The sequence below is a fragment of the Anguilla rostrata genome, chromosome 2 (genome assembly GCF_018555375.3).
Source record: "Anguilla rostrata isolate EN2019 chromosome 2, ASM1855537v3, whole genome shotgun sequence".
Classification (NCBI taxonomy): domain Eukaryota; kingdom Metazoa; phylum Chordata; class Actinopteri; order Anguilliformes; family Anguillidae; genus Anguilla; species Anguilla rostrata.
In genome coordinates, this window is record NC_057934.1 from 50658798 (window position 1) to 50781682 (window position 122885).

Consider the following 122885-nt stretch of genomic DNA (forward strand, 5'->3'; position numbering starts at 1 on the left):
ATCTCAGGAAGTAACCCTTGAGGCTAGGTAAACTCCACCATCAAGTAAAGCCAAACCTCTGTGTACTACAGATGTGAGAACCTTCAGGTATCTCTCCATTAGAGGCCTACGAGTTAACCTGACTGGACCAGATTGTATGTCAGTCCCACACTGCTTCAGACTGGGCCACAAAGACGTGCCATAAATCTGTAAGTGAGGATGCCTAGTATGTGAAGGCATGGCCTTGGAATCCATGTGATTTCTGCTGACAGTGCCACTCTTGTAGGGCAAAATCCCTATTGTCACCCATGCAGAATAACATGCAGTTTCTGACCTTATGCTGAATACCCACTTACCAAAGCCCTGGGGAATGAGACACTGGCTCTTAAATGAGTAGCTTGTGGCTAGGGGAATAATCCAGCAGAACCACTCATGGTATCTGGGTTTTCCAGCATGTCAGTTGGTGGGCCTTTTTATGCATCAATGCAGCAATAGACAGCCTCTCAAAGCACTGGATCCCGTCACATTGTCAGTAAAAATAACACACGTGTCTTTCAGAGTGCCATCTTGTAAAGGGCTGAATTCATGTGACCTGTGACAGATAGACTAGTCCACTGGTGCCCATGGTGCTCATCTAGACTCTCTTTGTTGTTTCTATGGAAGGATGTCACTCTAAAGGTCCAAGAGGGCCTTCAGCAAGAACTGTTAATGGCTCCCACATATAATACAACAGCTAAGGGGGAGGGGGAGGAGGATGGGGAGGAGGTAGGGGGTGACACAGTTATTACTGCTGAGCGCCAGTTTCTTCTTTCTGCTGCAGGACACTCATTTCACCTGCATCCCACACATAACTGAACACGGAGATTAGTCATTGTAGCCTGACTTCTGGTCAAATCAATGAGTCTGTATTTTATGACATAGTTAGTAATGATGGGTTCAACAACTGGCACAACAAAAAGACTATTTACAGTCCTTGACATTTGTTGAGACGAGCAAAATTTAAAAACTTTACAGAAAGATAAAATGTCTCAAATGAAGAAGTGCACTTTTTTGTTCCCCAAAATGTACCAAAAGTGATATGTGCTGCATCAGGAAATTCCCCCGTCTGGTGTACTGGCAGCTGTGGACAGGATTCTGTATGCCTCACACACCTTCAGGCCACAATAAGTGTGAAGAAACAGGCCCACCCAGCTAACAAAAACCATGTTGCTGCCATGTAGTGGCAGTGTTAAAACATTGACAAAGCATTCCAGTAATATTGTGAGAAGTGTTAGCTAGGCCCCCCTGCCCCTACCCTCGCCACATGAAGCACTGTAGTTCCCCTTAATCAATCATGCCTGGTTTTGTGTCTTACACACATCTTTTGAATTCATATCTTTCTGGAGCTATTAACTGCAGGTATCTACAGGTATGTTAAATCCCTCAAAAAGTAATAACCTCGATAACTTATACAAAAGAGCTCATATGCTTTTTTCGCACCATTATTAGCTTTTGAACAGTGGTTAAAAATACTTCCAAATGGCATACTTTATTCCTTATGTCAAAACTGCTGTAGCCAATGTGTAATTTCAAAGAACTACTACAAAAGTAAAAGAAGAAAATGTTTAAACGCCATTGACAACAATCAACACTGCCTTTTTTCCACAGAAGTAAGCAATCAGCCCCTTTCTGATAGGCTATCCGAGGGGCAATTTGCTCTAATAAGACCACCCATCAAATCCAGCTGAGGGCCGCATGTGCTGCCACAGAACTGAATGTTTTTCAGAAGGACATCTTCTGCTGGGCCCCCTGCTTCTGCAACCAATCATCCTGTTTCCCTCAAAGATCTGGATTTCATATAGAACACATGCAGCTCTTGGGCATTACTCAAGACATGATGCAGATCAGTGGGGTTTTTTTTCTATCTACAATGTCAAGGTTGTAAGTTCATCAACTTGAACATAAAGACTTCACATGTAATGATACTGGTCATGTTTCAAAAAAGACTCACTATTTCACATAAATTCAACCTCTGGTTGCCATTTATATCAGATTTGAAAATGTATATAATTTTGGTTGATTATGTGCCATATTAATGCATATCACGATTAGCCATTTCAACAGTCCTTCTGCTTCATGGATCTTTCAACAACAGATCAATCATTCAAACTCTCCATGTATTTACCTGTGCTTGCTTTTGCTATTCAGTCTAAATGTATATAAAATCATGAACACAAGCGGAAATAATTCTAGACAAAAAACAAAAAATTTATACAGCTGCATAACAAATGAAAGACTCTCTTCCTCTGAAGGTTCTCACTGCCATATGACCAGCTGTGATTATAACATCCAGAAGCACTGTGTGCTTCTTCCACTAACTTCCACTAACTCAAATAGTCCATCCGACTGGACCTGTGCCACCCAGCAAGGTTAAAGGAATCAAAAGGGAGGAAAGAAAGCATTCTTTTTTCCCTGTTTGGATCTTTTAGGTTATCATACTTGCAGGTCTGCAGCAGAAGTCTAGTGAAAAGATTCTGATTGAATAGTTACAGTGCCTGCATCTCAGCTCCCTGGAATATGTCTGCTTTGAAGCCTCCAACAGCCAGTGTTCTACAGCTATCTCTGCCAGGGAAGATAAGAACATGAGACAGAGGTCAGGTCTGATGTTTACAAACATTTCTCTTCAAAATCTTCAAAAATCTGTCTTCACAAATGATTGCCATTCATCCAGATGCCTGTATACAGCTCGCCAAGCGGTACTGTATGTAGTAATTCAGAATTACAGGACGCCAATTTCTTACAGAAACAGATCAAAAAATGAAATGCAGGTGTTTTGATATTTGTTTTGCTATACAGAAAGGATGTAGACAGTAGATCTTCACATTTTTTACTTTTACATCAGAATCCCTTGGTAAAAGAGTGAGCAGGTAAAAATACAGGGCCGATTTTGTGATTTGTTTATTACTTGGAGCTAAACCTAAGTAGCAATGCTGATGCACTGTGTACAAAAGCATGTTGTGATCCTGCATGCTACTGAGAATAATGCAGGCATTGTCAATAGTGTGCCTATCCATGACATCTTCACCCAGAAACAGAACAGTCCACACATGAAGTCTTCCAGCAGGGAAACAAAAGCACCTCACAGGCTATGTGCAAAAATCATGAGGCAAGTTATTCTGATCCAAGGCGGAAGCAAAGTTTCATCCATCTTTAAGGATACTGTATACAGCTTCAAATTGACCATACAGTGTGACAGATGTTTGGCTGCACACATAAAAGCACACATGCATTCTCACTAAAAACATATGGATACCATTCCTGTTTCAAAAGGAATTCTGTATGTGTTTGTCCATGTGAATAAGAATCACGCCATACGTGCACTGAAACTGAAATTATGAATGTTTATCTCAAGACCATGCATGCCAGGACATACAATGACAAAATGACAAAGTAATACGCGTTGAGGGACTGCATCGATTTACTAAACATAGAAGAGATTGCTTAACCATTTACTGACATTTTATAAGACCACTGGTTTCCTAACTATAAGCTCAAGAAATCCTAGGAACTTGGGAAGCATAATTGCAGAGTCCATTTTAGAGACAAGGAAAGGAGGTGAAATTAATTTATTTTAAAAAGAAGACAATGTGAAAAACAGTTGCATGCGTAATTGGTAACATGGCCTGCCTTTTTATCTACGAGGCGAAAATATGAGCTTTGCATGTTATTTGCATTTCAGATGCGATACTTGTCTCCTTCAGGACTCTTGAGTGTCAGCTCGTATGCTGATACATCACTGGATCCTGGGAGTTGATGTATCATGTGCCACGGCACTGAGGGGATGAGGCTGATGAGGGTAACATGTGACATGGGGGATGGGGTGGAGCTAATGGGGGGGGGGGGGGGGAGGAAGCACTGCATGTCCGCAGATGAAGATGGATGCAGTGATTACCTGCCAGCAAAGGGGAAATGGTGTCTAATTCACTCCAGATGTTGTGTGAGTCGGTACCATTGACAGGTGTGGTCTCATAGGGGCTGTAATGATGCAGCGATGTGAGTGCTGCCTTAATCTAATTTAGCCACTGTTCTGTTTATCAGTCAAATTAGCCTGAGAGGTCAGCTGAGGAAAACAACAACACAATTTTAACCACTCTCACTCAATTCATAATATATATTTTTGTTGCCATAGTCTTACAGCACTTCACTAAATTAAGTTTGTAATGGTACTGAAATGTAAAGATATAGACAGATATCAATTTTTATATTGTAAGTAGAACTATTGATTTCAATGTCACAGCAGTCGTTTAATTAATCACAAGAAATCATTTGAAATTGGCCATTAAAAATTAAAGTGTGCAAAAAAATACATAGCACAGATCACCATAGGCTTTGCATTTATTTTTATAGAATAAAGTATTGGGAACTAATTAAAGAGAGAGCTGAGACTTTCCATAAACTTATTCTCTCATAGCTTTTTATCCGTTCAAATGAGCCACCTGAGGAAGAATGACAAATTGAGAAACACACCTTGTGTGATATATGGCCCATCTGTTTTGAGGTCAAGTATGATGCGTAGTCTCTACGCACACTCATAATGAGTTGTTACGCGTAGCTTGGTATCCACCTGTTTTTCTAAGCCCTATGGCTTATTCAATGTCGGCAACAGGCAAAGAGAGACTGTGAAACAGCCCCCTTGTGGTGGCCTGGGCCCATTTCACATACCCACACAGCTTAATCAACCAAACACTGCAAATGCCCCTGTGTTTTGGCCTGTAATGCTCCCACTGGCATCCACCGCACAAAGCAGCTGCCATCTTCATGCACCATTAACCCTTGAATTTCTGTTTCCAATGTTGTGTAACTAAGACTGATTAGACTCTTTCACACGTTCCTGTAAATGTTTTCATTGCCTTAAACTGATAAACCAATCAGTTACTGCAGCAATACTTACAGGCAGACAAAAACACAGTTCTTCCAGACATGGAGAGGGTTACATTTTTACCTTCTGACCTGCTATCATATTGCTGACCTCCAATATAAATTTATAGTTCTGGCAATCAGAAGGTGCCCTTTCATTGTGTAAAACAGAATGTGCCCTCGTAGAATTATCACGTAACTAATGCAGGTTAATTTAGTTCAATATTAACTAAGGAGGAAAGACAATTCCACCTCACCTCACTGGACCTGTTCTCAGCTCTTATACACAATACCAGAATAGAGTCCAGACTGGTTCATATTCCCCAACCCTCTTCATCCATAGTTGACTCAAGAATACCAGTGGAAAACAACAGCCTACAGATTTCACTGAATGGGAAACAGAACTAAGATCTATTCCTACCTATACACATAGGAGGAAAAACACATATAAGAAGCAATACATTTAATTTAAATACAAAACCAGCTTATACCATTCCTGAACAACATTTTATATGGTATAAAACCTTTATTTTGGAATGCTTTTAAAAAAAAATAAACTCCAATACTGTATTTTATTTATAATTTTAGTCTTCCAATCTTCCAAGTTGGAAATGAATAACTGGAAACCTTTTTACAAAAAATGATTATGGTTTGGTGGTACTTTGTTAAATCTGGCCTCGTTAAATCTTTTTGTTTGTGAACAGAATAATGCTGAAGCTTTCAGGTCTAATTGTATACACAAATACAAGCAGTAGCTTATTGGCAGTAACAGGCAGTTACCTTTTCTAGGATTCTGCCCATACAGCTAACCCTCTGAAGTGTAAGAACTATGAAGGCCTGATCTTTGAACTCCACTTGTTCTCCCATGCCCTGTGTATTTTAGATCCACACCTGTACTTCAGAGCACTTAAACGCTTGGGAATGCTTTCCAAATTCCTTTCTTGTTTGGGACTCCACTTCAGCCCTGTTTGAAAGTGGCATTTAAGAAACATCTGTTCGGCGCCTGATGTTTTTCTTTTTTTTATCTCTTATTGTGCCATTCTTTCTGATGTAAAAAACAAACCAACAACAACAACAACAAAAAAGAAACAGAGGGTGATTTGCACATTTACTGTCATATCTGGATGGTGGAGTGCAGGGTTGCCAGTTCATGCATAGCTATGTCTTAGCTGAAGGGTGTATGATCAATCATAAAATTGAAATATATAGAATCTCTTGTCCTGGCATCTTCAAAGACTCCTCCTTCAAACAGTCAACATGAAACCAGTCTCTAAACTGCAAGCCCTTTAATCAGGCTCTTAAAGTGTCTTCGTTTAAGAATAAGGGTAATAAGTGGGCATGTACTGCTTAGGAATCCTTCAGTGCATTTAGGAGAGAGAAACCTACACTCTGCTCTGCGCCCTGCTGCTCAGAGACCTTGTGTGACGGTGGTCAGCAATCTTTCCACTCTAGTCTGAGTATTTGGAAGAATACACAACTAAACTGTGAAACTCTGGATTTAAGGGTCAGTTTGATACACTTGACTACCAGAAATACAATGCAGTAAGATACTGACATAGACAGGCACATAAACAAAATTATATCCTCTACAACAGAGGCTGTAATTATCCAAGTAAGATGAGGTCATTACTTTCCATAGTTGGATTATAGCATAATAGCCTTTTTGTGACATACAGCACCATCCGCTGGAAACTTTATGGCACTGCAGGCCCCAGAAGAATACATTGAAACCTCACAGCAAGATTGACTCAGGTAAAGGATTGCATGACACGTAGTTGATGGACTGTGTTCTGTACAGAGCAGTACAGTGTTACCTAACAATTCTGTGATTCTGTGAAGCACATTTAGCAAATCCAGTCTTAATAATGTTTTGAACAGTGTTGTGCTGGAAGAAAACAGAATTAAAGTGGCTTCAGACTCAAACAGCTGCAGGAAATTCAGGGGTTTATGTATAAAGTAGGGGTTTCCAATTTTATCCAGTGTGTGTGCGGTTTTTTTGTTTTGATTAAGGCACCATAAAGACCTGGCTTCTAACATAGTGGGGCCAAAAGATGATGGTGCCTCACAGAACATATCAGCTCCTTCGCCCTGCGAGATTGCTCCATAGCAGCCTCTGCAGGTGATGCAAACAGTGAATCACAGGGGTTGCAAGGGCCATCCTCGTCTGCCAGACTGGACTGGGACAGCCTCATCTGGCAACAAGTCTGAATGAGTGTGGCTATGGAAAGCTTCAGAGTTTGACCATGACCACTAGCCCCACGCATCACAACATCAACCACCTGCAACATCTCCACTGCTAAGTCAGTGGGAGCAGTAAAGAATGTGTCCTGCAGCAACCCCTCCAAATACAACAACAATTGTGCATTGTTGCTGACTAGGAAAGCAACAAAGTCAGAAGCCTGGTAGGCTTTGCACAGCTGACTGTGGGTATCCTGGCAGTCTTTATTGGGATGCCAGGAATCTCATTCAGCCCTGTGAGCATCCCAAAGGAACAGCAGCCACCCCACAGCAAGCAGAAACAGCCAGATTGGCAAGTTGGGTCCTGGGGAGGGCTGAAGTCCACGGAGACTGCCAAGATGATTGTAACGCAATCATGAAGTCAAGCAACGGCAAACCCTTTGGCTTGGGCTCTTGGGGGTGGAGAGGGAGGGCCAGCACGCTCAGCTGCCCTGAATACCACAGCCTGGTCAGAGGGATCCAAGGCAGGGGGCCCGGATGAAGAGGAGCACTCCCCCTGGTTGGACGCTGAGCCCTCCTCAAACTGTCTGATAGGGGTCAGGTGGACAGTCCAGGCTGTCCGATGCTGCTATGGACAGCTCATTGGGGTCACAACAGATGTGTTTAACCACCGGCTCCCAAGAATTGTGGGGCCTAGTTGGTTGCTATTGCAATTCTACTAACCCTTACTAGGTCAAATGCATCGTCTGCATCCACAGCTGATGCAGACACTTTTTAGTATCCCATCATGCTTTATACAGACTTGTTGTACAAACTCCCCCACAGATGAGCCACCACCTCCCAAATCTGCACACCCTCTGACATACTAAAAGTGGGAGTAATAAACCACGGCCCTGAACAGTAATACTTCAGGGGCACAAGGGGTGGAGGAGCCTAAGGTAGCGTACGATCCCACGGATGTAGAGGCTCCTTCCAACGCCAAGAAATTGTGCGAAGCAATAAACCATGGCACCAAAAAGTAATACTGCAGATATGAACTTTTTGGGGCTGTGATCATAGGCCTAAGGCAGCATACAACCTCACAAATAACAAAAAAAAATTGAGTTTGTTTTTTGGTATGTGTGTGTATATATATATATATATATATACACACATACACATATATTCTCAGTTAAATTACAGGAAGAAATATTTTACTTCCTATTAAAACAGACAGTATAGGTGAGTGTGCCAATAGTACTGAATGTCTAAAGTCCCTTTAGACCTTCAACCTCAAGTTGTTTCGCATCAGTCCAACAGCACACTTGTGAGAGAAATCAAATTTAACCTTCATTCATTAACAGACAAGAAAAGCTTAATAAACGGCATGTGAATGATTTAAAACAATCATTAGCAATAAATGAACATTCTGTGCCATGTCTGTCTGTTTATATATATACTCTGGGAAAACAACTGAAGCCTCATACATTTCAGTTCCATGCAAGCATTTCTTATTTAATGCATTAATCTGAGGGCTGTGGCAAAGATTAACGTGGTTTGTATTAGTACTATGCAGGGAAGCCAGCCAAGGAAGGCAGCAGTCAAGGCCTGGAGCTGCAGCGTTCACACATACCATCACTGCCAGGCCTACCGGATCAGCAGCCTTGTCAGCACTGGCGACTGACAGGTTTCCGTTTCATCCTGGGTTGCTGGCACCAGGGGCAGAGACTAGCGTGGGAGGGCAGCAGTGGCAGAGTGCGTCTGAGCCCTGCTGGTACAGTAATGAGCTCCACTCACCCAGGCGGCCCCTCACTGCCCCGCCCGCCTCTTACCCACAGGTCCGTGCCAAGCTAAGGAAATGACTTCCAGCTGAAGCACAGCCTGAATGAATCCACAGTGTCTCAAAATAACTGAAGGGAGGGGGCAGATGGTAACCAGGGGCACAGTAGGAAGTGTCCAATACCTGATTCATTTTAGCCCTCCATTCATGCAGCAATAAAATTATACAATTAGAATGGGTCATATGCCTACTTATGCTATTCAGATAATAAGAGTTTACAAAATCTTAAGACACCCATGGTCCCCACTCCCGTAAGTCTGTCCTGCAGAGCACAGGTTGTCAAAAACTTTCCCAACCCTGGGCCCATACATGACAAATGAATTGTACACATATTTGAGGACTAAAAGTGCATGAACATGTGGCCTGACATACAGAGATGTAATACAACCAAATGTGCACTGACCACTGCGTTTGGAGTGAAAGTCTATAGTCGAGGCATAATGTGCTTCACATAAAATCGAAGAGGACACATGCATCTTGTGATCCATATTTAGGGTTCTACTACAGCAGAGGGAAATAGTGACAAAAGCAATATTACCAGCTTCTGCAAAAATAAAACCACCTATTCAGTCTACTCTCACGAACCAAATGGCTATGAGAAAACCCAGGCCACATCCCTGCACATTGTAAGATGTAGGAATTCTAATGGAAGCAACATAAAAACCTTTTGCAGGCGCAGAAGTGGCAAATGAACCAGGTGAACTCTACAGATGGGAATCTCAATATGGCTCACATATAAAGCCTCTGGAAACCTAATGTTGCAATCTCATGGACATAAAATGCTTAACACTTACTAAATCCCATGCTTCCAGAGAATCACTGAAAGAAATCTTCAGATCAAACGTTTTTGAGCCATGATAAAATAAATAACCACTTCCATTTGCTGTTTGTTTTCTCATTGTGACATCAATCACTATAAGGTGTATCTTTATAAATCAAGGTATGAAAAGGCAAATCAAAGGTGGTGCACTTTAGTAAAATAATAAACATGTAAAAAATATACAGTTCAGATGAATGACTTTTAAAGCATAAGGTAAATGCCCAACAGCTAAATTCCATATTTAATCCAGAATTCAAAACAGTTCCAATCACATCACCATTTGGGAAACAAGTTTACCTGTAGGCTAAAATGCACTCCAAAATCATCATCATGGGTAAGGATTCCGCCAAAAAATCTCATTTTGACTGCAGTGCATTTTCTCCCATTTTTATGTGAACTAAGTGCCGTTTAATTGGATTGAAAAATTAAATATGACAAAATATGTGTTAATAAGACTCCCTGGGCATAACAAGCATAGCTTTTTTATAATTTCAAAATATATGCGGAACATAACACTGCAAATAATTTCCATGGGGTACAATTAAATTCTGGGGAGCAGAGTACAATTGCAAAGCTTACCTTGCCTATTTCCATTTTAGTTAATGGCATAAGGTTTTAGGTAAATTGGGCCCACACAAAATCAAGCCATAAAAAATTCATACATTTAATATAAACTCACGTGAGTGTAAAATTTATTTATTAAAATAAATAAATATTCACAATGTAATTAGAAGTCTTTCATCTTTCTGATAGGGTAGTGTTCATTACACAAAATGATTACACAGAAAGTGCCCCTCTGTGAATATCTAAAGTTGTCCTTGTGTGTGTTTGTGCGTGTTGGGCAACTACACTGAAAACACTGAGGTCATATTCCTACCTCTGTCACAGATGTGGTCATACTGTATACCACACAAACAGAACCAAACTGATTAGAGGCAAAGATGCGATCTCCAAAATTAATTTATTAAAGTTTAAGTACCTGAAACACATGAACATACTAGACGTGCCATTTCACTTTGGTTTTTTGCCTTCATTAAAAGATGTTTAGAAGTAAATGTTTATAAATACATTTATTGCTTAATTTCTTTGTATGCTGCATACACTGTAAGTAAATGGCATTTGTGTAGTGTCCTCTTGTTCACCTACAAATGTGGAAATAATGCTTCTTACTTGAAGAGGCCACAACAGTCAGGATGCAATTCCAGAGATAGTGGATGAAGAAGGGATTGGAGTTGCCATGTCTGTTAAATGTGCATAGATGAAATTGCGCTTACATTTTTTCATTCGGTAACCAAAGAGTCAGCAATGAGGAAAAACAGGAAATACTGCCAAACCCTTCAAGAGTACATTTTCTCTTACCCTTTTTGATTTTGGGACAAGATAAATCTTGAACTGCAAAATGAGACAGAAATTAATTTGCTATTCTGGAGGTTAAAAGTCCACCTGTATATTACTGAACATTCCAGCGACAGGTGGACACTAGGAAACAGCCTGTTATTTGGACAATTAAATCACAGAACTGCATCAACTGGGGATTTCCCTGCTGCAGTGTCACCATCAGGTGACCGGAACAAAAAAGCAGACACATTGCAATCGTGACTAAGGCAATTTGGCCTTAATCTTGTTCTACATCCAGGAATTATAGGAAATATTAAATTATTGTCGCCAACTAATGGTACACTCACTTCAATTAATTGACTAGATTTAGTAAGCATTTAGTGCGGCAGAGCTTACAAACCGGTCGGTCTTTAGGCAGTTCTTACGCTAGTGTGTGCGTTCTGGGGAGTGTCTCTGTTTGTGTGGTCATTTAGACATCTGCACACTGGATGGCCCATTTGGGATTTTACCCAGCGTGCTTCATGAACTGACCACATGACCTACAAAAACAGTGCCGCTCAAACATTCTTGTTGTCTTCATTATTCCAGCTGGTTCTATTGCCCGTCAACTTTGTCTGAAACAGAGATGGAAAAAATGGCCCAGTGAAGATGCAATTTACCGTGCATCGCAAGACAGTGATGAGAAAATCCTACAATTGCAATATCTTAAACATGATAACATGTTAAAAAAACATCTGTTCCAAAAAGCAATATGTTCAAAATTGATTTTTTTAAAAAAAAGAAACTGTAAGGAACACATACAGTAGATCTACCAGAGAAGGCCTGTGTACTAACATTTTATTTCCTCTTCTATCAATCAAATGATTTGTGTATAATCAAAAGGTTTGTCTACAATGTTACAATATTTTCATATATTGTTTCTTTTAAATGTCACAGTTGAGCTCTTCTCTTAGGCTGCTGTCATGAATTGGGTTCTCCTTTCACCTTCCCAACCAAAGCACTTAGAAGCACCGTAGATATCTTGGAAAAATGTAAGTAATGCAATCATTTGTAAGAGATGCTTCCTTTTTGATGGCATACCATGCAGGATTTTTAGGCTTGCTGTGGTCCAGTGTTTACAATCAAGGAATCTCCTCCTCCGTCTTCAACCCCAACAATATGTACAGATATGGAACACACACACGCATGCAGACATGCATACCTTTAGGGACAAACTTCAGCGAGCCGCTGAATATTCAGAAGCGAGACATGCCCTCCTTTGGCCCATCATTGAGGAATTCATGCCCTAGTCCACTTCCACACTTCCCACATAGGACCTGAAAAGACAACACTGTCACACTAGCATCACAGGCAAACTGACCCCCAGCAGCAGAAACTGCCAGCAGTTTCTCGATTTACCCTAATTTGTGGCATCTGTCTACTTTGAACAGTGTTACTTCATGGTTTTAACACCCTCAATTTGATCTTCATGTCCATTGATAGGCTGGTGTAAGAGCCCTTCCCTTAAAAATGAAAGCAAGACAGATTGTTTAATCAGTCACCTTGAATGCTGCTGGTGTCTCCATGTGTTTGGTAACACTGTCCTCACGTACAGTCTCAGTGAAGGCAGGCCACGGGGATGAATGCTCAAACTTGGATCTGCTGGAAAACAGCTTATGTCCACAACTGGAACACACGTAAATACCTGCACAGAATCACAAGCACTGGAGGACTTTAAAAACTGAACTTAAAAACTTGTCTTCACAGAACACAGAGCTAAAGGGGCGACATAGCTCAGGAGGTAAGACCGATTGTCTGGCAGTCGGAGGGTTGCCGGTTCAAACCCCGCCCTGGGCGTGTCGAAGTGTCCTTGAGCAAGACACCTAACCCATAATTGCTCTGGCGAATGAGAGGCATCAATTGTAAAGCGCTTTGGACCCAGGTAGTGTAGCACAGTGGGTAAGGAACTGGGCTTGTAACCGAAAGGTCGCAGGTTCGATTCCCGGGTAAGGACACTGCCGTTGTACCCTTGAGCAAGGTACTTAACCTGCATTGCTTCAGTATATATCCAGCTGTATAAATGGATACAATGTAAAAATGCTATGTAAAAAGTTGTGTAAGTCGCTCTGGATAAGAGCGTCTGCTAAATGCCTGTAATTTAATGTGTAATGTAATGGATAAAAGCGCTATATAAATGCAGTCCATTTACCAAAGTCCAAAGTCTAAAATGCTTCGGACAGAAAGGAAATTATGAATCTAAAAACACCGGAGTCCTTCATGTCAGATGTTTGCCATCCCTGCCAGACAGTCAACGCACCTCCGTTCTGTCAACTTCTCTTCTCAATGAATTATGAAAGTCTATCTGCAAAGTCTAGCAGGAAACAGAACCGTTATCTCGCAATGTTTGTGTCCCGAGTGGAATTATGGGTTAATAGGTCTCATTTCATTACACACGTTAAATTAATATTTTTACCAATACACATTCAACAGCAATACTATAATATAAACAACAGAGCATTTTATTATTATTATTATGAAAACATGATGGGAGTATCGTATATTTATAAAACTTTTAATCTGGCTTCATTACCAGAAATGTATTGGTAAGAAAGCAAGCTTTGATGTTGCCTGCGTTCAGAATCGTGACTCCAGGACGGGCACCATTGTAATTCTGATGCGCTTATCTATTCAGGTAAATTAAGTTTTAATGCGGTATTGTTCGCAGGTTTTTCCCCTCTCGCTCGACTTATGACTAAATATCGTGAATGAATCTGTAATTTTATGTTTTTTTCTCCAACTGCTCGCTTGTGCAATTGTCAGCCCATATTTCTCCACTTCGCTCCCAGTAAACCCGAGAGTGCAGCTCGTTGCTCCAGTTTGCCACAGATAAAATGAAGCTTTGTTTTTCGTCCGTTAACAATGTTCACCTTACCCACAATTCAGAGCCTATACTTCCCATATTGGTCCGTATAACATTTCTGGTTAGAATGACCGTAGAACTGCTGGAAGAGAGTTGACACCACGGTTTCAGCGAACCAAGGTTCGTTTGTGTGGTGCGCACCCGTGTACGGATGGAGGTTTGTACACCCGTCAAAACAAACAAACTTCAAATGTTCGATTGGTCCGCACCAAACGAGGTAGGTGTGAAAGTACCTTTAATGCTGTCGTAAATGTTGACACAAAACTCACTGAATCTTAGCCCACCCAGCTAGCTTGCCTTTCGTGGATTATGTAACTAGCTACGATGTGCAGCAAGCTACTTACCTGGTTTGAAGTGGTCTTTAAAGACCTCGTCACGAAGAAAAGAACAAAAGGACATTCTGAGTATTTATTTAAATCAGTTGGTACCGGTTCGTTAGAAAATCGCTCGCAGTGTACAAGTCAACCTGACCTGACCAGAGACTGTAAAAAACAACTGACCCAACAAACAGCCTATCAAACAAACTGGGCGTGTTCGACAAGAGCCGGGTGGTCACGTGGTTCCATTCAATCCAATTCAAGCGTTCAATTCGATACTTCCGCATGTAGCACCACCGCAAGATGGCTGCCACCATAGACATATATACATAGACGCCGCATTGGCCTTTGGATCGTACGTCAACGTCGCCGCCATATTGGTCCAGGCAAGACTGGCCTGAAAACAAATAGAAGTAAACAGGGGAGCTGCGGTTTTTCTGGATAAAAAGCACTATAACGTTTACATTTCTCAACCGATTTCAATGAGTCGTTTTTATATTCAAGGGTTTATGATCTACGTCGAGTACAAAAAAAGTTTTATCTCCAGTTACTTGGATAGAATCTCGATAGTTAGGCTATAATCGCTGCTAGACGCTCAAGAGAGGAGTGTGTATCAACGTTAGGTTTACATAAACTGAATTACTTACGTGGTGGAAAATAATTCATTGTCATAAGGAATTGCCACTGTTAATTTTAACCTGTCAAACTGGCTAGAAAGTAATAAATGCATTGCTAGCTAACTTGAGTAGGATTGTAAGCATCGAATAACCTTGATTGTAAGGCTTGCTTTGCTTGTTAGCTACCTACCAATGTGTATGTATGTCTATGGCTGCCGCGGCCCAGAAAAAGGTATTTCTGATGAGTGCGATGTATTTCCTATGAATGTTGTAGAAACTCACTCCAGCACGAACTAGGTGCCAAAAGCTCACACCGTCCTAATCACTAGAAGCAGGCAATAACATTTTGTATTTTTCCTATATCAAAATTTTTTTTCTAGACTGAACAGAATAGAGAAAAACAAGACCAAATACTCCGATTGTGTTGACTAGGCGCACTGAAATCTGATTGGTTAAGAACAATGATGAAACTGATTATATTTGTTATGGACTATCTGTTATGGACTTCCTTTTAAGATGAGTCTTGAATAAAGTTGAAATGAAAAATGAAATGAAAATGTAACAGTGTCCAGAGTTTAACAGCTTCATCACGCTAGCTTAGACTATATGTAGCGGCATTTGTGTTGTAATCTTGTACATCACCATAATAATAATATGGTTTCATATCTCGTGTTGTTGGACTATGTAGCATGCGACGATGAGAAGTATTGTATCGATATCAGCCTATTTTCTACTTTAGAGAGTAGACTACAGCATCTATGCTATAGGTTGCTGGCTGAATAGGTTATGCCTTTGTTCACACATCTGCGGCCAAATCTGTTAATTTATATACAGGCCTAGGCTATCTTTCATTTTTAGCAACATTGTTTTGCAAAGAAAACTACTGCTGCATAATGTACTTCATGTTTCATTGTTCATTTTCACATCACATCTGATTGACAAAATGATAGGAATCTATATTTTATGACATTGAAGGGAATGCCTTTCAGGAAAATTGCTGTATTGCTTTGGTGGCATGTAATACTTCATTCATACATTCTTTGGTGTGGAACAATACGAATATGAACAAAATTATGAGAAAGTCATTCAGCCCATATACGGTAGGTTTGCAATGTACCTTCTTCTATTCAGAGTGTTCAGTACAAGCCTCGACTCAAATACCCTAAAGATCTCTGCCTCTAGCTACTACAGGACCTGGCAAGCGGTTCCTTGATGGCTCTCTGTTTAAAACAAAACAAAACAAAAACTACTACCTGATGTGACTGTGGAATGAATATTTAACCAACCTTCCACCTTTAACCAACCTTCCACATGCCTCCTTGTTCTGCTGACAGATCAAAACCCAAAATTGCTTTAATACATCCCTTTCATGAATGTAATCCCCCATCCACCCCCCCAACCCCACCCCACACATATGCAGATTTGCCATGCTTTTGCTTTTTAGCCATCATAAATACACATTTGATTTACATCTGTTTTTGTATTTCTGCTGGTGCACTGTGTAATGCTTCATGCCTTTCTTTGTTTTTGCAATGAATGTGGTGTGGTTGACAATGCCTCTATGCTTTCTAGATATATGGTATTAGAACCTCTAAACTCTCCGAAATTCTCAATGAAAACATGGCAACATACTTGCTAGTTCAACAGCCCCCTTCAGGTTTAAATGTAATAATTGCAGTATTAAATATTAAAACTAATTGACTGAAATGTACTAATTTGTCATATGATATGTAAGAGAAATAATATTTGCCTGATAAATATTTATTTGAAATGTTTGCATTTAAATAAAGATGCAAGTTTAAATAAAGAAGGGAAACATCAAGGCCACTCAAGCATTTTTATTTGCAAAATCTTTGTTTTGTAAATATAAGATTTATTTTATGTGAAATCTGGTACTTTTTGTTTTTTGCATGAATGGGACTAAACAGTGGGGTTCTGTTCATTGTCACTGAACATTAGTTTGCTTAGCAGGAACATTTATCCATTATTTAATATGAATAGTTGTGGTTTCACCACATACCCTTGTCATTCGTACTTGCAGTAATTTTTTAGTATTTCTGGGAGCTCCAGCCAGTCCAGAGCCATTCTGTGAACAATGTGTTTCTGAATAGTCTTCCGGCACAGTGTCTGTAAAGATGAGACTAAGAGAAAGAGGGATAGTGAAACAGAAGAGGAAAAAATAGAGTTGTTGATGTTACAATGTTAAACTGTTGATTGTGAAAGGCACCAGGGGTGCTTTGATGACAAAATATAGTGGGAAAGTGTTTGATTTACAAATCAGTTTAATTACGTTCATTGATATGATTTGTTTTGTGCTCGGTATGTGAATCACCATCTTCCTATACTTACTGTTTATTTTCATGCTAAATCTTAACAGCAGGCAAACAACTGATAACGTTTAAGATAATATCCCTAATGTCATGTAAGTACATTTCTCTTAAATTTTAACTGAGATTTATAATATTTAAATAAACATATAGAGCAGTGGAACTTACAGCCATACTCCACCTGGACAATTTGGACACATTTGGTGGCGGCAAACACGTCAACCACAGCGTAGAGTGGCTGCTGGGTAGGAATTCCTTTGGCAGAGGCGCCCATGTCTTCACCGTTAATGATGATGTGCATGTCCGCTATGCCCTGTCCTCTAGGCACAAACAGAACTCCAACGCGGCTGCGACGGGCAGTAGGTGGCAGTGCATTCGTTTTGTACAGGTCATCCAGGATGTGACTGAAGCGTCCAGGCCGGCTGCGTCCTACCAATTTGTCCCTAGGGATGCGTATGTTTTCAATAAGAAGGTGGGACTTGGTGAAAAATGTGCTAGGGTTGCTGTTAAGCATGCTATCCTCTGCCAAAACTCTGCCTCCTGCTTCTCCTCCAGCTTCCTCTTCCTCGACAACCTTGTTGTGGTTTCGGGTGATTGCAAAGACCCAGCTGTTACCCAGGTCCACTAGGTCGGGCAAGGAGTACTCAGGTACGACATCCAGTCTTCCAGGATCATGGGCTGTCAGTCCAATCCTTAGGTGGCCACACCAGCCCAATTCCTTGTCCTCAATCTCAATGAGGAAGATCTCCCCGGGGAGTAAGGGGTGTTTGCTGAAGCAGACTCCATTTGCAAAGCTTTCCACCCTTGTGGCCTGAGTTTCTGAGTTGTCCAGTCTGACATTTACCCCATGAACAGGGTGGAATTGCATGAAACGGTCCTCCACAACAGCCATCGGTCTGTACAGACAGTCATGACAGTGTACGCGTACTTACAGCCATACAGTATAGCAAGGCAGTAATCTGTTTTTTCCTTTTATCACGAAAGGACAGTGGTGAAGGACAGCAGCACTCTACACGAACCGGAACAAAATAACTTTTCTGTACAAACCTGAGAGATCCAGCAGCAAAATGAAGCAACAATATATAGTGTCTTTATCACTGATGTCACCGTCCACTAACAAGTTGTTTCAGCAAAAAAGCACAATCATGCAGAAAAGCGTATACCAGTAGCCCGGAGTCAACACTGGTCTGACTGTAGCCTTTAGAAATTTCTAGTGCCATGGATGTGACTATTTTAGAACAGCTGCATGTGTCACTGGACACTTTCAGCAGATGACATGTTAAGAAGGGAGGAGTTACAGCTTCCAAATAAGGTGCACAAAGCCCCTGGGACAAAGTGCCCCATATAGCTTTTAAAAAGGTCCCATAAAATATTGTATTTTTTACAGTGCAAATTAAAAAAATTATAATATATTGTATAATATTACTTTATATAGTAATATTGCTCAAGTGCATTCTAAGTATGTTGTAGTTATACATTCTAAGTATAATGTGCCAATTTTCAGGACATCACAGTAAATCTATCATAATATTGTAAGAAGCTTGACCTTTTCTTTCACTCTTCCAGAATTGTCTACCATGTTCACCCTTTGACTCATACAGTGATTACATTGTAATCCTTAAATAAGAAAATCTGGTTTTAAGGTCCAGTAATACTTTTGGTTTTCTTTTGTGCCTGAGAATCAGTTGATTGTTTAATGCCACTGATTGGCCGGAAACTCCACTCAACTGGTGCTCCAGGCCTAAATCAGTCCTGCATTAGAGGGGAAGAATGACTATCTGCAGTACTTCTGACTAGAGATTTCCAAGGAACAGATTGTATTAAAGAAAAACACAGTTAAACATGAACTTGGTTATAATGAAACCATGAGCCAATAGGAATGCACGTACTGGTGGAAAATGCTAATTATATGACTTCAGTCACAGTATGATTTCAATCACAGGTTAAATCTATCTGTAATAATAATAACACTGCATCTCACAGAAAAAATGAACTGCAAAAATTCCACACACATAATTTTACAATCACCTGGAATAAACGCAGAACTAATTTTCTCTCAACTTCTGTGCCATGGAACTTACTTCTCAGACCAATAGATTGTTAAGGATGGGTAAATATAGTTATTTTTTTCAACTGTAGGAAATCATTGATCTAGCTCACAATAATCACAATGTAATTTAATGTGAATGGTGGAAAATATGTTTAGAATCTAGCTAACAAATCAGCAGCCACAGCAAACTCAGATTTTTGATTATCATAAATGTTGTTGTCACAGTTGCTTTTTCTTACCGCCAGAGGCCAGAAGTTCCCCAGCTCTAGTGTTATTCAATTTTTTCCTGTTTGGTCACCAATTGTGGGTTTTGTGTCATTGTATTATTGGTTTAATCATTGTTTGCATTAGTGTTTTATTAGTTAATTCGCCTGTTTTTCAGCATATTTAAGTTCCTTGTTCCCTGTGAATTGTTGCTTGGTCTTATTTTGCAAGCTTTGAGTGTCTTTGTGCCTAGTTGTTTCCCTGTGTTTGCTGTTTTATTTCTTGTTCCTTACTCCTAGTTATCTGAGTAAAGCCTTTAGTCACTATTCCACCGCATGGTATCGGCTCAACTCGACTCGTCTCGACTTTTTTGGTTTTCCATCGGGCCAAAGTTGTAGATAGTACCTGGTACCTGGTACTTTTTTTGGTATCACCTCCGTAGAGGTTCCAAGCGAGCTGAGGCGATACCGAATGGTGATGTGAAAAAACACCGTGGATCACTGATTGGTCAGGGCACGGCAGTTTCATGTGGTGTCGCTATGACGACCAGCTACATTGACGGAGGTACTATCTGCAGTGGAAAACGAAGTACCTGGTACCAAAAGCGAGTGGAGTCGAGTAGAGTCGAGTTGAGTTTAGCTGGTACCATGCGGTGGAAAAAAGTGGCTTTTATTTCACTTACCTCAACCTCACAAGTGTGCCCTTGCATTTGGTTCCTTTCCCTGAGCACCACATGATAGGTATATTTATTTATTTATTTTACCTCACATAAGGGATTTCTTATTAACCAATTACCAAAAAAGATATTGCATCTGCAGGCCATCCTGCACTTACAGGAGCTGCTTGCCCTGCCTACCATATTCTCTGCTGTTTGGATGTCCCACTGCATCCCACAGATGGCCATCCTTTCAGTCACCTAACTGTGTCTGGATGTATCTGGTGATCATGAACAACTGACAGATATATGTTCATGTGTGTCTGTGTGTCTTTACAACAATTTGAGAATCAGTAAATTGCCAGGAACATTTTGTGAATAATAGGTTCAAAATGAATGCACACAAACACACATAGTGCTGTCCAAATATTCTGACCTGCTGCGTCCTTACAGTAGGTGGTGGTAGCGCACACATTGGTGCCATAGCTGCCATTAAATATAAACAAGATCTAACCAAGAAAGTCTACAGTACTTCATAATAGTAGGTTTATTGGCATGTGGAAAAAGAGTATCAAAGCATGACACAATTTAATGTTGTATTTGAACAATAACAGGGGGATTGGAAAATTTGAAAGGCAATATACTGTACAGTAAAAGACTGCAAGGTCGCTAAAATCAGCATCAGCAGGGGGTCCACTGATTGCCCTTTGCTTTCTGTGTATCAGAGGGATGAGAGTAAGTGATTAATAATGCAAAGTGCAGTCCTGCCAAAGCTCCATGATGCTTAGCCTCTCTTTCTTTCTGTGGTGTGATCGATTTGGGGGACGTTCAGTAGAAGTGTGCAATGGATAGTTGACCAAGTTGTTTATCTAATGCTGACTGTCCATTTCAAAACGTATGTTTCAACAGTGTTTTGTCATGCTCAAAGTCATACAAAAACAAGGAAACCCTTTATAGCTGCAGAAGACAATCATTCATCTAACTCAGCTCCTTCTGGTGATCCTGTAAAATTTATGAGTAAGGAATTACTGATTAACACATATTTCAAACCAACCAATATATCTAAAAATAATTTTATAACAGTTGTATCAGTATTCTTAATTAGAATAGTTTCAAGTTTTCAAGGAGGAAATTCTGAGTAAAGTGTACTGTCATGTGCACGAGATAATTGTGTGTGTGTGTGGCGTGGTGGTGGTGGTGGGGGGGGGGGGGGGGGCTATGAGTTAATCTGGATTAAAAAGCGCTGCAGCCGTGCCATTAATAATCAGATTGGTGTGCAACAGTGTCAGCAAAGGCACTTCTGAATAGAGACAACTAACATGAAGGGGCGGGGGAAGATGAACGTATCACTGTTGCAATAGTGCTATACAGTGAAGAGCACTGGACTGAAGACATGTCAAGCAGAATGTGAATGGTACAGTCTTCTGCACACGCTGTGTCGAACGACAGAATCAAGAGATTAAGACCCGCTTAGTAGCAGCAGCCCAGCTGTAAAACATCAGGACGCTATAGGAGCTAGATGGCAACGATAAATCGTAACGGAAGTGTTATTTTACTGTAGATGTTTTGCCGAAAAACATGTAGCCGAGTACGAACGTTTCTACAACAAACAAACCAACACAGTTTTGTGATTTTGCCGGATATGTAGTTTTAAAAAGTGTCTTTAAAAAAAGAAATTCTATATCAAATAGGCTAATCCTCGAGAGTAGGCAGAAGCGCTGCTGACTCCTCCAATGCGATGTTTACAGCAAGCAGCACTCTAAATCAAACACCACTGAACATATGGGCTGGTCAACTGGAATAATAACATAGAACGCAACACTTCAGTTATTAGTGAGTGGGGGGACACGGGAGCGTATACTACAGCGATTGCCATGTTCAGGTGAGTTCATTTCTTCAACAACTCTGTGCACGCGCGTGTGTGCGCGCGTATTTAGATGATACAGTGAACGTTGTTTAACGTGTAAATTATACTCTGCTATGCAGGTTTCCTTGCTTTTTGTCGCTTTTTACGAGGATATACCTTGATTTTAAGTGGTCATGCATAAACACAGTATCTGTGGAGTTTAGAACTGTACTAGAGCTGTATTCGAGGAATAGTGATGACAAAGAGAATGTTGGAGATTCTGTTCTTAAACGGAAAATGTTTCCTTGGACCTTCATAAAACATTTCCTTCACAACCTTGGATTTTAAAGTAATCGGGGCAATAATGTGTGCAAACTCATGATGGTAGTAACGGCTATGGAAATGCCATATAACAATATAATTTATGAAAGTGAAACTATAAGACGTGGCAGTGTGCTAACATGATGCATACAAATAGAATTCACTTTACTTAGTTGCTTAGACATCCACGAACCAGTTGGAAAATAATATACATGCATTTCGTCTATGGAAAAAAAAAACTGGATAATAAGCAAATATTGACTTAATGAAAATAAAATGAGCTTTGAGCACTCATCTGTTGGTGGATATTAAGTAGGCTACAAAACTACACACTTGAATTTCAAGAGAGCCTTGATATTCCTGGAGATAATCTGTCCAGATTATAGCTCAGACTTCAAGGCTAGGCTATTCAGAATCATGTTGTTGATATGATGACATAGGCTAGCATGTCTTGCTGAGTGTATGTTATAGTATGGACAACTTGGAGCAGTGCTCTCAGGTGAATTTGAAGTGTAAATTAGGCATGCCGTCAGCAGTTTCACCTTCTCTAGCTTCTGTGACCACATTACTTCATTATCAAATTTTTGTGTCCTTTCTCAAATGCAGGAAAGATCCAATGTATACATAGGCTACATGCACGTGCATTTCCAGGATGTGTGTGTGTGTGTGTGTTTGTGTTTGTCCTATCCTTGTCCCCTCCACCATCATCAAATTACAGAAGACAATAAGGATTATTTCCCTCATTCCACATTTACATGTTTTACGATTTGACATTCATTCTCAGTACCAACAAGGTCCCAGGAGAGATGATGCAGAATTATGGAAATCAGTCCATCACAAGTGCATTGTGCATAATTATTATTGGAATGTCATAAAATATGAAAAGGCTGAAACTGCTGTTTAACATAAATATATGCACATTTTAATCAGTGATGATCTTACTTATTTTGACTGTTCAGTAATTACTAAAGCATATGTATGTCCCAGCAATTATTTTATACAGTATGCTTATTGTTTATGTATTGAATTTCACTTAGATGTACATTAGTCAATGCCAGATGTTGGATTGTGTCCTTTCCTGTCTTTTTTCCCTTGCTATTTGTGGCATCAGATAGTGCATTTAGCCCCAGGGGTATCCAGTCAGAGGTGAATTATCACAGCTCATCAGCTAAGATTCCACTTATAGATGTGGCATTCGAGCCTCCACAAAGGCCAGTGCTGCTGTAATCTCGGTTAATGCAATTTCATGTCTTGTTTCACTTCAACAACCTTAAATTGATTTGAAATGGCATTCCCTAGTGCCGACCTTTGTAACTGATAATTTACTCAAAACTGTGTCCTTGATAAAATTTGACAGTGATTCTGAAATGGCTGTTTATTTGTAATTGATTTTAATATTATTTCAATTTTAGTGCATGTTTCTGACTGGCCCGGAAATGTTTGTATGTGAGATTAGGGATTTTTTTTTTTTTTTTAATAGATATTTGCATTTTCTGGTGACCTGCCAGCTTCACTGTAGCTGGCACACGAGTGATCACAGCTTAGAGATTTAAAGCAAAAAAAAAAAAAAAAAACAACTGTAGTGTAAAGTTGTCCTTCCAGAGCCTGTATGAGCAAATTAATAGCAGATTGTTGCATTTATTCACAATTGTGATGGTAATTCTTTCCTAATTTGTCCAAGAGCAGCTGAAGCCTTTCCGTCTTCCCAGAGCCACAGAAAGACATGGTTTAGATGTGGTTGGTCCAGCCAAAGGACATAGCCTGTGTTTCTGTATGCCTAATGTTAGCCATGCTACAAACAAACTGACATCGAAAATGCATTTGACTGTGATACAGAAGAGTTTCAGCTACATTGCTGAACCTTACTTGTTCAAGTCTATATTTACAGATAAGGAGCTGTAACAGATGAGAGGTCAAAGAGGAAAGGTAAATTAAAAAGACACCCTGTTTAAGGACAACTAGCTACATCTGAAAAAAATCCTGATTGGCTTTTAATTATTTGTTTATTTTTTTGCTCTTTCTGCCTTTATATTCCAGTTTGGAATGCTCAGTCTTATATCAGCACTTATTATTGGATTCTCCACTTTCAATTCCAGAGAGCACAGACAAGCACATGCTCTCCTCTGAAGCATGCAGTGCCAAGTGTCACTTCTTATTACACTGCTGCTCACAAGTCAGGCTTGCACAGACAGAAAAAACACTTAATCTGCATCTTAATTGAAACAACCTCTCTTATTTCTTCATAGAGTTCTTTTACTTTTTTCTGGGTGATGGAAGATACATGGATTTTACATGTGTGGAGACTCATTTTATACCGCAGTGGAACAGGCCACAGTGTAGGTCTCTAAGCCTGAGATGGACTTTAAAAAATAGCATGTTAGTACAGGTACTGATCAAGAACACTCTCCAGGGTGTCAGCATGGATGTGTCAAAGACTACCATAAAGAGAACTACACCAGCATAACCTCAGGGGATTCATTACAAGATGCAAACCACTAATAAACCTCAAAAACAGAAGGGTCAGTTTAAAGTTTACTAAAAAGTACATTAAAAAATATCTTATAGACAGATGAAATTAACCTGCACCAAAAGAGATGGAAAGAGGAAAATGTGCAGAAAGAGAGGAACTGCTCATGATCCAAAGCATGCTGGAGGCTGTGACAGTTCTGCAATGGTGTGATTCGCTGAAATGTACATTAGATTTGCCTGCACCACATGTTCTGATGTGGGAGAAAAAAATAGGTAGGAATAGGTTAGAGAACATAATGTACTCATTCATCTGTTACTGGATGACTGGACACATCCTTCTACCTTCTCCTTTTCTCCGAATGTATGAATATATTATATGTGATCACAACACAAGTAGTGGGATGGCTATAAAGAGTGAGTGAGATAGAGAAATAGATAGATAGAGAGATAGAGTGAGAGAAAAAGAGAGAAAAATCTGAAAATCTGCTGGATTAGCGATGGATGTAATTCAGTGCAGCTGGCGTGTAAAATTATGGTGCTTCACAGGGCCATCTGGGGCAGGGCTTTAGCAACCTCTCTCACAAAAGCACAGCCCCTGTGGCCATTCATTTTTCTCTTTTTTTCACTGCAATGTCTGGACGTCAGGATAAATGCATACAATGGGCTGAGTATTTCAGTGCCCACATTGTGATGTGTTTAATGTAGTCTGCAGACTGCGACGCACTTTGCTTAAAGCACTCAGTTATTTCATTTTTTCATGTCCTATGAAGAAAGCAAAGAAGAATAGAATAGAAATTGAAAGAATAGACATACTTGAATTTTAATTTGTAGTTCCATGCATGACATTACAAGGATAGAAATGTAGATTAATTTATATAGTTATATAGAATTCCTGTGTATTTATTTGGGTAATTTATCATTATTCTATTTTTTTTTTACTTTTTTTACTGCATTTGCCTGTATGTTATTCATATATTTGTCCAGGTTAATACAGTTCTCATTTTACAGTGTCATTTTGCATTGTTTCATATTTAATGTAAACAATTCAGGTTAAATACTTTTCTAGCTAACACTTTTTGGTTGTCAGATCATTCTGAGAATGTTAGGTAAATAGTCTGGCTCCCTGGATATTTCTTGAATGTTATTTTTAATTCACATGGAGCACTACAGGAATAGCCTTTGAGTGTCATTCTGTTTTGTTATTCCAGATGGATATTCATGGTAATTGTGTCAAGAATTTCCTAAAGTTCAACAAATCTGTCATTTTAAAACTTAATTTTGGAACATTCTTAAAATGTCACTATCACATGTCCTTGATAACTAATCTTTTCATAACTATCTATCAGTGTGAATGCTAAGTATGTATGCATGAACCATTTTTGTGTGACTTTGGAAGACGATACACTGTAGAACATTTCATGTTAAACACAGATAGAGTATATTTTGCTTTGTAGAGTAGGTGCGATCTCTTTTGGAAGCTGCCAACTCTGTTACAGTTAAATTAACACTGAAATATTTTATGGTATTTGTTTTTGGATCTAGCTTAATATTCCCCAATGTTCTTGAATTGTTTATTGTTAGTCATGTTGCTTGGATGCGATGACTGATGCGAACACCTTCACCCTTCCCCCTCATGGGTTCCTGGAAAAAACATTAAACTAAAACCCGCTGGCCAACTTTTCAGATGGCCAGTTTCTCTGTCTTGCAGTGCTCTGACAAAAGAAACTCAAAAACTCCTCTTTCAGTGTGTGCTTTCTCAGTGTGTGCTCCCGGTCTTGGCCCTGTACCGTGGAAAAGAACAAACTTTTAAGCACCTGGGCTGATTAGATAACACAACCCAGGTGCTCTCTCCAGCAGTAGGTGGGGCTAAGACATATCCATTCCACAATACCGAATGCTGCAAATATAAAATATAATAGCATTTTTAATTGATGACAATAGTACATGGTTTTATTTTTTCCTGTTTAATCTAATACTAGGCTGGGTATTCTACCTCCACTTCAATCTGCAGCTTATCCAGACACTGTCCAGATAAATAAAGACTGTCCCAGGCAAAGAGCCGTCTTCCACATTAAAAAAAGAATAATTTTTTACATGTACATTTCTGACAGCAAGCTAGATAGCTAACCATCGGCCTAGCATATTATCAGCCTAGATGATATACTGCAGCTAGCAAGTCTTTGAACATATTTAATAGACATTGAATTCATATACAAACTGCAATATAAAGATATACCATACATCATAGCTGCTATTTTATTATTTTGACAAGTGAGAATCTACCTTTCCAGTTTGCAAGTGCTCCTTGGGTTTTAGGTCAGGTGATGTGTGTCACTGATGCAGTTAAGATTTAGAACAAAAGAAAAATAAGAACAAAAATTGTTTTACTACACATATGATATTGGATGACAAATTATTGACACAAAAATACTTATTACATGGAATTAGAATTGCTGCTCAAGAAAAATGAGCTGTGCACATCTGTGCATGGCATGATCTGAAATGCAAAGGTTTATGTGTCACCTAAAGGCATGGGAGTGGTAAATTGTAAATTATTTCTATTTAGGATATTCTGAATCCTCAATATTGTATATAAAAATTATAATCTCATATCAACACATCTTTTAAATTTTTATGACTGACCTTCTGGTACCCATCATGGCAGTCATATTATTAGGACGGAGTGTGGCACAGTGGGTAAGGAACTGCGCTTGTAACCGAAAGGTCGCAGGTTCGATTCCCGGGTAAGGACACTGCCGTTGTACCCTTGAGCAAGGTACTTAACCTGCATTGCTTCAGTATATATCCAGCTGTATAAAATGGATACAATGTAAAGTGCTATGTAAAAAGTTGTGTAAGTCGCTCTGGATAAGAGCGTCTGCTAAATGCCTATAATGTAATGTAATGTAATTATGAATGGCTTATTATGTGTCATACTATGTGTGGCACATCGAATGTGTGGATCATCATTTGTGACAAGTTTGAAAAACAGTTGTTACTGCACTAACTCCATCAAAAATATTGTTGACCAAGCTGTCATTTAGCCTGCTGTAAATGGAAAATCCCAACAAAAGCATTTCATAATCATATCTGCCACTCAGCTTTGCTGACAGGATTTTGTGGAGAGAGGTTTTTTGGCTGAATGTTTTTTTTTCTTTTTTTTTCCCCTGATATGCCTAGTTGTCTTAATATATAAAAGGCTCCCATAAGCATGTACTCAGAGCTATTAATTATGCATGTGACTGTTTTGTGGCTGTGTATTTGTTGGACATGTGTGTGTCTGTGCTGTAGGACTAATGCTGTTTTGTTGTTTTAGTAGGTCTATACACCATCAGTGTTTTGTGGAGGAGGGGGGATTACAGTAAATCTGCCAGCTGTTCTCAAAGCAGAATTTGTGCCATGACTGTATGAAGCAATTACATAATTGGGTGCCTATTTAACCCACTTAAAATGTAATAATTGACTCTGCTGGGTGAATAAATGAGAGTTCATTTCACTCTCTTCCTTCCCGTTTATCCTAATGATCTCTGGTATTACACTGGTCATTATGTCTCATGGCACCAGGACTCCCTTATTCTTTAGTGAATCTTGAGGTACTGATATCTGAACCAGCACTGTGTTATAAATAAATGAATCTTCATGGGTTGTATGTGGCCAGGATGTTGAGGATGCTGTTAGCTCAGGGGAGATTCTTCTTTTGATCTTTGCTGTGTTCTGCCAAGAGCTTGAGGGGAAAACCCTCCTCAAGTTAATGATTCTGATTACTTGATAGATCAAGTTCATACGTACATTTGAACACACACTGACATTTCTCTCATGCATACCACTGTTTTAATTTTGTTTTCTTGAGTTACTTACAGGATATCTTTTCTTGCATTTCCTTACATATTGTACTCCTTATTTCATAAAATAGAAATATAAACTTTGTAATATATGAACAAGGAAGAAAAAATATACATATACATTTTTATTGATTTTTTTATTGATAGCATCCCATGATGGATCTAATGGACTCATGCCCTCAGATGTAATTCTACAGATGTATGTTGTTGCACCTGCAACCAAACATGTGGATTAACCCAGCATCCCTAAACCTATTTGGTGACTGGTATAATCGACTTTCATTTGGGATTATATGTTTGCACTATAAAGTAATGGATTAAATTCTGCATGCTGCCCTACTTTTTGGTAGATGTCTGTACAAAAATGCTCTGCTATTTTTATGTGCCCATAGCCCACACTTATCCTGCTTGACAGTAAAGGGAAATTTCTCATTTGCTGCACAGGCAAGGGAAACAATTCTGTGCTGAGGCGAAAGCAATTAGCCAGTATTTAAAAGGCAAAATAGCATCCTATTGTTTTTGAAGCCTGAGGCCTCTTACTCAAAGGACATGCAGGAAAAGCCTGCAGGTAAACAAAGCATTTGTATATGAAAATAATGCTCTGTTGTCTATAGCTAAGTGTATGCTTTAATTTGCTTACTCCTGCTTTCTTTTTCCAAGGTGTCTTCTTTCTGCAATGCAAAGATAAGAAATGGCAGGAGCTCCAGAGAATGAGCTAGATCAGAGGCCGCCTTATGGTTACCAGAGACAACCCCTCAGTCCCCCTCCAGCACAGCCCCAGCAGCCTCTCCAGCAAGGCATTGTGATCCAGCTGACTGGCGCAGAGGGGGAATGGGACAATCTGGAAGACAGTGATCTGATTTTCACTTTGGAGGGTGAGGACAATGGACCTTCTGCCTTCTCCCCCAAAGAGAAGCCCAAAGCCCAAACAGACTGGCAGCCAGAAAAGGACAGTGACCACCACCCGTCTGCTTTCCATGTCCCCGTCTCCCCGTCTTCACCTGGATCTCTGGGTGACCTCTCCATCTCAGCTTCCAGCTTCCTCTCCCCTCACTCCTCCTCAGCCACTGCGACCATGGCCCCCGGTCCGCTGGGCAGCCTGGTGAAGTCCTTATCCACAGAGATCGAGTCCAAAGAGGCCTCCCTAAAGCCCAGGCCTCTCCTCAGCCTGGTGAAATCCATCTCCACTGAGATATCGCGTAGTGAACCTGAGGTGTCTCAGTCCAAGTCAGACTCAAGGCTCAACCTCCATCTCTGGAGGCAGTTGACCCAACCCAAGGGTTGCAATGGAGACTCCAGGACTGCTCCCCCCTCCCCCAGTAGCCTCTCCCCCTCTGAGCCAAAAGGTGGCTTCTTCAAGGTGGAGCTGGAGGACACTCGTCGCAAGCTGTCAGAGGCCATGCAGGAGCCCTTCAGTATGTTCAGCAAGATAATGGGTGATGAGAGCATAAGCAGCCCTAAACTGCAGAGGGCAATGTGGTCGTCTGACTCTCCCAGCTACAAGGGTGCCTGTGGAGAGAAATCGGCTGGTGACGTGGTGGTCACAGAGACCCATGGCAGGAGCAGTAAGAGGCTGGAGTGCGACTGCCTATCTGTGTGTGACACACCAGTGAGGCAGCCCCGGAGGGCCCCTCTGAGGCCGTTCCACTCTGCCGAGCTCAGCGGTAAACTTGAGATCTGTACCCACAGTGATCTTCTTCAGGCGGTTGAGGTGGAAGGCAGAGAACGGTCACATGGACTTTCAGTGCGCCCATCTCCACCTGTGCCAGGCATGTGGCTACTCTGTGTAGGTATGTTGGCCTATGGCTATTTCATCCTGCCTCTGCCCTCCTACGTATCTGGGCTGGTACTGGGCCTAGCCTGTGGCTTCATGGCAGGTCTGCTGCTAGTCCTCCTGCTGACTCCCCGGCATCTGACTCACATGCACAGGAGTGTCCTGACCCTGGATGAGCAGAACCTGTCCCACTGCCTCAATGGGGAACACAGGGAACCAGGGGTCCTAAAGGTGAGTTCAGAACCGCAAGGCTAGTGATATCTCAAGGGGCTACATGTACTTCCTTTCAAAGTGTGATGTAATAGCATCTCATTGGTTAAAACTACAGCTGCCTGTATGTCTGGTAATAATTTGTTTCCCATTGCTATGGTACAGTCTAAGGATATGTTTCTATATATCTTTACTGTAAATAGTTTCTATTTCCAATGCAAAACAGAATTTTTTGATTTATAAAACATTTTTTTCTGTTTCTGATTGTTAAATGTACCATAGTTAAAGGGGGATGGGGGGTGCTCCAGTTCATAAAACTTAGTTTAGTTAAAAATAAAAAGAGAGAGAGAGCGATGAAAAGTACAGTATGAGGATTTGGAAATGTATCTCATAATTAATTATATGCCATTGCTGTCATGGTCCTGTGTTCCTGTCTGTGTTTCCCTTGTTGGGCCGCCAGATGGCGGCACTTCTGTTTTGTGTCCTGCTTGTACCCTGTGTAATTGTATGATTGTCTTCAATTGTTCAATTATTGGTTCCTGGTTGTCTCGTTTTCCCTTCCCTTTCTGTGGCCTGATTGTTCATGGTGCCCTCCTGTGTCTCATCAGTGTCTGTCTATTTAAGTTCCCTTCTCCTGGACTCAGGTGCTGGATCCTTGGTTGTTGGTTGTGTTTGGTTGCGTGTCTCTGATCATGTTCCTGCCCTGTGTGTTCCTGCCATGTTCTGTTTTCCACGTGTTTTTGGACTTTTGGTTTTCCTGTGTTCCCTGTGTTTCTGAAGTTTTCCTTTGTTTTGAGGAGTTGCCCTGCGAGGCCTTTTGTTCCCTTTTGTTCCCTTTTTGTTAAGTAAAGTCTTTTGTTCTTACCATTTTGGAGTTTGAGTTTTTCCCCCTCTGCATTTGAGTCCTAACCCCCCACACACCCTGACAATTGCATTGCCAAGGAATATTAGGTTAGAAAATACAGTATTTGCCTGATTTAACGTGACTTCCTGTTTAAACCACGCCCACTCCTGGTCTTCTATCCGGATACAGATACAGATAATTTTTTTGGTTGAACAGATACAGATACAGATACAGATAATGACGTCTCTGCACACCCCTACCTTCTAGTGGGGGTTTCATTACAATCACTACATAATTTAAATTGACTGTCATTGTCACTGCATGTGATTCAACTAAGGGAAACCAATTGATATAGATTGTTCAGACAACTGTCTCACTTGTTAATGAAGCAAAAGGAGTACTGAGACCAAAGATAAGTTTCAGCAACATTTCTGCCCCTTCTATTCATAGGCTGCCAAATACACCGACTAGTACAGCTATACTTTCAATAGCTGGCTGGTACCTTTTCCCTCAAACTATGTAATCAGTTGAAATTGACAGTAGAAATGAACTGTTCATTCATCGTAGGAATGCCTTAAATTTTTCCCGTTCAGCTGGATTCTCCTTCATATCTGGTAGCATATCCTGCTCATTTCTCAGTGTGAAGTATCTCACTGTGTGGAGAATACAGTGAATGTCTTCGTAATGGCCTCTTATCGTAGACTAAGTCTTCTTTTGGTGAAGTAATTCAAAAGCATTTCCAGGTGCAGGTTAAGAGGATTAAGAATGAATCGCAACCTTTAGCCTGTCAAATGAGAGTGTAATTAAGATCAAGACTTCAATAACATTGTTATACTTGAACAAAAGAGGAAGCCCAGTTATATTTGCAATGAATTCCATTGTGACTGCAGCACAGGGAGGGAGGTGGGGGGCATCCCATAATTTGTTATGATTTCTTTCTTTTAAATTAGTGACCTCACTTTCAAAGAACATCGTGGCTGCAACGCTGCCATTGTGCTAATGTGATGTGAAAGGCCTGCCACCGCCTCCATGTCACCCTGACCAGAGACTGTGTAATACTGTGCTGTCTGTCAGGACCTCCTGCTCCAAGGCCCCTGACCAGAGACTGTGAAATACTGTGCTGTCTGTCAGGACCTCCTGCTCCAAGGCCCCTGCTGCAGACACACGCAGTGGAGCCTACATCTGTCAGTCAAGCATCTGTTCGTAATTAGGCTATCGAAGAGCAGCGACCCACTGACTCAACCAGCAGCATTCTTGCCCTGTGCTCCATAGGAAGGAACATTTTTCTTTTTCAGTCTATCCTTTGAGTGCAGAGGGTGATATCATAGGTATAAGCACATATGCTCTGTTCAGGTATCTAATATAACTACTGTTAATGAAATACATTCGAAATAAATTTACTCAGCCTTTTTTAGTAAAACAAATTTGCAGAAATTTGTCTTAGGGACTTTCTAAGAAATTGTAAATACAATCTTTTATTCTAGTCTCAAAAATAAATATGGATGGCTCCGGAGTAGAGTGATGTATAAACTGAAACATTGCTTTCTTATGGCAAAATGTGTCAAAATGCTGTTTCAGAGCAAGTTATAACTGAACGCCAGTGCAGCAGTGCAAAAACGCTGCTTCAAGGTTTGACGTGGTGCGCGTTCAGAAATGCTCTTCTGCATACCTCAGTTATAACGAGTGGTTATTTGAGTTACTGTTGCCTTTCTATCAGCTTGGACCAGTCTGGCCATTCTCCTCTGACCTCTGCCATCAACAAGGCATTTTCGCCCAGCGAACTGCCGCTCACTGGATATTTTCTCTTTTTCGGATCGTTCTCTATAAACCCTAGAGATGGTTGTGCATGAAAATCCCAGTAGATCAGCAGTTTCTGAAATACTCAAACCTGTTGTCTGGCACCAACAACCATGCCACATTCAAAGTTATTGTATTGGAAACATTTAGTGTCACTTATTGGAATAACTAAAAAGGTAGCAAAACATATAGGGTCAATAGGCTTTTGAACTTGTGTGGATCATGTTATAATGACAGTGTATATTCTGTATTTTTGTTGAAAAATGGAATTAGTCACAAGTTATAATTAATTACGCAAACTATTTTATTATAAAAGGCGGTCCACTATAAAAACAGTTAAGATTTTAAAAAGACGTTAAGAATAAGGATACGCTGCATAACATAAACAAAATATATTTCCTGAAGGTATATACAACAGATGGAAATATGACTGTACTGTGTTTCTGTCAGACAGCTGAAATTATTGCTGCCAGGCCCGTAAAAATTGACTCTGTGACTCAAATTACTGTTTGATATTACCACTGAATATATATGCATTTATTTATTTCTTTGTTTGGAAGAAATGTGTTCATTCACTTGGTCTGCAACTAGGTTTTTTGCATTGTCCTGAATTTTGAAAGAGCGGGGAATATTTGTCAGTGTATTAAGGTGGGGAAAAGTGGGCAGCAGAGATTGTGTCAGCATTGGGATATCTGATCTGTTACAGGGCTGGATGAGTGAAATGCATGCCTACGACCCAGAGACCTACCACCCATCTCTCACCCACTCCGTGTATGTCACCCTGGAGGGCTCCTGCCTACGCCTGGATTACCCCAGCAATAGCATCCCTCGCCGGGCCACCTTTGACAAGCCGCCCCATGAGACTGTCTTTGTCAGATCGCGCTGCTTCCAGCTGGCCAATAGCAAGGTGATTTAATTTCCTTGCAGGTCTTTGTAGTTCTCTGTAATGCATTTTAGGTGGTTTTCTGTGCACAAGGCTAAAAGCAAAGTGTACTGTGGTAACATTGTGGACATTTAAGTATTTATTGAGGATTATGGCTCTGAATTTATAATGACAAAGATGAATGTGACGATGATGATGATGGTGGTGGATTTGATTTAAATAGTGCCTTTCATGATCTCATGATCTAATATAAAGCTTTTCATGATATTTTCAGTGAAGGGGGGACGTTTGGCTCAATCACCTCAAATGCATGGCACCCACCTGGGAGATTCATGACTGCTAGTTTGTAACTGCAGCTGAGTTGGAGAGGGAATTATTAAGATTATTAACCTTGCCCATCATTTTGCAACAGGTATTTCTGTTGCCTCCGGCTCTGGCACGAAAAAGGGTCTGGAATAAGAAGTATCCCATCTGCATTATGCTGGCCAAAGGACAGGATGGGACAGAGGAAGACGCTGTAGAGGAAGTTGATGAAGAGCAACAGAGAGCTGACCAAAAGACACCACCTGTTATCCAGTCAGGCTTCCCTGCCATTCTCTACCTCTTTAGCAGGACAGGAAGAGAGAAGGAAGAATGGTTTCAGCACATCCTCTCTGCTTCTCTGACTAAAGGCAAAGAAAGCCACAGCTTATGTAGCTCTAGGCTTGGTAAGGCAGTTTTCTGCATAAGAATAACCATAAACCAAAGCATGGTTTTAACATTGTTTCATATTTATTTCATGATGTTCTTAAAAAATTAGATTTGATACTTTGGGGATCACCAAAGTTATGCTTTGATTCTGCTCACTTGTGCATGAGTAGCTACCGGGTTCTCCACTCTCTCCAGATGTGTCTGGCCCGTGTGGGTGCAGTCCCTCAGGCCGAGCGCAGTGCAGTGGGGGATCCAGCAGGGGGAGTGCTGAGGACATTCCCTCCCTACTGCATCTGCGGGATCTTGCTGGCAGCGTGAGGGAGAAGATCCTACTGGATTACCACACCTACATGTCCCACTTCATCAGCTCAGATAGTGGAAGCCATCTCCCCAGCCCCTGCCACAGTGCTGAAGGCAGTCCCACAGCCCAGAAGGTGAGAAAAGTCCAGTATGGATGTCCATGCTGGAGCACTCGGGCAACAAGCAAATAAACATGGCACATCAACAAAAGAAAATGGCATTGTCCTTGGAAATTAATCAGAATCAATCACATTTAACACCCATGATGTCAGCTCTAAAAGCATAATGCCACATTAGCAGTGCTGTCAGGTGGCATTCCAGTCAAGTAATTGCCCAACTACTGCTGCATACGGGTTTATTTTATTTCCAGCTTTACATCTGGGAGTATAATCATTGTTCCGCCTCAGCTGAGCAGAAAATGAACAAGTGAAGGGAGGGGCTTTACTGTCACATACACCATAATTAAAAAGCTCGAAAGAGTGCTGCCAAGCCTTGCTGTGTTGATGAGATTGCCAGTTGATGAGCTGATCACCTAAAATACTGTGTAATTATTTGAGGATGTGCCCAGCTTCAGTCTGACAGATTACTGGATCTGTCAGGGTAATGCACTCGTTTTTGCCATGAAATTAGAAACCTGAGCAACAGACCCCTGTAATCACTCAACCATGACTAAGACTTGTCTGACTTGCATCAAAAACATATCATCTGACCCAGTTATCCCTCTGTGGACTAGCTGTGAATTGGCTGCACTGTCAGAGTTGAATATATTGGTGGCAGTGGTGGTTTGTAGCCTTTTCAAATAATTGATGCATGATTAAGCTTCCTGTGACATCTGTCCCCACAGTTGTTCTGTGAGTACTCGGGCAACCATGTTGAACCTCAGCCTGCCTGGATCAATGCACTCATAGGAAGAATCTTCTGGGACTTCCTTCGTGAAAAGTATTGGTCAGACCAGGTTGCCCATAAAATTCAGAAGAAGTTGAGCAAGATCAAGGTGAGTGATAGTCTGATGGTTAGAACATCAGGCTATAGCATAGAACACAAACACTGAGTAGCTGGGGGAAACAATGCAAGACATGAACTGCAGGCTGGAAGTATGGAATCATTTAATGTAGGTTTTACACTGCTGGATCAGTGAAGGTGAGTCAGAAGTCGGTCCAGCTCACTTCATATATCTAATTCTTTGTTGCCTCCACATATTATAATGGAATACTAAGCAGGTCCCAGCTCTGAAGTTGTGTGCATGGCTTCCATTGATAAATTGTTAGTTCAGCAGTCAGCAGTAGCTTTGTGTAGGCAGCCTCACACATAAAGCCAAGCATGATCTGAGCAGTGCAGCTGTGCTGCTAGAGCTTGCAGTGTGCCCATCAAGGCAATTGGACAAGCTATTTCAATGCATTATACGGTTACAAGACAGCCAAGCTGTCACTGATGCAGGCATAGTCATTCTGGAGGGCCTACCTGCAGCCTACTCAGCTCCTCTAGTCAGTCTGTCACATAGCAAAGAACTGCATCCAGGTCTAGTTGTAAGGATCACCTTTACACCCTTTCATTTCAGCCTGTCATTGATTTTGATGAAATACCTGTCATATAGGATTATTCCTAATATTACCATTCTTTGCTTATACCTTGTTTCCCACATATGCTCAAACATAACATTAAAGCAATCACTTAAATGCTTCAAACTCAAATTTTATACCATATGTCATAACTGGATTTTATTGATGTAATATCAGGTCAAAGCTTCTGAAAGCCCCTTCATCCTATAAAGCAAACAGAACGCTGTGCATTTCTTGTACATTGTTTTCAGTATACCTTTGATTAAACATATGTATAATGTATCATGATGCGCTAGCTGTGGAATACATCTACTAGCTACATTTGATTCCAGGTTATAACTTTTAAAATATTTCCATATACTTTAATAAGAAAAATAATAAATCAAACTGGCAACACTCTTCCACTGTAGCCCCAGGGGCTGTTCTCACAGGCCGTGGTCATCGCCTCTGTGTTTTTCAATGGGATGCTTGCAACAGGAATTTTGAAACATACTGCATCTCACGGTCACGTTGCCACCTCATGACAGTTGGATTTTGCCATGTGGACGCTTGGCATAACAATACACAGCCACACAGGCTTTAGTTCTCTCCATTATTGTTGTTTTTGCGATCAGCTGCTGGTGACGTCTTGCGGGTAATGTTGCCATGGAAATGATTGGACATGCCTGCTGAGCAACCACCTCTCTGACCAATATCTAATAGGTTGGGAGGGCCGCAGCTTGTAAGAACGGCCCCTTAGGTACAGCAACATGATTAACCTCTGTGCAAAAAAATAAAAAAGAGTAAAAAGAGTAGCAAATGAATTGCTTCAGTTTAGGATGCTGGGACATTTATGTCATTGTCTCTGGCATGCTGTAATGTGTCATTCACACTCACAAATTGTCACCCAGATGAGTCAACTGATAATAGATTCCAATTTTTATGAAAATGTGATTTCGTAGAAGACACTGGATCACACATCTTATCAGCTCAGCCCAAGCAGTGATAAGAAATACAGTGGTATCAGTAGCAGACTGATAGTGAGTAGGCAATAGCATAGCAATCAGAGAACAGCATGGGGAAAATGTGTGTACAACGTAGTATGTACTATGTAGTATGCAGTAGGTAGTATGTACTAAATGGTATGCATTCGGTAGTATGTACTAAATAGTATGCATTAGGTAGTACGTACTAAGTAGTATATGCTAGGTAGTATGTACTGAGAGGAAACTGGATTGAGGATTTTTTTTGGATTGCAAAAACGAATGTACCAAATGTACAGATTTTTTTGCCACACACATTATCATAATTGTACTGCCTATTTGCCCACAGTTTCAGTTTCCCCACAAACTTCTTGATGGACACAACTTCCTGTGATATTACTGGTACATTTGATTAGCTGTACAAAGCTGCTATGTGTTTACTCTTGTGTCTCTATGCAGTTGCCGTACTTTATGAATGAGCTCACTTTGACTGAGTTGGACATGGGCACCAGCATGCCTCAAGTGTTGAGCACCTCCAAACCTTCAGTCAACCACAGAGGTGAGGTCAGGCTTGAAGACGACCTGATGGCCTGATTTATTAAAAAACAGACTTCAAGATATTAAAGGGAAAGATGCAGTTACCACATGATCATTTTCTGTACTGCGTGTGAGCTAAGACATTCCTTTCCTCCCTTTTATGATTGTGTATGCTGGAGTATGTGTTGTGTTTGTGTGTCTGTGTGACTGCGTAAGCACTCAGTGAGGCTCAAGCAGGATTACCCAGTCCCTATATTAAGCTTTAATAAGTAAGCTGGCATTGTCAGGGGTAGACTGTGTGCCCTTTGCTCTTCCCAGCCTGTCTATTTGCCCCTGTTATGCAACTATGCACGTCACACTCCTGGGAACACATCAGACTTCTGCTCTGCTTTCATGCACATCATTTATTCTTTTACATGTAGGGCTCACAGTCTGTTCTGAATCCCTCTTCAGCTTTCATAAAGAGCCTGGCACATATTCAAAAATATTTTCAAGATCAGACCAGCTCCATAATCAGTACTTTACATGAAAGCTAATCATGGACTGTACGATTCACTTTGGTTTCAAATGCCTTGATGTACTGTAGGTGACTGTGAATTAGCTGTATAAATTTAGAAGATGTCACACACTGCCAGTCCCATTATGCAGACATCCTTGTGTTACTGTGTTGCAGGACTGTGGCTGGAGCTGCAGGTGGTTTACACAGGCTGCATGCAGATGACACTTGAGACCAAGATGAATCTGTGCAAGCTGGGCAAGGACAGCGGACTGGAGGCGGACAGCGTGCCGGAGACAGACAGCATGGCGTAGGCTTGCTTCCCTTCAATCCCCTCTGTCCACAGAAAATGACATCAAATAAGAAAGAGTGCTCTTTCTGCCTTGGGCCACAGCCAAAAGGAGTAGCCGCTATTTGTAGATAATAATGGAATGGTCAACACTGTTCATCTCATCTCATTCAATCCTGCAACCAGAAAACACATATCAGCCAACATCACGCTGCTGTACCTCTTAACACAGTCAAAATAGATTCAGTCGTAGCTCACCACACGTCAGCTAACAGCGTGCTGGATTTGGATCTCTTCCATCATCTACTTTTCTGTTATATCTTGAGCCTGAAAAAGTGGTGCTTTCTGTCAAAGTGATGAGTAACCACCTCTTCCCTTTCCAAGACAAACTAGCCTTTTATGCTTTCAGCAAAATGTCTGTAGCTTTGTTTTGTATTTTCAATGCCTTTCATTTTTCAATGTGCAGAAAATAAAGAATTTTGCCTTTGAAATAATTCCCATCCTGTAATCATACCACAAGGTGTTTCAGTGTTGTTTTAGATGGAGCGTAGGCGAGTATCACACTGCATAGCTGTGACTGACAGTGTGTTGTGTTCAGCTCCAGGCCACGGCTGTGTGTTCTGGCTGACAGTGATGAGGAGTCTTCAGGTTCCTCAGATGAAGAGGAATTACCCCCCTCAGAGCCCCAAGGGAATCTGGGAGAAAAGAGTGCTCCACCTGGCACTGAAAGGTTATTGTCATTCTCAATAATGAGTCTCACTTGTTCTGTAAACCGTAGTCTGGGTGATTTATTAACACTGCATGACATTTTGGTTGAAAAACATAGTTATGACGTGCCAGAAAATACACAATATGACAAAAAGTATCTGGACACCCCTTGGTCTGGGGTTGTTTTTCATTTTTCAAAAGGTGAACTCAGTGTTAATGCCCATAATTTTGGATGAGATGTTGGATGTCAGGTGTTCGCATACTTTTGGCCATGTGGTGTATTTTCCTCTTTCTCCTCTTGCAGTCATGGTGGTGGCAGTACAAGCAGGAAGATTCTGAGGTTTGTTGACAAGATTGCCAAGTCCAAATACTTCCAGAAGGCCACAGAGAATGAATACATCAAGAAGAAGATTGAAGAGATGTCCAATACTCCCCTGCTGCTCGCTGTGGAAGTACAGGAGCTGTCTGGAACCTTGGCTGTTAATATTCCACCTCCCCCCACTGACAGAATATGGTACTGCCCATCTCCTCTCAAAATCTCATATTTTATGTTTACCTGTAACATTCTACTCATGAAAAAGATGCCTTTTGTTGTCATTTGTATGAAACTAGGTACTATTAATATTGAAACTATTAATTTTTTCGCTCCATGTAAAAATCTTCAGTGCTGCCAATCACGTTTCTTAATTGTTAACCTCAATAGGTCTGTTGACCTGACGCCCTTATCCATGTCGTTCGTACATTGTAAAGCAACTGTAATAATTTGAAACAAAATCTAAATCACCACCTTTAGTCAGTAGTCAGCCAGTAGTGCCCAGTTTTGTAAAACATCCATGAACCTCTAAATCGTTCAAAAGAAACAATTTAAATGATTCAATCTAATGTAACATGGTTGGTACAGTATGTACTGCTAGCAGGAATAGGAATTTCACCATTTTCAATTACTTGTGGTACAGGTATTTATATTACAGTGTAGTGAACTCGATAAAAATGGTGGATACAAAGCTATGGTATACATGTCAAATAACTGAAGATGCCAAGATTGATAAATGGCCTCATTTAATAGTTCAGTAGTTGCCTCACTAAATACTTCTTTTTTTTTTGCATGTGTGTGTGCGTGCAGGTACAGTTTCTGTGTGCCTCCCAGACTAGATCTACATGTACGTCCAAAACTTGGTGAGAGAGAGGTCACCTTCACTCATGTCACCGAGTGGATCGAGGGGAAGTTACAGAATGAGTTCCGGGTTAGTTACAGTTCTTAAAATAGTAGATTTACTGTTTAAAAAGTAATATACTGCAGCTAAATCATCAAAGCACGGTAAACTATGAATCATAACACCTTTCCATCTTCAAGCATCTTCCAGTTGGTTGTGATGTGATTGTATGTGATTCCTGTTTTACTTGCACTTTTGAATAATATTTCAATTCCTGATGACTTGTTTAAAATTACAGTTAAATGCATCCTAATAATGAAATCAGTTTTAAACTATATTAAACGGATATTTTTCTATTTGGTTTCGTTTTAAAATGAAGGAAATATATTGTAGAGACAGTTGCATGTGTTTGTATTTTTTGAATATACAGGGAACTCAGTTGATGATGTTTATGTGTAACTTGTGCTGGGTGCTTGTCTCATCTTCTGAACACTTTCACAAGTGTTTTTTTCCCTTTCAACTGCAGAAAGTCTTTGTGATGCCGAACATGGATGATATCTATTTGCCTCTCATGCACTCGGGTTTGGACAGTCCTCCAGCATCGCAGTACTCCCCAGCTGAATCATTGCGGCAGTCCTCCTTGGACTCGCTGGAAAAGGCAGTGAAGGAAAATGCGGCATAATCTATGTAGTACCTCTCTGAGGTATGTGGAAATACTGACTCAAACTGCGAAGCACCTCCATTGGAAACGGCACTAAACTACAGAACCAGTGAGCAAGCTTCTTTTTGAGGCCTTGCCCCCCCCCCCTTTTTTAGCATTAACGCCATGGCATTGTGCTAGCTGAAAAAGCCCATGGAATTTGCATGTAGATAGGGAATATACACACCCTGGATTAGGTCAAGATACACTTGGAGCCCTTGGAATCCCTGCTACACCATAACTGCAAGACTTACTCTGCGCTCAGAACCTGAACTGAGGAAGCACTGTTGTAAAAAAAATTTAAAGAATAAAAAAAAGATTCAGATATGTGCACATGTGCCATACATTATGCAGAGATATTTTTTTAGGTGTGCATCTCATTGAAATGATCCCGATGCCAATTGAAAGAGAAACTGCCTCATTTATCAAGGGCACTGGACAATGCAGTGAAGGTGCAGTCCCTATTCTTTGCACTCTTAAATGCATATCCAGTTGTGTACCTGTTGCATATTTGGTGATGTAACTGAGTACTGTAGGATTTAATAAGAGAGTTGTTGCATCAAAGTGTGACTTTTGCAACATAAGCCCTCTTTCCACTATCAGCTTGAAAAGACGTACAGTTTTTCATTGGTTTGATTAACCCATCCAGCACAAACAATGGTGATGTTGGTGATTCCTGCTCTTTAGTCTTGTACTTTTTAACAAATCCAGTTTACAGCCATCGCATGTATTTTCATACAGTTTGCTCTATGTATTCCTTTTTATAGACAATAAATGTGATAAAGGGGCTGCTGTGGAGTTTGTTCACTGCTATGTAGTCCTGTCATTGGCTGTCTTTCAGTGCAGTACCTCAGTGGGGCTGTTCCATGGTAGTTTGCTATTTCACTAGTATCTACTTCTTATTTATTTTCATGCACCGTGTCCAAATTCTTGATAATCCAGGAAGTGCAAATAATCCCATAAGTTTTCATGCCACACATAATGTGTGTGAAATGGGAACCATATAATAAACCATGCAATCATAGCCCCGTTCTCCTTTATAATATGGCAGTTGCATCTACAGTCCTTTCATGGCATGCAGAGAAGATGCAGAGCCCAACCAAAGCTTTAACATAATATTACATTATAAGACAGTAGTGCATCACTTGTATCTCTGGATAAATTGTCAAGTATACTTGTCAAGTGCCTGCTATGTGATGTTGGCTATCTTGTGAACATCTGTTATTATACTCACCCTGTAGTATGAATATTATATGACTGACATAAATGTCAATAAGGAACAAGCAACACTGTTCCTACTGATATGCCATCACAGTAATTATTAATGACTTGAGGAAATTGCCTGGAGTCAAACACCACAGTTGTTGCAGATGGTGTGTGGATCAATAAGTACTCAACTTCACCTCAATAAAATATATTTTGAAGTATTTGTTATAGGATAAAATTTATTAATATTATTTTATAAATTGTATTACTTCAAGTTCAAATTGGACCCAATATAAACTGTTTAATATAGCCACATCCCTAAAAGGGCAAATCTGATTTTGAAAAGGGCTGAATTTTAATACAAGGGAAAGTTTTTCTGTTGTAGGCTTAATAATGGTTGCAATGAATGTGGGCTTACAACACATAAAATAAGTTAATGAGGATTCCCACCCCCTGGTGGTCAGTGAAATAAATGCACCATGGAATACACGAACTTTAAAAGGGCTGTACCTGATTGAGATGTCCAGTTGGTAATCGTTACGCACAGGGCCGGCCCAAGGTTTTTGGGGGCCCTAAACAAAAAGTCTATATGGGGCCCTCTGTTTCGGTCGAAAACCACCCCCCAAGCCACAGCCAGCAAGATTTGGCACCAATAGAAATATATTTAGATTAATGAAAAAGCCATTGTCTTAGGGAACACAATTATTTATTAAAAAAATATATATTTATATATATCTTGGAGGGAGGTCCCCCAAACTAATCGCGGGGCCCTAAACAAATGTTTACTTTGTTTATTGGGTCGGGCCGGCCCTGGTTACGCACAAGCTATAGATGTATTTTAAAGGCGTAGTTCACTTTCTGGGTTTAAAAAAAAAGTGTTATTTAAATATTAGTGTATGTTTATGATTTGCCCAAACAGCTTTTGTGTTTGACATAGATGTTTAAGATATTTACGGTGTCTGCCAACTATAAAAGAAGTTGACCCATCGGGAGTTTGGGGGGGGGGTTTGTGGTCTAAAGCCTGGGCATAACACTTAAATCCAGGCACACTAACTGTTGAAAAAAAGAGAGAATGAACATAGGTTTTATTGGACATAAGAACTAATTCATTTCAGTATTGCGCCTTCAAAAGTATAGGAACGGTAGAGTGAAATTTGTTGTTTTTGCGATGTTCTTAAATTATTTGGATTTGAGGTCAAAAGATGAATATGAGATAAAAGTACAAACAATCAGCTTTTATTTCATGGTATGTCCATTCATGTTCGTTTTACCATTTTACAGGAACGGCTGTATTTGTGCTGATATTGCCTATAAGGAACTACTTAAATAGCAAAAATGTAAAAAATTAAAATTATGTACCACCCCCGATATGGTAGATACTTTTTCTCAAACTGCATATGTTAAAAACCATAAAAATTATAAGAGCATAAAACATTTGTGGTCTAAATTCAGGGCTGAAATTAAACTCCTGAATGAACTGTACAATAACATATGAGAAAGCGTAAGAGTTTTTAATATTACTGTTGAAAAGCAAACATTCTGAAAGCTATAAAAACAGCAACACTAAAGCAAAATGTGGCACGTTTTATTTACAGAAAACTCCTGCTATCCAAAAAAATTTCATCATACTCTGTATTAGTACAGTAATTAATTAGTACATATTGTACATATATTTTCTAATAAATGATATAGCATAAATAGGTGCTGTTCTGAAATTATAGATTGCGTGAAATTATTTGCATCCTAATGTTCCAATGGGACCAGTGTTCCAATTATTTAAAAAGAAAGTTCTAGATTTTATGTCCCTCCAAGCCCATTTAAGACTGCTGATTTCAGGCCATGTAGTTCAGGGCTCCACAGTCAGAAAAATGCATTAGGAGCTACTACTGCTGCTGCTGCTGCTGCTGCTGCTGCTGGTGGTGGCGGTGGTCTCGCCTGCGTTCTCAACCTCCTCCTGGCTGTCCATGACCTCCAGGCTCTCGCAGATCAGGCCAATCTGCCTCTTCATGTGGGCCATGGTGCTCTGCATCTTCCTCATCTTCCTCTGCAGCGCGGCGGCGATGGCGCGGTGCGTCTGCCGCTGGGCCTCGTACTCCTGCTGCAGCTGCCGGTAGCAGTTGTGCTGGGCCTGGGTCTGGAGGGAGAGCAGGGTGCCGCAGCCCATGTGGCAGAGCTGGCGCCAGTGCTCGCAGCGCTGGGCATGCGCCTCCAGGTCCCGCCGCAGCACCTGCGCCCCGCAGCCCTGGTGTGGGCAGGGCACCGGCTCGTACTGGCAGGCCGTGCTGTGGCAGTACTCCTCCGAGAGCGGGAAGGTAGCGGCGCAGCCATGAGTCTCGTTTTTACACTGGGAGAGAGACGCGGCTGCGTGAAAACTAGCATCTATCGGTATTGGTATCATATAGAATTATGATACTTTGCTTCTGTGTTGCACTGTGAAGCTGATTACCCATGGTGGGAGAGAAGCATAAATAATATTTTCTCATTCAGAAAATAACTTGGTATTGTTGAGCCCCCACTCTAGTAGAATGATATCGGTTATCAAGTCACTGTATGACATGATTGAAAGAATGGCAATTTATTGATACAAATCATTATTACTGATAGATAAGTGTTTCCCAGCTGCAATTCATGAGGAAGTCCTTCCTTAGCATAAATTTTGTTTCGACAAGTTCTGCCCGTCACTTACCTTGATTCGTAAACGGCTGATGGACTTACTCAGCTTGTACATCACAAATATAAAGCTCTGATTGACAGGCTTTCTACAGCAGGGACAGGTTTCCTGTCTGCAGAAAAAAATAGCAAAGATCTGTTGAAAGTTGTGCTACTGTGCTGTCTCAGAGTCAATTGCTAATAACCAATATATCAAAATAAATCAATGTCAATCCTACTGTACTAATCTTAGAAAATGAATAAACAGCAAAATTAAAATGAAGGTTGTGAGATGTCTTTTAGTAGTCAAAATAACTTGTAGTTGTTATCAAAAACACTTTTCTTCATTTATACATATATACACACTAAATACACATTACAAAAAGGAAATTAAATTTGTGGATATAAAATTATCTTTATAGATTTTAAAGCAATTTAGTTATTGTACTCTACCTTTTAAGCCATTGTAAAATGCACTTTTTGCAGAATACATGGTTGCATGCAACTCGTACTGGACACCGTAGAACACCCCGGCATATGGTGCAGATTAGGTCATAGTCTGGAGTGTCCACAAACAATTCCACGTCATAACCACCACTCTGAAATGCATTCGTTGCGTTAGTATGATTCATTAAGGCTAGTCATGTACATGTACAGACCCAAACAGACGTCAGACTTGAGGAACCTGACAAACCTGGTCCTAACTAATCCTAGAGTAGTGGTACCCAATCATGTGCCACAGAGGGCCAAAAGTACACAGGTTTTTATTGCATACTCCGATGGTGCATGATTGGACACCGCTGTGGGTGAAGAATAGTATTTTTGGTTTGTGTATTGTATTTTCCTGTAGTGGACAGAACACAAGCTCCTCAACCACTGAACCACTGGTGCAATTATTGCAGTGTTAAATATTTCTGGTGATTCCCGCCTTTTGCATTCAAAACACATATCCCTTTCTTAATCGTATACTGACTGCTACAGAAAACAGATTTAAAACCACAGGGATGAACTGGCAATTTTTGAAAATACAAAATCTATAGACAAGCAGCACAGAATCCATTACTGTGGAACAGGAATGATTGCAGCGGTTAGAACAGTGTGGCAGATCATTCAGCGCTCTTCTGGAACATCAGCTGATTTACCATGTGATACAACAAAGCACTGTTTTATCGCAACTTTTTAACCCTATTTATTCAAATGATCATGAACTTTGAAGTCCAACATTAGTGTCATTTGATTGACATTTTGTAATTGTAAAAGGCACTCTTGTCCATGTATTTGTAATTTTTCATAAATATAAAATATAAAGCAGTATGGATTTTGGTTTTTTGGAAACTAGCTAACTAATATATATATATATATATATATATATATATATATATATATATATACACGTATATATATATATACACACATATATATATATATATATATATATATATATATATGCATGCACAGCAAGAGAAGGGAAAATGCCCAAATTAAAAAAATATCCAGGTACTATAGTTAAAAATATCAAATAAACTCACCATAGTTTAGACCTCTGGTGTTATTAGGTCACTGTTGATACTGGTGCCATTCCTTCTTCACGCTTTTGCTGTTCATTTAACTCAGTTTCTATGCATGGACATGTCCGGCACAATACAAATGTGTCCATGCACGCTCAGGCATAACAGTAAACAACTAAAATGGTTTGTTAATAGATCATTTGACTAATAATCATCTGATGATCAATTACAACTGTGTTTTCCCTTCTTTTAAGTTCTAGCACAAGAGACCAACTTCCATGTTTATACCCTGGTAACATTCAGGCACAAACCACCTGTGTCTTTTTGTACACTACAGGTTTTACGGCTCTGACAATGGCATTTCCATGGAAACCATTGAGCTTTCAATGGCAGTCAGCTCTAGAGATTATAAACAGTTCTCTCTTGCTGGTGAGTCCATACTGTGGAGGGTTTTCTGAATGGTTCTTTAGAATACAATGGTATTACAATGGTATTTTCTGTTGTGTAACATTTGACTATATTATAAATACACTAGATTTCTTTATTACATTATTATTTCTATATTATTATAATTCTGGGATTTTCCTTCAATTAGCATTGCTAACAACCTACCATTTGATGGGAACTTGTGTCGTTTCAAATCTCCGAGATGTGTAAAATAAACCATATGTTACAAATATGCAATTTTTAAATGAATTGTGAATTGCCTGGTCTATTAAAATAATTTGATTCACATTTAAATCCATAACATACCAATGAATATGTTTATTACAACCTTTTAAACAATGTCATTATCATTTTGTTTATTTCTAAGCTATTTTTCAATATTTATTTTTCTAAATTACATTACCAATAATGTGTCTATGATTTTGGAAGATATATTAAACAAGTAGTAAATGAAATTGCAGGTATTTTTTACTGCATATTATCTTCATGAATGTCTAAACATAGAAATCACAATGACACCAAAACCCAAACATTTTTTTGTAGATAAGGGTAGCTAGCCGCTAGGAAATCCCAAATCCTGAATGAGGGTGTGAAACAAACAGTTAGTGTCCATTTGTGAATACCTGAAGGACTCTGAAGGGCTCTGAAAGAAAATTTGCTATCAAACAATGGAGTCCAACTCTGTTCAATATTTACATCAATGAGTAAGTGGTGCGGTTGGAACAGTCTGCAACCCCAGGCCTCCTCCTACACGACACAGAAGCAACACAACCCTAGAATAAACCTTAAATTATACTTACCTTGGTCTGAAAATTACAGCATCAGGGGGGAAAAAGCTGAAAGAGCACTCTATGTTATCAAATGAAAATTAAAAATTGTACCAATTAAAATGTGGATAGAAATCTTTGATTATCCAGCCTATTGCGCAGTATGTAAGTGAGGTATGGGGTCCACTCAGCCAACAGAACCATTCTAAATGGGACAAGCATCCAACAGAGACCCTCTATGTAGAATTTTGTAGAAACATCCAAGTACAAAGGAAAACACCAAATAGTGCATTCTGGGCAGAACTAGGCCATTGTCTGTTTGTTTTATTTAGTTTTATTTATCCGTACATGGAAACCATGCAAACAGACAGACACAACAGAAGCAACATACTGATTGTGCAGGTTAGAAAAAAGGCCAAAGGGGCTTATGATACTCTCACCTTGTACTAATCAATCAATTGCAATAAATGATAACAACAACAAATGAAAGAACAAAGAACAGAGAAACATAAAAGTTTTTAACCCTCCTGTTCTGTTCATTTTTTAGGTACAGCAAAATGTTCCCGGGTGATATAAACATACAGGGGGGGTTTGCAAATACATGAAATGAACCATTTTCATTTAGAATGTTGATTACACTTATTAAGGCCAGTAGAAGAAGTTTCATACTGAAAAAATAATTTTAAGTATTTTTCCTAGATTTTCAAACTTTAAAAAGGGTCAATTTGACCCGCAACATAACAGGAGGGTTAAATCAAGTGCCTGCATGGAGGCATGCACAATGAAAGGGGAAGAAAAAAAAGAAACCTATAACCAAAAATCCTGTAAACAAGCTATCAAACAAACTGTGTGAATATGAGTGTGAGTGTGTGTGTGTGTGTGTATGTAGCTCAATCAACCCGGGTCATCAGGCAGGTCCGAAGCCTGTGTTTGTAGTTATTGAGAGATGTACATTCTTTTACTTGGTTTGAAAAAGTGGCTGGTCTTGCAGATCTTTTTTGTAATCGGTATATTCTAAGGAGAATGGTGGTACATGTGGAAGCCCAGGCAATATTACAATAGATGAGGTATGGATAATTTAAGGCAATGTAAGCCCAAGAGCTCAGTCATGAAAATAGCCCCACAGTCAGCTAGTAATGAAACTGACTAACACATTAACCAAACTAAAACAAAACACAGACCCACTTCATATCAGCACTGCCTACCAACAAATCAAAGGAAACTATGTTAGCAAACAGACTAAAATCTCTTATCTGGTATATTGGTATGACACAATCACTACAACAAATTATTTCAAACTATAAAAGACTTCTGTTCCCTAACAAATTAAAAGAAACAACAAATCCTGCAAGGAGAAGGGCCAACAGCTCCAATAGCAGCAAAATATATCTTTGCCTCTCATAATCTGAGGGACACTGGTTAACCACCAAAAATAAATTAATTCATTTATTTTTTATTGTTATATAATTAATAATGTATTAATGTATTTATAATGAATTCATTTAATTTTTTTCAGCATTATTATTATTATTATTATTATTATCACTCTGATATAGCCAAGTGGTTGTTGTTGTTGTTCCCACAGTTGTTGCCCCATAACAATTATGCTGTTTATTCATATTCTAATTCATGCCAATAAAGCATTTTTAATTTTTGAGAGAGAAAGAGAGAGTGAAAGAGAGAGAGAGAGAGAGAGAGAGAGAGAGAGGGCCAACAGGGGGCAGTATTACAATGCACAAAATCTGTGTACTGTATCACCCAGAATTTCCAGTGAATCTAGTATGACTATTCAATGCACGTTGCTCAGTAGTTCTGGGGGAACAATCCATTGTTCCATTTATTTCATGCCAATTTATGCTTGTTTATCCATTTTTGCTGATGAAATTACAAAAATGAAAGGACTCATTACACTTTTGCTGCATATGTGGTGTAAGCAGTAGCCAGAGATCGGTACTGTCATTATTGATGAGACATTTGTAGAACTGAAGTGGAAACCCTGTTCCTCTTTGCTGATGCAGCTTGTTTACGTTTGGCCACATTTAATGAAATTTGCAGTTTTTGTGATAGATGCACCTATAATTAGGCACCAACTAATTGAGCTAAAATTCTGATAGTTGCCTCATGCTGCTTTGGAAACTCACATATGAAAACAATGATTGTCAGACCTCTGTTATAGCTTTGTAATTGTAATTTACTACATAGTGTTTATCATGTGTTCCATTATTTTGAGCAAAATGAGCACAATTCATCCTGCCATATTTTCTGATTGTCAAATTCTGTAAACTCTCAACTTCCAATCAGAGGACATTGGGTTACAAATAAAAAATATAAAAATTGAATATGGGATGTAGAAATATTTTAAACACTGTAGACAACTTTGAAATAAAACAACTATGAAAATGAGACAGCATTTGACCTGTGGCAGGAAGGTAGCTGGTCACATTGGAACACAATGTACAGCACTGCCCATACAGTATGTGCACCACGGAAATGTGTCACAATGCAATATTTACACAGGGTTCATATAATGACTCAAAGTTTGAATTGGTGGGGTTCCAAAACTGAAAACATTTCCTTGCTGGAAATGAAGATAAAAAGCACCTTTATTTGTATACAGTACAATGCTATTTTTGGGATATATTTGGAGGAACGCAATGATTTCATCCATCTATTGTTTCTTGTAGATAATATGTATTAAATGACTTTACCTAAAAACCAAACTGCCCACAGCAATATTTTCCATGACAGATGGCTTTTCATTGGTTGAGTTGGTAAAAGCGTGTACCACACATACTGCTGGAGAATTTTATCCAACACATCACTAGGTCAAATATTTTCATGAAGATAATTTTTTACAAATTGCACAGGAGATATACTTTGAATGTTCTTCATATGGAGACTTATGAATGTCTCACAGTCCACTATTCCCATTATTATTTTAATGAAGGAAATTAAATAACATGTCATATTAATTGGTCCTTCATAAGAGCTAACCTTCTTAACCTTCCTCCTGTGTTCTGGTCAAATCTGACCAATTTACAACTTTCCTAAATTATAAATATTGTGTTTTTCATCTAATTGCCTCAAGACCTTATATTTTCCTCCACACTAGGCATTTGAACATACAATATTGCTGATCATCACTTTCATTGCATTTTGAGTGGTTTAGTTAACTTTGTTACACCTGTGGTGTTTCGGGTCTAAAATGACCGTCATAGGAAATTAATGAGTAAAACTATATTATGTTCATCCAGCAGATGGAAAACATCCCCATACACACACCCACTCACCCACACATCCACAACCACAACCCCCTCACCCCCCACCCATCCACCCCTCACCCTTCAGGTTGTCCTACAAGCGATACAAAAACTCTTTGCATTTGAATGGATCTCTATGGGAATTGAGGGGTGGGACTAGATTCAGCTGTAGCACCCTGCTGCTGCTAGATATGCAGTAGATACTACAAGCATTGTTTCTCCTGAAAATTTTTTCCATTGAGTTCAACAGGAAAATGAATCAGGAGAAACAATGCTTATAGTATCTACTGCATATCTGGCAGCAGCACGGTGGTTTGAGGCTCATTTGATGCCTTCAACCCTTGATGACTTAAAGCCACTTAGCCAACAAATGTGTTCCATACTGTACCAGTATAATTTACAGCTGAATCTAGTCCCACCCTCAAATTCCCATAGAGATCCATTCAAATGCAGAGAGTTTTTGTATTGCTTGTAGGACAACCTGAAAATAAAATATCCAGACTGGTATGATGTTGATAGGTCACAGACATCAGGAAGTCATGGCATGCAAATGACATGCAACCAAATACAAAACATGACTCTTTTATTTGACATTATGTTAATTTGTCTAGTGAATTTCCCTGTTTCTCGCTTTTCCCCAAACAGTTCACTGCAGCAAAAGTAAATGAGCAAATGGTGGCGCAGGAAGTCTCAGGAGTGCATTTTTTAAATTCTTGCTAATTTTCTGACCAATGATTTGTTGTTAAGACCATTAAAAGCTTAATTTTTTGCCATTTTGGGCTTGGCCCATTTTTTTTGCCTAGGAATGTACATTTTCAGTGTCTGTTCTTTATATATTCACTACAGTTACTCATGTTAACTACTAGTTGAAGACATTATTTCACAGCTTAAAAAGGTGTTGAACAAAATTTGGTGATGATTTATAGTTTTTGTGTTAATATAAGAGCAGTTAAAACAGATCAGCCAAATTTGGCCGCAAACACTAAAATAAGCGAGGAGCAACGAACACTGGAGGAAGGTTAAATTGTACTTACTCCATAAGCACTACATAAACATTAAAAAATGGTTATGCCAATGATATAGGCAGGAGTACTGTTACCATAGATGAAGCAAGTGACATTTCTATCACCTAATGAGTACCAGTTCTTGGTTACTGACATAAGCATCCATATAGGTGGTTTTTAGCAACTCTGACTTTGTGTGAGCTGTAAAATGTGGATAAAGACGTCAGACCAATAAATAGATATGGACCCCTCTCTGTAGGTATGAAGAGATCTCCGACAAAGGCATTGCCAGTATTTCATTATTTCTATTTTTTAATTTATTCTTTATTTTACCAGGAAACCCCAATGAAATTTTCAAGGGGGACCTGAAGTATACATAGTTACAATCTTAATGAACAAGACAGATTAATAGAGCAAGACACAACTAAAAAACAATGGGTAAGTATTTAAAAACAGATGCACTTTTCAATAAAAGCATGAGAGACTAAGGGCTCTATCTTACACCCGACGCAAAGTGGCGGCAAGCACAACGCATGTGTCTTTGCTTGTTTCAGACGCAGTTGTCATTTTCCCGTCCAACGCCCACGTTGTTTAAATAGCAAATGTATAATAGCCTTACATTTATATAGCACTTTTCCGAATGCTCAAAGTGCTTCACAGTGAAGGGGAACTCACCCCACCCACCACCAATGTGTAGCACCCACCTGGGTGATGCACGGCAGCCATTTTGCGCCAGAAAGCTCACCACACATTAGCGAAGGTGGAGAGGGAGATAACATTTATTTAGCCAATTAAATCTGGGGATGGTTTTGGTGGCAAGTTTGCGAGAGCCAGATCTGGGATTTAGCCAGGACACCGGGGAACCCCCTACACTTAGTGATAAGTGTCATGGGATCTTTAATGACTACAGTGAGTCAGGACCTCGGTTTAACGTCTCATCCGAAAGATGGAATCTCCTACAGCACAGTGTCCCCGTCACTGCACTGGGGCATTGGGGTTTTTTTTTTTTTTTATTTGACCAGAGGGAAGATTGCCCTCTGCTGGCCCACCAAATGTAGCTACTTGTGCCCATCTGAGCGCCCATGGGCCCATGGTCTTAAAATGAGGTGTGGTCAGGCGCATTGTTAGCACATTGCTATCTTGAGGCAGCGGAAAGCGATTGCGCGATTGACCAACAAAAACCTGGTCTTAAGTCAATGGCGCAGTATTTTACTGCTATTTTAAGGGCGCATTATTAAGATAGTAATATGTGCCTACACAGGCGGGTGGACAATGCGTAATATTTTTTAAAAAAAAAACATGTCATAATGGTTATTCATAATATTTATCAGAATTACTTGACAAATCTGCCATTATAATAGCAATCCGCCAAGAGGCAAGCGCACCTGGTTTTTAAAGGGAATGGGAGATGACACTCTGATTGGTTTATTTAATGTTACGCCCAAAAGACACCTGTGATTAATTAAGAGACTAAGTACAACCCCTTTGAACCATGTGCCTTACTTTGCGCTCAGATTATCCGCCGTTAAACTAGCAAAAGTGGATTTGTACACGCCCTAAATGCACCTGCGCCATGCACGTTAGACCGTGCGCTTAGATGGTTAAAATATAGCCATAAATGTTTAAAATCAGAGAGTGGTATTAGTATGTCCATTTCAAGTTGGTTCTGGAAATTGTTCCAGCTTTTGGGTGTAATGTAATTTAAAGCAGTTTTCTCATGGTCTGTAGACGGCTTTGAGACTTTGTGTGTTCAGGCAAGTAGACCTGTTTGCCTGAACACACCTTTCTTTGTGATAGGTCCACTAATCTTTAATACATGTGAGAATGGAAGTTATCAAATCTGAACTGTGAATTAAATAATGTTCACTTGCAATAACATGTTGAATGGAATGTTATGTCTTACTGATCATATTCATGATGAATATAACATAGTTTATTCCGGTTTTAGCACATGTTATAATTATAATGGTCAGAGAGCAATTTCAGTCTACAGTCTACAGCTGTATTAATTATGCTATGGAATTATGTTCTTTCACTAATATAGCTTTGGTGGAGATTATTTGAATTGGCTGCTTTTTTCATACTTTCATGTGATCAACCTGTACGGACTTGTATTTTGTTACAGAAATGAAAACAAGTTTATCTGACTCCATTGAATATTTGTAGTATGGCCAGAAAATTGCTGTCCTCCAGCAGTTTCCATTTAACCTGAACCTGTAACCTGAACGTTTTTGCATGAATACAAGTTTGCATATACGGTATGAGCATTGCCTGGGGTGTGTACCGATGAAATTTTGGAGGGCAAGACATTGTATCCCAGAGAGCAAGACATTCACATAAGTGCTCTCTGACAATGACCTTCTATCCTAGGAGGATAGATATACCTCTCATCTGGGAACCTTGAGACTCAAATGCTTGCGTCATGAAGCAACTTTAAAATCTGCAGATCCAAGCACTGAAACTAACAACTATCTGAGAGAACATCCTAATCAAGGCACCCCACCTGGTTATTGAGACTGTTTAAACATCCTTAAGCATGTTGGCTCTATTTATTTATGAAATAACACTAGAATAATACTAGGATCTGCCAGGACAGACAGAGGGAATAGTCAAAGGGAAAAGCACTATTAAAATAAAAGACTTCACAGAAACAATACCTTCAAACTATTTTTTATGGTTTATTTCTTCCGTGTCAGCTTTATTTGTGGCTTGATATGGCTTTTTGTGTTATTTTTACATACTGTTTGAATAATTTAAACAAACATTTTTAATTCCCCCAGCTTATCTTTTAGAGCCTTTAAAAAGCTGAAATTAAAATAAAAATTGGCATTGTTTTCAAAAACTCAATGCAAATTGATTGTTGTCATTACTAAGCAATGTGGTAAATTGATTTGCTAAATGCAAGTGATCACAAAAAAAAATCACAAAATTTTGTGAAAGACATTTTGACAATAATGTGCGACCTGAGAGTAAAAATGCTTGTGAATTGCTCTGATGAAATTGGGGAGCCCCTGTTTTCAGTTTTACCCCAGCGCATTGATTCCCTCTGCTGAGAATGTATTGTTTCTGCTTGCTGATGAGTCAGGAATGTCCACTGAATATGATAAAGGGTTTTTATTCAAATAAAATGAATGGTTGAACATAATCAGATACTTTACATTCTTCACAAACACACACAGCCAACATACCTGCATGGGCAGGGCTATTCTCTGCAGTTCGAAGGACAATGTAAAAACATGTGAATTCATGAGAACAGAAGAATAACATACATAAACACATTTATGTTTTCCACTATGGAAAATATAGATTTAAACCTCAGAACACAAGTGCATAAAAGAAATGCATCAATGATCAGAGTCCATTATTACAGAAATCAAACCAATCAGCTCCAGCCAACAAAAAACATGTTGATATTCCATGATTATTTGTGTCTGATAAACTGTATTATGTGCATTTATCTTGTAGTTTTCATTGTGATTTCTATTACTACCTGTACTCTTTTCTCTTTCTGTATGCAGATTACTGATTACCATAATGTCATACTGCTGTATCACATGTTAAACTCTTGTAACTATAAAAGAACTATACAAAAACATCAATAACAAGGCAATATATTTCTTTACAGTCTTAATTATCCTCACTGGCAACTTTAGTCACCCCTAATCCACCCTAACGACCCTGCATTTGCTTCAGCTCAGGTAGGCGGGCTTTGGACGCCAGGGCAGCCTTGCGTGTGAAAGTGGTGCAGCGGGTGAAGATCTCCTGGTCCCTGGGCCGTGGTGGAACCTTGGGAGCGGAGGAGACCTTCAGGGGATTGAGGTCAGGACTGCTGGGGCTGAGCCTTTCCTCAGCGAGGCCACTATCAGTGCTGTGGAGCTCCACTATGCCCGTGGGGCTGCAACTGAGAGAGTCGCTGCCTGTCCAGCTGGAGTCATCACTGAAGCTGGACTCACTCCCCAGACTAACCCCGCTCATGCTGCCCTTGCGGCTCTCGTTCTCTGTTGGGACAGGCGGGAGGACATGGCTCTGGTGTGGCTCTGACAGAATGTCCAGTGAGTGTGATTTTTTCTTGTTAACAGCACTGAGGCTTCCCTTTGGCAGGGGGGAGAATCGGTCTGAGTTATGCAGCTGTGCCATGTTAAGTGTGGAACTCCACATCTCCCTCTGGGCATGGACAAGTGGGTTGGTATAAGGTTTCAGGTACATGGAGGGCACATAGCCAGCTTTGCCCTTATTTCTGTGGGGAGGGAAAATGACAAAACCAAGATTAAAGGTGTAGAAATAGGCAGAGTTGCCCTTATTGCATGAGGAAACCTTGTGCTATTGTCGTGTAGATCAGAAAGTGCCTGCAACTGTCACTTGTAGCCCTGAAATGGACATGTAGTCAGTGTCCTTAGTGCAGATGAGATGCAACATTTATGTGGGTCTATGCAACAGAGCACTTTAAATGTCACCCTGGATGTTTCAGATTATCTGACATTTAAGCAAATCGCTAGACAGTGAGCATACCTGATGAGCCACCAGCCATTGTCAGATTTTTGCAGCACCTCCACCACAGAGCCAATGTGCATAGTGACCTCGTCCTCATTTTTAGATGTATAGTTCCTGACTGCATTGTATAGTAAACCTACATGCAAACATAAACCAGAAGAAAACATTAAACATATCTGTTACAAGTCAGTGTTCTAAACAGTGTCAAATAGTGTCGCAAACAGGAAACATGTATTACTAGCCATCAAGGGAGAGAAACAAACTAAAGGATATTCTGATTGCATCTGAAACTAATTTCAAAAATATAATGCCAAATTAATTCCTGGTTTCCCCCAATGTGCTTCTGTTGCACCAGATCTAATGGTTCAGTGAACGGCTCTCGGGTGCAGTTTTGGTGTGGCACAGAGACACTCAACTTTAAATCAATCTGATGGCAAAAAAGATGGATCCCTGTATTGTGTAGTGTAACTGCAGTGACCTGCCCAAATTTGATACCCCTGATCAAGTACAAATATCCATGTACCTGCTGCAGGTGTCCCATCGTCATAGTCATCTTCTTCATCCCCATCCTCACACTTAACCAAGTAAGGTGCTGGGAACCAGGCCAGGCATTTGCCATCATTCTCCACCAGCCACCAACCTGAACAGAGAGATTTAATGTCAAGAAGACACCAGAGGCTAAACTGAAGGGGGGCTAATGTGTCAGATGGACCAAAGAGCCCCCCAACCTCATTAGGGGTTCAGCACTTTAGCTATCAAATAATTGGCCACACATGTTGTTACCCTTTCAGTCTCTTGACAGCAAGGGATAAACAGTGTTTATTACATTCATTCTTGTATAACATTTAACATTTTAAAGGGATAATTCCACCCCATAGCTCATTGCTCATACAAACATATAACCAAAATAATGAATCTATGCCATATTACCACCATAGTTGAACATTCATCAGTGATTGAATGTAAACGGTCACTTGAAAATCTATCACTTCTTTCAGCGAATCATGTGTAATACAAAAGCCCTGTGCCTGCAAAGTCTTGTGACAATGAAATAAAAGCCCTGAAAATCATAAAGTACTGCATGCTTTAAGAGGCTAACCTGCTTTGTCTTTGATGAGTACATCCACCGTCTCATCCACAGCCACTTTGAAGGGCCTGTTCTTGGTGTCCCTTGTCTCATATGGGGCCACACAACGGTATGTTTCAGGCACATAGGGCCGTGTCACATTGCCCATGCTGAATCGCTTGCCGCCAATAGTATCCATTCCTCTATCATTGCTGTCTGCAATGTCCTCCAAGTGCAGAATCACAATGCTGTGGATAAGACAGACATGAGCATGCCACTTCCATGTTTGCTAACAATTCCACAACCAAATAAAGTACCAAATAAAAACCACAGAAATTAATTTAATTAAAAGGAGGCACCACAGGTGAAAATAGTGATTTTGCCTGGACAGGTTAGTTTTGGGATATTATGATATCTTGTGTCTACAACTACCGTAATTTCATAAAATTTCTGAAAAAATGATTTGAAACAATTTTAGATCGTTAATTAAGATGTTTTTACACCAGCTATGTCAAGTATAACCAAGCACAAAATCAGCTTTAATGGCTATTTTCTCTAAATTGCATGTTTTGTGTATTTTTCCCAACTTAACTAATAGATATAGATACCAAATTTGACATGTTTCTTAACTAAAATATCTAATAATTCACAGAAGCTTTTTTGATACATTTTGTCATTTCTACGTTATGGGGTATTTTATATGGAAAAACTGAAATTTAACACATACATAGTGTCTTTAATTCAGACAGAATCTACTGAGAGAAAAAAAATTCTAATTCAAATTTGCGCATTTAATTATACATGAGCTAATTTAAAAACTAAAAAAAGAAATAAACCTCCCCTTGATCAAAAATGATCTCTGAAAACATTCACATTACAGACAACTACTTCAAAGCATACAAAAGCACAATGACCTTTTATAACATGCCCATTTCATAAATCTGCTAGAAAGAGCACATACCTGTTCTTTACGAACTCTGGCTGCAGGTCCTGATGCTGTGGCAGGAAGAACTGGATCAGCTCAGAGCTCTGTGTGACGCTGGGCTCACATTTCAGCAGCTCTGTGCAGTAATTTTCCAGGAGAGACAGGCGACGCAATGATTTGCTGGAGTCCTTCCTCTGAGAAGTCTTTGTGTTCCTTGCTGAAATGGAGGAATGTAGCAGAAGAATTAACACTTTCGTTGAATGAATTAACAGGATGATGAGGTTTGTATAAAAAGTGAATGTACCTCTGAACCTTGGAATCACTCTCTCTGATGTGTGAAATGGGTTTTTCAAGGAAAACAGCTTTTTCAGTTGCTTCTGGTAGAGTAAAAGAATAAATGGTTTTAGACCCGAAAATTCCAAAGCACTGACTGTTTATTTCTTTAAAGTATGTTTAATTAACTTACATGAAGTTTCTTGAACTCCTGAAATGATCTGTAAACAATGATTTCGCTATGATCTGACCAAAGCACAGAGGTCATGAACACCTGAAAAAGATTAAACTGAATGTTAATTGATAAGTCTACATTGGCTTTAAACTTTTTACATATTCACATTTGGCAGATAGAATGAGTTCCTATTTGGCTGATGTTTGATCAAAATTGAGTGAAGATGTGGTGTTTATATTTCAGCCAAAGTAATACATAAAAAACATAAATCTAAATATCAAATAAGAACCATCTATTTGTTTCAGCAGGTGCCAAAATGGTGATAGTTAAAATTAAATTGGATATCATGATAGTGAAACTATTTTGCCATCACCAGAGGTGCGTTCAAGTTCAGCGAACAAGGCGAACGTTTGCAAAGATAAGCGAACGGTCTGAAAAAGGTAGTGGGACGGAGGGAAATGTTCCCAGTTGGGTATTTCAATTGAAGATGCCGTAGTGTGATCAGTTTTTTCAATAATGTTATTGCTAACGCTAGCCAATGTTATTATTGTTCGCTAGGTCGCTTTTTTATCATCGATGATCACAGAAGCGGCTGTGAGTACAAATACTCTCGTCGCCATGTCTGTTTACGTTTAATGCAAACAATTTGGAATGTTCGTAAAAAGCAGTTCAAATTGAATTGTTTAAAGAAAACATGTTCGCCACGAACATTCGTCTCTGTTCGCTGAACTTGAACGCACCTCAGTTAAAGCAGCTTATCTCAGGTTCCATACCTTGCTCGTATTCTTTTCCATAACCCCAATAAGCTTGACAGCGGTTGGGAATCGTTGGTCCGTCATCTTTGTTTTTGCAAGGGATTGCTTGATACTGCGGAAGAGGCAACTTCGTCTTACAACCGTTTTCAACCACTCTCATGCAAACGCCGCCCGAGTAGGCTATATATACTGAGCATGCAGGCGTTGCCAAAGATAGATATTCCCCGTGAACACATTCCGGGCACGTGCGCAACAACAACAGCTGGCAAGAGGCCATGGCACGACACAAAAAATCATCCGTGGGAATTTCTGAATTAGCACGTATTGCACGTGTACGACATCCGGACATGTCCGCTATAAGCCTACCTGGTTTATTGAAATTATACATATATATAGTTGGGATAATCAATTTAAGGACATGTACTAAACTACAACAGATAAAGATAAAGATTTATTGTAAGTTTTAAAAAACTTTATATTGATTAATTAAAGAACGGGCTAATTGTTGTGATATTGTTTGTGATATAAAACTGTGTTAGTGCATGAGTAAGTGTGTATCTGTATGTGTTTCAATTGAAGTGACTATGTGTTAATTCCAATAAATAGCACATTATTATTATTTTATGTTTTTAAATCAACAATTAAAACTTTATACAGATCAAATAAAAAAGTCCAGTTAAAATGCTATTAGAAAACTCTTTAACCATCAAAACACTGAAATTAAAACTGCTTTTGTGGCTGGTTTTACCTTAAGGGCCAGACATGTCTTTCTTTGCATCCACGTCTCAGGTGTGTATCACAGTTCCACAGTAATTGCAGCAATCTGATCTACAGTCAGAGGCTGTTGCTGAGATTTGAAATACAGTACAAAATAAATCACAATACAAAACTGTGTCGACATTTATAGTATAGGCCGTATTACTGCAAATAAGAGTACAGTATTGCTATTGTAAAAAAACACACACACACACAAAAAAAAAAACCCAGTAACTTACTGGTTACTTGCTTCCAGTACTTTCCTGTAAATTGCACAATGAATTTCTTACAGCACAAAGAGTTGCTTTGTGGTTATTGCTCTTGATTTCCCTCACAATACAAACAAATTGTATTTCTTTATATTGTGCAATGTTGTTTACATTACAGTATAGCTGTGATAACTTTAATCTGCCCTAAGGACTGGATAGGTCTCAGCACCTGGCCATGGCTGGTGACAAGAATGAAATATGTTTTCTATTGATATGGTTCATCTACATTCAACAGGTTGGTGTACAACTTGTTTGACTTGTACAACCAGCAAACAAGACAAACCAGAACTATTCTTTCAAAGAACTTGAAAGGTTCTTCAGGCAGGCATGTATGTGCAGTAATTTATGGAACTAGATTGCAACCAAGCCAAACAATAACTAAAATTCCTTCTGAGAACCTGCGTGGATGCATTTACATCATCTATGTTATGTGAATGCTGTAAAAGGCCACTTGAATGCCTTTTCCAAATGCCCATTTCCATGTTTAGACTTGAAATGTGATACACACATGAAAAAATTACAAAAGTGCAAAGTACTTGCTCTTCTCTCACTATTTTCATAAAAATGTTAGATACATTGCATATAGTTTCTTAATATGATCATGGTAGGTATTGTCTTACATTTGTTAGAAGCAGCTTACAGTGTTCACTTTCAGTTACATCAGATCAGTTTTGTTTATAGACCTCTCAGGGAGCATGGTTTTTACTTTGTTGCTATCCAAACACCACTCCAAAGAAGGCTTTCACAGTGTGTTTTGTCTCAATGTCTGTAGTTGTGCCTTCCAATATACAGTCCCCTCCAAAACTATGGTAATGAGTGAAATTTAAGGCATTTAAGGCTACTTAAGGCATTTAGACATGAGATCAAAAGTTGAACATGAGACAAAAGTACAGACACCCAGCTTTTATTTCATGGTATTTACATGCATATATGTTTTACCATTTTACAGAAATGTGTTAAGTCCCCTCCTTGAGTCCCCTCTTCTTCAGCTGTTAACAGATGAATGACTGGTGTTACCTGTTCCTCAGGTGTATCCTTTTGCATGTGTCTAGAGTCACAGTTCCTGTCTTCGACCACCAGAGGCCACCAGTTCCCCAGCCCTATTTTTTTCTATTTTGTTTTCTGTCTTTGGTCTCTGTTCCTTTTAATTGGTGTTTTGTTGGATTATTGATGTGAATATTGTTTTTTATTGAATGCCCAGAAAAGTTGTATAGGTAATTTATTAATCACATCCCAAACAACTTATACCATGTGATGTGTGTACTGTGAATTATTTGATATTAAATAAGCTGTGTTTGTATTCTAAGTCAATGTGGAAATGTCTTTGCAGCTTCTGGTCGGTGTTGGGGGAGAAGTACAAGTCTCTTTACCATTTTGTGACTGATAAAGATTGTTTCATCAACAGAGGAAAGAAGTTTGTACAGTTTGGAGAGGTACATTTTAGAAGATAATATTTTAGCAATTTCTTCAAATAAGGGAGGTGGTTGCCGGTTTTAAGTGGTCCTGATTTTAGATTTAATTACTGATTTTGGTATGAATTAATTTTTTTGGAAGAGGTGATGAAGATGTGTGATCCTTTTTGGTTCCATGTGCTGAAGAAACGTGGTGTTTTGCAGAGTTTTAAAATCGGGTGTGCCAAATTGGGGTGTACTTACTAGGTGTTTTTACTGGCTCTGTTAGCTGCCTTGTGTTGCTTTGGACACTGACATACCAAAGTGACTGTCAGACCTGTTTTATACATTGTTACCACTTACTGCTAATTTACTTTCAACTTAATATGACTAATTGATGTAGCTGCATTTGTAATTGCAATTTAGTTACTTTTTTCATATGCTGTTTCCATTATTTTGTCCAAACTCAACATACGGACATTCCAGGGCTACAAAGAATTGGGAGGTAGTTCACAAATCAGGATTACCCAGAACAGTTCTTTTTACTTCAGTCCACGTTACAAATTTTGGAGGGTTCCAAGAATCATATTATTGCTTCCAGTTTCTATAAATATATTTTGCAACTTGTTTGGCCAAGGTGAGTCCAAAACTGAGAAGGTTTCCTTGCAGGAAATGGAGATAACAAAGCACCTTTGAGTTAATGTTTATATAATGGTTTGTCATATGTTTTGAAGAAATAGTTTCATCCATTATTACGGCTTCTTGTGGATATGATGTTACATTACATTACATTACAGGCATTTAGCAGACGCTCTTATCCAGAGCGACTTACACAACTTTTTACATAGCACTTTACATTGTATCCATTTATACAGCTGGATATATACTGAAGCAATGCAGGTTAAGTACCTTGCTCAAGGGTACAACGGTAGTGTCCTTACCCGAGAATCGAACCTGCGACCTTTCGGTTACAAGCGCAGTTCCTTACCCCTTACCCTTACCCACTGTGCCACACTCCGTCCTCCGATGTTTTGAATTAATTTCTCTACAAACCACACCTGTATAAGCCCACATGAGTACTTTCCATGACTTGAATACTTTCCATAGCTTTATAGTGGTTCAGTTGGTAAAAGCACGTACCACATGTACTGGTGGAGAGCTTTATCCAATACATTGCTTGGTCAGAGGTTTTCATGAACTGAATTTTTTGTAAGTGCACAGCGGTTGTACTTCCTATGGAGACTAATGAAGTGTCTCACAGTCCACTTTATTCCCATTTTTATGTTAATAATGGAAATTCAGTAACACATGATATTAATTGGTCCTTGATAAGGGCTATGCAATACCTTCAAGTCTTAAATAGCATTTTCTTTATTAGCACTACATAAACGTTCAAAAATGGTATGGAGTACTGTCACCACTAATGAAGCAAGTTCACATTATAAGTACCAGTTTTTGGTTAATGACATAACTTAAGCATCCTTATAGGTGGTTTTTAGCAACTCTAACTTTGTGGGTTTTAAAATAAATGTGGATAAAGGCGTCAGACAAATGAATAGATACGGGTCCCTCTCTAGTTATGAAGGGATTTCCAGGACACAAACACCTGCTTTCCTGAACTGTGCTGTTGTATGTGCAACTGGGCATCAGCCAGCCTCTAAAATATATATTCCTAATATAGCTGGTGGAAGTCTTATTTCAAATGAACTGCCATCATCGTCTTATTTCCCTGCTTTTTTGTGTTTTTATGTACACATATGCATGATTGCTTTAAAGATGTTTCTGATGATAAGAGAGTGTAGCTGATGTACTGTAGATGGCCTGTTTTTAAAAAATGTGCTTGTTTTTGGACTGTATTTGATTTCCTGTGTGATAGTATCTCAAATCATGTTTTGCTGCATGCACATTATCAAGGAGGAAAGTGAGCAGTTTCGTAGTCACGCAAGGTTAAAGAAAACAATGGCAAGTTTTTAAAAACGGTTTTCAACAGAAGTAGAAAGTCTAGATTCAGAAAGTAAAAATATTCCCCAGTATTTTGTTCCAACTGTCTGGATTTTCTAAATAGCACAATTCCTCAGCTGGAAGGTAGAACTAATTAATGAAAATAGCTGGCTGAGTTCATGGGTGGAAGAAACACATGGCAGTACTTTCTGACCCCTGGACATTCCATGTCTGATTTTAACATTTATGATGCTAGAGCAGGAGATGGTACATTGTCCAGTGGGGGCAGCGGCTCTACTCAGGGAGTAGGGCACTGCAAACACAGGTTGCTTATTCTGGTATTAATAATGTTTTCAATGTTATACATTATCACACGCCAGTGTAACACCCCTGGGAGGGAGATGCGGCAGTGCCGGGGAACACCATTGTCTGTTGCTTGGAGAGAGAGAGAGCGCACCCACACAAACATGAAATAAAATAAACGCCCTTCCCCCTCACGGGTTCCAGGCAAAAACAATAAAATAAAATAACAAACTAAAATAACAATGACAAAAGAAAGCAAAACCGAGCGGCAACTTTTCAGTTCCCCGCTCGTAGCTGGCCAGATTTTCGCCTGGCCAGCTCCTCCCAGTTTTCAGTGTGTGGTTCACTTTTTCCCTGTCTTGTTAAAAGAAACTAAACTGAAATTAAATGCAACTCAAATAAAGAAACTCGCTCTCGGTGTTAGCTCCCGGTCTCAGCCCCAAACTGTGGAGAGCAGCACACCTTTAAGCACCTGGGCTGATTAGCTAACACAGCCCAGGTGCGTGTGCTCTCTCCACCAGCCAGCGCAGCCGTGACCAATCCGCCTTTCCTGCATTTATTGTGGGATGAGAAAGAGAGAGCGACAATTCCAAAAATAATAATAAAAAAAGTGTATCTTCAGACATTCCCCCTCACAGGCTCCAGGTAAAAATAATAAACAAAAATAACAAACTAAAATAATAAAGGTTTTTATTGTACGGTCAAGGTGGCTCCTGCTGCCACTTCTGAATTATCTCTATGGATGGTAAAACCCTGGTTTCAGCCCACTTTTTAGTGAGACATTCCTTTTCAGTGGTACTGTACTGACTCTCCCTGGGGTTGAGTTTACAGCTGATGCAGAGCACTGGTCATTTTTCCCTATCCACCGGTTAGGACAACACCACCCCCAGTCCTCCATCTGAGGCATCAGTTTACAGGAGGAAAAATTTTGCAAAGTCGGGGCTAATCAACAGAGGAACACCACACAAGCACGCTTTTATTTTCAAAAACGCTGCCTGGTACTGCTCCATCCACTAGACCAATCAGGAACCCCGTTTTCGAGTGAGGTCAGTGAGGGACTTGCGAGGCTCGAAAAGTCCAGAATAAATCAATAGTAATGATTTTCTAATCCCAAGAACGACCTCACTTGCTTTTTAGACAAGCAGCTATCGCAGCAGTTTTTATCACTGACGGGTTGACTCATCCCCGCCCCAGGAGCAACCCCAGATACCATACCTCCCTCCACCCAGATGCACACATCCCAAGGTTTGCTGTGAGTCTTGTGAGAATAATGATGTCAAATAAGCTTGAAGTAGCGGATGCCCCATGCAATCCAAATGGGAAGGTGACAAATTTATGTAATCCAATTTTTTGACACATGAATCTGGCAGTAGTCCTCAGTCAGACTGACCCAACTGGCTTGGGAACAAGCATAATGGGGCTATTCCAATTACAGGTGATTCCTCAATTACTCCCATCTCTAGCATTTTGCCCAATTCCTCCTGAACTAGTTTCTTTTTATTGCAAAATGTTAGAGAATGAGTGCTACACGGACAAAGATAATGGCAAAAAAAGGTGCTCTTTAAAAAGAAAAGGAAACATTAATGCATCAAAAACGGGTTCGTTTGTGCAATCTGAGAGTGAAAATGCTTGTGAAGTGCTTTGATTAAATTGGGGAGCCTCTTTTTTTCAGTTTTACCCTAGTGCATTGATTCCGTCTGCTGAGAATTTATTATTTCTGCTTGTTGATGAGTCAGGAATGTCCACTGAATATGAAAGGGTTTTTATTAAAATAAAAGGAATGGTTGAACATGATCAGATACTTCGTATTCTTCACAAACACACACAGCCAACATACCAGCATGGGCAGGGCTATTCCCTGCAGTTCGAAGGACAATGTAAAAACGTGAATTCATGAAAACAGAAGAATAACATGCATATAAGGCACGTTATTTTTTCCCCACTATGGAAAATATGGATTTAAACCTCAGAACACAAGTGTATAAAAGAAATACATAAATGAACCCATTATTACAGAATTCAAAGCAATCAGCTCCAGCCAACAAAAAACATGTTGATATTGCATGATTATTTGTGTCTGATAAACTGTATTGTTATGTGTATTTTTCTTGTAGTTTTCATTGTGATTTCTATTACTACCTGTACTCTTTTCTCTTTCTGTATGCAGATTACTGATTATCATAATGTCATACTGGTGTACCACATGTTAAACTCTTGTAACTATAAAAGAACTATACAAAAACATCAATAACAAGGCAATATAGTTATTTACAGGGAGTGTCTTAATTATCCTCATTGGCAACTTTAGTCACCCCTAGTCCACCCTAACGACCCTGCATTTGCTTCAGCTCAGGTAGGCGGGCTTTGGACGCCAGGGCAGCCTTGCGTGTGAAAGTGGTGCAGCGGGTGAAGATCTCCTGGTCCCTGGGCCGTGGTGGAACCTTGGGAGCGGAGGAGACCTTCAGGGGATTGAGGTCAGGACTGCTGGGGCTGAGCCTTTCCTCAGCGAGGCCACTATCAGTGCTGTGGAGCTCCACTATGCCCGTGGGGCTGCAACTGAGAGAGTCGCTGCCTGTCCAGCTGGAGTCATCACTGAAGCTGGACTCACTCCCCAGGCTAACCCCGCTCATGCTGCCCTTGCGGCTCTCGTTCTCTGCTGGGACAGGCGGGAGGACATGGCTCTGGTGTGGCTCTGACAGAATGTCCAGTGAGTGTGATTTTTTCTTGTTAACCGCACTGAGGCTTCCCTTTGGCAGGGGGGAGAATCGGTCTGAGTTATGCAGCTGTGCCATGTTAAGTGTGGAACTCCACATCTCCCTCTGGGCATGGACAAGTGGGTTGGTATAAGGTTTCAGGTACATGGAGGGCACATAGCCAGCTTTGCCCTTATTTCTGTGGGGAGGGAAAATGACAAAACCAAGATTAAAGGTGTAGAAATAGGCAGAGTTGCCCTTATTGCATGAGGAAACCTTGTGCTATTGTCGTGTAGATCAGAAAGTGCCTGCAACCTTCAGAGATCAATAAACCTGAAACAACAGAACATGGTTCTTGGTGGAATACATTTCCAAACTGTCACTTGTAGCTGGGTCTGAAATGGACATGTAGTCAGTGTTCTTAGTGCAGATGAGATGCAAAGACCCACATATATGTTGCAACAGAGCACTTTAAATGTCACCCTGGATTTTTCAGATTATCTGACATTTAAGCAAATCACTAGACAGTGAGCATACCTGATGAGCCACCAGCCATTGTCAGATTTTTGCAGCACCTCCACCACAGAGCCAATGTGCATAGAGACCTCGTCCTCATTTTTAGATGTATAGTTCCTGACTGCATTGTATAGTAAACCTACATGCAAACATAAACCAGAAGAAAACATTAAACATATTTGTTACTAGTTAGTGTTCTAAACAGTTCTCATCTCTGACTGCAAATACACTGTACAGACATTAATCATGAAAAAGAAATTCGCACCAAATCATGATTTTTGAAACTTGTCAGCAGTTGTTCGAAGGAATACATTTTAGGAAGCAAGGACGTTTCAACAAACAGGAAGCATGTATTACTAGACATCAAGGGAGAGAAACAAGCTAAAGCATATTCTGATTGCATCTGAAACTAATTTCAAAAACATAATGCCAAATTAATTCCTGGTTTCCCCCAATGTGCTTCTGTTGCACCAGATCTAATGGTTCAGTGAACGGCTCTCGGGTGCAGTTTTGGTGTGGCACAGAGCCACTCAACTTTAAATCAATCTGATGGCACAAAAAGATGGATCCCTGTATTGTGTAGTGTAACTGCAGTGACCTGCCCAAATTTGATACCCCTGATCAAGTACAAATATCCATGTACCTGCTGCAGGTGTCCCATCGTCATAGTCATCTTCTTCATCCCCATCCTCACACTTAACCAAGTAAGGTGCTGGGAACCAGGCCAGGCATTTGCCATCATTCTCCACCAGCCACCAACCTGAACAGAGAGATTTAATGTCAAGAAGACACCAGAGGCTAAACTGAAGGGGGGCTAATGTGTCAGATGGACCAAAGAGCCCCCCAACCTCATTAGGGGTTCAGCACTTTAGCTATCAAATAATTGGCCACACATGTTGTTACCCTTTCAGTCTCTTGACAGCAAGGGATAAACAGTGTTTATTACATTCATTCTTGTATAACATTTAACATTTTAAAGAGATAATTCCACCCCATAGCTCATTGCTCATACAAACATATAACCAAAATAATGAATCTATGCCATATTACCACCATAGTTGAACATTCATCAGTGATTGAATGTAAACGGTCACTTGAAAATCTATCACTTCTTTCAGCGAATCATGTGTAATACAAAAGCCCTGTGCCTGCAAAGTCTTGTGACAATGAAATAAAAGCCCTGAAAATCATAAAGTACTGCATGTTTTAAGAGGCTAACCTGCTTTGTCTTTGATGAGTACATCCACCGTCTCATCCACAGCCACTTTGAAGGGCCTGTTCTTGGTGTCCCTTGTCTCATATGGGGCCACACAGCGGTATGTTTCAGGCACATAGGGCTGTGTCACATTGCCCATGCTGAATCGCTTGCCGCCAATAGTATCCATTCCTTTATCATTGCTGTCTGCAATGTCCTCCAAGGGCAGAATCACAATGCTGTGGATAAGACAGACATGAGCATTCCACTTGCGTGTTTGCTGACAATCTTTTCACATCTTGGCATTCACCCTGGAAAATTCCATGACCAAATAATAATGTGCATTTTTGATTAATCAAATTAATCAAAAATGATCTCTGACAAAAAACAAACAAACAAAAAAAAAACATTTACATTACAGACTACTACTTCAAAACACACAAAATAACAACAACCTTTTATAACATGCCCTAAGTTGCCCATTTCATAAATCTGCTAGAAAGAGCACATACCTGTTCTTTACGAACTCTGGCTGCAGGTCCTGATGCTGTGGCAGGAAGAACTGGATCAGCTCAGAGCTCTGTGTGACGCTGGGCTCACATTTCAGCAGCTCTGTGCAGTAACTTTCCAGGAGAGACAGGTGACGCAATGATTTGCTAGAGTCCTTCCTCTGAGAAGTCTTTGTGTTCCTTGCTGAAATGGAGGAATGTAGCAGAAGAATTAACACTTTCGTTGAATGAATTAACAGGATGATGAGGTTTGTATAAAAAGTGAATTTACCTCTGAACCTTGGAATCACTCTCTCTGATGTGTGAAATGGGTTTTTCAAGGAAAACAGCTTTTTCAGTTGCTTCTGGTAGAGTAAAAGAATAAATGGTTTTAGACCCGAAAATTCCAAAGCACTGACTGTTTATTTCTTTAAAGTATGTTTAATTAACTTACATGAAGTTTCTTGAACTCCTGAAATGATCTGTAAACAATGATTTCGCTATGATCTGACCAAAGCACAGAGGTCATGAACATCTGAAAAAGATTAGAAAGCTGAATGTTAATTTGAATGGACTAGTCTACACTGGCTTTTTTCCATGTATTTACAGTAGCCTACACTTGGCAGTTAGAATGAGTTCCTATTTGGCTGCTGTTTAATCAAAATTGGATCAAGTTTTCAGAATTTCAAAATTTCAGTCAAAGTAATGAATAACTATTATAAATCTGCAGTGGCTTAATTTCAGCAAGAGCCAAAACTGTCACATACTCAGCTAAACTGGCTGCCATTATAGTGTAATTATTTGGTCACCGGCAGTTAAAGCTGCATGAGGTTCACACCTTGCTAGCGTCCTTTTGCATCACCCCAATAAGCCTGACAGCGGTTGGGAATCTTTGGTCGCTCATCTTTGTTTTCAGAAGAGTTGGCTTTATGCTCTGGAAGAGGCAAGTCGATCGTCTTTCCAGCGTTTTCACCACTCTCATGCAAACACCGACGAGTATATTATATAGTCTTTACTGTAGGCGTTGCCAAAGATAGATATGTATATTCCGCGAAATAGTTTAAGAAAGGCACGTGCACAGGAACAACAGCTAGTTGGCAAGAGGCCATGTAGGTACAATTACAGCAGTGTCAGTGGCATTTCGTGAGTCATTTAGCGCTGAGTGATATGTCTGATACAACTGGCTCAGTCAAAGTATAGGCTACTTCAAGTGGCTCCAATTAATTTACGAACGTACGATAAACTATAAACGGTAGGAAAAGATGTGTAAGTTGTGTTACGGTCTTCGTGTTAGTCACCCCTCTTCTCTCTTGTGCTTACACCAGAGACTGTAAAAACGTTGCGATACAATAGCGCCATTGCATCCCTGGTATATTTTTGCCCCACAACTTTTTGTATCTACCTGGTTTCTCTATTTACATATTAAGTTTACAGTTACATATTAAAGTACTAACAAAACTTGTGAAGTGGCTACGTATGTTATCATTTCAGTAGAGCTATAAGAAGTTCAGTCTGTCTTCAGGACTGGAGAGCTGTCAGCACATGGCAATGGCTTGTGTGACAAGAATCACATGTTCTTTTTTGATGTGGTTTAAATACATTTCACAGGTTGGTGTATAACTGGTATGACTTATGCAGCCAGATTGCAGACAAGATGAACTGCAACTATAATTCCTTCTAGAAACCTGTGTGTATGCACTTGCGTGCATTTGTTTAAAATAAATAAATACATAAAAATAAAAAAACAAAGTGTAAAATACTTTGTTACTTCTTACTCGTTTCATAATAAAGTTCCATATGATGATCATGGTAGTTATCTGCTTTTTCACACATCAGATTAGTTCAGGCGATGCACTTTTAAGAGAGCATGGTTTTTACTTTTTTGTCATCAAACCCCAATCCAAAGAAACGTTTCACAGCATCTTTTCTCTTAACATTATTTAACATGTATGTGTACACAATATCTGTGTTAGAAGTTAACAGTTATTTCTTATAAACACCAAGGTATTTCACCCCATGATGAAAGAAACCTTCTCTTGTAATTCCATATTTTCTGATTCATATTTAATTATTTGTTTAATCACGAGACCAGACCTCTGTTTTGGTATTCAAAAAATGACATGCCCTTTGGAGTCTTTTCCCAACCGGTAATTTATTTAGTATTTTGCAGACTTAATAAATCCATCTAGCAAGAGAGATGAATTAACGCCTGTCATCTTGATGTAATTTCCCAGTACTGATCCGAAATGGCAGGGGCATGCAGGTGTCTCTTCAAAGTGTAGGTGGTGAGTGGGAGCTGGCTGCAAAGACAGCTGCCACACTGATCTGAGGCAGCGTGAACTATGCAGCTGTGTGATGTGCAGCCAAATCTCTCTCTCACGTTCCTGTTCAAGGTCATCACTCAACCAAGCTGTCAGACCGTGAGCACAAGTCATCACCTGGAATAAGCACCACATCTGCCTGTACGGGCAATGCACCAGGAGGAGGAAGTTTTGCTTTCCATCACGTGCCGCTTACCGTGCTCCACAGGTCACCACTCTGCCGTCCCCTGGTCACTGCCAGCTTACGCATCAGTCAACAGTCTATGCACCTGACCAGTGGTCACCAAGCATTACCAAAACCCAAACATCAAAGGTAAGCAATATATAATGTGGTACCAACTCTAGTTTTGTCACTTTTCAGGTTTATTTGCATTGCACAAGACAAACACCATTACATAAGAACATAATTGTCAGAGTCGGATCCATATCCAGAAGCCAAGCTCCAATAGTCATAGACCTAGCTGGAACGAATTTTTTTTTCTTTCTTTTTTAATTAAGCAAAACAAAACAAAAAGCAGAACACAGGCTGTTCTGTGTGGTTGGCACTTGTTTGATGTTCCTTCGCTGTAAAATGAATATTGTTATAGATGCAAGAGTGAAGAAGAGGAAACAATGAATTCCCCATTCTGTCTGTAAGCAGTACCGGGGGAAGGGAGTTAAACACAAAGCAGACGGACGATGTGCCACTTCATGGTGCCAATATGTGAGTAAGCGAAAGCTACCTCCTGGTGCCATTGCCTAACTTTGTTGCAATGAGGCTACTAGCAATGAGGTTACTAAATACATATGCAAACTAGACGAGGTAAAGATGCAAAAGAAAACAGCAATAAAATTGACAATATGTTTGTGAATGTGCATGCTTGTTACAGAATTTCGCCTTGCTTCTATCAAAGCAGGCTCAATAGCAGGTTGAAAGTTGTGACCCAATATATAGGCTATATAAAAAAGAAAGCTGCTGCCTACTAGCAGTGGCTTGCAAAGGTTCCACTCCACTAAGCTAAGCGAAAGCTAACCCCTATGCCACTGCCTGATTTACTGTAATAGAGGCGGGTATATAAACACACAAGCTGGACTAAGTAAAGATGCAAAAGGAAACAAAGCAATAAAATTAACAATGAATATCCTAGAATCATAATGCCATTGACTGACAGTACTCCTACGAATGCACAACAAGACGTGGTGTCTGGTGAACTGAGAACTGCCAGCTTGTGAGTTTCTAAATGCGAGTAATGGTATTTATAGAGTGGACTCAGGGGAGGGACCTTGGTTGTGTCTAGCCTATCACGCGGCAGTGGCACGTTCCTTTCTGCATTATACACATTCAATTCAGATGAAATATGCAATGTGTTACTCTGACTATGGATATTAATCCATAGTAATATCATTCTCCTTTAAAAGTGGAAGGAGAAAAGTAGCAACCCTGAGCCAATCCTGTTTGTGCAGTATATTGATGTGGAAGAACCAGGCCCTGACAGGAAGTACCAGGAACAGACCCCAGGTATGATGCTCCAACACCTGAGGAAGCAGCAGTAGCAGGACCTCCAGCAGGTGTGGTCCCAGTACCTAGCCTTGTTCTGTCCAGTGCCAGGGAAGATGTGTGTTATCACACACAGCATTCACCTGCAGGACCTGACCCCAGTCTGGCAGCGTGTTCTTTCCATACTCTGTGTTCTTTCAGTACGGATGTAAGGAGTCAGGCCGAATAAGTAGGCCTAAAGCTTCAGCTGTAGTGCCACCGGCACATTCTCTGTGCTGTGTTCACAATTTCAAACTCAGCATTTGTTTCATGGTTCTTGCATTTGATTGGAACTGCAGCAACTGGGTTTAGCTTGTGGTTAATAAGAGTAAGTACTCTACTGAGCACTTCAGCTCACCACAGTGCATGAATAACTGCTTACTGTCTGTGTATTGCACTTTGTACATGTATCTATGCTAAATTACACTTCCTGACGTATTTACTACCCACTCAGTATCTGCGGCTACTGCTGTTGGAGTATCTGTCTGTGTCAGATCTGTGTCCAGAATTTCATCATTCTGGGCTGGTTCCACACTCACGTGCGACAGACTGCCACCCAGTGATTTGGCTTGTGACAGTAGGAACATACAGAGCCTTTAGTTGGGTATTTTCCTTGATTCCATTTGTGCTGTGGGTGTTTTCTGCAATTTTGGCTGCTCTTAGATTGGTTTCCTGATGCTTGCCTCTGAAGAATGGGTCATTGACTGTGTGATGGCTTTCTGAAAAGGCTCTGTACCTTGTTCTGACAGACACCACAGACACTTGTCAATCTTCCTCCCGGACAATTTAAATTTATTTTGTTACATTTCAAATTCCTGCAGAATTTAGCTTTAGCCAGTATCAGGTCCTCATCCTTATCCAGCTGTCTTTTCTAAACTCACTTGCTAGTTTAGCATGTAAAAAATATGAATGCCATTTAGCTAGCTAGTGTGAAAGATAACAAGCAGCACTGAAAATGCATTTGAGCACAAAAATGGAGCATCGCGTAGTTCTGGCAGGTCACGAGAGTCAAGCGCTCCGGCCGAATCAGCTGATGGCTCAGCTGAGTGATGTTCGCCTATCACAGTACATTCACTAACAGGGCGGTCTACTTAAACAGCCTCCCTCTACTCATTCGGCTGCTCCTCCTGCATGCAAGCGCTGCACGTTGCTTCGTAAATCGGCGCTTCTTCCTGCAATCCAGCTAGCCTACGGCACGTTGCCAGTCTAAACCAAGTCTACTTGCTACATGTTAGCTGCTAGTCTAAGCTCACAGCCTAGGCACTATGAAGAAATCTCGCTATTCATTTGCATTGCTCCTTACCTCTAAGCTCTAGCTGCAGCAGGCAGGCGATCCATTTCGGGGCCAGCCACGCAAAGCGTTGTCTAAGCGGCTTATTCCAAATATTGAGGATACCGGTGCACTGTCCTCACTGCTAACTGGCCAGGGAGCTTCATTCAAGGAGCGCTGCTTTGCGGCGGCGCCGCCCTCCATGGAGGACGCCATGTTCAAGCCTGGAAGCTGCTGCCACGTCCATATCTGCTAGCTGCAGATTTTGCCGGGTAATGTCATCAACCTTATTTAATTTCTGCTGAGCTCTGAGTCTAGCGTAAACGCATAATATACAGTGTTGCCAACTATTTCTATAGAAAGTAGCTATGGCCTCCTCTAAAAGTCGCTAAATTGACAACACCGAATATACACGTTCGATTGCTGGGACGTCTCACAGAGGGGCTGGTTCCACGAATATCGCAAGTCTTTCGCTAAAAGCGGAAACGTTCCAACATATGCGGGCACAAGTTAATGGCATGCTTATTGTCGAGTTTCTCACCACCAGAGTCAAAGCTAGATGCGTCACTGCTAAAGAATTCCTGGCGTGAATGTTTTCGGCTACCTTCCTGAACGCAGTAGAATTGGGTCGTAAGCTACATCCTCTACTTGATCAGATCGGGGTCTTCCAATCAACCGTTTTACGCGAATTTGGGGTTCGTGCACGTAAATCTAAGCGGAAATGTCTGAATTGAGAACGCCAAAGTTCTCACGCTTGGCTGAGATGGGAAAAGTAGGCGTATCGATAAAGAATCTTTTGTTCATTACGAACGGCTGACGGATTAAGGACAGTCGCTAACACGCAGCTACTAGATAGCCCCATGCCTACTTCCTGGTGTAAACGGTTATTCCGGAAAAATTGGGCTGCGAGACGGCAGTTAAACTCTGGCTGTTATAGGTTTGGCAGATTGAACATGGGCGGCAGGGCGTGTTGCAAAGAGCTGAGATGTCTAAATTGTTCAAAGCTGCATTCTACCCTTCGCTGAATCGCTACACTACAATGAGTGTTGGACTGTTACCGGCAAGTAGGCTACAGCCAATGTTGTAAATGCAAACCAGCTTCGGCTTCATCTTTCGGTTTCTGAAAGTTGTTCTCCACTGATTCACGATTTGCGCTTAAAAAGCCGGTTCCCTATCAGGACCCAATCATCGCGACAGAAAAATAAAAACATTAAATTCATATTGGTGTTAAATCTGCGAGGATACAATTTGGTTGGCTATCTAATTTAGCTGTCAGATCACGATGCTGAATGTTTAGGGATTGCTAATGTTTATTGTAATGAGACAAATTAGGCTAACGTTGTCTTATCCAACTGGTTCTCTCAATATTGTGCTGTTGCAAGACGCGAATGCGTACGTTCCGCATTCATAAGTGTATCGTTGTATTCCATGACACCTAAACGGGCGTTTAGGCTTATCACAGCGGAGAAGGGATTTCATGTAGCCTTCTCCGCGTCACTGCTCTGACCTCTTCACCGTGCATGTGATCAGGCATGTGACCACACGACTGAGCACACATTTTGAGGGAAAAAATGATACCTCCTGCTACGGACATGCTACACATAGCCTAGGTATTGGCTTCGCCGTCTCTACAATTGCATGCTCACGCGAATGGCGTGGCGCGTCATCCTTGGACCTGCTGCCGGTATGGCTGGTTCCAGGCAAATTTGTAGCATGTGCTTTCGCAACTTTGTCATAGTTTCTTTAATCGTACATTGCATTTTCGTCTAAATAGAGTGCAATACGATGGCTAATAAAATAAATAAATACATGAATTATAAATTAATTAATTAAAAAAAAAAAAAAAAAAAGACTGGTTCCAATTCCTCTCCTAATATACTCATTCGGTAAGCATATTAGTAATGCAATGTGGCCCTTTAAAGCAGCCCACTGTGCCCAACTGTTAAATAATATTTAAATAACGACGTATTGAGAAATAATTCTTCGAACCTTATTGCTTCGATGCCTGCCCTCGCCCGGAGTGGCCCTTATGTCAGCGATTTAAGCGTTGTTGCCGTTATCGTTGTTAGTGTTAATCAGTTTAACCTTCAGGGTCCAAGTTGAACTATGCGGTTGTTCCCTGCACTTGGACCGGTACTTCTCTCTAGGGGTTTCGTCATACTTGTTCCTGGTTATGATTATACACTTTTTCGTACGTCGCTCTGGATAAGAGCGTCTGCCAAATGCCTGTAATGTAAGCGAAACGCAAAAACACGATCGCCAATCGTCTCGGCTTTCGGGACCAGGCTATGCATCTTTTCCATCGTATCCGTTTGGTAGGAGTCGCTTCCGATAGCTCAACGCAAGATTAGCCTCATCGTGACGCCTGATGGGCAGAAACAGTAATATGTTCATCCAATATCTGCATAATGAATTTCCCCACAATTTAAAAAAAAAAAAGATTCATAGACTATTCAGCCTCATAACTGCGTTCACAACTGGTCTCTCTTAAGGCAAGTGTTTCAACCCCGGAGTACCCACTGTTGGAAACTGCATTTCCTTATGCTTCATGGTTCTTTATGATCTCACCATGGCAAATATGCTTAAATTAGCTATATATTGTATACACCTCAAGCTTTTAATCTAAGAAAATGAAGAAACTTGTGTCATTATTGCATACTAGCACTGTTTTCCGTCCTCTCCTCCATGACCCGGTACCTGTGGTGGCGCCCCCATGCGAGCCCTGAGGAGCCTTCATTGGGAAATGCCATGACGAAATCTGGTTGCCGTCCGCCTCTGTCTCATTGGCAATGTGGTCCCCATTCCGGAGTTCTACACCACCACTCCTGCTCCAGTGTGGCAACGGCAGCAGTGATGGTTCCCAGCATCCTCAGTGAAGCTACGGGGCTTTGGACATGTACTTCTTCATCCGTTGGCATTGACATAATTTCCGTTCAAAAGCTATGAGCTTTGCAGTATAGGAGCACGGCTGCTACTGTCTACTGGCAAGTACCGGTGTCGCAGCCGCTAATGTTTCCTCTGTAATCAGTTTCCTGCTGCTGTTACTGCTACTATTACTGCTGCTGCTGCTGGGTGCTACTGCTACTGAAGCTGCTGCTGCTGGTACTGATTCTGCTGCTACTGTTACAGCTGCTGGGTGTTACTGCTGCTGCTGCGTACTGCTGCCACTACTGCTGATGTTACTGCTGCTGTGTTGCTGTTGCTGATGCTACTGCTCCTGCTGTTTATTGCTGCTGCTGCTGCACTACTACTGAACGAGGATTCATTACACTAATATGAGTAGTATATTTCCCTCTAATTGGTTTAAGTCTCTGTGCTGGGGGGAAATACGAACAAGCTGTTGGTACACATAGCCTAATGATATTTGGTGATTAGTTTGAATGGCCTTGGATTTATGAGGTAGCTGAGCCACTGACTGACATTCTTGTCGCAATCGACAACCTGAGCCGACCAGAGGAGGATGGGTTTCCCCCTTGAGCCTGGTTCCTTCCGAGGTTTCTTCCTATCTGCCACAGGGAGTTTTCCTTCCCACTGTCGCCTTAGGCTTGCTCCTGTGGGGGTTCAGGTCAGGGTTGTCTGTAAAACAAGGGTTGTGACAACTGCCGTAAAATACACTATACAAATAAATTTGATTGATAGAAGCCAAGGCCATACACGTAGGCATATCCTTTAACATTACAAATAGTGTAAAAAAAAAATAAATAAAAAAAAACCCTTGGTACACATAGCCACTGACCCACAATGTTAGAACAGCCTCAAGCTGACCGGATGAAGGGTCTTTCCGGTAGCCGAATGGCATTTCACAGTCATCACTTCAGCCGGAGACTAAATGGACTGCATTTATATAGCGCTTTTATCCAAAGCGCTTTACAATTGATGCCTCTCATTCGCCAGAGCAGTTGGGGATTGGGTGTCTTGCTCGGGGACGCTTCGACACGCCCAGGGCGGGGTTTGAGCCGGCGGCCCTCCGACTGCCAGACAATTGGTCTTGCCTCCTGAGCTATGTCGCCCTATGTCAGAGACTAAGTACTAACAACATGTCGGCGTATGTTTGCTTTGGGGGGGTTTTGCTGCTGCCCCCTCCTGGTCTTGTCCATGCATGCTTGTATGGATGGCAATGAGCGAGGATTCATTTACACTGATGCAGGTAGTAGCATATTTCCCCCGGTTTAGTTTAAATCTCGGCGCTCGAGGGGAAATACCGACAGCTGTCGGTACACATAGCCTAATATTACATCTCACATAGTATGTTCCCCTGGTTTATTAATTAATAATTCATCTAACTAGTGGCCTCAGGGGAACGTCCAACATGCTGTTGGTACACATAACCACTGATCCATTAAAATAAAAAAAAATAAAAAAATAAAAAATAGACGGCCTCAAACCGAAGGGCTTGACTGGACGAAGGGCTTCCTCCAGGTGGTCGTACACATAGTCATCACGTCATCGTTGAACACGTGCTTCACATCACTGCTCTTACTGCTGCTGCGCTATGGCTCCTACGCTGCTGCGTTACTGCCACCGCGCTCCTGCTGCTGCTACTACTGGCCTATGCAACGAGTGAGGATTCATTTACACTGACGTAGTCGGTAGTATATTTCCCCCGGTTAGTTCAAATCGCGGCGCTCGAGGGGAAATACCGACAGCTGTCGGTACACACAGCCTAATATCATACCACACATAGTATGTTCCTTGGGGTTATTTAATATTACATCTAAGTATTGGCCTCAGGGGAACGTCCAACATGCTGTTGGTACACATAACCACTGATCCATGTAAAAATATAGACGGCCTCAAGCCGAAAGGCTCGACTGGACGAAGGGCTTCCTCCAGGTGGTCGTACACATAGTCATCACATCAGCCGGAGACACTTATTGATAGCATATCGGCATATGGTTGTTTTGGGGTTTGGCTGCTGGCCTCCCGGCCTTATCCATGCGGGCTGCGTGGTTGGCGGGAGAGCTCCAGAACAGAGCCATACCGCCAAACATAACTGTATTGCCTTTATTGTCAATAAAGTTCTACTTGATGACAGTGGTCCTGACAGAAATGGAGCATCGCGTAGTTCTGGCAGGTCACGAGAGTCAAGCGCTCCGGCCGAATCAGCTGATGGCTCAGCTGAGTGATGTTCGCCTATCACAGTACATTCACTAACAGGGCGGTCTACTTAAACAGCCTCCCTCTACTCATTCGGCTGCTCCTCCTGCATGCAAGCGCTGCACGTTGCTTCGTAAATCCCCTCCACCACCCCAGCTCCATCCCCATGCGTCAAGAATTTGCATTCTCCATTCCTATGTGTTAAGAAGTCATATTGCTCCATCCTTATGTGTTAAGAAATTGCATTTGCTCCATTCATATGTGTTAAAAACTGCTTTGCTGCTGGATCTGTTCTGTGTGTACCCCTCTAGGGGGGGTTTGGCTGCTGGCCTCCCGGCCTTATCCACGCGGGCTGCGTGGTTGGCGGGAGAGCTCCAGAACAGAGCCATACCGCCAAACATAACTGTATTGCCTTTATTGTCAATAAAGTTCTACTTGATGACAGTGGTCCTGACAGAAGTAAGAAGAGAGAGGAGAGCATCAGCACTATCAGCTGCCATCACCAACACTGCATCTGGCAGCAGCGAAACCTTACAGGTAGAATAGCAAGCAAGGTATAGGCTTCAGTGTTCAATGCATGGGCGCAGTTGACCCCCTTCCAAGCAACCTAATAGGTGTTTGTGGAACTTTGTTTGGTACCTTTAGCATTAAAAAAAACTGTAAGAAGGAGTTGCATCAGGAATAATAATTAGACAATACAAATTGAAAATAATACAAAAGTTAAGAAATAAATTTATTGAAATTTCTACATTAATTCATCTTTTACTGTGAAAACACGCAGTAATACATTATTGTTTGTTGTTTGTTCTTAAAATAAACAATACATTAACGTATTGTTAAAGATTAATTATATATTGTGTTTTTACAATAAAAGCAAGTTTAAATTTACTTCTTGGGTATTTCTAGGTTTTTTGTTTTTTTTTGATAATTTGTGCTGTCGTGCCAAACCATGCACCTTCTGGCAGTTTTGTGGTCTGAGGTGCCTCAATGTTCCTGCCTGACGCAGGAGTAACCTATAGGCCTAAGCTATAGTTGTGTAAACTTTCTAACTATCGCTTGATTCGTTGACTTGTTGATTTGATTCTGTGGTCTGTTTACATTGGTCCATGGTTCTACTTTCCCAATAACCTAAGTGACTCATGGTCCTACAAAATCCAATGCATTGTCTATAAAATATCTAATGTCTAATGGTGCAGTCTGTGTGTGTGTGTGTGTGCGTGCGTGTAGGTTGTGTTGCGTGCATTTTGGGGTGAGGGAGAACCCATAAAAGATCTTGCACTAGGACCTGTCATAACTAACTGCCACCACTGCAGTATGACTAGATGGAAATGCAAGAATAGCACAGTCCATCTTGAATTATTTCATTGATTATTTTGTTTCATATTGATGCATTGTTTCTGTACTGTTTTGGGATTGTTGGGGAATATAAGTTATGTGCTGCACTCTACAAGAATGAAGTGCATTTTCTTATTTTATTGGTTTTATCAATGGATGATGTACCCATTGAAAAGTTTTAAAAATAAAGTGTTGAAATAAACACTGTAATTTATTGCCATTTCTTATAAGAAGGTTATTTGCATAAATAAGAATTGTGTTTTTGGAATGTTTTAATTAGAACAGTAATGCAACATTTTCAGCAGCATTTATTGCAAGGGAAACTAAATGTATACTATATTATTGATGAAGACAAAGTTGTTGGCAATAAGGCCATTGCCATATCAGAATCCTAATCATTTCACCGTAAAGTATGAAAGGTGCTGCTTTCAGTTTTTTATTCATAGGCTGTGCTGATTTATGTTAATTTGTCAAATGAGCCTAACTGACTGCATCTCTGCAGAAAGCCACAAACATTTCATTGTGTTATTATATGCAACTGTATTACATTCCAGTCAATAAATCATACGTTTCTTTCAGTACTTTGCCAAAAGAAAATAACTGAGTATGAGTGGAATGCTCTGGCTTCGCTCCTGCACTTTTTGTAGCTCACAGTTCTCTGTGCTCTCCATATCTGTCAAAGGTTTCCAGGTACTTTAAACAGTTTGGTATTCCCCGAAGAAAGCTGTGATACAAGTCTTAAAGAATTTTGTGGGGTTATGAGAGAATATGCAGTGCAGACCATAAGTATTTGGACAGTGGCACAATTTTTTTTGTTTTGGCTCTGTACTCCAGCATATTAATCACATATTCATTGTTCATTCATTATTCATATTCAGTTCAAATCCAAAGTGTAAACTGTCAGCTTTAATTTAAGGTTATTTACACACATTTTAGGTGATCAGTGTGTAGGAATTACAGCCATTTTATGTGTAGTTCTCCCATTTTAGGGGACCAAAAGTAATTTAGCAAATGAACATACTTAAATGGTTGTCATATTTTTACTTGGTTGTACAAATAGTTGCCATATTTGTCATTTTTATTTGATGACCACCTGAAGTCTATTCCCCATAGACATCACCAGATGCTTGGTATCTTCCCTGGTGGTGCTCTGCCAGACCTGTACTGCAGCCATCTTCAGTTCAGTTTTTTTTCTGAGATTTTAGCTTTCAATCTTGTATTCAACAAGTGAAACACGTCTTCAATTGGATTCAGATCAAGTGATTGACTTGGCCAGTCAAGAACATTCCAAAATACGAGGACTATATATAAAAGGTCTGAAATTCCTACACGGTTCACAAAATATTGATGTAAATACCCACAAATTCAATGTGCTCGAGTACAGAACCAAAACAAAAATGTGTTTATCCAAAATACTTACAGACTACTTACAATACAAGAGTTTTTCTTGCTTTGATAGACAGGTCTGTACCTAAATTGTTACGTATACGTACATTGTTTAAAAGCATCTTGTATGCTTTATTAGATCTGTAATTGAGGCATAGGAAGATGGATATGCAGGGGACATGCATCAGGAGAAAGGTGAACAGTTGACTTAATAAAAGATTGTAACATATTCTTACAGTAGGTTTGCACCATATTGGCGCATAATGACATATAGTTTCTGGGGTTTTCAGGCTCACCAGCAGTTATTGTGTAAAATAAATGAACAATATTACATTAGCATCTCAATGCAAATATAAGAATAAATGTATCCTCATACTAGTCTTTGTTGTTATTACTTTGGCCATGAACTGGTAAGCAGAATGATGACAGTAAAAAATTCCAGAAAATTTTTGATTGTGGCAGAGTGGTGAATGTTCCAGACTAATGCTATCCTTTTTAGGGTTCCAAGCCCATACGGTTGGAAATCTTTTGTTTTTGTGCTGGTTAAGGATCCAAGCCTGCTTTTCGCGAATTCCCGTGAGATTGTAAATGCTAGAGATTTGAGTATGTTCACCAAAAGCAGATATGATGTGCTATAATTAAAGATCTAAATGTTCAACTTTAAAACGCTCTCCTTCACTTTAACTCTGATTTAGATCAAATTAGGTACAAAGATTCTGGCATGCATGCTTTACAACTTTGCCAATTGAACTACCATGGTTTGCCAACAAAATTTTCCTGCCACTTAAAAAAAAAGTTTCTCTTTTCAGCTTTTTATTTTTATTTGGAAGATATTAGCCAATTAATTTGAAACGAGCATGGCCTAAAATAAAAATGGCTATAACTTTTCTGAATTGTTATGAAACAGCATAGATGTTGAAGGGTTGTTAGGTAAGCATATGTGCAACAGCTGGCTGCTAGATACAAATAGCCTATGAGTAAAATACATTGATAGGTTGCTGCATTTAACTTAATTCATCATGTTCCATCACAGAAAGTGCATGCTCTTTTGCCTTTACTTTAACAGAACATTGTTAGAAAAAGAGCATGCGCAAATTGCATTACTAAAAAAATGGTTACAGTGTGTCTGTTTTTATTTCTTTGAAGTCTGTTTTGGTACATGTACATTGTTAGGTTTTGTCTTTGATGGAGCACCTCTTGTCACTGAATGTTACCATAACAGGGGAAGGGCAGGGGCTGTCAAACATCTGATTGCCACAACTGACAAGGATGCATTACAGAATGCTATACAATCCCACACTTCATTTCTCTCTGAAATATTGATAAAATGTGTATGCCTATGTAAATAACACTGTAGGCTGTGTTAAAGTTGACAGTTTTCTTCCAAAAAAAAAAAAAAGGAAAGCACTAGAAACAGGAAATTGTGGAAATATCAAAAAAATGGGAAAAATCCATGACACCCGCGACTTCCATGACAAGGACCCAGCCTTACACAGAATTGGATAGACGAAATGTCATGAAATCTTTTACACATGCTATGATGCCAATATTATTCAAAATACCAAATTTGGTCAAAATCACTTGGGCATGGCCTGTGACATTTTAGCTTATAAATTAGCTTGTGATAATTGCTACAAAATTTGCTGAGCTACCCAGACACCCTATTTGGAACAGTTCCAGGTTTCGTGAAAATCAATTGATGTAAAGCTGAATGGAGCCAATTTAAGTGTTGTGTTAATGTTGGTTTTACTCAGTTTTTAGTGAAGTATTTTACTTAACTTTTATTTGACAAATCTAGGATATATTTTTACTCATTACACTTGTTCTGTTTTCTCTAAATTACTTATATTGCAATATTGCCCCATACTGCTTGGACCTCGTTAATTACCGCTTGCAGCTATATTTTTAATTGTGCTTGCCTGGAATGATGTTGAATTGTCATGTGATGTAGTGGTTTATGTTTGTTGTCTTATGCTCACTTATGTTCTTTTTTGCATACCTTTATCTGCATCTGCGTCAAAGTGATAAAACCTGCAAATAACACATTCCTTTTCGCTGAAACTTTAGTCACTATATTATGCACAGGGGCGTAAATGCGAGGATGTGGAAAGGCCTTCTCGGATATCTCATATTAACTCATACTATCAGCTTTATTGAATCATATGGGACTAACTATGATGAAACTGATGCTACAAAAATATGCAGCACAACAATAGGAACAGTTCAGATCAAACAAAGGAACACTAGGCTGGGATTCTATTAAGCTGGCCGCTCAAGGAAATTCTTATACTGGAAGCTTTACAGTAAACCAGTTAATAGATTCTTTTATGTCAGGAGATAGGCTTGCCATTCTCAGAATAATTCACGTGTAGCTGATCCACTTCCTTGTCTCACCTAAGAAGGCGTGGCAGCTTGTCTGTGCAGCACTGTTTAATCTGAAAGGTTTTTCTATCTACCATAAATTGCATTCCATAGTTTGCACACACTGCTGTCCATAAATTTTGCAAAATTGCAAGCATGGTTACATGAAGCTAAAAAATTGGTTAAATACATCTTTTCACATGACAGGCATGCAGTGCTGAAACACGTTGCACCTAATTTCCTGGGTTGCCTGGGGTGGAGTTTGTTATGTTGACATTGTTATCTCTCCACCCTGGCTACCGGGAAGAAAGCTCATTTCCAATTTAGATGATAGACTGGAAATTCCACACCTGACTGATTGGAAAGGAGCACTACAAAGTGTAATTTCCTGTTATGTTTACATTTATAGTACCTTCTAAAAGCAGGAAGGCTCCAACTGAACTGAAGGAAGTTTACCAATAATATGTTTTTGTTGTTGACAGAATATAAGTTAATTATTGGCTATTTTGTTTCCTTTAAGGAAGTCTGTATGGGTAATTAAAATGAATGATGCTCTTCCTTTGAGGTCTTATTTTGTCACTTACTATTTTATTGCCAAAGAGGAATTCATTAACTTTTACAGCTGAAACCCAATGTTTACAAACATTCAAGTATGAATCTGAACTGATTGAGCTGGAGCAGGACAGTGGAGAGTAAACCTCAGACAGCCCAGTTTAGTGAGGTAGACAAGAAATTGCTCTCTAGAAAATCATACATTGACATGTTTGCTTGTTTGCCTACCTTCCAAAACACCCAGGTTTGCTGTGCTGCTTTTCTAATTATGAGGGGTGGGGTGTGTGTACTTAATATATCGAATTATATAACACCCTATGTGGTCAAATGTGCCATAAAGTGGTATGAGAGATGTTTGGCTGGGGTGACATTTAAGGGAGTCGAAAGAGACGCGTGGGGAGAACATGCTGAACAGTCTCCTGCTACCATACTGTCCTACAAGCATTTTTGTGATGTATCATGCATGTGTATGCATCTTCTTTTTGTGTTTTTGTGCCTTTTAATGTTGTTAAAACTGCCTATCCGTAACTGTTATATTATGCTGTGATGAAGTATTTTCTTTTTCAGTAGATCCAAAGTATGTGACTTGCTTACATGTTGATTGGTGTCTACATATTTTCAAGAAACAATATTGCCCTCATAAATGTGATTTTGGACTAAAACAGGAAACAGATTACTCACTAGCTGTATTAATAGATTCACTAGCTGGATTTGCAGTTGCTCTGGGATAAGCTATTAGAGTCAGGGTCCAGATGGGTCCTAGCTTTTCTTCATGAAATAATAGAGGGGTCATGCTCTGGGATAGGCTGTTCAGATTTGTCTTATTGACCAGATGGGGTAAACCTTAGGTAGGTTGCTCCCTAGGATAGTTTCAGATCTACACATTTTGCTGGTTTGTCACCTCTTTATAGCGCAGGTATGTGAATTGCAAGATTTTCAGATGACCAGCATGCTTACCACCTAGAACAGAATCATGCTTTAAACGGAGAATACCAACTTCTCCCCTCTAATATGCGATTCAGAGTCCCTCAATTAAAACGCAACAGTCTGAAGAATTCTTTTATACATCAGTCTATCCTGTTGCTAAACCAAAATCAGTGTGCTGCTAACTGAGATCTGAATCCAGAGGATATAATGTGATATGTATGTTTGTCACGACTGTTTGATGTGTTATGTACGTCTATGAAAAGTGTCATATGTGTAACTGTATGTTTAATCTGTGTGTAATCTCTTGAATGGAACTGCCTGAGGATGCAAAATGAATTTCAGTGCAAACTGACAATAAAGTTGTATCGTATCGTAGATTAATGCCTGGCAGCAGTAGATAGTCTTGCTATCCAGAATACAGATGTGCATATATACAAACTCATATTCACCCATAGATATTCAGGTTACAGTTTTTGAAAATTGATGGGGTCAGAAAGACTTGTTTTTCTCCCTGTGACAGTTGTTCCATACTACTGCATGCTGGAGCATGAATATTTTAGAGTGGTGTGAGTTTTTTTTACTGACATCTATATCTTTGGCTGTATACACAAAATATTGGTGTTATGGAGCCACTCAGCATTTCCGTTTAAAAATTGTGTTTGAAACAAAAGCATGGCTGACACCATTTATTTCTTTTGAACCTCCACTTTTGGTCACAGACATTTCTTTATAACAGTGTGTACTTTCTAGCAGATGTGACTCTTTCCCATGTTATGCTTGAGCAATTAGGTCCATGCCGCTTCCCAACAATTCAAAAATTCCCATTTACTCTTTGAACCTCAGATTGTAAACATATTCTGACACAAAGCGTGACATAATTATCCTTTGCTCTGTCTTCACTTGCAAAAAATGCTTTGCCTGATTTGGCAATATAATTATGTTGCACTGGAAGAGATGAGTGATGTGCAGGTTTAATTCCATTAACTCAATCCAAGTCGCAACAAAATTCAGCTGCGATTCAATTTTTTTTGAACCATGTGCTGTTCTGCCCTCTGGTGGTTATCTCAAGAAATAGAAATGGCTGTGTGGCACACATAAAAATCTAAATTTAGAAGGCACACTCCTGACCAGGATAGACAAATGGATAGCATTAATTGCTTAACATAACATGTACCTGGTAATCTGACATTTTTGGCTCAGTTCTCAATTTTCAAAAGCACCAGTTAAATTGCTTAGAATATTACTTTATACTGAAAATCTTGGAGGAATGACTTTTAGTTCTTACATTTACAACGGTTTTCTTCATCTAAAAAAGAAGGGAAGGGAATGCCCATACGTAGACTGCAAGTAGCATGTGACTTTAGACTGCCAATGTTACATCCAGCAATTGAGATGAAGTTTACAACTGTATTATAAATCTGTTTAATTATGTGGGAGGGGGAGATATGTCACAAATAAGAGAGCACCCAACAGATGCAAGCCACTCACCCCCAACCTCAAGTTTCTGGTATCAACAGACAAGCAATCTCTTACTGAGAGCCAAACTCTCCTCTGTTACTGCGAGTTTCTTTTTTTAAATACACCATCCATTTCATAAATTTTTGTGTGTTTTTTTATGTCCCTATCCAATTCACCAGTTGGGAAAAAACTGCAAAAGGGAAATGGCAGGTTATTTCATAGGAATTGTTTTATTGAAATGTTGATGGAATCAAACATCTCATATCATTCTGTCATCAGACCTTAATTTCATACTCACGGAAAACCTTAGAAAAAGCTATTCATGCACTGATCTTGTTCCATAACTGAATACACCTCCGAGTCATTATATGGCATCAATTTTCCTTTTGAGTTCACTTTATCAAGTGCCTCTGGCTTCAACACTTTCACTCAGCCTATTAGGCTGAAATTCGATGGAACTCATATATTAATATATAAAAAGATCAAACTTTCAGAGAATAAAAGAATTCCTATGATAAATGTAAGTCCTTTATTTACAAAAGTATTCATTTTTCCTTTATTTTACATACCGTTTATGCAATTAATATATTTCTTTTAGGTCCTGTACACAACTCTTTTCATCTTGATTTTATGTCTGCAGAGTAGCAAAATTAACATTAAAATTATGCCCATTTAGTTCTGTCCAATGATTTTTCCTTCTACTCAACAGACCCCTGAAAGGAAAACAACACAAAAGTGGTGAAACTTCAATATATTCAGGGGTATAGATGACTGTGAGGTCTTTAACATATGAGAAACTCACCGTTTTAGTGCACTATTGTCCCAAGAACCCATTTGTAATGGCAAACCCACTTTGCTTTGCAGTTGCTATTATCTAGGGTGACCTGGGACAATCAAAATGTATTGTGTCCAGGGTGATTGGATAGGATTAGAAAAATCCATGCAAGTTTCCATTTGGTTCCTCCTGGATAGTAATCACTATAAAACATTGAGAAATGTATCAATTATTCTTTAAATTGGACTGCACAATATTTGCATTCCCATAAACATTTGAATGCCATACAGAGGGAATCCATTTTGTTCCACATAAAAATAAGTTATGCCAAAGCACTGCAGTCACTTTTGTGTTGTCAGTATGAAGTGGCACATATTGAATTGACCCTTGAGGTAGGTTTATTAAGTGTTTCTTCCTTACTTAAGTCTGTGTCACCTGATACCAATGCAAATTCAGAGCATGTAAACCCACAGCAACAGGGCAAACTAAGAGTGGACACAGTAGGCTTGTGCATGACAGAAAAATGGAATGTGCTAAAAGTGAAAGATCACTTTGGCAGAAGTACTACATTTAGCCAGTTAGTGTAACATGCCCTCACGTAGACAAACATGCACAAACACAAATCAAAATTAAAATGGTCTACAATCAGGGATGTACTATTTTATTGTTCAAATGAAAATACTTGGGTTATTCTGAAAGACTGTAAAATGAGGTTTTGTATATTTTATCTTACTTTAAGGCAGGGGGTATGCTCAAGCTTTGAGATTTATTTTTCACACTCTTACTAAAATAACTTAATTCTATATACCGTTTTAAACACAAGAAAGTAGCTCTACTTGTTAGATTTTCATGGAATTTCCACCAAATCATTTATTCTTACATAAAATATTCATTTTAGGCCATTTTAAACTGTAATCATTTTGGTTCCTTTACCAGCTATGCAAGCACTCAAATGTGTAGCTGACTGTCCTTGTCATTCTGTGCTGGCCCACCGGTAAAGTAATAGAGAATGGAAATGTTATATTTCACAGAAATGTGTAACCACTTCATTATTTCTTCCGGAAAAAAGGAGGCTATACACCAGACACAACTTCTAACCAATCTGTCTGTGGTCTGGCTATTCCACTGATATATTGGATTTTGCCTTTATTTATTTATTTATTTACTTTCTTTCTTATTTATTCATTCATTCATCTTTTTAAGGGGTACACTGCTAATCCTCAAATGCGTCTCCTTTAGCATCTCTCCTGCATAATTTAAACTACATTGCAGGCATCTGATGGCCTATGAAATAAAATACTGCGTTGTTATTATTTACTTCCAATTAACAGTAAACATAATGCAAAACTGGGGGATACAGCTGTAGGTTGACACCTAGTGTTATCTGAGAAGCATTTTCATAGCAAAGAAACTTAAATTATTGGGCTTGCATGGTATTCACTTATATGTACTGTAACTGCAGGTGAGTGAGTGTTCTTAACATATTACACAGCTTATAAGCCTTGATGTAAGACTAGTTCATAAAAACTATTTTCGGAAAATAAACAAATGAAATTTTGACAAATGCTTCCTATTATGATTATGTTGCATAGTCAGAAAAAGGTGACATGAATGGCACTTAAAGAAAATTCACTGTCATGAGAGAAGCCGATTGCTCTCTTTCTCAAAGGTACTGGTGCCTGTAAAATATTTGCCTATTCGGACTGGTGTACGGCGATTCTTTCCATAACGTGAACATTAGCCTCCTTCCATGAATACACCCGGCTGAAATGGAACACCAGCTATAAACACCAAAAACATGTCCTTGGCCAGGACTATGGGTATGGACTATACAGCCACACAGCTCCGAAGCGCCAAGTAATAACGGTTCAATGGGGTCTCTGGGCCATTCACAGCCGGAACTTGTGTATTTCACGCAAATGCCTCTTTCCCATGTTACGGTTCAGCAACAAAGTCCATTCCAATATCCAATCATTCACAAATCCCCAATGTGTACAAGTCAATGTGTCTCTCCAAAGCTGAAATCGGGCATCAGAAACACAAGATGCAACCTTTTGTTGGCTTTTCATTTTGCGAGGAGAAAAAAAAAAGGCCTTACTGGAAGATCTCATATTAAAACAAGGCCAGAAGGAAAGTGCGGGTAATCAAAAGGAGCTTAAAACCAGATATTAAAATTAGAGAAGAAAGAACAAATCAAAACACTGCTGCAAATTCCAGAGGATATACACCCCGTGCTGCCTCCCCCTGGCACCGATGCTCACTCTGACGCCTATCCTTGTGGTTCTGTCCCTCGGTCCCTCCTCAATCTCTTCATTGAGAAGCCTGGCGTATCCTCAGCAAGACATGGCAGTTTATCATCCACTCCAGTCGGCTGTACTGTTGTCAGGATAAGTGCCAGAAGTCCTCCTCTACCAGCGGCGCTGGTGTGCTGGTGTCACCGAAACTCGTATATCGGCGCGCTGTGTTCAGGGACATGGGTGAGGTTCAAGGACTGGTACCTGTAAGACCAAATGACAGCATGCAGGTGGTTACACACATCAGCATTACAGCTTTGCTTGTGTTCCTTCGTCAACAATGTTTTAAACTCTGCTGAGCTACAGAATTGCCCTCAGCGAACATCACAGAAAACATGAAGGCAAATTAATAAGGCTGACTCCATGTAACAGCACATGAACCAGGAAGAGATGAGCATTATCTCCATTACCATTCAGAACTTCTGTGGTAGTAATAGCCCTCTATGGTTGCTGTGGACTTCTGGAAGCAGATGTAATAGAAGCCAGCGAAGGAAGCGCCGCTGATGTCCTTGATTGTGTGGTCTGGGACTAAGAACTGCTCCTGCAAGGGAAGAACATTACCATCGAGATGGGCATTTAGGGATAATGGCCCCCGCACAGAAGGTCAATACAAATTTTCCACTGAATAATTTGTAAGCATTCAATGATTTTTAGAAGCAGATTATAAAAAGGGTGACAGTTAGACCCAGCCAAATGAGACACTGACAAGCATTTCTTTGATGAGCACCATTATTAAAGGCATACTATGCAGGATTTTTTTAAAGCCTTGCTGTGGTCCTGTGTTTACAATTAATGAAGTCTCCTCCCCAGTCTTCAACCCCACCCACACACCCCGAGTACCCCACCTAATGTAGCCGGCTAGATTGCTACAGGTAACGTTAGTACCGTAAATGAGTGACCGTGAGCGACAGTAAGTACGCAGATTCCATTATTGCTTAATTCATTCCATTATGTTGAGCGTAATGAACCCTCACGAAAGTCTTCTTTCCTATTTGTTTTGTAAACGAAAACAGGTTTTTCGCCACCTAAGCCACCGATAGGAGAAATCGTACAAAAAAAACATCAAGTTTTTTAAAAGTTTTGACTGCTTCCAAGTTTGCGTGCAACCTCAGACACGATAAATTAACACAGTACAATCCATTTAATTGCACAAAACAATGACAGAATATACACAGTGTGCCAACAGCCAAGTGTGCCACTCAGGCATATGCTATCAGTGTGATTTTCACCAGAAACCGCAGAACTGGCGGTTTTGTGTCTTTATAGAACAATTGAGGTTATATTTATGCAACATCCGTTGACTTTTAATGTGTATTTATAGATCATTATGGGATGTAGTTGGCCATAATTCCATGAAAGTATCAAAAATATGTGATAATGGTTTATGCAAATATGCATTCTCTTTACAATGGCATGAATGTCAAATGGTTTGGGATTTGGCAATGCTATGCAAATACCCAAATTATGCAATAATCCTTTATGCAATTCAGTGGATGCTACTGTATTATCATTAACCTTCACTGTTTTGCCTATATGTGCAGACCAAACTGAGAAATAAAATTCTGAAAAGCCTTTAATGTAACACCACTGACAAAAGAATGGTGCAAGCATTCTTTCAGTGAATATATAACATAATTTAAATACCTTGAGCTGGCATTTGTGTGGATTCAAGTAAAAAGGTTAACCCTGTTTTGATTGACAAAATGAAATGCATTTTAAGACATACTGCAATTCCAAATAGCACCTTTCCTGGCCTTCTTACAATGTGTTAACTCTTCAGTATGTACTATATTTCCACCCAATTCTGGCATTTACAAAATTGAACCCTTTAGGAAATGTTTAAATTGTTCCAATTTTCAGTTTTGTCACGCATTTATTTTTTTATAGCCTACATTTCAATGAATTGTAGTGGTGTCTTAAAGACCAGCATTTTAAATTCTAAATGTTGCAAAACATAAGGAGACGCTATGCAGTAAAGCAACTGTGGTTGCTGTCATGAAAGTCACCGCCACAGCCCAATTTTGAGTCAGGAAAAAACCATGGGAAATTGATATTCTGTGCATGTACTGCCAGTGGAATGCCAAGTGGAATAAAGGCAACAAATTATTATGAGCACAAATAATGACACACTGATTTCAATAACAGAAATGTTAACCTGAGAGACCTGAAGTGCTTTACTTTGAAAGAATACATTTTTAAATCAAAGCGTGATCTGAGCGTAGATGAAGGTACCACACTTTCTCGTTAGAGGGCGCCATCATGATTGTGTCATCAAATGAAATATCCATCAGTTTTGTTCCAAAAACATATAGTATTATATTATTAACGCTGGTAAAGAAGAAACAGCCGCATCAAGCCTTACCTTCCACCTCATGAAGACATAGTCACTGTTCTTCAGCTCCTCATAATCAAAGTCATCAGAATTGAAGGTTTTTGCATACTGATAAAAAGCCTGAAACTTGCCCTGGAATAGATGAACAAGAGAAACTCATTGTATTAAAAAATAAACTAATCAATTCCCAAATGAATAATATACATTCAAGAATAGTAAGGAGCCAACGGAAACAAGATTCAAAATCTAAACAGAAAAGTGGAAGAAATAGGATTCGAAGTAAACTGATATTTTAAAGTGATAAATATTTGTGAGAACAGTAAATATTTTTTTCTTGATTTGGCTCTGTATTCCACAATTTTATGTTTGTAATCAAACAATTAACATGTGATTAAAGTGCAGATTCTCAGCTTTTATTAATGTTCAGAATTTTTGTATTTTCCATAAAATTAGTGAAAATAATGCATTTACAAAATAACAAGAATAGAGGGTAAAATAACGCAAATGTTAGAGGGTGACTGAAGTCATATTGATTGGTTTTGAGCAGTAACAGCTCTCATACCCAGTGCTTGCGATCAACATCCTCATCTGCATCCCACTTCCGTGTTAAAAAAGGGCGCTTCATACTGATAATTTCCCCAGCAAAGAATGTAGTGAGCGTTGGGTACTCCTGTGGAGGATACAAATACAAACGTGCTATAGCCATGTGGAATGATCAAACCACCATCATCTTCCTCCGCAAAATTAAGGCAAGACAGAAAAAGATACTTGAATATACGAATTTATATTTTTTCTACTCACAAAAATCAGTTGCTACAATAGTACCTGAAGTATGTTGCTGACAATTAATTGGGTTGATGTACAAATATGTGCTATTCTTTTCTTCCTGGTATCTGCAGTTGCATCGGATTTCCAGGATGGCATAACGGTTTTATCGTCACTCAAAAGTACCAGCTTTCAAAAGTACCAGCATGCACTCTTGTGATTGAACAAAAGCATTACCAAACCGTTTATCAAAAGAACAATTTCTTCTCTGAACGACCTTTCATGTGCCACCCAGACTTCTTAAACCAAGCAACACAGAAACAAAGCCATCTAATATGCAACTTTATCCCTGATAAACAATCGGACCAGTATACAAATTATATGGAAGAAACATGGTAAAATCACCTGAAATTGGGTATCTGCTGAAAGGAACTGCACACCAGTCAGATTCTAGTAAACCCCTTCATTGTGGCTTTTATGTGAAAAACAGACAATTCAGCATGTATAGCTACTGTGGGGAGGCCAGACGCCACAATCCTCCCACCTCTGTTTCAGCTGCTACAGGCCTCAGAAGCTTCAGTGAGCACACACTACCCTACAGCTCAGTATGCTCAGCTCTTTAGACTGGAGAACATCTGCTGAAGTGGCTGACACACAGACCTTTATGGACCTTATCTTTTATACTTTTATACAGCAACTAGATACTGCTATGTCCCCTAAAATATGGGACAATGTAAGATCTTTTAGGATACACATTTTCATAATGGTACTCAGTTACAACTTCTCAACTGCCATGGTGAGAACAGACTTCTCATGAGAACAAAATAAACAATGGGCTTGGTGACAATTCTTTAAAAACCAGAGCATGCATTGGGAATGAAGAAACTATACATTTCACAACTACTTGAAAGTATATTTGTACAGAGAATTCATACATATGAACAAAATGCTGCTCAGTCCAAATGCTTAGAATTTTGGGCCTTTTACAATGTGCATTTTTAATATTACTGTAACTTGCTACCAGCAGTATCCACCAATCCACCACAGCATTTGTATCACTGATTGGGTACTGAAGTAGTTATGGAGAAAACAATGCACAGCAGGACTGGACAATGATACATAATGTAGACTTATCCATCTGTAATACTATTACTATCCAAGACATCCAACATAAAATGAAAATGTTTATCTTTCTGTCATTGGCACCATTTCTGATTTACATTTGAGTTTAATAAACTAATAAACAAACAACCAAAAAAGGCCATGTACACATCCTACAGACAAATTCACCTCCGTCAGCCCTTTGATTTTCAGGTATCCACACAGATACGAATCTTCCATAGTCACATGCTGCAAGAGAAACAAAAGATTAGTCCATGAAAAGCGCCCAAGTAGCCAAATTATACATTTGCCCAACTGTATGTCTGTATATCATATATAAATATGACTTGCAGAAAAAACATGTTTATGTGGTGCAGAATAACCAGGTTCTTGCCATCATCAAGCACAACAGAAAGAAATAAGCACTTCCAGCAGAGCAACTCTGTAGTGGTGTGTGCCCCGTGAGCCATTTTACACACTGCACTGTGAGAAACTCAAAGTCTTACTACTGAAGACATATTCTGTGATTATTCTGAAGCAGCCACTGCACACATATGCTTTGAATTACAACTAAACATCCTTTATAGCTAGTATAGCTAAATCTCAGATTTAAGGACACAGGAGTGACGAATGTCTATCATTCTGTCATTATAATAAGAAAAACGTGTTTTATCAGTATGATGCAACCCTTTTCATTGTTATAAGCATTGTGTGTAATGGTAGGCACTGTGCAGGCATGTCCAAACATACTAATTTGTCTTCTGGCATAAGCAGGAAATCATTTATGTCACACTCTCATTCCAATGTATAAATGACACAATGCAAATGAAAGAAAAATACTAGTCACACAATGCCTAGAGAAAATTGGTCTATGATTAGTTATAAAAACACTCCCAAACCATGAGTAAAAATCATACCACAGCAAGATGAGAAACAAAGTTAGTTCATTTGTGTAATAGACCAAAAAGTGAACAAGGGATTAGCTTAAACCTGACTAGGTTTCCATAAAGAAAAAACTGACAACCTGCACATGTACAGTTAACAACTCTGGCCAACAGTAAAGCTAACAGGAACACACGTTTAGCTTGGGACCAGGGCTTTTCCACCCATGGCAACTCAACAGTTCATGCCCCATGTCAAGGACAACATTGATGTCATTAACAACAATCAGAGTTTACTGACCATTACGTGAACCTTTCTTACTGGTTATTGAACCAGCGTACACAGCGATCTGACCTTATTAAGACTTGTGGCACCAACGTTTAATTATGTGCGTCTAATATTAAACTGCATTTGATAATTAATTATTGTATATCCTGCCTCAATTAGATTTTGTTACATTCCTGCCAAGAGAAAATCTGATGATTGTAGTTAAAGACATCAATGTTTGGATACTCAAGCATCTTAACTAGACGTATCGGTAAAGCAAGCATCGAAGTGAACTAAAAACGTAACTAACGTTAGTCTAACTTAGTTGGCAAGCTTGCTAGTGTGTATTTTTAGGTTTTATTTAAACGGGTATCATTCTCTAAACGAAATAGCTGGCGAGATAAGCGTAGTTGTATTAAAAATGACCTGTCTCTACAGGTTACCTGGTTAACTTCAGCTATGGGACACTCGAACGGTGAGGGCTGGACTGCCCCACATTTGACAGCGTGCGCTAGGTAACTAAAAACGCATGTCCCCCCCCCCCGGAGGTAACATGTCTAGTGTTGATTATGTAAAATTCGCGATCATGTGTGCTAGCTATCCATTTTAGACGTGTGCATTATAGCTTAACGCTGATTTTGAAAAATGTTGCATTACAATGCTGTCAAAACGACCATGGTGGACTGGCTAGCTAAATGATTTTGTGCCATTGAGTAGGTACAGGAGTACAACAGTGAATGTTTTTTAATAAGTTAGCTGGTGACGTGGCTAGTTATTTAGCCACTACTAGTTGTTTATTTCAGACTTACCTGCAATACAACTTCAACATCATACGAGTTTCCTTTGCTCTTCTGATGTCCTCGAAACTTGGAACCGCTGTACAAGAGCGAGGTGGCAACGCCAGGCTGTTGCGTGTTGATCGGCGGAGGAGGAATAAGCGAGGCCGAGGATATAAAGGCCATAGAGGCGTTGCTGCAGCACTCCGTACGCACCGGCATGTTTATCACTTCACGGGGAAAGCCCCGTCTGCGGTCGATACGCGCCAGAGAGAGACAGAAAGTGGGAAAGGAAACGAGGAGCACTGATGAGGCGGCTCACCTGCCCACAAGTTTCCCAGGGCTAACAGAGAATGCGTTACCAGGGTCCCTGAAAATTGGGGGACCTCGACGCCTCGCCAGAGGGCAGCATCACCTTCTCTGATTAGATTGAGGAATTGGCCCCTCCACAAAACTGAAGGTTCATTGGCTTATGTTTCGAGTTGCTTGTTGGGAATTGTAGGCTTATGTCTCAATGAAGTGCACACAACAAGACCAAGTGGTTCTGTCAGGTTCTTTCTGGAAACCTTTCTTATGAATCTGGCTAAGTAACCCAGGAAACAGCCCATTTATTTGCGATTTCTCACAGGTTTCCGTGTATTAATATTGCCAAACACCTCAATCCAGTCGTCTAATTTGACGACTTTTTAATGATTAAGTTGTTCAAATAAAACATTGGTCATCGATGTCTTTATCTGTGTATATGGTTTTATGTTCAATTCACTATATGCATTTTAAAACAAAAGAACATTAACGTACAAACACACTTAAAATGCTAATGCTCTGGCAACAAACAAAACACACATAGACCTATTCAGGCACTATTTCTCGGTCCCTGTTTTAGCTTATTTGACTCCTCATCAGCGATCAGCAATATTTGACCTCCCATAAAATCAAGCAGAAGTTACTTGTTAGTTATCAGTTCAGGGCAGGCAGTGCGGGTATCAGCTAATCTTTAATCACATGGATGATTTTCAGAATGGTCATTATCACACAATATTATACATATTCGTGTATCTGCGCATTATTTGCGGTAAGCAGCTCCATTCGACCATACACGTTGCTTTTTTATACATTGCGTACGTCTCAGATTGAGACTGTTATCCATTACTGCCAATGGAAGAAGACTGCGATTGAGCAGTCTAATCAGAAGCAGATAATAGGTATATCTAAAATCTCACACAGTTAAGATGAAAACCAAGGAAAGGCAAGCATGCACATGACAGAGCAAAATCTAGCGTTGTCTAAATTCTTGAAAAATAAACTTCATGTCCCAGATTGCACCGCAGCAAAATTAACATGTTAGCTTGAGGTGCAATTCGAACGGAAGGTCAACAGCATGGCGGCAGTATTGTACAGCGCAGTTCTTGAAATGCGGCTTTTCCCTTGCCTTTAGTACAATCCTTCTGCAAAAATTATATTATAAAAATCACAGCCAAGCTGTTAAATCAACAATGAATTAGTTTTAGCTTTCCAACCGACTGAAAGTGTTCTTATTTTTGTCCATCTTGCTTGCAAGGTATCTAATTGATCGATACCGGCTACAGTTAGCCCACTGTTGCAAGTGCTATTCTAGTTTAATTTATATCTGTTGTGCTAATATTAACCTGCTGACCTGCCTAAATAAGCTGTTCGGGATGCTGCGGAACCTGATAAGATTGTATAGTCGGCCCAGCTACGCTGTTTGGGACCGCTGCCCGTCTGTTTTTCAGGGAGGCCAAGCACATCTTTTTACTCTTCTGGGAAACTCGAAGGCATATTCCAGTGCAACATCTGGTAGGGCGGCTATGCTGCACCTAATGGACTTTTTAAATGCAGTTTCAATGGCCTGTGAATGTATCGTTAGCTAGTGATAGTTTAAATAATTAAAATAGTTTTACCTGACTACCTGGCTAAATTTAGGCGAAACAAAAATGGCAGTTTTCTATTATTTATACGCTGTATTAAACGCTAATTTTGTATAATTAGGTAGGATATTTATATTTATTGATACGCTTGAAACGAATAATGTGAATTGCATTTTAAAATCTATATACTTTTCATTTTGTCAACAGAAAGAAAGAAATTTTACCAGGATGTCAGTATTTCTCAAGGAGACGGTAAACTGCAATAGTGATCATCCCTCGTTTTTTGTTACATTTTCCCAGCAGGCTGAACCTTGTGTATGTAACGTTTTTTTGAAGTCGTCACCAAGCTTCGATAAACTATTGTATGAAGCAGCCATTGCCCAGTCCCCCGAGTGCCAAGCAGTAATGAACACTCTGGTTCTGTCATTATCAAAATGCTCTAATGCATGAATATAATTTTTGTATCCCAGTCTGTAACACTGCGCTTTTCAAAGGACCTGTTATCTGGTTTGGCTGACTTTGGCAATTGTTGGAAAGAACTCTTGGATGACGCTAATTTTAAATAGTAACCACATTTTTGGATATAAATTCCAATAGTACTTGCAGCATTGGGTTTATATTGATTAGTCATTATATAGTTCAATTCTGATACTCCTATCCTCTCTTAATCCGGTGCTGTTAATCGTCTGTAGATGGCCTGTTTGAGATCAATCTGGATCGCAAGAAACTGAAGACTCCAGGAGGCAAGCTGTTCACAGTACCCAATGAAGCCTTAGCCATCGCAGTGGCAACAGAATGGGATGCTCAGAAAGACACACTCAAGTTCTACACCATGCATCTGGTATTACTAAATTAGGTTATCATCTCATAATTATAAATTGTGTTCCTTGTACATTACATTATGAGTACTATTACACTTTTTCTTCTGCAGACCACTTTGTGCAACACAGTCTTGGATAACCCCACCTTCCGGGACAAAGACCAAATAATCACGGCTGCTCTGAAGTTTTTGGAGACAGACACTGTTTGGTATGCACGTGTCAATTATGACTTTGGCCTAAGCTTGCTTGAAAGCTGTTGTCATCTTAGAATGACATCTGATTATTGATCCCCGCAAGCAAATGGAACGCTGGCACAGCACATATGAAAAAGGAGTAATGTTGGCAGTTGAATCCATGTACAATCAATGTACATATCTCTGAATTCTGGTGGAACGTTTATACTGGGAGTTAAAACACTGTTGTGTCTTATTGCAGCTACAGAGTAGAGGAACCCTCAGCACTGGTGGAACTCCAGAAGAACGAGTGGGATCCTGTGCTGGACTGGATTGAAAAGAGGTGAATGCCTTACCTGCACCACAGATGTTCAGTTTGTTTATCATTATTTCTGAGGACACTAATTATTTTGAAAACTGAGCTTCTTTGGAATGGTTGTATGAACTAGGATGCAGCCTAATCTCCGTGATCCCCTCCTAGGTACAATGTTGTTATCGGCTCATCCTGCAACATAATGGGGCCACAAATCCCAGAGGAGACTAAGGACACTTTCCGCCAGCATCTGGGTTCCTATAACTTTTGGGCCCTTACAGGTAAAGTTCTGGGAACCTGATCTCACAGCCTGTCTTACCTATTCAGGTTTAACAATATCACAAGTTATGTTTGATTTATGCCTTGTTTAGGTTAAACAATGCAACTTTGAATGTTCGTAGATAATTTGATGGTTTGCAGTGCACAGTACTTCTGATTTTGGGAGTTGCAGTGTGCAGAGCTGCCTGAAGAATGCAAGTTTGTCCGTGCTCATTGACAGGGCTGGAGTTTGTGATCACCCAGCTGAAGTCGGTAGTGTTATCTTTTGGGCTGGTCAATAGACACCTGACGGTGGAGCAGGCTGTGCTGCTGTCCCGTCTGGAGGAGGAATACCAGGTATGGGAACATCTCTATCTTTTGCCCACATTAAAGCTAGAAGTGCTAAATTTGAAACAACTTGGCACCTTGACCGGCAATTTGTTTGTTACAACTTGTACAAATTAGCCAAGGCCATTTTTAGAGCAGGTAATCCAACAAAATCAAGTAGGTTTTAATATCCTTAACCATTCCTTGCGACCCTCATTGTAGATCTTAAATATCTCATGTTGTAATGTGGCATAATCCCCCCACCTCTCTGCACAGATACGGCACTGGGGTAATGTGGAGTGGGCCCATGACTATGACATGTATGAACTGCGTGCGCGCACGGCTGCAGGGTCACTGTTTGTGCACCTCTCCTCTGAAAGCTCCACTGTCAAGCGCAAGCTGCTGCAGGACTGAAGGGATTCTTTTCCACAGTGCAAGATTGTCGGTTGCACATACAGGACTTTGATATTTGCCAAACGTACTATCAAATAAAGTACGTTTTCCTTGAAGTGTGAACATGACCTGCAGGGTTTTCTAATGTATACATCTTGCCTTGCCTGAGGGAAACCCAAAATGGGGACTGTTTTCCATGCCTCGTGTTTCATATAGGGCCTGTAGATGGAGCCATTGTTTCAGGTGTAGAAAACTGGATTATTAAATTAGTGGTAGCCAAATTTTCAACAAAAAAATAAATCAATCAAGATTTCTCATGCTAAAATGTGGCAGTAAGTCTAAACATGGTTGGCTGCAAAATTTTGTTTCACTAAAAATTCTAAAAATGTATCTAAAAATAAACCTATTTATCATCAATGGATTAGCAAATGCTCTGGTGTTTTATTTATTTTTTGTGTGGAATATTTCCTCTGTATTTGAACAAATTATTTAGATTAGCCCAGAGTTGTCAGCTGCAGTGTCTTCTGACCTGGCTTTCCTTAATGCACAGACTGTTCAATTTGATCTGTACTTATGGGTTGGTTGTCTGATTATGCTGTTCTGGAGAAAAATGTGAAGTAACTTATAAATATGTACATTTGCTGACATGCATATATTCTATTTTTTATTTTTTAAATGGAAACTTCATTTTATGCAAAACTTAGCATTGCTGTCCTTGTGTCTTGATCTTACAGCAGCTTGATAATTGTCCTTCACATCGTCATTGTGGATGTAAATGTTTCTCATTGTGGAGGGATTCCTACTCACCTATAAAGTGAAAGTGTTAAATGACAAGCGTAACTTGAAATGCACCTACTTGTGCCCAGTCCATATGAGCTTGTAACACACATGGAAAAAAATAAACATTGTATAGAGTGCATACACTGTGGTCAATATTGAGCAAAGTTAATGATCTGTCTGGAACAGAAAGGCCCTGGACCAAGCCAGGCCTGCCCTTGTGATGAGACCACTGTAAGAGAGACATATGGCTGGGGCTCAACTATTCACTCCATTACTGTCAATGAAAGATTTTGTGTAAACCTGAGGTCAAGACATTGGTTTTGGTGAGAAACACAAACCAACTGGTTTTAGCCACAGAAGGACAAACCTGTGTGTCCCCATGCGGTCTATAGACACTGTCCCACGATACAGCCTTTTCACACCACACAAAGGATGTCACCGCGGACCAGCTCAAGTCTTTACTGACAATGAGACAGACTGAGAATTACAACCTCAAAACTTGACAGTCTTATGAGTATTAGATTAGTATTTGCGCGATATACATATCTTTTTTTATTAATACTTTTATCTGTCTTTTGCTTACTATTTGTAAATAAATATTTTGTTTACAAATTATGTTGTCTCTATTCTAATAAGTGGGGCTTACTGATTTAACTCTGAAATTTAAGGCATTGCTAGGTTCCTCCTAAATTATTAAATATTTATTGTTAATGTGAAATTCATTAGCTGGTGGCCTGTGAAAAAAAGGAAAGCATTGATCTGCCCCTGAGGAAGAAATACCGTACATCTTTGCTATTGTGATAAAGCATCACATTGTACAAACATAATGCACAATTGAATGGCAACAAACTATTTACAGTTCATCTGCATAGTCATCATCCCAACTCCAACAAAAACTTCAGCATCCAATTAAAAACGTATTCTGAACAAAATGTTTTTCCTGTTCCCCTTGCCTTGCAGTACAGTACATAGCAATGTCAAATTTGTGCTTTATAAATAGCAGCTCAAGTCTTTCCATATTTTCAACTGAAATAATTTACAATATATTAACTTATCACAAAGTTTGATTCTCAAATCATTGCATAAAGTTCCACAAAATATTAACCCATGAAAATATTCAATTTAACTGAGAGTTAAGCATCTACTTTAGTAAATATATCTATACCAACATGGAAAAGAAGTGCAGGAATGTCAAATTACTCTAGTTAAGTTTACTTAAGATGTGAAGGGCTACAGCTTTTAAATATATTTTTGACCTGATTTTCTGGCAAGCATGTGCACTACACTTGAAGTACCTGCTACCATTAGCCACTGTAAGTCTGAGTCATTGAAGCAGGGAAGTAGTCTTCATGTGCAGCTGGTAGCTGGGGAAGGCAGACTACAGGGGCCCCATTATGTGCAGTTTGTACTGGCATAACTCAGACTAGGTATATTAGCGAAAGATTCATCCTTACCCTGGAATTGGATGCCCTCAGAAATAATAACTTGGGAGTTGCACAGTATATATTAGTAGTGTCTAGCAGTGTCTTTATGAAGTATAGCCTGGTGTGTATTTAATTTTCACATCCTCGAAAGAGTTCTTGTGAAGGTGAAATTATGGGAACCTCAGCAGTGTTAGTGCATACCATATTCATTACTGTGTGTTTATTATGTCAGACAGTCTTTCCACTGTACTTATTTGGTAAGGAAGTGTGAAAGAATTTCTTTTTTAGACATAGCTCAGGAGGTAAGAGCAGTTGTCTGGCAGTCGGAGGGTTGCCGGTTCGATCCCCCGCCCTGGGCGTGTCAAAGTGTCCCTGAGCAAGACACCTATCTCCAAATTGCTCCCACCAAGCTGATTGGCACTTTTGACAGCCTTACTAAGTGAACAACTGTCTGGAATTGATTATAATGATATCATTAAAGTGAAAGAAAAGGGATGCACGTGACCAGTTTATTCCATGTAGTAATATATCTATTAACATTATACTGTTAGAGTTATTTGTAGCCATTAATTGACAAAGTATTCTGTGTGGCCCACGAACCCCCAGTGATTTTCCCATTTGGCCGACTTGCTGTTCAAGTTGAATAGCGCTGCACTATGGGATATGTCTGTGGGTAGACAGTACTGAGTCGTTGTGTGAGGGAATTAAACTCACAAGTCACTCTGCAGGAACATTTTGAGGCAGATCAGTTTGCCAAGACCAAAAAGGGCAAGGCTAGGCTGAGAGCAGACGCTATTCCTACGATCTTTGTACATCGCTCTGAGGTCAAAAAGAGGAAGGCCCCTGCACCAAGATTCACCCCTGCACCTGTGAATATAGCTGCAATAGCTTCTGACCACAGCTATAGTGCTAAAGCCGACACAGGTATAACTCATATTTGAAGTAATATTTCTCATTTCACATTGAAATGATTAGCCTTCATGCCCTCTAAGACTAACAATGCCGTGTCTTCTCCTTACATCCATTTCAGAGATTAAGGGAGGAAGGGATGAGGAGAGTGAGAGAAGGGAAAGTGAGGAAAGAGAGGACATAGCCAGTGAGGAGACTCAGAGAGAGCTGACAGCACCCAGTCAGCCGACAGCCAGTCATCCAGCTGCCAGTCAGATCTGAGAAAGGAATTAAAAAGACAAGAAAAAACTGCCAAGAAAGCAAAGGCAGCACAAAAAAATAAGGAAAGAAAATGCTGCTCTCCAGAAGAAAATTACAATTAGGAACAAGAAAGTAGAGAAAACATTTTCAAAAGACCAAATTAAGGCATTAGGCAGGAATAGTACAAGGGGGATCAAATGGGGCAATGAAACAATTAAGAAGGTGCTAGAAATCTGCTTTGCTGCAGGGCCAACAGGCTACAAGACCCTGCAGGAACTGCAGATTCCCCTGCCGGGAATAAGAACCCTGCAAAGGAGGATGCAGCGTGTTAAATTTGAGCCAGGTGTGTTGAGGGAGGTCTTTGACTTCCTAAAATTGAAGGCAGATGGATTGACAGAGCTGGAAAGGGAGTGTGTGCTGACCCTGGACGAGATAGCCATCACACCAAGCGTGGAGCTACACATGGGGACAGGCAAATTATATGGTGATGTGACCTTACCAGGTTACACAGGAGCTGTAACATATGCTTGTGTGTTTATGTTGGTGGGAAACACAACGTGGTGGAAGCAAGTAGTGGCTTACCATTACAGTGGTAATTCTACTAATGGAGCAGAGCACAGACAAATCATTCTAGAAATAATACAGAGAGCAGCATCCATAGGGCTACATGTGTTTGATGTCACCACTGACATGTGGAAGTCCTTTGGGGTGGACCACAATAAAACATCGGTGCCACATCCAGTAACGCCAGACAGGCAGCTCTATTTCATGCCTGACGTCCCCAATCTGGTCAAGAACCTAAAGAGTGCCCGCATCCGTGGACAGGTGTTTATAATTCCTGCGGATATTGTAGAAAAAGAGAACCTCCCCTCTAACCCTACATGCCAGCCAGACCCCTCCGTTCTGCTACCTCAGGACGCCTGGCACCTCCCCCTCTTCGCACCTGCGCTTCCCGAACACGTCTCCTGTCTGTTCTGGCCCCACAATTGTGGAATGACCTGGAAGCTACCAGGAAGACGACAACAGCTTTTTGGTAGACTTCCTGGACAGAGTGGAGCCAAATATCAGTCCTGGACTCAGAGTGGAGGACCTGATGGAGGAGAACAGAACAGCACCTGACCTCACAAAAACGGAGAAATGTGTTCTTTTCCCTCTTGCGGGCTACATTGTCCACAAAGTCATCTAATATGCCAACATTTGTGACAAATGTCAAATTGCGATAAAGCACAATGATGACAGTCCCGCTGGAGAAAACAGCATTTTACTGAACCTAAAGGCGTTCAAGGCAGGTGTTCTTTGTCGGCAAACCCAAGAGGCCTTTGATTTAATCCACCAAGTTGAAGAGCTATTCAGGACCAAGACTGGTTCCTCCCTCATGGAGCTGCCCAACGCGTTGGATCTGTTGGAGGAAGATGCTAGGGTGCTCTCCAGCAGGCTTGCATCATGCCATTGAGTACAGGAGAAAATCACCAAAAGATTCATCAGGCTGAGGTTGAGAATTGAGGCCAAAAAGATTTGTGATGAAAGAAAAAAACAAAAACCAGATGATGGACATCTTGGGAGCAAGAGCCAAACAAAAAAGGTGAAGAAGAACAACAGCAGCCAAGCTTCTACAACAGCTTCTACATCCAGCAACCCGCCAACAACACCAAGGCTATCAAAAGCATTGATCGTTGCCATGGAAGTATTCTGTCTGACCATTGCTCCTCCTACAAGCATTCCACCACCTAGCGTTCCTGCAGCATCACTCCAACTTCCCTCTCTCTCTGCTACCAACCCCGACATCAGAGCTTCAATGAGGCTGCAACATAATACAGACAGGTAATAGCTAGTAGAATCACTAGGCCTACAACAAACACACTCACCACATATGCAACTATTCTGTTTTTACTAACTATGTTTAAAAGTCTCACATCTTCAACCCTGCACTCTCCCATCCATGTCAACAGCCATGCATCACAAAAATAGCCTAAACAATTCCCTTCCTATCCCTTCCTTATTATTTTTTAAAATTCTATTTCTGATAACGCGTTGTCCAAATCATTGGATATCCTCATTTCACCACCACCACCCACCAGACTACTACCACACACTCCAATGCTATATTTAACTAATAAATACAATTTTCACACCCAAAGACATGTTTAGAAGCCTTTGTCTCTAATTTAGTAACGTTATGCATGAAATGGGATTAAGAGAACGTAACTTACAATTAATATAGATTGTTATGTTAACTTTATCCATTATCCTAAGCTAACGTTCTCTGTTAACGTTAGCTAAATCTACTACTTTGATGGAAAATAATGAGCTAACATGCTTTCACTCACATAGTTAATTTGATTCAAATGTGCTAATAAGATCAACATATCAAAAATGCAGTTGATTTTAAAAGTGCATCACAGACAGTCACTGCTATTCTATGGCGCTGCTGCTACTAGCTCCCAATGTTTGGAACTACATTACATTACATTACATTTATTTGGCAGACGCTTTTATCCAAAGTGACATTCAAAAAGTGCATTTCATGGTCATAGACAACTACTAAACACAGGTTCAGTAAGATACAATACTTATTTTGTACAGCTATTTCTAGCCAAGAACACAGTTTAGTTCACACAGTGAACACTATTCAGACCTAACCTCTGAAAAGCCAACTAGGCAGAAGAATAAGCTACAGTCTAGCTTAAGAGACTAAGAGATGAGTCTTCAGGCCACGGCAGAAGATGGGTAGTGAGGGGGAGGTTCGGAGAGGGACGGGGAGTTCGTTCCACCACTGGGGAGCTAGAGTGGAGAAGCTCTGTGATCCCTTTGGTCGGGTGGGAGGGGTTACAGGGCGCCCTGCTGCCGCAGAGCGGAGTGGTCGAGCAGGCACATAGCATCGAATCATGTCCTGCAAGTAGATGGGGGCTGTCCTGTTGGCTGTAGTGTAGGCAAGGGTCAGGGATCCTGGCAGCGACCGGTAGCCAGTGGAGTGATCGCAGCAGAGGAGTGTCGTGGGAGAATTTGGGAAGGTTGTAGATGAGTCAGGCAGCGGCATTCTGAATCATCTGTAGTGGCTGTATGGAACAAGCTGGCAGGCTTGCAAGGAGGGAGTTGCAGTAATTAAGGCGAGAGGTCACCGTAGCCTGGACAAGCAGCTGGGTGGAGTGCGTCGTCAGGTATGGTCGAATCCTTCTGATGTTGTACAGAAGGAATCTGCAGGACCGTGATGTTGCCTTGATATGCTCCTTGAGGTCCAGTTGGTCATCCAAGACCACCCCCTAAGATCTTGGTAGAGTGAGAGGCAGTCACTGTGGTGCCATCAACCATGATTGAGAGCTCAGGTAGTCTTGCATGGGAAGAAGAGCAGCTCAGTTTTGTTGAGGTTGAGCTTCAGATGGTAGCTGGCCATCCAGGTGGAGATTTCAGCCAGGCAGGAAGATATCTTATCATTGAAGAAAAGAAGAGTTTTGTGTCATCTGCATAACAATGATAGGAGAAGCCATGTGAATTAACAACAGAACCAAGAGATTTGGTGTATAAGGAGAACAGCAGAGGACCCAGTACAGATCCCTGCGGCACTCCCGTAACAAGGGGATGAGAAGCAGAGGCAGACCCCTTCCAGGTGACCTGGTAGGACCTATCTGCAAGATAGGAAGCAAACCAAGACAGGGCAGTCCCAGCGATGCCCATCCCAGCCAAGGTGGAGAGGAGTATTTTATGGTTGACCATGTCGAAAGCTGCAGACAGGTCAAGAAGGATCAGGACAGAGGAGAGGCGTGAGGCTCTTGCAGTGGCAAGTGCCTTTGTCACAGCCAGGAGTGCAGTCTTTGTTGAGTGCCCGGATCGGAAGCCAGACTGGTGAGGGTCTAGCAGGTTGTTCTGATGGATGAAAGAGGTTAGTTGTTTAAGAACTGCTCGTTCAAGGGTTTTGGACAGAAAGGGTAGAAGCGATACGGGTCGATAATTCATTACATCGGAGGGGTCTGAGGTGGGTTTTTTGAGAAATGGGGTAACACGAGCCATCTGAAAATCAGAGGGAACATGACCAGAGGAAAGAGAGGAATTAACAATGGAGGACAGATAGGGAAGAATCTCGCTGGAAATGGATTGGAGAATTGTAGATGGGATGGGGTCAAGTGGACATGTGGTTGCACGATGAGAGGTGATGAATTGTAGTACATCGGAATCCTCCAGCATCTCAAAGGAGGTCAGTGTGGCTGTGGGTTTGTCCCAGGGGTTGGGGGGCTCACTGGATGGGCGAAGGAGTTCCGGATTATAGCCACCTTTCCTTCAAAGGCGGCCAGAAAGTCATCTGCGGAGAGGGAAGAGGAAGGTGGGGAATTATTCAGCCATTGTTAAAAAAACAATTGGCCCGCTGGAGTGAACGGAGTTGACGCGACTCTCTCTTTCTATGGCTCTGGTATTACCTGTGGAAATCCCTGTCTGTCCCTGCGTAGCATTTTTACTTTGAGTTGGCCTGAGCTGTACACTAGCCTGATTCAGTTTCTCTTCCTTTTCCATGTTTCTTTGCTGGGGGCCCACTGAATGTTAAGGAGTTGCCTGTAAACCTCAGGCCGGTTGGGAAACACCTTCGTAGCGGGGGCGGCTAATCCGCACATCTCAGCTCTTCCCAAAAAGAGAAACCACGACCAGAGAGCGCTGCGGACTGGGGTAGTACATACAGTATTGTTTCACTGCATTTGTTTCAGGGGATTCTATGAGAACACACATTCAAAAAAAATAAAAAGCACTTCCCCTTTTTTTATTTGTCACATGCTTCTTAAGGCGTTCTCTTGCTGTTACAGTAAAATCGTTCCCGCTTTCTCTCTTTTCCTCTTTGGCCCTCTCTCTTTTCTGTATCACTACTACTTGTCAGTCATACTAAACTACCGGTTTCACTTTCTTTCTTGTCATTCTTTCAGGAGCACTAATTCATCCAAACTTTCTTTTATAATTTTGCTCAAACTTGCCTCTCTTCTGGTTGGTCCCACGTTTTCTATTGACAGTGACTCCAAAATGAATTCTCCTGTCCAAGGATAGGATTGAGACACTCTGCAGAAGGGGTTCTCAAATTGGGGTCTGCGGTTACTCAAGGAGTTCCAGGAGTCCTCGCCCAAAATATTTGGAATTTCAAAGATATTTTGCTTGTATCTCAGAAATATTTTTGATTTTATGCTTTACAAACACAAACTTCTGGTTAAACATACATAATGAGGTACAGACCACCATATGTACCCCATTCAATATGAAAATATATTGAATATATTACAATAAATTGAATAACAGGATCACACCAAATACATCATGTACTAATGTACTAAATGCATCACATGCATACATACTTTAAGATTATCTGTATTATACTTCTATACTAGCATGGAAAACAGCTACTCTATTGGAGCCTGTAGTGGGTGGTGAAAGTATCAACAGCTACTAATTTTATTGAGATGGACTTCCCACCAGAGAAGTCTTTTAATTTAGGAGATATTGGAGTCAACAAATTAGGAACCCATGTTCAATAGTCCTACACAGAAAATAATTTTTCAGGTCAACTTACTTTGCTCTGCCCGACCTTTTATTTTTTCCTGCGTTTGGGTGCACATTTAAATATTCCTCTCTAAAACCTTTTGATGTACGAAAACTACAGTAATGAAGCTGCCGTTAATTTGGAGGGGGCACTAGACTGCCATTGTTTAGCTGGGTCATTGGAGAGCCTTCCACAATGCACATTCCCTTTTGCAACACAAAGACATTATATTATGCTAATGCCTATCTAATATATAATACCTTATTGGATTCTGGCAGTGTTGCACATATCTGTATTTGTATGAAACTTGGAGTGCGCAAACCTTTCCAAGATTACAATCAAGGCTGCTCAAGTAGAAGATATCATTGTACAATAAAGTGTGAATTCTGCAAACTAAACCCATACAGAAAATAAATAAATTTGAAATACTGTATATGGTGGGAAATTCAAAATCTCTTTAAATATATTGTGTAATATATGTATGAAATACATTAATAAATCACATGTATTTAAATATATGAGTTATTAACACTCTGTGTACACATTTCAAAATATTAGTATATTATTATATTTAAATATTTGTGAGTATATGTAAAAAAAAATTTGGAAGAGAAGCCCATTTTGAGTATTTAAATATATTTTCACAATATATTTGAAATGTATGTAAATATATAATGTGAAAATGCGTCATAAATACATTTAAAATATATATGTGCAGATATTGAATACATGTAGTTCCCCTATAGTTCAATATATCATGTTTCCATATGGGAACATCCAGTGACCTTACATTGGTGTATTTGATGGATTTTATTTATGTAGTAGTAGCCATGTTTTGGTATTTTAGTATTAATATCACTTTTTGGTATGCAGTTGGCCCTGTGGTAATGTAATACATGTATGACTAAGGAAATCAGAAGGAGCTTGTGAAGACATTGAAAAACACTGTTTTCTTGACTATGAATGTACTAATAATAGCTGGTGTGCTGTTTATTGCAGAGTATAAACTTTGTCTTGTTCACCATTTGTTGGAAGTACTTATGCATGATGTTCTGTGAAACAGGCTCCACAGAGCTAAAGTGGAAAGGTCACTATACTGTAGAAACACTTCCCATGATATAAAAACAATATTTTAAAAAGACATGGACCAATACAAGCCAAAATAATATGAAGTATTTTAATGAATATGAATGTGTTTTCAAAACACAAAAATATAGACACAGTATTCACCCTGATAAATAACTAACGAAATAAATAAATAGCTATTATTTTTCAGTTTATAAATATAGCTGCATAGACGAACAATTGGTTTTTAGTCACACCACACACTCTCTCACGCACATGCGTCAGTGACACGTGACACAAAGGCACTCTTTGCCCTCCTGTGTTAACTAACTGCATGCTGTGATGTCTCACTTCCTGTTCTTTCCTCTGCAGGAGCGGACGCAGTTGCACAAGGCAGATGGAGGAAGGAGGAAGGGAAGCTGGGACACGAGCGTTGGCAAGCGTCCGTCTGTCCATCTGCGCCCCGGTCTGCGTGTCCATCTGCGTGCTCACTGCTGCTGCTGCTGGCTGCGCAGCCGGGTGTAGTCCCGCCGCACCTTCTGCACGCACTTCTCCAGGCCCCTCAGCACAATGTAGCCCTGCATTCGGCTGACCCACAGTGACTCGCAGTTGCACAGGGGGGGCGGAGGTGAGGCTGCCGTATAGACTGCTGGCTGCTGCAGTAACTTCAGCTGTGTGAGAGAGAGAGAGAGATTGTTTATTTATTTATTATTTTTTTCTTTAAATGCTTGTGTTGATTGAACATCAGTATTGTTCTTGTTCTGTTTTTTGTTTATAGAATGTTCTCTGTTATTAGTAGAGAGAGAGAGAGAGAGAGAGAGAGAGAGAGAGACCATTAAAAATACTAGGTTGTATTTTACTTTTTTGAGGGGTGGAGGAGGGGCGGTCAGATTCATTGATGTTTTTCAACAAAACAACTGGAATGACTCCATACCCAGATAAAATGTTTCCCCTTAACATTGGATCGTGTGCCCCCCCCCCAGCGGTTGTGGCCCTAAACAACCGCATAGAGCGTTTATGCCACGGCCCTGGAGAAGAGAATATCTACAGAACCGCCTAGCATAAACTTCTTGCAATGGTTTCCACAGATGTATACACCATTATTCTAAATTCACCATCCAAGTCACAGCAAGGCAAATGCACGAGACATAGTAGTTTCCTCTGAAACAAGTGACATGTTTTTAACCTAGGTCCTCGGTGTGTGACTGAGCCGAGCGCCATGTCTTACCTGCTCGGTGATCTGGACCTGCAGGTCGCGGATGTTGAGCTGCAGCAGCTCCAGGGGCAGGCTGTATTCTGCCCCCAGCTGGAGCTTCAAGGAGCAGCAGGCATCGATGTGGCGGTTGAACAGCTGCAGGTACTCGCTGTCCTGCTTCAGGCGAGCCGCATCCTGTGGGCGGAGGTGATGGAGACGGTGAAGGCAAAGTGCTGCTGGGAGGGTAAAAATTCCCTGCTGTTCTCTGACTTTCTTCTCTCACACACGTGTCCACACAAAGACACATGTGCATGCATGCCTGCATGCAAATGTGTACATGCACACACACGCGCGCACACATACATACACACACACAGAATTGCAGCCACACACTGTGTAGACCGTTCCCATCATACATCTGAAGGTAAGCAGGAAGCAGAGTTAGGCTTGGTTAGTACATGGATGAGACACAGAACTTCTGGGAAACTAAGGCCCTGTTCAGACCTGGCATTAAAATGCATCTTTGGTGATCCGATCACAAGTGGACAGCTCTAACTACAGGTGTGAATGCACCCAAGACGCATTGAGATCCGATCACTCAGACCACATTCGGAGGTGGTCTGGGTTGCATATGGCCATATTCTTTTAGCAGTGTGTACACGAATGCGTCCTGGGCCACATTGAAGGACCGCCTAGTCAACTGACGTCCTCTGTGTAAGCGGAAGTACGTACTCATTTGCACGCCAACGGCGTCATATTAAAGTGCTTTTGAAGGTCTTTGCAAATCCTTCTTTTAATTTTCGGCAGACTAGGCACAGGTAGTGCATTGCTGCCTCTTGCCGGTTAAAAACAACAACGCATTTGGTCTTTGCGAACTGAAATGATGTACGTGTTTATTTGCATAATGAGCGGGGATGTGAGATCCGATCACAAGTGGTCACTCGAGATACATGTGGAGACGCATTCTGATGCCAGGTGTGAACTGACATCTGTCTCGACTAAATCTAGACACAATCTGGATATATCTGGATACAAAGTACAGGTCTGAACAGGGCCTAAGTAGCAGCTAGAAGTGAGGTTTCTGAGCCAGCATGGGGTGGTCTTCCCTCTATCCAAAACAAACACTCAGTGCCCCAGCGCAAATGATGGGGACGCCATGCTGTGGGAGACGCTGTCTTTTGGATGAAACATTAGTCTGAGGGCCTGACAGTGGAAAGATGCCACACATGGACATTAGAGGACCCGCAGCCCAGGGCTTATCTGTTACCTCAAGTGAAAGCCAGTCAGTGTAGTTGACAGCACAGGATGGCAGACCGCTCATGAATAGATTGGGCACCTGTGAACCATTGATGCCAAGCTGCTCCTCCTATACAACAAAATTCCAATGTTTTACATGACATTCATTTTCCTTTCTAATTTTCTGCTCTTCACTTAACCTGTGCTATGTCACAGTCTTAGCATAGAACATGTATAATAGTGTAAATGCATGGGCACAGAACTAACCATATAAAGGGCCTGTGCAGTCACTTTCTGTTGCAATTAAACTAAATGTGCGTTGAACCACAATATTAAGATGTATGGCTAATGAACAATTAAAAAATGTGGTGAATAACAGTGTATTTAAGACATTGATATTTTGATTAAACTTAAAATCATACATAAAATAATGCACAGTTTTAATTAAATAAAGCATGAATATGTGCTGGCTCACGTATGGTGCCAGCAGGTTTAGCACATCCTGGTGTATCGCGTGAGCCAGCATCAGGCTGCGGGAGTAGGTCTCGTGAAGGCCGTGGAGCTCATTTGGTTTGATGCAGGGAACCGCAGAGGCGAGAGTGCACGAACACAGGAGGAACAAAGTGCGCAGCATGGTCAAAAGAAAGTTGCAGGAGGTCAATCTGAAAAGAAGGGAGAAACAGAAAGGAAATTAGTTGAATATTATCTTGGCTAAAAAATTTTCACCGGTGGCGGACTTGTTCAACCGTGCAAACACAAGACTCCCTCTTTAATTCGTTCAACCACCTTCTTGAAAAGGTTGGCGTTGCGATATTTGCTTATTTATGGAACCTGTGTCATGGCGGTGGTTTGTTAGGCTCCACTCTAATCCGGTTAGTAACACCTATCCTGCTGCTATGTGATGTTTTTAATAATGTTTTTAATAATGCTTTTCAACTGATCAGCAACGCCGCAAAGAAATGGCCCAAACAAGGAAACCTTTCAAAGAACCGACACGCAAACAGAGGAAAAGCTCACATGCTGCTGCTGCTGGCTACTACTAGTCCCAATCAGCTACCGTTTTGTCTCAGAAACAGGACTAAATCAACCCTAAACAATAGGATGGCAGGACTTTCTTCTGAAAGCACAAAACTGAACTTTTTCGCAGGAAAAGAATTTGTTGATCTGAAAACCAATCATGTATATGAACAAAAAGATTTCATGAATTGCAATACAACACACATTGTATACCGCCTAGTGTGTCCTTGTAATTGTTTTTATGTTGGGCGCACTAAAAGACGCTTAAAAGACCGTCTTTAGCTGAGCATAAATATGCCATTAGAACGGGCAGTGCAGACTATCCCATGGCTAGGCATTTCATGGAGGCCCACAATAAAAATGACAGTCTACTAAGAATCGAGGGAATTGAATTTATCAAACAATCCGCTAGAGGGGGAGATAGGCTGAAACGGCTTTCACTATGAGAGACTTTTTGGATTTTCCAATTTGACAGCATGAAATTTCCAGGGGTCAACGATGAAATTGACTTTAGGTTGTCCTTATGATTAATATTTATATTGTACTTCATTTCTACCAATTCTTGCGTATGTGTTCCACAGGATAGTCTGTATATTTTGTCATTGTTATATTTATTTATCATTGTATTATTTATTTATATTTCCTCATTATTTCTTCTCATCATTACGTACTTCCTTGTGGGAATTTTCCTGGCATCGTGTGTATGTTTATTGGAAAATTTATCATTTGCATAATGAATTCCCTATAAAGATAACCTCATGTTGACAGTCATTCATGCCCTGATGAAGGCTGATGTGGCCGAAACGCGCTGGTGTTAGACTGTTTTTAAAAAAATTCCTCATGCCAATTTAATAAATGCTTTTTAAATCTCATTCCTTCCTCCAATGAGAGTGCCTTGAACTACATTGAAGTAAGCCCAGTTTTATACTTTTTGCACTGAGGCACCTGCTCCCTTCGAACTTAAAAATATTGTTGTCATTGATGTTACAGTAAGGTTGTTGTTTTTTTTGCACTACCTTAGAAAAATGTTTAAATATTGTTGTCATTGATGGTACAGTAAGGTTGTTTTTTGCACTACTTAAGATAATTTAAAAAATATTGTTGTCTTTTACAGCAAGGTTTATTTCGCACAAACTCAAACAACTTTAAAATATTGTTCCCAGGTTTATAAAAAAAAAATATAATGCCTCTTAATGTGTTGTCATTTTTTTTCCCCCATGGTATCGAAAATGGTATCGAATATCGATATTTTCTTGGGTATTGGTATCGAAGTTAGAAATTCTAATATCGTGACAACCCTGAAGGTAAATAATGTTATCTTCGTAATGACGTTATTCATCTCCTATCGCAGAGGTAGCGGTATAAATTTTAAATGGAATGGCAACAGAACATTTCATAACAATGTAATGTAAGAAGGATTTTACCAAGCGGCCCCCCCCCCCCAGATAGATTTGCTTAGGGCCAGCACTGCCACATACAAACTTTCAGCATGTTTTAAACGAAATGACACGTCCATTGTTTGTGAAGATGAATTTAAAAACATAAAAACCTGTCTTCGGAAAGACAGAACATGTTTTAATTCAGCGGTTTTACATCCCAACGAGATCATTTTCATTGGGCCAGCAAACTTTCCAAAACGAGAAAGCTCCTTTTCAATGGCATCATTCTTAATAAATGGGGGACATTTGAAATTGTTACCCTCGTAGCTGGTGCCGAAAGTGGATTTACCTGTACGAATACCCCTTTAATCCATAAACCGCTTGCAATTACTTGTGCAACAAAACTAACTTTCTTCAAAAAAACCACGGCCTTATTCATTTGTGATGCCGAAACAATATGATCGCCCCCTACCTGCTCTGCAACTGCAACCAGCACCTCTTGAACCGACACACTATTTTCTGCTACGCACCTTACACCATGATGGAGAGACAGTGCCTCCCCGTCAAATTGAGACGCCATCTTGGCGTCTCCACAAACAAACAAAAAACTCCACTAACTCCACTAGTTCAAAAACACCAAAAAAAGATCTTGGATATGTACCTCATTAAACAGTAATATCAGCTAACCCAGAATATAGTTTTAAGAAAGTATACCAACATAAATACAGAGAGCCCTCTTCCCACAGCCACCCTCCACCTCGGAGAGAGAGAGAGAGAGAGAGAGAAATAAATGTGAATATGGAATGGTATATTGCTCCAGGATCGGGCAGCTATCATCTGACTCTGTTGAGTACCACATGGCCGGTATTACAGTCATTAAAGCTAGGATCCTGCCATGACTGACATACCGGCCCAGGAGCACAGACCCTGGAGACTAGTCCGCCACAGATGGTCTTTTCTTCTAACATGAGTCATATTCATTAACCAAAACTTCCACTGTGGGAACAGCATCAATTAAGGGGCCCCAAATTTCTAATAAACTTATCTGCTATATTTGTATTTGAAGGAATTAATAATAGCAGATCGCAGACATGGTACTCACATGTTGGTTCCTTCAGTGTGCTTTCCAGTTTCCTCTCAGGCCCCTGGGTCTCTGAACCGGTCTGCGTCTCTGGTCGTGCTTCAGCGAAGATTCAGTCCGTCTCAGCCGTCCAGTGTTTACTGGTGTACTGCTCTCTCCCCCCAGCATCTGTGCTCCTCTATTTAAACCAGTGGACAGGGCCGAGGTGAGTTTCCTCCGATATACTGAAAGAAGAAGTAACAACATTAAACACGGTACCGTCATTACCTCAACAGGAGTATTACCCATCTGTCCCTGCAGAAAATGATTTTGAAACACACATTATCAAAGTGAAAATGATAGATAACTGTTGAAACTGTTGTGTTTTGATTTGGGGGGTGGCACACGTTTTTTTTTTTTTTTTGTCTTTCTGTGCTCCTGGGAATGTATGTGCACAGTTTTGGATTGATATATTTAAAATGTATTGAATGATAATGAAATGACTGGGGCCGAGGTGGGAGTTTTGGTGGGGATTTCTTGTAAGGCACCTTGGAATTATGTTTAAAATGGGTAAAGGAGCCTAGACCACAAAAAATCTGAAATCTTTTGGTTCATAAAAAATATACAAATTGTTCATAGTAATTGAAACTATATCCATCCATCCATTCCAAATGTGTAACAGCTTGGGCTGTAATGAACAGACTATATATAATTACTACAATTATACCACTGCCGCCATGAAAAATAATGCTATTAATAAAAACATCACGTTCTTAAATTTTACAATGTTTTCAGTAAACAGTTAAAATATATACCTTCACCCAACATATCTACTGAATATCATGATTATTGTATAAAATTTTGATGACTTATGGCCAATTTTGTGCTAAGAGATGCTGTCAGATTACTTAGTTGCATTGCCATGGATGTGTCATATTTGAAACAACTGACACTTATTACATTTGAAATATGGGGTAGTAAATCATTAATAATTGTACATGTATGGTAGGAGTACAAAGATATACTACTTTAATACGTATAAAACACACAGCATATAATTACACAATTAATGGTCAGCTTCAAAAATAATTTCATCCCTGTTATTTGCTAAATTCATGTAACAAAATGCAATTAAAAGTGTAACATTTTAGGAATCCCAGTTTGAGATGGGGCTGATTTCTCCTTTCCTGCAGGTTCTTGTTTGGGCTTTAAGCCCATTTTGCAGTAGCAGACCCTCTTAAAGACGTCCCAGTGCACTTTCTCCGGCTTTATTTCAAGCAGAACACCGGGACAGGTCTTGCTTTTCTTCGGGCCCGGAGGTCGGTCAGCGCAGCAGGTGCTTCCAGAGCACTTGGTTACTACAGACAGCAACGGCAGAAGTACGGTATGATAATTTTCACTCAGAAACGGTTGAAAACCAAGGCTATAGCAAGAAGCAGCAAGCTGCTTTTAGTCTTCCTGGTGCAAGGAAGGCTAATCCGTAGGGATATGCAGTAAAGTCAATGCAAAAAATAAAGACTAATTTTATGTAGCCTAAATTCCGTTTGAATTGTAGATTAATTAAAAGTGAATAAACTCCCGACATGTCTATTCGTCTCCTTTCCTATAATTATTAGGCTTTAATAGACAAACAGGCTCGAAAAATTATTTGATAAATAATTTGTTTAGTTATTCCGGGAAACGAAGACGTAACAATAGATTAAGCACTTCATTAGCAGGGCACGGAGGACAACAGCGACAAAATATGAGTCATTGTGCGAAATAAATGCGCTAAATTAAGTTACAATTAGCCCTTGTGTTCCGTTTGGACCAGTACGATTTTAGTAAAAGTGGAATGACGCTTTCGTTAAATGTTTTTTATTGCCATGACTATGAACCAGTGCACATTTGGTCCTTGTTTTGGATTTGTATTTCTTGTTCATCATCTGATTTGTGGATTTTTGCCTATAGGCTATGGCATCTTTGAATAGGCTTATAAGATAAAGATAAAAAGTAGTTGAGAATGTCAGTTCAAAACAATAAATATGAATAATCTATTGCATGAAAACATAGCTTCATTACATTTTTTTTTACAGATAAGCATGATTTATTAGATCTTTATCACAAAAAATGAACTAGCCTAGAAGAGTGATCTCCGCCAGGCTTTCCAAACGGAACCAGTTGTTGATCACTTGCGTCCCCTAGCGGCCGGTTAGGAGTTAGCAATCTATTTCAATGGACCACAATGATGGAAATTAATTGAAATAAAATACTTGTTGTTGACCGACTTGCAAAATATTAGAGATTTCAGGTCCTTGGCCTGCTGTCAGCATGCACAACAAATATTAGGCTGATCGGCCCAGTAGTATGCGAGATTAACTGCGGACAGAGACACAAACACACACGCACAAACACACACACGCACAAACACACGCGACCAAGCGCATGATCCCTTCCAGTCTCCGCCAGGCGGAGATAATAATAATAACAATAATGACACTTTTATCGTTAAATGTGAACTAGCAGAGATAAATGGCAAACATTGAACGTATATTTTTATATCGTATCGAACTAATATAAAGAATACATATTGAGTATTTTTGCATTTTTTCTGTATTTCTTTTAAATACCAATAATGTCCTGTGTTTAAATGACCCAGGCTAACAGTTTCACAGTTGCTAATGAGTAAGCAGAACACAAGCGTTAAGTTATCCATCTCTTTGACAGTGGTTCCAAGCCCATAGACAATAGAGAGGGTGACTGACAACTGATAACACTGTGTGACGCTTGTGGTTGAAAATGTCGAAAAAGCACCATACATGACTTTTCCTTCTGCTCTGATCTGCCATATTGGCGAATAGCGCAACATGCCGGCTTTACACGCTTTGATCCCTCACTATGCCAATTATTTTTGGCAGATGCAAAAAAAAAAAAAAAAAATTCCGATTTTTGAAACGATTATTAATCTGTTGGTTAGTGCCCGTTTACTTCGAGTAAATTGTATCTCCCCTAATCTCCATGCACCATGTTGCACAGATTATCTGTATCTGCCACAAAACAATACACTAGTAATGTCAACATCCTAATTTAAACTTCTCAAAAAAGATATGTCTTTTATGTATGAAATGGGCTAGAAATAAGTCAGTCATGTAGGATAGACCAATGGGCTTAGCAAGAAAAAGACTACTATATTAGAATGCATATAACATACACTATGCAAGACACAATTAATATTCTGTATCCATGTATTGGGCTCGTGTGTACATGGCTTGTGTATGTATGTATGTATGTGTGTGTGTGTGTGTGTGTCTGTGCACGTGTGTGTGTGTGTGAATCTACATATTACTTCCAAAGAACACCTGAGATCTTTTTGATATATGGATGCAAATACTGTCAGTTTGAAAGTATACTCCTGGTTTCATTTTTAGACCTCCATGATTTGCAGTGATTTCCGAAAAATATCTTCCCTAAAATATCTTTGAGTTACGGCTTATTTTGTGGGCAGTGGTTGTGTGGTTTGATATGGAATAACCCCAAGCCATATCCCCTTTCTGTGGAACCATCTATAAGTACTATGAAACAATAAAATGACTGATGTGAATGATGTCATTTCAGGCATTCTTCTATTGCCATTACATGTCTTCAACTACATCATAGGATAGAGATACAAAAGCCACCTGTGACTGAGCATCATGGGCATCTCGGCTTTGAGCATTCATTTCAACAACAAGATGGTGACTTTGTTTCTTTGGTTTATTTAATTTCTACAGCCTATTACAGTATTATCCTGATATGACCATACAGTGGCTAATGCTGATGTTCCAAAGCTGAAATAGTAGAATAAAAACTGGCATTTAGAATTATCGAAGTGAGCATGGGAAATATTAATGAATCTGACTAATCCATAATTGTAGTATCAATATCGAACATTTCCAGAGTTACACCGTATCTATCATTCCACCTTGTTTTGCCTATGAAATTTTCCTGTGAAAAGCTGGTACACCAAGACGAGACTTAGAGCACTTACAGTAATAATTTCAATTAAAGCCGCAAGCGGCGTTGGGAGGGGTCCAAGCATTGGCACTATTGCGCCCCCTATGGAGCAATTTTAAAGTGGTTTTGTCCTCATGACCATATACCTTCACCCAACATATCTACTGAATATCATGATTATTGTATAAAATTTTGATGATTTACGGCCAATTTTGTGCTAAGAGATGCTGTCAGATTACTTAGTTGCATTGCCATGGATGTGTCCTAGCCGCTTGCCGTAAAGGCCTTTACTATGTCGTAACTCTTAGATGGCATGTCGTAACACTTAGATGGCCTGACGTGTATGTAGAGCTGCAGTGCTTCCGCACTGCAACTAAAAAAGGCGTCAGACTAGTGTTGTCACGATATCAAAATTTTGACTTTGATACTGATACCAGGTTTAGTATCACGATACTTGATACTGAAACGATACTTGAAACTTAAATGATACTGATTCGATACTCGGTACCTAACGATACTGAAATTACTTTAATAGATCACAAGGGTTGACCTCATTTTCGAACTCACGGTTTATTAACAATCTGGTTTACTAACAACCTTTAAGTTGAAGCCTGTTCAACATATTAATAAGCATAGGCCTGTAGTGTTACAACACTAAACAATAGAAAAATATATTAAATATTTTTTAAAAACTAAATAATCTTTAAACAGGTCTTTCACTTTTAAATAGATCTATAAACCACATATTTTAATAACAATACAGCATCTTCCTATAATAAATATTTCCAAACTAGAACCCCTATTGCTACTGAAGTGAACTGAGTTGCAGCTTGCGCTGTATTAATGAGGTTGAATGCACAAGCGCACGTCACCTGACTTGGCTACCTTAGTTGCTACTACCATCTAGCAAAGATTCTGACAAATTACACCTTTCATCCTCTCAATCACTAATGCGGGAGACATATTTCCCTGGCTTTTACATTTGACCTAAAAGTACCGAACGTCGGAAAATTCTAATACCGAACCGTTTTTTATTATTAAAGCGCTATATGAACGCAGTCCTATTACCATTTAAGAGCTAAGTAGGGCAGCAGTAGCATACTTACTTGGGACATGGTCACGGTTTCTTATTCTGGCCACCAGAGGTCACTGGTTCCTTAGTGTTTGGTTTTCTATGTCAATCTAGTCATTACTGTATCATTGGTTGCTTATGGTTTGCACCAGTATGAGGTTAACCTCATTTAGTTCACTTGTTTGATTTAATATTTAAGTCCCTTGGGTTTCTCATGGCTTTGCTTGGTCTCAGTATGTATGTTAACCTGTGGTAAAGAGCAGGAAGTAGGCAGATTGGCTGACTGTTGGAGCCAGTGAAATGTGCTTTACTTCCAGAGACAGTCTGGAACTCAGTAGTGAATGCTGCAACTGAGGACAGGTGAGCACTTTGAATACTTCAGCACTCAGCTGTACCATTCTGTGAGCTTGTGTGGCCTACTGCTTTGCAGCTGAGCTGTTCTTGCTCCTAGACATTTCCACTTTACAATATGAGCACTTACAATTGACTGGGGTAACTCTAGCAGGACAGAAATTTGACAAACTGACTTGTTGGGAAGGTGGCTTCCAATGATAGTGCCACGTTGAAAGACACTGAGCTCTTCTGTATGACATATTCCGCTGCCAGTGTTTGTCTATGTAGATTGTATGTCTGTATGCTTGATTTTATGCACTTGTTAGCAATGGGAGTGGCTGAAGTAGCCAAACCCAATAATTAGAAGGGGTGTAAATGGACTGCATTTATATAGCGCTTTTATCCAAAGCGCTTTACAATTGATGTCTCGCATTCACCAGAGCAATTAGGGGTTAGGTGTCTTGCTCAGTGACACTTCGACATGCCCAGGGCAGGGGATTGAACCGGCAACCCTCCGACTGCTAGACAACCGCTCTTACCTCCTGAGCTA

The 122885-nt window shown here is 40.1% G+C and overlaps 9 protein-coding genes across 12 annotated transcripts; 2 read left to right on the plus strand and 7 right to left on the minus strand.

Annotated features, from left to right (window-relative positions):
• Positions 1 to 10372: 10372 nt before the first annotated feature.
• On the minus strand, positions 10373 to 14406 carry msrb1b (methionine sulfoxide reductase B1b). Its single transcript, XM_064322877.1, has 4 exons — positions 14274 to 14406; positions 12572 to 12714; positions 12232 to 12346; positions 10373 to 11644 (listed from the first exon to the last, which is right to left on the minus strand). The coding sequence occupies exons 1-4, from the start codon at positions 14326 to 14328 to the stop codon at positions 11625 to 11627; spliced, it is 333 nt and encodes a 110-aa protein (XP_064178947.1). The 5' UTR covers positions 14329 to 14406; the 3' UTR covers positions 10373 to 11624.
• A 2280-nt stretch (positions 14407 to 16686) lies between these two features.
• On the minus strand, positions 16687 to 18400 carry neurl2 (neuralized E3 ubiquitin protein ligase 2). Its single transcript, XM_064322876.1, has 2 exons — positions 17359 to 18400; positions 16687 to 17004 (listed from the first exon to the last, which is right to left on the minus strand). Exons 1-2 carry the CDS (start codon positions 18080 to 18082, stop codon positions 16889 to 16891), a joined length of 840 nt encoding a protein of 279 aa, XP_064178946.1. The 5' UTR covers positions 18083 to 18400; the 3' UTR covers positions 16687 to 16888.
• Positions 18401 to 21382: 2982 nt separating this feature from the next.
• Positions 21383 to 42563, plus strand: tex2l (testis expressed 2, like). The gene is made up of 12 exons (XM_064322878.1): positions 21383 to 21981; positions 29238 to 30582; positions 33909 to 34109; positions 34498 to 34792; positions 34971 to 35209; positions 35920 to 36069; positions 38056 to 38155; positions 38807 to 38939; positions 39517 to 39648; positions 39931 to 40140; positions 40750 to 40870; positions 41307 to 42563. The coding sequence occupies exons 2-12, from the start codon at positions 29269 to 29271 to the stop codon at positions 41460 to 41462; spliced, it is 3051 nt and encodes a 1016-aa protein (XP_064178948.1). The 5' UTR covers positions 21383 to 21981; positions 29238 to 29268; the 3' UTR covers positions 41463 to 42563.
• A 1339-nt stretch (positions 42564 to 43902) lies between these two features.
• On the minus strand, positions 43903 to 47164 carry rnf151 (ring finger protein 151). The gene is made up of 4 exons (XM_064322879.1): positions 46865 to 47164; positions 45789 to 45934; positions 45373 to 45469; positions 43903 to 45030 (listed from the first exon to the last, which is right to left on the minus strand). The coding sequence occupies exons 1-4, from the start codon at positions 46865 to 46867 to the stop codon at positions 44560 to 44562; spliced, it is 717 nt and encodes a 238-aa protein (XP_064178949.1). The 5' UTR covers positions 46868 to 47164; the 3' UTR covers positions 43903 to 44559.
• Positions 47165 to 55420: 8256 nt separating this feature from the next.
• LOC135248349 (NADPH oxidase organizer 1-like) lies at positions 55421 to 60242 on the minus strand. Its single transcript, XM_064322880.1, has 8 exons — positions 60025 to 60242; positions 59270 to 59350; positions 59108 to 59180; positions 58840 to 59020; positions 57912 to 58126; positions 57336 to 57452; positions 56831 to 56948; positions 55421 to 56558 (listed from the first exon to the last, which is right to left on the minus strand). The coding sequence occupies exons 1-8, from the start codon at positions 60088 to 60090 to the stop codon at positions 55991 to 55993; spliced, it is 1419 nt and encodes a 472-aa protein (XP_064178950.1). The 5' UTR covers positions 60091 to 60242; the 3' UTR covers positions 55421 to 55990.
• Positions 60243 to 66412: 6170 nt separating this feature from the next.
• On the minus strand, positions 66413 to 70477 carry LOC135248350 (NADPH oxidase organizer 1-like). The gene is made up of 8 exons (XM_064322881.1): positions 70397 to 70477; positions 70013 to 70093; positions 69851 to 69923; positions 69583 to 69763; positions 69095 to 69309; positions 68519 to 68635; positions 67897 to 68014; positions 66413 to 67558 (listed from the first exon to the last, which is right to left on the minus strand). Exons 1-8 carry the CDS (start codon positions 70460 to 70462, stop codon positions 66991 to 66993), a joined length of 1419 nt encoding a protein of 472 aa, XP_064178951.1. The 5' UTR covers positions 70463 to 70477; the 3' UTR covers positions 66413 to 66990.
• Positions 70478 to 88295: 17818 nt separating this feature from the next.
• On the minus strand, positions 88296 to 97430 carry LOC135248352 (glucose-induced degradation protein 4 homolog). The gene is made up of 6 exons (XM_064322884.1): positions 97007 to 97430; positions 95238 to 95297; positions 93745 to 93852; positions 93213 to 93314; positions 91261 to 91391; positions 88296 to 91054 (listed from the first exon to the last, which is right to left on the minus strand). The coding sequence occupies exons 1-6, from the start codon at positions 97193 to 97195 to the stop codon at positions 90991 to 90993; spliced, it is 654 nt and encodes a 217-aa protein (XP_064178954.1). The 5' UTR covers positions 97196 to 97430; the 3' UTR covers positions 88296 to 90990.
• An 879-nt stretch (positions 97431 to 98309) lies between these two features.
• Positions 98310 to 102063, plus strand: atpaf2 (ATP synthase mitochondrial F1 complex assembly factor 2). Its single transcript, XM_064322882.1, has 8 exons — positions 98310 to 98788; positions 99067 to 99111; positions 99552 to 99700; positions 99791 to 99888; positions 100116 to 100196; positions 100335 to 100447; positions 100666 to 100781; positions 101028 to 102063. The coding sequence occupies exons 1-8, from the start codon at positions 98650 to 98652 to the stop codon at positions 101163 to 101165; spliced, it is 879 nt and encodes a 292-aa protein (XP_064178952.1). The 5' UTR covers positions 98310 to 98649; the 3' UTR covers positions 101166 to 102063.
• A 9107-nt stretch (positions 102064 to 111170) lies between these two features.
• On the minus strand, positions 111171 to 117137 carry LOC135248354 (uncharacterized). Of its 4 annotated transcripts, none has more exons than XM_064322891.1 (5): positions 117001 to 117137; positions 113978 to 114164; positions 113534 to 113632; positions 112300 to 112461; positions 111171 to 111742 (listed from the first exon to the last, which is right to left on the minus strand). In XM_064322891.1, exons 2-5 carry the CDS (start codon positions 114134 to 114136, stop codon positions 111560 to 111562), a joined length of 603 nt encoding a protein of 200 aa, XP_064178961.1. In that variant the 5' UTR covers positions 114137 to 114164; positions 117001 to 117137; the 3' UTR covers positions 111171 to 111559. The 4 variants fall into 4 exon arrangements, with proteins under 4 accessions (XP_064178961.1, XP_064178960.1, XP_064178958.1 ...); XM_064322890.1 differs by lacking the exon at positions 117001 to 117137 and adding an exon at positions 114724 to 114962; XM_064322888.1 differs by lacking the exon at positions 117001 to 117137 and adding an exon at positions 114520 to 114962.
• Positions 117138 to 122885: the final 5748 nt, after the last annotated feature.

What these genes read in the sequence shown, in the direction of transcription:
- neurl2 (XM_064322876.1), bottom strand. Translation starts at nt 18,082, where the DNA reads ATGGCTGTTGTGGAGGACCGTTTCATGCAATTCCACCCTGTTCATGGG. An exon ending in TGTCCAGGTGGAGTATGGCT is followed by an intron (nt 17,005 to 17,358) that starts GTAAGTTCCACT and finishes TCTTTCTCTTAG; the next exon opens with TCTCATCTTTACAGACACTG.
- tex2l (XM_064322878.1), top strand. Translation starts at nt 29,269, where the DNA reads ATGGCAGGAGCTCCAGAGAATGAGCTAGATCAGAGGCCGCCTTATGGT. An exon ending in GGGAACCAGGGGTCCTAAAG is followed by an intron (nt 30,583 to 33,908) that starts GTGAGTTCAGAA and finishes GATCTGTTACAG; the next exon opens with GGCTGGATGAGTGAAATGCA. An exon ending in CCGGAGACAGACAGCATGGC is followed by an intron (nt 38,940 to 39,516) that starts GTAGGCTTGCTT and finishes TGTTGTGTTCAG; the next exon opens with CTCCAGGCCACGGCTGTGTG.
- rnf151 (XM_064322879.1), bottom strand. An exon ending in ATTTTACAATGGCTTAAAAG is followed by an intron (nt 45,470 to 45,788) that starts GTAGAGTACAAT and finishes TTTTTTCTGCAG; the next exon opens with ACAGGAAACCTGTCCCTGCT. An exon ending in TCAGCCGTTTACGAATCAAG is followed by an intron (nt 45,031 to 45,372) that starts GTAAGTGACGGG and finishes TCTCTCTCCCAG; the next exon opens with TGTAAAAACGAGACTCATGG.
- LOC135248349 (XM_064322880.1), bottom strand. Translation starts at nt 60,090, where the DNA reads ATGACGGACCAACGATTCCCAACCGCTGTCAAGCTTATTGGGGTTATG. An exon ending in AGGAGTTCAAGAAACTTCAT is followed by an intron (nt 59,181 to 59,269) that starts GTAAGTTAATTA and finishes TTACTCTACCAG; the next exon opens with AAGCAACTGAAAAAGCTGTT. An exon ending in AGTGATTCCAAGGTTCAGAG is followed by an intron (nt 59,021 to 59,107) that starts GTACATTCACTT and finishes CCTCCATTTCAG; the next exon opens with CAAGGAACACAAAGACTTCT.
- LOC135248350 (XM_064322881.1), bottom strand. Translation starts at nt 70,462, where the DNA reads ATGAGCGACCAAAGATTCCCAACCGCTGTCAGGCTTATTGGGGTGATG. An exon ending in ACTCATCAAAGACAAAGCAG is followed by an intron (nt 68,636 to 69,094) that starts GTTAGCCTCTTA and finishes CTCTCTGTTCAG; the next exon opens with GTTGGTGGCTGGTGGAGAAT. An exon ending in CGATGGGACACCTGCAGCAG is followed by an intron (nt 68,015 to 68,518) that starts GTACATGGATAT and finishes GTTTGCATGTAG; the next exon opens with GTTTACTATACAATGCAGTC.
- LOC135248352 (XM_064322884.1), bottom strand. Translation starts at nt 97,195, where the DNA reads ATGCCGGTGCGTACGGAGTGCTGCAGCAACGCCTCTATGGCCTTTATA. An exon ending in ATGTTGATCGCAAGCACTGG is followed by an intron (nt 93,315 to 93,744) that starts GTATGAGAGCTG and finishes CATCTATTCCAG; the next exon opens with GGCAAGTTTCAGGCTTTTTA. An exon ending in ATGTCTTCATGAGGTGGAAG is followed by an intron (nt 91,392 to 93,212) that starts GTAAGGCTTGAT and finishes CTTCCCTTGCAG; the next exon opens with GAGCAGTTCTTAGTCCCAGA.
- atpaf2 (XM_064322882.1), top strand. Translation starts at nt 98,650, where the DNA reads ATGCTGCGGAACCTGATAAGATTGTATAGTCGGCCCAGCTACGCTGTT. An exon ending in AGTTCTACACCATGCATCTG is followed by an intron (nt 99,701 to 99,790) that starts GTATTACTAAAT and finishes TTTCTTCTGCAG; the next exon opens with ACCACTTTGTGCAACACAGT. An exon ending in TTGGAGACAGACACTGTTTG is followed by an intron (nt 99,889 to 100,115) that starts GTATGCACGTGT and finishes GTCTTATTGCAG; the next exon opens with CTACAGAGTAGAGGAACCCT.
- LOC135248354 (XM_064322891.1), bottom strand. Translation starts at nt 114,136, where the DNA reads ATGCTGCGCACTTTGTTCCTCCTGTGTTCGTGCACTCTCGCCTCTGCG. An exon ending in TAAACCTGCTGGCACCATAC is followed by an intron (nt 113,633 to 113,977) that starts GTGAGCCAGCAC and finishes TTTGTTGTATAG; the next exon opens with GAGGAGCAGCTTGGCATCAA. An exon ending in CTGACTGGCTTTCACTTGAG is followed by an intron (nt 112,462 to 113,533) that starts GTAACAGATAAG and finishes CTCCGCCCACAG; the next exon opens with GATGCGGCTCGCCTGAAGCA.